Genomic DNA, 140,020 nt, shown 5'->3' on the forward strand with positions numbered 1-140,020 from the left:
TTTTTTCTTCGATGATGTCTTCCTTTTTCGAGGAAGATGGTTCCATGGTTTCCCGGAACAAGGTTTCTTTCTCTTTTTTCTCAGAGAAATATTCTTCATATTCTTGTTCAACTAGTTGGCTGACAAGTCCATTCTTGGTTTTTCTTCTTGCCTCAGCTATGAAGCATTCTTTGTGATAAGTCTTTTTTGACTCTTCACAAAACATAGGGAGACCATTCTTTTATGACATAAGCAGTAGTCACAAACGAATGTACCAGGGTTCACCTGATAAGAAGACATTAAAGATTCTGTCTTACTTTCTTCCCAGTTTTTGATTTTCAAAATATTCATTTGTCTAGATTCGAAGTACTCTACTTCAGAATCTGTCTCAGACTCAGATGAATCTTCTTCTTCAGACCAGGCAGAATAAACTGACCTGTCGTCTTCTTCATCATCAGAATAGGCTATTTCGTAGCCTTTCCTATTTGCTATTTCTACTATTTGCTCATATTCTTCAAAGAGAGCTTTAGTAGATCTTTTACCCTTTTCCGGGCATTCATTGGCATAATGCCCTTCAGCTTTACATAACCAACATCTGCAAGCTTTCTTGCTGGGTTGTTGTTTATGCTGATGAGTATTCTTCTTTTTCTTGAAGAATTTCTTTTTTGGATCTTCATTCTGTTGTTTCTTGTAATTGGAACTTTTCTTGAATTTCCAATTCTTTCGTTGATTACTCTTTTTGACTTTTTTAGAGTAATATTTTCCTTTCTTCTTTCTGTAAAACCTGGATTCATGACATCCCCAGTTAGTTGGCATATCCAGTATTCCGTAACAGAAATTTTCAACTCCTTTGAGTTGTTTCTTGGCCATCTTAGCTCTAAGATTGGCTTTGCATTGTTCTTTCAGTAATTGCCGGATTCTGTCGGCAATTCCTCCAACTGAAAATCTTTCAATTGGTTTTTCTGCTATGCTTTCTCGCACAGCTGTTCTCCAAGGTTCAGGGAGTTTCCTGTGCAACAGGTTGACTAGATCAGTGCTTTCTAGTTCACCAATTGTACAGTAATATTCTTGAAATTCATTCAAGTATTCTTCAAAATATCTCATGTCACAAATTTTGAGAGCATAGATATTTGATTTGGCCGTTTCTCTGGCCTTTTCACTCATATTTGCAGAATCTCCACAGAACTGATCGTACAGGGGTACTGCAAAATCATACGGGGATTTTGAAGCTTTGATATCTTCAAGCCATTCTTTCCCTCTGACTGTTTCTTTGAAAGAGAAATAATACTTCTTTGCTACTCCTGTGAGAGTAGTTTCAAAGTACATCTGAAGATCAGGAGCTTCGAATTTTCCAAAGGTGAGAGCAGATGCCATCATCAGGCTGTCCACCCATTGGTCAAGAGTTTTTCTCTTGTCTAGAGTTTTATCCAGATCTAGCCAGATACCAAAATTGGTAATTGGTACTCTGGGTATTTTGTCCTCTGGGACAAATCTTTGAGAATTTCTTTCTCCATCTCTGCCCGTAGGGGCCTTCTGTATAGGGAGTTTCACTTTTCCTTTTTCTCTGGTGATGGAAGTTTTGGAGCTTTCTCCTTCTTCCATTTCAACATCTTGGTAGGGAAGGAGTTTTCTTTCCTTTCCTGGATTGAACTTTTTCATTTCTTCGATTAGTTTTTCTAATCTTTCTGGATTTTCACAGAATTCTACTTCTTCATAGAGATCATAGAGCTTTTGTGCTCTAAGCATATTGACTGGTCTGTTTAGATCAGCTTCAAGGTCTTCTTCAGTAATTGGATCTTCAATAGTGGATTTTGTGCCACTAGTACTAGCTTCTCTCGTGCTGTAGCTTCTTCTGAGAAGATTTTTGTTTATCCTGATATTCTCAGGACAGACATCACTTTTTCTGTGATTGTCAAAATTTAGACTGATTTCTCCAGTCTTTCTGCTTTCATAAATTTTAGCTTTTGCACTTTCTGCTGGTAGCTTCGGACCAGATAATTTCCATTCAATAGGAAACGTTACTTCATTCCAAGTAACCTTGTGGATCTGTTGTGAATGGTTCTTCTGACTGGTGAGGAATCCAGTAGTAAGACCAGGGATGTTTGATATCCTTGTCTTTGGTTCTACTGTAGTACTCATCAGTTTATAGTATATCCTGTATACTATTGCCAATTCTTGCATATTATTTTTCATAGATATGTCATCTGTCTTGACTCTCAGTCGGAGACAGTGAGCTGCATCTTTCAAGCTTGTTGAGAAGTTGGGGAAGCAGTTGAAATATGCTACTTGGTTGCACAGAGATGCTTCAAGAGTTCCCAAAAGACTAGCTTGAAAATCTTCCAGTCTATTGTCTTGTAAGACACATAGAACTGAACAGTTTATGCCTTCTCGAGCTAAAAGTTTTATGCCTACTTGGACTGCTCCAATATGCATAAATTGATAATTTTTTGCTTTTGCTCTGGCGACTTCTGCGGGAGTGATCAGTAGTAGATCTGTTTCTCCTGTTGTAGAGGGGGTTGTGAATTCCAGCAATTTGAAATGATGGCTGTCCATCAGGTCAAACGTTCCCCTTTTGTATATTTGCTTGAAATCTAGCTTTGGAATTGAGGCGTTTTTTACCTCATGCTCGATTTCATTGTATTCAAACTCTTCAGCATTTAGGAGTTGTACTCCTTTCTTTTTCCCGAAGATGCTCATCATATTGACATCTCGAGTTTCTTTCGGGTTTTCATACCGAATACTAGTAGAACTAGTTGAGGGATCCAGAAAAATCAAGTTTGGAACAGGATTCTCTGGTCTTTCTAATGGTTTGAATCCATTAGCTTTCTTTTTTACTGTAGGCACTTTCTTGTCCTTCAGTATATTTTTCATAGAATCCAGCGTTTTTTGCTGTTCATTGATTTTTTTACTAACACTTGTTAGCTTTTCTTCTTCCGTTTTTGGAAGATCTTTGATATAATCCAGTTTGTTTTTCAGTTTTTCTAACTGGTGGATTATAACATGAATTTTTTCTAGATGTTCTTGATATCTAGATATTTCTTGCTGCAGGATCTGATATTTTTCATCAGAAGATTTTAATAGAGAATTCAGTCTCTCTATTATTAAATCAGACATTGTCCCCATCGGGGATTCCCCTGCTGAGCTTTTTTACAAGCTCTGATACCAGTGATTTGCGGATCTAACCAATGCTCAGGTAGTCAAGAGGTTTTTGTTCCTCTTCAAGTACATATAAAAGATTATCAATATCTTCTTCTAATTTATAGATCCTGGTTTGGAGTCTATAAATAATATCCCAGTAGTTGGGAGTTTCTCTGTTAAGACTTTCTCTATAGTCTTTCAATTTTTTCAACTTTTCTCTTTCTGTTTTCAATTCTTTGCTAGTGATTTTGCAAATAGCAACCAATTCAAGTCTGTCAACGATCGAAATTATGAATAGTAAAACTTAACTGCTTACCTTTGAGCATTGAGGATGAATAGACTGCAATCATATTATAACAAACAAATTCAGAATATGGGCCCACTATGTTTCCCTAGTAAATAAGTGTAAAAGGAGTAAACCTGCGGTAGATTTGGGAGGTGAAGTAAAGGAAGAGATAAAGAGAGGCAAAAAGGTATCTTATGTGTAGGGTTTTAATTGGCTATGGGCAGCCCTTGCTGACCAGGGCTGGTTAGCGAAGTTTTTTCTGCATGACACCGCGTAAGCTATGCAGAACATGAGTAGGAGCATTTTAACAGTGAACAACATTAACAACATTATTACTCCAATGGGGGAATTCTTCCTGGCAATGAGAATTGATAAAACATGACTAGCAAGGACATGGGCAGTAATTGGATAATGGCTTGAGCACACAAATTTTTCTATTAAATAATCGGGTACCAGTCGTATATGGTGCTTGAAAATTTGAAGTAAGACGATAACAGAAAGATGGTATACTCTAGTTCTGATGAAAAGAATGATTAACATTTTTCCCGAGTAAAAAAAAAAAAAACAAAAGAAATTGATGCATGTATGTCAGATTCGAGCTCCTCCTTTGTTACTACAAAAAAAAGCTGTAAATGTCACTACAGATGGCCACTGTGCTGGAAGAGACTGCTAAAAGGATCATCACCCATGATATTAGTCTGTCCTTCTTTGTTGCAATTCCATGAGTATCCCTGCATTGCATATAATGTATATCATTTATACTTGAAAATCTTCATTATTTGACACATAATAAGATGTGGGGAAAGGCATGGCTATCAAATCAAAGAAAGGAGCTCTTCTCATTCAAGAAAAACAACAGTACTAACTGCAGCTCCTATTTTTGCAGTTTGTCCTTTCTGTTTTTAAAACACAGGTCTTATTGTCTTAACATGCAGCTTAGAAAACCTGATGTATCACTGTTAAAAAATATATATAAAAAAACCTAACATAGAAAATAGCAGATGTTAAGAGAATCAAACAGCTGACGGGAAGAAATAGGCTATTGAGCTGTTAAAAAAAAAAAAAAAACACCTGATTTATCAAACACCAAACATTAGCATCATCACAAGTTCGATCATTACAGTCACTGTTGCTTGCTTACCTGAGGGCAACGGCAGCTGGAAATATGAAACCAACGGAGATAGCAGCAGTAGCACCTGTGAACTGAAAGGCATCCCAGATACTGGGAATAAAATTGGCTCCCGAAAAGATAAAACCCATCAGTGCTGCTGTTACTGAGTAGAATCTTCGGTTGTCAAAGGCAATAGGAATGGCATAGGGAAAAAGAAGCCCGTCCAAATTGAGGCGAAGGGAGAAAAATACAATTGGGAAAACAAGCATCAGGTGGAGGCCATAGCTCACTCTAACAATATCATCAAGAAATGAGCTATATGGAATTCCAAGATCACCATCAAAATTTGCCAGTACATCATCCAGTGTTTGATCCCCAAAGAGAAGAACACCAAAGAAGCTGGTCGCAATGTACACAGATGAGCAAAATGTAAGTGATGTTCGTACTATTGACTTCATGTGGTTAGGGTCTACTAGCTCGTTCTCAATAGGGTGAACTGCAATCAAGTACATCAAGAAAGTCATCAGCTAGCTAAAAGAAGACACATTGTTGCATTGAGCAGTCTTACAATTACGCCATCCATCAGCATTGCAAAAATTAGAATCAAAGACTATTCAGTGAGTCGGGTTGAACTGCCAAGTTATGGAATGAAATTGACATCAAAATGTAATATTAGACATCAAGAATTCAACACTGAAAATGACACCACGTTTCTTCATCTGTATGCTTAATGAGCAAGATGCAATAACTAACAACATTAAGTATGCACAACTTCAACCAACCAAAACCTTCTGCAAGTGAAACGAGCATTTTTAATCACTCACTATCGAATACAGAGCATTAGTTTCTCAGCTAATGACATTGTCAAAACAACACTTACAACACAAACCTAGCAGTCTATAGTACGCAAATGTACTTGAGGCGGTGAAAATATTCAGCAAAATCAACCCGAATTTAGCTTTCAAAAAACTTACTGTTATGGTGGCAGATATAGGCAGTAACAAGAATGGGAATGGTAGTGAAAAGCTTCCAAAAGGACGCTTGGTCCTCAAGCTTCGGCATCAACCGTGGAAATCCAACCCCTCCTTCTATCAACTTAACTATCGCCACTCCGGCTATGATCGCCACAAACACAACCGCCAAACCAACTGACAATGCCGATGTGTATCGCAACGAATCTACCATCATCACCAACATAACAAAATTTACAGAAATCAGTCACTACATTTCAGCAGTAATTACTGTGCAAGGGTAGGTTCAAAAGTTAATAGTAAAAAGTAAAAAAAAAAAGTAGAGCGGGTGAATGTACCCACGCGCTTGAAAGAAATAAGAGGCGCGAGCACAGAGAGCGTGGTGAAAAGTAGCAGCGAGAATCGCGCGGTCCACCAACGCTGACCAAACCATTCCTCCATCACACCCGAGTGGTGGACCCCACCCGACCAGGTCCCCGACAGCACATCACCTGCAAAAACCAATACGACGTCGTCAAACACCGACCCTCTAAATCTCCTCTGACCGACGTTGACCGACCGAAAGGAAATTACCGATGATGATCATGTAGACGACGAGCATGCCGAGGTTGTTGACGACGACGCAGACCTGGAGGAGGTTCCGGCCGGGCCCACCGAACGAGTCGCCGACCAGACCGGAATACGAGGATGTCTTGGAGGCGCGTGTGAACCGGAGGATCATGTCGATGGACGATTCGGTCAGCACGGCGCCCAATACGATCATAATTAGGCCGGGAATCAACCCCAGTTGCTTGACGGCCGCCGGCAGGGCCATGATTCCGGCGCCGACGATTGTGGTGGAGAGGTTGAACACGGCACCGGAGAACGACGCGCCGTCGAAGCCGGCCTCGACGCGCTCATTGTCGTCGCGCTTTTGGGGTAACAGCGGGGCTTTGGGGCTCCGGCGGAATTTCCTGTCGGCGGTCGGAATTGTCATCGGTTTTCCGTTGGGAAAAACCGTTGGGTATTTTGGATGTGGTGGAGGGAGCTGGGAGTTTGGTGACGGTCTTTTATTTTTGTTTGAGAAGTGGAACCGAAACGATAGCCAATAGAACGTTGACACGTAAGCGAAGTTTGTTTGGGGCATTTTGGTCATTTGATATTGGGATTGCCGGTCGTTGCCGTTTTGTGAAGACCAAAGAAAAAGTTTGGTAAAGCCGTTACGTTTTCGCAAAGCGTTAGAGATGCCAACACGGATGGGACCCAAACTAGTAATTTAAATTAGGAACCGAATAAATGAGTATCGGTCCCCTAAAAAGAAAACAAATAATGAGATAAATTGGAATCTTACCCACAAAAAAATAACGATTAAATAAAGTAAGATATTAAGTGATTCCATTAATCTGCAGCCCAAGTTAACGTATTACCCAAGCCTTTTGTGAAAGAGGAATGCTAGCAACATTCTCCATCTACCTTCCTTTTCTACCTTTCCCTCTCATTAACTGACACTTGTCCTCTTATTTCACTCAAAACTATAACATTAATGTTTATCAAACTAACTTTTGTATTTTCCAAATGTACCCCTAATTATTGCACAGTTAATTCTTATTTTCATTTAAATCTCTCTCTCTCTCTCTCAGAACATGTCGTCCTTCTCGTCTTGGTCTTCTCTTCATCTTCTCTTCTTGTTCCTATTCCTTACCTCTTCCTCTTTCTTTTTCTTTGTATAATTCTTCTTTGTTCAATACCAATTCTTACTTGTTTCAATACTCATCTTCTGGGAACAATTGCATAGCCAGATTAGAAAAATTCTTCATCTTCCTCTTCCTCCTCCTTTTACTTTTTCTTTGTATAATTCTTCTTTGGTTCAGTTACTAATTTTTCTTTGGTTCAATACCCACATTTTGAAACAATTGTATAGCCAAATCAGTCTACACCCAAACAAAAAAAAGTTTCCAACACCCAGATAAAAAATTTCTGCGCGCAATACCAAATACCAGCTTTGTGGCTTCAAGTCTCTAGCACAGATCAAAAGAAAAATTCCCATGCCCAGAAACAAATTTCCTGCACCCACAACATAGGAAAAAAATACAAATAATGATCGAAAGCCATAAACCTTCATTGTTAATTGTCTCAGCATTCTTTGTACTCAAATCATGTAGTTAATTTTGTAGACCCCCGTACTTTTTCTTGTTTATTTTAATTTATCGTATAATGTTTGAAACTACGTATTCGTATGGTACACAAGTATTCGCGCTTAGGTTAAGACTTTGAGGCCATTAAAAAGGATTAAGAAATTTAGAGAAAATCCAATTTGGGTCTAGAAAAGTATTTTTAAAGTATCAAGGCTTAGGATAAGCTCGGAAAATTTTTCCCGAAAGGATTCGGTGAAGTGTCGGAGAAATAAGGATGTTTGGTGTTGTATTTTCGGAGTGGGCTTAAGGAAAATATATTGGAAAATGAAATAGTGGCAGCCCAAGCCCATTGGCCCAAAAGGAGGGGCAGATTCGACTTTTCACAATTAAAATTTGGGAGAGGTATTTAAGGAACACATCACCAAACCCTAGCCTCCATCCCCCTCATTTTCACTTCAGCTCTCTCTCTCTACCCGAGAGCTTCTCTCTCCTCATCCTCGCCGGAAATCGCCGCCGCCGCCGCCGCACCGCCGCCGGTCGCCGCCGTCGCCGGAATCCGGATTTCAACCAAAATTTCCAGATTTTCTTCTCTTCCTTCCCTCTTTCCTTTTCTCCAACCAAAATCAAGAAATTTAGCCATTTAATCCCCCAAAAACCCTAGAACCCGAAGCTAAAATTGGGGCTTTTGTGATTTCTTCTTTCCAAGCTCAAATCAAGGTATTTTCCATCCTAATCTAGCCTCTAATCCTTCGATCTATACCTATTTCTTCCTAAATCCGAGATTTTAATTTGGGTTTGTGATTTTGTTTGCATGAACCCGATTTCTCCTTGAACCATCAAGCTAGGCTATGGGTTTGGCAAGGATTTTTGGTAAGGATCTATCCATGCAACCTTGTTTTCGAGTTTTTGGTTGAGATGTTGATTATGGACGGATTTGTAGGTGAAGAAGGCCAAGGAGAAGGTATATGACATGATTTTTGAAGGAGAAAGGGTAAGGAATGGGTTTTGGACAAACCCTAGAATTTTTGGAATTTATTTGATTGATTTGGTTTATGTTGAGCTATTGTTGTTGTTGGAAAAATTGTGAAATTAGAGATTTGAGGATGGATAAATTAGTAGGATTTTATTAGCATAATTTTCTTAGTGTTGGAATTTTGTTGTTGAAGATTTGGTAATTATAGTTGTGTAGTTTTGGCCAAAGGAAAAAGAAAAGGAAGAAGAAAAGAAATGGATTTGTTCTTGGAAGAAAAGGGAAAATAAAGAAAATGGTAAAAAATGGGATTAAATGAGTTTTTACCTTGGTAAAGTGGTAAAAAAGTGAAGAAGGTGAAAGTAAAGGTAAATTCGGTAAAAAGGAGGTAAAAGGTAAAAGTGAAAGTGTGGAGGTAAAAGTCATGGTAAAAGTGAAAAGGTGAAAAATGAGAAGTAAATGGATAAAAGTAAAAGTAAAACTTTATTTATAATTATTTACTTATTTATTTTTAATAAATAATAAATAATGGTAAATAAAGGATTACTTGGTCAAAAGTCAGAAGTCAAAGTCAAAGGTCAAAAGTCAACTCCGAGAGTTGACCAGGGTTGACCGACCTCGTAAAACATAAGGATCGACTCAACTTTGGTCGCTCGGATTGGCGAAAGTTTAGCGGAGCGATAATGACGTTTTCCTTTTTAAGAAAGAAGTTAGTTTCCCAAATTGGTAAAGGTTGAAAGAAATAATTAATGGTCTCATTGAAATAAAAAGGAATTAGTGTGCGCGATTACTTAAAGTTGATCATGATGTTTACCTGGATAATTACTTACAAACTAAGTAATGGTTTAGGAAACACGATCGTTAAGGAAGCTTAAGCGGAAAGCATCAGAGTGTGGAGTACGCCAACATTTTCCAGGTAGGGTGAGCTGTCCCTTCCTTGTTAGAGGCTTTTCGATATATGTGGAATGCTCTAGTATAATATTATGTTGCCTGCAAGTACGTTTTTGGTTGTTCATTAGTCGATGCCTCGTGATACATGTGTTTTCAAAACTGATAATTGTTGATTGTGAAAACCGAGGCTAGACTTGCATGTTGAGATACTGTACCTTTTGTATGTTGTGTTTGTGACCTGAAAGTGAATGGGACCTAGACGCGTAGATTCCTAGGGATCCCACGGTGTCGATAACCGTGAACCTCCGGAGGGGGCTGTGCTCCTATGTTTGTCGGGGAAAGGTAAGTACAGACAGTGAACCAGTCATAGGAGACTCAGAGCCAGGAAATGGACACTTTCGCTACTTGTAGTCACAAGGACTACAGAGTAGTTGGCTGGTTCTCTTACTCAGGACGAACCAGATCGGTCACTGATTTATTTTACTTTAGCCGGCAGGTAAGTATCTCGGAGCTCCAAATTGTGTGAAGCATGCTGCATATGATTTCCTGAAACGAAACAACTGTGATTGTTTTTGTTTGCATTTGTTTTACTTGATTTTACAAATGCGCGCAACCTATATTCTAGTAGCTATGTTTTACCTATTAGATTTCAAACCTAACTAAGGTTGGGTCGGCCCCTATTGGGCTAGCGAGGACGAAATGCTCACCCCTACATTTCAGGTTACCACGAGGTCATTCCGGACGATTTGGATTAGAGGTGGGTCGTTGGCCGAGTCCGTGTGTTGCTGTTCCTGTTGCTTGAAGTTCTTCCCATTTGGTACTCTATCGATTTACTAGCTTCTCTTTCTATGTTGAACTCTGTGAGGTCCGCCTACCTGGGAGCGCGCCTCACCCCTTTGTTTTACTGTTATTGTTGAACTCCTTTCATTTTGGTTATGATGTAAGCCCTAAGGCATCACAGTGCACTTGCCACTTTATTTTGTTGCTTTCCAGACTTGTTATTTTAAATGTTGGGTTGTTGATTTAAAGTCCTTTCTTAAAAGTTTTTCTTGGTCTCCCATTTTCCCAAAATTGCATTTTCAACAAGCCTTGTAGTATTAAGTTGGTAGGTCTACGGTACGCCTACGACGTATCGAGCTCCTATTGGCTTAATATTACGGCGCTGTGGTATACCCATTCGGGTCGCCACAGTAGAGTGGTATCAGAGCCGGTTCCGAAAAAAAAAAAAAAAAAAAAAAAAAAAAATTTGTTTTCGTAAAAGCGTTACTTCTAAAAACCCAACAACCCAAAAACGTTTTCGAGAAAGTTTTTGTTGGTTTTGTAAAAGTGTTCTCGATTTCACAAAAAAAAAAAAAAAAAAAAAAAAAAAAAAGCTTTGCGGAAAAATCTTTTGAGTTTTCGTTGTCTTGCGGGTTGTCTCGATTTCAAAAGAAAAGGATTTAAGAAAGAAGTTTCAAATCACCTGTGACGCCTAATCCCAAACCATCGCTTCTCATTTAGATTCCTTTGCGCTACCATAATCCATTCGCGTGGCTCCCCTATCTACTTTGCTTCTTTTCGAGAGTCATTCATTCGTTGCATAATCCGATCATCGTAGTTATGTGTTGTTGCAAAATGATATCGTGAGATCTTCATTAGGGAGATTCCACATCGTGCATTTGGCACATGATAATGGAAAAGTCTTTGATTTGTAGACTTCAACCGGACGTTGAAGAGTTTATGATTTCTCATGTTGTGAGCTTTGTGAATCATATTGTCTTTTGTTCTGTCTCAGTTTGATTCCTGTTACGATGCCGCCACGACCCGATCCTAGAATGGCAGCCGTGCTAAGGGCATTCGAAGCCCTAGGCAATGCCCCGGAACAGACCCCGGAGGAACTTGAAAGATATAGGGTGACGCAATGCTTGGAGCAGTTCACCAAGCTTAAACCACCCCAGTTCAACGGAATCGGTGAAGCCTGCGAGGCTGAAAACTGGTTGAGGCAAATCTTGAAGATCTTGGATATCTTACGGACACCGGAGCAGTACCGTGTGTCCCTAGCTGTACACCAGCTTGTCGGGGAGGCTGACAACTGGTGGGATACCGTCCGTAGCCTACGGACTGTCGCTGATCTAACTTGGGCAGAGTTCGAGCAACTCTTTCTGGAGAGATTCTTTCCACCTGTTCTGAAGGCACAGAAGATCAGTGAGTTCTTTGCTTTGACCCAAGGAAACAAGACCACTCACGAGTATGTTGTGGCCTTCACACGACTACTTAAGTACGTGCCAGCAATCGCCAATGACGATCAGATGAAGAAACAGAGGTTCATGGCGGGACTCCGCGACTCGATTCGACGCGAATTACGCTCGGACACTACCTTGAGCTACAGTGAGTCCGTAGCCGCCGCCTACGCCATCGAGGCTGATGAAGCTGCATACCCAAGACGTGGGGATGGTCAGGGAAGTTCTCACCCACGGAAGAATCGCTGGGTGCACCGAAGGAAGCTCCGAGGAGGAAACCCCCAAGGATATACCAGTTCCAGTAGTAGCAGTGGATCTTCAGGAAGACGGGGCACTGCACCCTACACTTGTTTTGCTTGTGGCCAACCAGGACACACCAAGGCTCGCTGCCCGTTGGTTAACAACTCACAAGGAGCATCTTCTAGCTCGGGATTCCAGAATCCGAGGCCAGCTCAGTCACTATCGACTCAGATATCGCCAGCACCTTACCGACCACCAAACCCTACTCAGCAGCAGTACCAACCACCTCAACCACTGACAGTGAGGTATGACCAGCAGAACATTGCACCACGACCTGCCAACCAGGCAAATCGAGGAAGAAACCGTGGAGGACGCAATCAAGGAGGACGTGGACAACTGTATGCAATTACCGGTGGGGAGACTACTGAGGCTTCTGGCTCTGGCACCGCACTAGCTGGTACGATACTCATCTCTAACTCTGAGGCTAGAGTTTTGCTTGACACTGGTGCATCTCATTCATTCATCACTACATGGTTAGCTGAGTCACTAGAACTAGAACCAACCCCGCTAGACGGAGTTTTCGACTTCAACACACCGCTTGGTGTGGGGACTGGAGTAGACAAAGTCTACAGGAAGTGCCAAGTTGTTATTGGCAGTAGGAAGCTCCAAGCCGATCTCTATCCAATCGAGTTGTATGATTTTGATCTAATTCTCGGGATGGACTGGCTGAGCAAGTACAAAGCACTCATCGATTGCGATCGACGCGCCGTACGAATCACACCACCAAGCAGGGAGACCTTCGAAATAAAAATGGCAGAACCCCTATTACCTCCAAGTTCATTATTGAAGGCTTGTTTTCGAGGGAGGAGAACGCTTGCTTGTTACAGCATCATCGCTGCAGGAGAAAAAGCAAACATGGAGTCCAACAGCTACGTGCCGATTGTAGACGAGTACCCCGACGTATTTCCGGAGGAGCTACCAGGATTACCCCCGCATCGTGAAGTGGAATTTCGCATTGACCTAGTTCCCGGTACCGAGCCGATCTCGATATCGCCGTATCGGATGGCACCAGCCGAGATGAGCGAATTAAGGGTACAACTAGAAGATCTGGAAAGCAAGGGATTCATCCGAAAGAGTTCATCACCTTGGGGAGCTTCTGTCTTGTTTGCTAAGAAGCCTGACGGAACGCTACGTTTGTGCGTAGACTATCGACGATTGAACCAAGTAACGATCAAGAACAAGTATCCACTACCAAGGATAGACGAGTTGTTTGACCAACTTGCGGGAGCAATGTTCTTCTCTAAGATCGACCTTCGATCAGGGTATCACCAGTTGCGAGTGCGCGAAGAGGACATACCGAAGACGGCTTTCCGAACGCGCTATGGGCACTTCGAGTTTGTTGTCATGCCTTTTGGGCTGACCAACGCCCCAGCCGCATTCATGGATCTAATGAACAGAGTGTTTCGACCCTACTTGGATAAGTTCGTGATTGTCTTTATCGACGACATCCTCATCTACTCCAAGACGCAAGAAGAGCACGCTTATCATCTTCGCATAGTTCTGCAGACATTATTGGATCACCAACTCTACGCCAAGAAATCCAAGTGTGACTTTTGGCTCACAGAAGTAAAGTTCCTTGGACATGTCATCTCTGCAGCTGGACTTTCAGTGGACCCTTCAAAAGTTGAAGCTGTACTTAATTGGGAACGACCGCAGAACGTGAACGAAATCCGCAGTTTTCTTGGATTGGCTGGTTACTACCGCCGTTTTATCCAAGATTTCTCCAAGATCGCTCTACCATTGACCAAGCTGACAAGGAAAGGCGCAAAGTTCGAGTGGGACGACAAGTGTGAGAACGCTTTTGTAGAGCTTAAGACGAGGCTGACGACCGCACCTGTACTAGTTCTTCCGAACAATGTCGACCCGTATCAAGTGTACACCGACGCCTCGGGGAACGGACTAGGTTGTGTGCTTATGCAAAATGGCCAAGTCGTGGCCTATGGCTCGAGACAGTTAAAGCCGCACGAGAGGAACTACCCGACTCACGACTTAGAATTGGCTGCTATCGTCTTTGCATTGAAGATCTGGAGGTGTTATCTCTATGGCACGCAATTTGAAGTCTACTCTGATCACAAGAGTCTAAAGTACATCTACACTCAGCGTGACCTGAATCTACGCCAGAGAAGATGGATGGAGTATTTGAAAGACTACGAGTTTAATTTGCTCTACCACCCGGGAAAGGCGAATGTCGTTGCTGATGCCTTGAGCAGAAAGACGAGAAGTTCGTTATCCTGCATCTTCTTGTCACGAAACGAGACGTTGAAAACTCTGGAGGAGTTTGGCTTGTATCCCCAAGAGGGAAACCCTCAGGGGTACCTTGCGAGTTTAACTCTGAGACCCCAATTGCTACAACTCGTGGAAGAAAGCCAGTGGAACGACCCGGATACGCATATGCTCCGAGCACAGATTTTCGCCGGAGAAGTCACTAACGAGTGGACGGTGGGCCAAGATAGTTGTGTTAGATTTAAGGGCCGAATGGTTGTCCCTAAAAACGACCATGTTAGGAAGAGGGTGCTCGAGGAAGCACATCGTACTTGCTTCACTATGCACCCAGGAGCAGGAAAGATGTACCAAGACATGAAGCGCCATTTTTGGTGGCGAGGGATGAAGAAGGATGTGGCCGACTACGTCGCCCGATGTGCAATATGTCAACAAGTAAAAGCAGAACACCAAGTACCAGCAGGACTACTTCAGCCGCTACCTATACCAGTGTGAAAATGGGAAGACATCACCATGGACTTCGTCACCGGATTACCACGCTCTTCACGAGGACACGATGGAGTGTGGGTAGTAGTCGACCGACTAACCAAGTCCGCCCACTTCATACCAGTGAAGATGGACTCACCTGTAGAGTATTTTGCGGGACTGTACGTCGACACCATCATCAAGTTACACGGAGTGCCGAAGACTATCGTCTCTGACAGAGATCCTAGGTTCACATCGAGGTTGTGGAAGAAGCTTCAAGAAGAGCTTGGAACACAGATAATTCTGAGTTCGGCATACCACCCTCAGACCGACGGACAATCTGAACGCACCATCAAGACTTTGGAGGACATGCTACGAGCTTGCGTATTGGACTTCGGAGAGAAGTGGTATGACTGTTTGCCACTCGCGGAGTTTACGTACAACAACAGTTATCACCGTAGCATAGGCATGGCACCGTTCGAAGCACTTTACGGACGGCCATGCAGATCGCCTACGTGTTGGGCTGATGCTCAAGAACGGGCATTACTAGGACCTGACTTAGTTCAGGAAACCACTGAAAAGATTCAAGTGGTTAAAGAGAAACTGAGAGTAGCCCAGAGCAGGCAGAAATCATATGCAGACATGCGTAGAAGACCCCTAGAGTTTGGGGTAGGAGACTTTGTTTATATCAAGGTGAGACCTCGAAAAGGAATCAGTCGGTTCGGGGTCAAAGGAAAGTTAGCACCCCGATACATTGGACCTTTTCCTATAGTCCAAAGAATTGGCAACATGGCTTATCGGATAGATTTGCCACAAGAACTAGAGCATATCCACAATGTGTTTCACGTGTCTCAACTTAAGAAAAGCCCGCCGGAGACCCAGCAAGTCATTACTTGGAGAAACTTGCCACTGCAAAGTGATGCCACCTACAGGACGGAGCCTATACGGATTTTAGCACGAAGTACCAGGCAGCTACGGAACCGCGAGGTTCCATTGGTGAAGGTTCAATGGACACACCAAGGAAAAGAGGAGGTTACATGGGAACTTGAGACAGAAATGCGTGAGAAGCACCCCCACCTTTTCAGCTAATCAGGTACAAATTTCGAGGACGAAATTTCTTTAAGGGGGGTAGAGTGTAGACCCCCGTACTTTTTCTTGTTTATTTTAATTTATCGTATAATGTTTGAAACTACGTATTCGTATGGTACACAAGTATTCGCGCTTAGGTTAAGACTTTGAGGCCATTAAAAAGGATTAAGAAATTTAGAGAAAATCCAATTTGGGTCTAGAAAAGTATTTTTAAAGTATCAAGGCTTAGGATAAGCTCGGAAAATTTTTCCCGAAAGGATTCGGTGAAGTGTCGGAGAAATAAGGATGTTTGGTGTTGTATTTTCGGAGTGGGCTTAAGGAAAATATATTGGAAAATGAAATAGTGGCAGCCCAAGCCCATTGGCCCAAAAGGAGGGGCAGATTCGACTTTTCACAATTAAAATTTGGGAGAGGTATTTAAGGAACACATCACCAAACCCTAGCCTCCATCCCCCTCATTTTCACTTCAGCTCTCTCTCTCTACCCGAGAGCTTCTCTCTCCTCATCCTCGCCGGAAATCGCCGCCGCCGCCGTCGCCGCCGCACCGCCGCCGGTCGCCGCCGTCGCCGGAATCCGGATTTCAACCAAAATTTCCAGATTTTCTTCTCTTCCTTCCCTCTTTCCTTTTCTCCAACCAAAATCAAGAAATTTAGCCATTTAATCCCCCAAAAACCCTAGAACCCGAAGCTAAAATTGGGGCTTTTGTGATTTCTTCTTTCCAAGCTCAAATCAAGGTATTTTCCATCCTAATCTAGCCTCTAATCCTTCGATCTATACCTATTTCTTCCTAAATCCGAGATTTTAATTTGGGTTTGTGATTTTGTTTGCATGAACCCGATTTCTCCTTGAACCATCAAGCTAGGCTATGGGTTTGGCAAGGATTTTTGGTAAGGATCTATCCATGCAACCTTGTTTTCGAGTTTTTGGTTGAGATGTTGATTATGGACGGATTTGTAGGTGAAGAAGGCCAAGGAGAAGGTATATGACATGATTTTTGAAGGAGAAAGGGTAAGGAATGGGTTTTGGACAAACCCTAGAATTTTTGGAATTTATTTGATTGATTTGGTTTATGTTGAGCTATTGTTGTTGTTGGAAAAATTGTGAAATTAGAGATTTGAGGATGGATAAATTAGTAGGATTTTATTAGCATAATTTTCTTAGTGTTGGAATTTTGTTGTTGAAGATTTGGTAATTATAGTTGTGTAGTTTTGGCCAAAGGAAAAAGAAAAGGAAGAAGAAAAGAAATGGATTTGTTCTTGGAAGAAAAGGGAAAATAAAGAAAATGGTAAAAAATGGGATTAAATGAGTTTTTACCTTGGTAAAGTGGTAAAAAAGTGAAGAAGGTGAAAGTAAAGGTAAATTCGGTAAAAAGGAGGTAAAAGGTAAAAGTGAAAGTGTGGAGGTAAAAGTCATGGTAAAAGTGAAAAGGTGAAAAATGAGAAGTAAATGGATAAAAGTAAAAGTAAAACTTTATTTATAATTATTTACTTATTTATTTTTAATAAATAATAAATAATGGTAAATAAAGGATTACTTGGTCAAAAGTCAGAAGTCAAAGTCAAAGGTCAAAAGTCAACTCCGAGAGTTGACCAGGGTTGACCGACCTCGTAAAACATAAGGATCGACTCAACTTTGGTCGCTCGGATTGGCGAAAGTTTAGCGGAGCGATAATGACGTTTTCCTTTTTAAGAAAGAAGTTAGTTTCCCAAATTGGTAAAGGTTGAAAGAAATAATTAATGGTCTCATTGAAATAAAAAGGAATTAGTGTGCGCGATTACTTAAAGTTGATCATGATGTTTACCTGGATAATTACTTACAAACTAAGTAATGGTTTAGGAAACACGATCGTTAATGAAGCTTAAGCGGAAAGCATCAGAGTGTGGAGTACGCCAACATTTTCCAGGTAGGGTGAGCTGTCCCTTCCTTGTTAGAGGCTTTTCGATATATGTGGAATGCTCTAGTATAATATTATGTTGCCTGCAAGTACGTTTTTGGTTGTTCATTAGTCGATGCCTCGTGATACATGTGTTTTCAAAACTGATAATTGTTGATTGTGAAAACCGAGGCTAGACTTGCATGTTGAGATACTGTACCTTTTGTATGTTGTGTTTGTGACCTGAAAGTGAATGGGACCTAGACGCGTAGATTCCTAGGGATCCCACGGTGTCGATAACCGTGAACCTCCGGAGGGGGCTGTGCTCCTATGTTTGTCGGGGAAAGGTAAGTACAGACAGTGAACCAGTCATAGGAGACTCAGAGCCAGGAAATGGACACTTTCGCTACTTGTAGTCACAAGGACTACAGAGTAGTTGGCTGGTTCTCTTACTCAGGACGAACCAGATCGGTCACTGATTTATTTTACTTTAGCCGGCAGGTAAATATCTCGGAGCTCCAAATTGTGTGAAGCATGCTGCATATGATTTCCTGAAACGAAACAACTGTGATTGTTTTTGTTTGCATTTGTTTTACTTGATTTTACAAATGCGCGCAACCTATATTCTAGTAGCTATGTTTTACCTATTAGATTTCAAACCTAACTAAGGTTGGGTCGGCCCCTATTGGGCTAGCGAGGACGAAATGCTCACCCCTACATTTCAGGTTACCACGAGGTCATTCCGGACGATTTGGATTAGAGGTGGGTCGTTGGCCGAGTCCGTGTGTTGCTGTTCCTGTTGCTTGAAGTTCTTCCCATTTGGTACTCTATCGATTTACTAGCTTCTCTTTCTATGTTGAACTCTGTGAGGTCCGCCTACCTGGGAGCGCGCCTCACCCCTTTGTTTTACTGTTATTGTTGAACTCCTTTCATTTTGGTTATGATGTAAGCCCTAAGGCATCACAGTGCACTTGCCACTTTATTTTGTTGCTTTCCAGACTTGTTATTTTAAATGTTGGGTTGTTGATTTAAAGTCCTTTCTTAAAAGTTTTTCTTGGTCTCCCATTTTCCCAAAATTGCATTTTCAACAAGCCTTGTAGTATTAAGTTGGTAGGTCTACGGTACGCCTACGACGTATCGAGCTCCTATTGGCTTAATATTACGGCGCTGTGGTATACCCATTCGGGTCGCCACAAATTTGTATTAGATTCTAGGTTTTAAACAAAATTGGATTAGAGATGAATAATAGGTCATCAATCTTATTGAATTATTAGTTGATATGATCATTTGAATTTGGAGCTTGTATTGAACAATGAGAGTGGGGAGGAATTTCTCACCGGACAGAGAGAGAGAGAGGAGAAAAGAATTTAAATAGAATGAAGGATGAAAAATAATAAATTTGTTGATATGCAATAATTAGGGGTACATTCGGAAAATATAAAAGTTAGTTTGATAAATATTAATGTTATAGTTTTGAGTGAAATAAGAGGACAAGTGTCAGTTAATGAGTAGGAAATGTAGAAAGGGAAGATGGGAAAAGTTGCTAGCATTCCTCTTTGTGAAATTGTGATTATTCTTGAAATTCCCAAAGGGGTAACTCGATATTTTTATTAAGAAGGGTTTTGATAATCAAAGATAACGAAATACTTGCGATCGTTTAGTTTTATAGTATAACATAGTTGTAAATTATTTCATTCAATCTCGTTGGCTACAAATTAAGGGTCAATTTGGTCAAATGATTTTTTTTTTTCCCTTTAAATTTCGGAAGAGGTTTCATTTTAGGGTTAGTTGACTCATAATCTTATATAGTGCAAGGTACTCAAAGTACTTTCCTTAAAAAAGAAAAGAAAAAAATAGTGCAATGTATTTTCATACTTTCTGCAGGGTACTCATAATCTTTGATTTTACCGAGGCCTCATACATTTATGAGATTCATTCTAGAAAAAGAAAATAACATTTATGAGATTTTTTTTTCTTTCGTATATATTCCTATAAGGAAAAGGAATCAAATTCCTACAAGAAAAAGGAAAAAACTAGGGCAAGAACATCGATCCCTGTCCAAACACGCTACAGCACAGAACAAACCAACAATCCCAGATTGAAGAGGCCACTAACAAAACCTACAAATACTAAAATAACTTTCCTGACCCATAAACGATGTCCTAAATCTTTTTTTTGTTTTTTTTTTTATCGGGTTAGTTGTTAGTAACTCACACACCCATGCAGTGGTATCCCAGCGCCAGGACACCTGCACCGACATTGCGGCGAAAGCCTGGCAAAGCCAGACTAATCCACTGCACCGCAGACGCACGAACCCAAATTGTCCCTCAAATCTGCTGGCCACTGGATGGAGCTGGGATTCGAACGCTAGACCTGGGGTTCCAGATTAGGCCATTCGACCAACACACCACACCACGTGGTTGATGTCCTAAATCTTTAGACGAGACTAACCAAAATCAGATCGATTTGATTGAAAATCCAGTACCAGAAACTCGGAAGAAAATTAATGTCCTCACCTGCCAAAAAACCGGTGAATCTTTGCGCTATTTCTATGTTTGCCGACGATTTACTAGCCTTAATCCTCAACCGGGTGACCGAGCCGGTCGACCGAAAATCGTTCTCCGAGGTCTGCAAGCAGTGGTTTCGGGTGGAGGCATTTAGCCGATCATCGATTCGTGTTCTCGATCTCGGTTTTCTCCGTCATGTATTGTCCAGGTACCCAAACTTGGTGACATTCGAAACATCCAAGTGTGTTTTCAAAGGCCACTTCAGGTTCTTGGCCCAAACATGCCCCAAACTCGAGGACATCAACCTTAGCACCACAGAGTCAGACTGGCTCAACATATGTTTTGGGGTAGACTCTTTATGTGCTCTGTCTAATAGCTGCCCGAAATTGTCCAAGGTTTCACTTAGAGGGAGAAGGTTTTTAGGTTCAGGCATTTGGCTTAAGAAGGCACATAACTTGACGTATTTGGATTTGGGACACAACGTGGTCAGTGACGAATATCTCAAAGCAATTGGGTCTTGCAATTCCATTACCTATTTGAATTTGGAAAAGTGTCCCGGGGTTTCTGACAAGGGTTTAGGATTTTTGGGAAATGGCTCTTGCTCAAAGACCCTGAAGACTTTGGTGCTTGCTGAGTGCAACGGCATCAGTGATATTGGGGTCTCGCATTTGCGGAATATGCGTTGCTTAGAAGACTTGAATTTGGATGGATGTTTGAGAAATGTTAGTGATATTGGAGTTGGAAAAATATCTGGAATTCAAACCCTCAAGAAATTGAACTTGAGTCGACTGCATAAGGTCTCCGACCAAAGCATAGTTGCTCTTGCTGAGAATTGCGTGAGATTGGAGGTGCTTGATTTGAGTGGTTGTAAGGTAATGAGTTATGTCATTAGGGCATTTTTCGGTCACAGGTGCTTGGAATCTCTTGTTTTGGGGTCGTACTTTCATCTGCGTTGGCTTGATGTGGAACACTTAGTTCTCGGTTGTTGGTCATTGAAGAGTATCGTTCTGAAGAAAGATAATGTCAACTTGAAGGCAATGCCAGAAAGTGTTAGCGGAATTGTGAGGTTGGTCTAGCGGTGATGGTGTTTGGACTTCACCAGGTTTGTAGAAATTGGGGTCTTACCCTGCTCTTTCGTTGCTCGAAGAGATGACCGCATATATATGCACCTCTTAATACTATTTGTGATGGCCACTCTCTCCGCTTCGCCCTGCAATCCTAAGGTGAGCTTTGCATGTTACAGTGGCAAAGTAACCAAGAGCAGAAAAACATTTTAGTATTCCATGTATGCCTAGGAGTAGAAGTTCTTATTTTTTAAGATTCTTTTTTTTAAGAATGAATTTTCGTTAAATCAAAGAGTATCATTAATTTTGTATTGGCAGGTGGATGTACCCTCTGGTTTTGTTGGTTTGGTTATGAAGAATTGGTACTAGTTGACCTTTGCCCCAACTTTGTTTAAATATATGCAGTGTTCTCCATTGAAGATGCTCGGCCGTCTCTTCCCTCCTTCCTTCATACACCTAAAAAAGGAGGAGGCAGGGATCAAATGGATTTACGAGCCAAAAAACCATGCAACACTTGTCCTATTTCTCTGCTGGGTGACGATTTATTAGCCTCAGTCCTCATCTGGGTCAGCAAGCCATATGATAGAATTCTAAGATCACAGGTCTGCAAGCAACGGTTGAGTGTGGAAGCTAGGGTCTAAGCCGAACTTCCATTCGTTTTCTTGATCTCAATTTTCTCCGTAGGGTATTGCCTAGATTCCCAAACTTACTCACATACCAACATAATATGAATGTTTCTATTATATACTGGCCAGAATTACTTTAATTATCGTTCTTATGTCTGAATGATTCTATATAATAACCATTTACATATGTTTATTTTTGAACAAATTATTACCATTGCACAGAATATGATATATCAACTAACATATTGATTAATGTAGAATACCCAACAAGCTACAAGCCCTACAATGATCATGAGATCCAAACAGCTGTAATACTACGTACACAATAGGCAATGCTAGCTAGACTGCACAAACTTGGAAATGCAGAACCCTCACTCCCTCAGAATGCAGCAGACCTAAAACTTCTAATTTGATTTCAGACTTTTGCAAAAACAGCAATCCATTATTTCATTATAGGAAAAGAAAAGTAAATGTTACCTATAATTAGTGCGGCTTTATTACGTTCCAACTATCACAACACCAAATACATGATTAAACCTCTCACACCAGCACAGCGATGCATCATGCATATGTACACACCCATCTCTCTTTTTTATGTCACAGCTTTTAGCTCTCTGATAACTATTCTCACTGCCCACCAGTACTCTCAGGCTCATCACATTTTGAATCAGTAAGTACTAAAGCACAGCGAATTATCTTTGGTATTTTCATATATATATGCTGACTACATTATAACTATATGAGCACAATCCTAGCTGTTTAAAAGAAGTTGTGTGGAGAATTCTCCTTTTCAGTTGCTGAGAGTAATTTTATATAAGCTAGCTAGTCATATATATATATATAACAAGGTTTAAGTTGCTCGATCAGAGTGAGTATATAATCTAAATTTTCATGCCAAGTACTTTTCTGCAAATCTATATGAAGATGATCAGGATCTCAAACAAGTACCCTTACCCTGATTATTTCTAGTACTAGCTAGCTACCCACTTGAACACCTAATTGAGATTAAAATTATAGCGCGCGCTCACACACACACACCAAGATAGCCCAAAACAAAAGTAATCAAGTCCTCTTGTAACTAGAAAATTTTGTTCCTTAGAGACTATGATTTATATGTGCACAAGGTGAAGGAGTAATAATTAGTTGGAGGGACAGAAGTGTTTTCAACTTTTCATTCACGTTGTAAGCCTTGGTACATATACTATCAGCTTAATTAGGTCCGACAATCCATAGCTGAATCCTTGTTTTCATTGAGTTTTTAATTCTCAGGCAATATTTGTCTTTACATTTCTTTTGTTGTTCAATCATATTCGTAATTGATTTGTACGAATTGCTCTCTTTTATATATTTCAGTCCTGAAACTTTGGTAAGGATGCTTGGGAAAGTTGTGTTCGTGTTGTTCTTGATCATTACCTCAACAGCTGCCATAGGTGGAGGTGGAGGACGTGGCGGAGGGGGAGGCGGTGGAGGGGGTGCAAGTGGAGGAAGTGGCGGAGGTGGAGGAAGTGGAGGCGGTGGAGGGGGTGCAAGTGGAGGACGTGGCGTAGGTGGAAGAAGTGGAGGCGGTCGAGGGGGTACAAGTGGATATGTAGGAGGTGGAGGGCATGTAAGTGGCGATGTAGGAGGTGGACGTGGAGGCACTCTTGGTTCAGCAGCAGCTGTGCTTTGTTACATGACCTTGCAATACTTGCTGTGATCAAATCCCCTTGGTTGGATCAGCAGTCGCTGTGATCAAATCTACAACTTACTTGTTTTGATCTCAATCTTGAAAATCAGTAGCAACTTTATCTAGTTGTAGATTTCAACACCTTGAGATGTTGTAGATTTCAACAGTGTTGTCCAGCTAATTCAGTTGTATTTCAATATTTACATTCGGGGTAATTTGTAGTCAACAACACATCTTTGAACTTCATATAATGTGAAGTTACAGACAATATTACACACGGGGAGGTCTAATTCATATCAACAAGTTGAGCTATGGAAGTCCGGACCTAAGTAAGTGAAATCTGTTTTGACATAGTAGGCAATCATAATACCTGCATTTGGACCATTCTGTGTGGTAAAGGAAGATATGGTTATAAGTCATATATCTTGTGTGTTTATGATAAACTGGAATATTGTTGTAAATCATTATGGCTATATCATGTAAATAGATATAGGGTAAATCATTATGTTGTTATAGGCTTACCCTTTCCATGTTTTATGGATGGCTTTTTATTTATTTACATCCTTTTAGGACCTAGCGTGCTCTGCTAGGGTTTGGTAGACGGGTTGACCTTTCTACTATACCTGGTCGTCGTTTGATGGCTGCTTTGAAGTCAGTCCGACTGGCTTTGCTTCTTGTCACCTTCTTCTTGGTCTTTGTTGATGGAGAGGTTATGGGGGTGGATTTTGTTCGTTCTGCAGGTGTGAGAGGAGTCTCGGATTGTATCTGGGATAGGGAGATTGATGGCTTTCGATTATGGGAGCCTGATGGATGTCGATCGGTGCTTGCTGATTCCCAGGCTGTGCGGGTAGGAGATATGGTGGCGGGGTCCACGGCGCAAGGATTTCTTTCGTTGAAGGCTCGGACCGATGGGATCGGGTACCCAATCTTTGGATGCTCTTTTCTTTGGTGGCGGCGGTTATTGAAGGTGGAATGGGATGAATTTGACGTTGGTGGTGGAGTGATTGTTCGTTTGCCATGGCCGGAATTACAACCGATCCTGTCTTACTTTGGAATGGATGGAACTGGCTGCTGGAACGCTGATTGTTCTAAATGCGGCAGTATAAGGGGCATTTGGGGTGAATGCAGTGGCTTTGGTGGCAGCGTTCATGACTGGAGCGGTGGCAAGGAAGTTTTTTTCCCTACTCAGGTCGAAGCTTGGAGTAGCTGGGCCGTTTGGGCCTTGTATTGGCTTGTGGGCTGTAGCTCTGGGTTCTCTACTCTAGTTACCCTTGTGTTATGGGGCTGGATGGTTTGGGTCTTTAAGGCCCATAGTGCTGTTTAATTTTTGTTTGGGTCGCAAAAACCAGTGCCTTAGTTGTTTCCCATTTATGTCTGCTTCGAGGTTCCTTGGTTTTTGTTAGAATAATGGTGCGTGGATTTCCTAAAAGGTGGGTGTACTCGGGATTTTTTGGGATTTTATTATTCTAGAATAGGGTTTCATGAGGTTCTAAGGAACGATTGCTTTATGTCGACCCCATAGGGGTGTTTCGTTTTTGTACTGCTTGCTGAATCTAATGAAAGGGATGACCTATTTTCTTAAAAAAAAAAATGTTTTATGGATGACTTTAGGAATCCTTGTTTTATGCAGGACTTTAGGGGTCCTTGTTTTATGGAGGACTTTAGGCTACATATTCCCTATCTTCCACTATATGTAGTCCATTTCTCATCCATGTTATGAGATGAATACAGAAAATACTACACTCCTTCTCTGCATCTAAACTCTCTCTCTCTCTCAAGTTCTTTGAAGCAAAGCTCTCTCCATTTTCTGAAACACTTTCTATGTTCGTTTTACAACACGTTATCAGCACGAATAGCTCTACGATTTGGATTGTGTAAGTAAACTAATTCACACGTTAATTGCTATATCTAAAAGATAAATACAGATAGAGTTAATATACCAGACTAGGAAAAAGGAAGCAAAACTTTACAGATTGTGATCGAGGCTAGAACTTGGTTCTATCCCCTTAAGACGAAATTGCCTCCTCGTCGGTGCTTGAAGGGTTATTGGCAAACGTCTCCCAGGAGTACAACGATCAAACTTTCCTCTAGAAGAAGCACTACAATCTCGAGGATCAACGAACGCAGATTGTGTTTTTCTCTCTCAAACTCTTAAACTCTAATGTGATATGCAGAAAGTTTTTGAATACTCGAAAAAATTTTCTAATGCAAAAGTTAGATCTCAAGTGGTGGGATTGCTTCTCTTTATATAGGAGTTTGATGCATCTATTCGAAAGGACATACCTTTCTACACAGCAACTTCTACGTTGCTTTTAGTTTGAAAGGTTGTAACCTTTGGATAGAATGATCAGTTACTTCTTCCATATATATCAGAATTATTAATTTGAATTTTCATTCAAATTAATTTAATCTTTGGATTAAATTTACTAACAATCCCCCACATGAATGAAAATTGAAATGCAGACACTTGAGAGAGAATGGTTGGTAAGATATCATATCAGGATAGGTGGCTTTTGGCTTTGAACCTTCCCTAGTGATATACTATCGGGTTTACTAGCTAAATAGTGAACATGTTGTCTTGAACTATTCAGCCGTTCGTGTAAACCAAGACAATAGTAAACACATAATATCTTTCCAGACACATCTGGTTCTACGGTTGTGTCCTTCCGGCCATGGACAATACCCGGTATTCATCAATGCTTTAGAGAATTTCGCCCAAAATTCTCAAAGAAACGGCCTCATTTCACATTGATATAGGTGACTTCCTTCTTTAGAGTATTCTGCTATACTCCACTTGAAATTTCAAGTCATAGGAATCATTAAAAGCTAAACTTAGCCTAATTCACATTGCAAACATAGCACTGTTTCATCATAGGAGTGGGTAGGAGATATTATCTCCACAGTGCTCTCACTTAAGTCAGACACGATTTAGTTGTCCCTTTGAACCTAGATCTTGGGATCTCCAGTCAACTAGGTTGGGTGTCCATCATGAAGACTTTTAATTCATAGGCTTCAATCCCATTCCCCTTGATGATTTACAAACTTGCTCTCTAGTCAAACCTTTCGTAAACGGATCCGCTAAATTATCTTTCGACTTTATATATTCAATGGTAATTATACCATTTGAGAGCAGTTGTCTTACGGTATTATGTCGTCGACGTATATGTCGAGACTTACCATTATACATATTACTTCGTGCCCTTCCAATTGCTGATTGACTATCACAATGTATACAAATTGCAGGCACAGGTTTTGGCCAACTTGGAATATCTTCTAAGAAACTACGAAGCCACTCGGCCTCTTCACTAGCTTTATCCAAAGCAATAAATTCAGATTCCATTGTGGATCTTGCTATACATGTTTGCTTTGTTGATTTCCAAGATACAGCAGCACCTCCCAACGTGAAAACATATCCACTTGTGGATTTTGAGTCTTTTGTATCAGATATCCAGTTAGCATCACTATACCCTTCAAGTACAGATGGATATCTTGTGAAGTGCAAACCATAGTTCTTAGTATAATTTAAATATCTAAGAACCCTCACAATAGCCTTCCAATGATCCCTTCCGGGATTGCTAGTAAATCTACTCAATTTGTTTACTGAGTAGGCTAGATCAGGACGAGTACAATTTGTTAGATACATTAGACTTCCAATTATCCTTGCATATTCAATCTGAGATATGCTTTCACCCATATTCTTCATTAAATGAAGATTAACGTCATATGGAGTTTTTGCTTGATTATTATCATGCTTACCAAAGTTGTTAAGTATTTTCTCAATATAATGTGATTGAGATAAAATTAATCCATCAGATGTTTTGGAAACTTTGATTCCCAATATAACATCTGCAACTCCCATATCTTTCATGTCAAATTTATTGGTCAATATTTTCTTGGTAGTCTTGATCATAGTATTACTACCAATTATAAGCATATCATCTACATATAGACATACCATGACATAACCATTTTCTGAGCTTTTTGTGTAAACACAACTATCACACTCATTGATCTTGAAACCATTTGACAGCATTACACTGTCAAATTTTTGATGCCATTGTTTCGGTGCTTGCTTTAAACCATATAGAGATTTTACAAGCCTACACACTTTTCTCTCTTGACCAGGAACAATGAATCCTTCCGGTTGTTCCATATATATTTCCTCTTCTAAATCACCATTTAGAAAAGCCGTCTTAACATCCATTTGATGTATTTCTAGATTGTGCAAAGCAGCGATTGCCATTAACATTCTAATGGATGTAATTCGAGTAACGGGCGAATAAGTATCAAAGTAGTCTAAGCCTTCCTTTTGTTTGTAACCTTTTGCTACAAGCCTCGCTTTGTACTTGTCAATTGATCCATCAGTTTTCATCTTTCTTTTAAAAATCCACTTGTATCCTAATGGTTTATTTCCAGGAGGAAGATCCACCAATTCCCAAGTGTGATTTTGTAAAATAGACTCAACTTCAGCATTAATGGCCTCCTTCCAATATGGAGCTTCTGGGGAAGACATGGCTTCCTTATAACTTTGAGGCTCATTTTCTAACAAATAAGTTAGAAAGTCTGGACCAAAAGACTTTGTTGTCTTTGCCCTCTTACTTCGTCTGGTATACACTTTTAGACCATTTTGAAGTGGCTCTTTACTTCCTTCATGATGACTATTATTAGTATCATCATAACTTCTCTTCAAAGAACTTTTTCCTTGTGAAATGTTACAAGGAAAATTATTCTCAAAGAATTCAGCATTCCTTGACTCGATTACTGTATTTACATGTATATCAACATTTTCTGATTTGTGCACTAGGAATCGATATGCACTGCTATTTGAAGCATAACCAATGAATACACAATCAATGGTTTTGGGTCCTATCTTAACCCTTTTAGGATCAGGAACTGCTACCTTCGCAAGACACCCCCACACTTTGAGATATTTATAAGAAGGTCTTCGACCTTTCCATAACTCGTATGGTGTTTTATCTAACTTTTTATGAAGTACTTTGTTGAGAATATAATTAGCAGAAAGCAATGCTTCCCCCCACAAATTCTGGGGTGCTCCAGAACTTATCAACATAACATTCATCATTTCTTTCAATGTACGGTTCTTACGTTCGGCGACACCGTTTTGTTTAGGAGAATAAGGAGCAGTAGTTTGATGAATGATACCATGTTGAGCACAAAACTCAGCAAAAGGTGATTCATATTCACCTCCTCTATCACTCCTTAAGACCTTGATCTTTTTACCAAGTTGATTCTCAACTTCGTTCTTGTAATATTTGAACATTTGTAAAGCTTCATCTTTGCTTCTAAGCAAATACACATAGCAATATCTTGTGCAATCATCTATAAAAGTAATGAAATACTTTTTACCACCTCTAGTCTGTAGAAATTTTAAGTCACAGATGTCACTGTGAATTAATCCCAGAGGTTCTGTACTTCTTTCTATTGAGTGAAAAGAAGTTCTAGTCAATTTTGCTTCCACACAAGTCTCACACTTGTTATTTAAATCAACGTTGAATTTAGGCAACAGATCCATGTTAACTAATCTACGTATTGTATCATAATTCACATGTCCTAGCCTACCATGCCAAACATTTGGAGATTCAATCATATAAGTAGAAGGATTATCTTTATTCATAACTGTAGGTACAAGGGTTATTGCATTCAGTTTGAATAAGTCATCACAGAGATATCCTATCCCAACATGCATTCCACACTTACTAAGTATAAACTTACCAGCCTCAAAAACTAACTTGAAGCCATTTGTACATAGCAGTGAACCAGAAAACAGATTTTTTCTAACATCAGGCACATGAAGCACATTATTGAGAGTAAGCTTCTTCCCTGATGTCAACTTTAATACAATCTGTCCAAAACCTTGAACCATTGATGTAGAGGCATTTCCCATAACTAATTTCTCCCCTTGTTTAACATCTTGATAAGTTGAAAAGATCTTCTTATCAATACATATATGGCGGGTAGCCCCTGTGTCAATCCACCACTCTTTGGCTTTTACCATCAATCTCATTTCAGAGACCATGATTCGAGTAACCAAGTCCAAATCAATATAGCAATTAATATCAAATAAAGAATTTCGTCTTAAGATTGTAAGTAAACTAATTCACACGTTAATTGCTATATCTAAAAGATAAATACAGATAGAGTTAATATACCAGACTAGGAAAAAGGAAGCAAAACTTTACAGATTGTGATCGAGGCTAGAACTTGGTTCTATCCCCTTAAGACGAAATTGCCTCCTCGTCGGTGCTTGAAGGGTTATTGGCAAACGTCTCCCAGGAGTACAACGATCAAACTTTCCTCTAGAAGAAGCACTACAATCTCGAGGATCAACGAACGCAGATTGTGTTTTTCTCTCTCAAACTCTTAAACTCTAATGTGATATGCAGAAAGTTTTTGAATACTCGAAAAAATTTTCTAATGCAAAAGTTAGATCTCAAGTGGTGGGATTGCTTCTCTTTATATAGGAGTTTGATGCATCTATTCGAAAGGACATACCTTTCTACACAGCAACTTCTACGTTGCTTTTAGTTTGAAAGGTTGTAACCTTTGGATAGAATGATCAGTTACTTCTTCCATATATATCAGAATTATTAATTTGAATTTTCATTCAAATTAATTTAATCTTTGGATTAAATTTACTAACAGATTGCAGATTGACAAGAGGAGAGGCGAATAACTCTTGGGTTGCAGAGAAGAGGCAGTTCATCATTCAATCAACTTCACTCTACCAGCTCTACAACCAAGTAGGTTTTTCCAAACAAAAACCGATTTTGCTGTTTCATTTTACCTTCTGTTCTCTGTGTTCCAGTATTTATTTGAAATAGTAAATCAACTCCAAAACTCACCAAATTTTGTATGCTGGAACCCCTGTGTGTTTACTGCATCTCTGTAAATTTTCATATTTTTCTGGGTAGTTTTGCTTAGTGTTTCAGTTCGTCTTTCGACTGTTGTTCAGTAGGAACTGCAGTCATGATTTATGACTTTTGTTGAAGCATCTAGTTTAACCTAATCCTCTATGAGAGACACTTATTTCTCTTGCACTATAATTGGCATAATTGAATGAGAAAAAGGAAAATCAGTAGCTTTTAATTTAGCTATCAACTTCTTCAGTTCATGTATATTGTGGCAAATATTTATATATACTTGTTTGGACTTTGTGATAATGATACATCTTTCCTTCATTATTTATTATGATAATGTTTTGTGGTGTTACCTGCTCATATTAAATTTAAATATTTTACCCGCTTAAATTCTTTGCATTAGAATATATATGTGCAGAATGCAGGTACTTAATGAACCAGAAGTTCACACATAAATATTGAACCAGAAGTTCACACGTATCGAACCCGTAGTTTCGATAACATTGAAAGGTTATGAATCTTTTCAAGTAGGCGCACCCAATTCGATGCGATGTCTAGGCAAGATACAATGAGGCTGTGTATTTAAGAGAGCCTCGCTCTACCCAAACCTCATACTCTTACCTGGTCGTATTTAATTGGAGTTACCAAACGGGTTGAGTAATAATTTTTCATTCCTTGGCAGACCAGCTTGAGCCCAGCAGGCTCACTCTCCCTCTGCGGGACCTAGCAGCCCAGCAGGCCTCACACACCATTTGAATTACACATGAAAGGCCGGGTCACAAGCCCGCAGACTAAGCCTGATAGGCTTCACTATCAAGCCCACTCCTTTGGTCCAGCAGAATCAAATAAAAGGAAAAATGATTTGATATTGTAAATAGATTCACCATATTTAATGTGTAATTAATTGCCAGAAGCATTTATTCACATAATTGTGTGATAATTAATATGTTATTTTACTAGCATGCAATTAATATCTCAATTGATTTGTGATTTTTATTTATCCAATTTGTGAGATTATTTTAATCTGCTCAATTCAATATTATTGTGTTACTTGTCTAAATTTTCGCACTAGAATATATGTGTAGAAAATGCAGGTACCCAATGAACTAGAAGTTCTAAATGAACCAGTAGTTCATACATATATCGAACTTGTAGTTTCGATAAGTTTCGATAATGCCGTTTAAGAAACTTGAAGTTTCCTTCATAAATTCACTACACACGATAAAACCAGTAGATTTTACATGTCTAATCCGATTTTTCATACCATGTTATAGAACCTGAAGTTCTCATTACTTGCTTATGGATGATATTACCCAAAGCACTAATATTATTTGTTCCTTTCCTGTAAGAAATGTCAAATCTCAACATGTTTGACTTTGTTGCTTTGGAGGTCTCCAGAAGAAACTATCTAAAGTGAACTCAAGATGTGAAAATTCATCTGATTGCAAAGAAGATGAGATCAACAATCAATGCTAACAATGTCGTCATTGAGGCTATTAATATGAGTGCCATAATTTTCAAAGGAAACATATGGAGAAAACACTCCAAGTTGAGTATCCGATGAAGAGGATACACATACTCTTTGGGTCGCTCTAGAAGAGCACTTTCACCATCAAATGACCATTTTCTTGCTTGAAGCAAGACATGATTGGCAGAACGAAATTAGCCCATATGACCGTCTGCCACTTGGCCAAAGCCCAAGAGGCCATGTAATCAGGCTCCACGTGGCCAAGGCCCACGTGGTAGGAACCATGATGCCATAACTCAGCAAGCCCAAGTTGAAAGGAACACTGGTTCGGCCCGCTACCACCAGAATCAGCATGATCTTTGTTATCAATGTGGAGGAATTGACTGCTGGTCCCGCACCTGTTGTGCGATAGCCTAAGCAGTAGATGAGTATTACGCCGGTCGCGGAACTCGAAATACCAACTTTATTAAAAGGTCATTTCCTATCGATTCCACACTAGAGATCACGAATTTTCAGGCAGTTACTGAACATACCGAGGATTAGAACTCGAAGACATGGGTATAATTGGCCCCTTGTGCCATATCTATTTCATCTTAATGAATGAAACATCTTCGGATTTTGGTGATTTATGTTTTCAATTATTTTGGATTATAGAAATGTGGTTATGTTCAAATATATTTAATTCAATAAACTTATTCATACATGTGATCCATTGAATTAAATAAATGAATAGGCATATTCTGTGGGGAAGTTTGTTGTCTGGTTAAAAGTGCTATTATGCACACCATACTCCCAGATCGGAGATATTTTTCAAACTTATTGTCTATTCATACCTCTGTGACAACCGTATCAGGCCAATCCAACCTGATAGAAAGTTATGGCAAAACCCACTATATGTTGTCCAATAGTACTGAACCTACCATTAATGAGGCCTTATAATATCCACGTTCCAGAAGAACGTTATTGAGTATTAAGGATATTCGAACCAACAGTTATCACGCTGAAACCACTGAGAAAAATGAGTGTAATATCTTTGCATAACCTTTGAATATGCGGCCAGAAGCGTATATTGGAGAAATTTAAATCTGTTAGCTAGAAGCTAACTTATTCGAGCAACTACTTGCTATGACATGACTATTTGGGACACCCAGGTCAAAGTATGATGCACCGTATCCTCAACAAAGGATGGATTGTCACTTTGATGAGCAGTCTTCCCGCCGTTAGGGGGAGATAAGAACGTTACCGTTCCCGATGAACGACGTGAATTGACGTGGAATGTCCCCACTATGTCTCATCTCGATCCCCGAACCGCACAATGCGATAATGAAGTGCGGAGAATTCTAGATCTACAGAGTAAGAACGTTACCATTCCTGATGAACGACGTGAATTGACGTGGAATGTCCCCACTATGTCTCATCTCGATCCCCGAACCGCACAATGCGATAATGAAGTGCGGAGAATTCTAGATCTACAGAGTATAGCCCAAAATATGCCAGACGCTTTCTCTGATCTAGCTAAAGTGACCAGATCACATATACCTGCTGCAAATATGCCTGTAAGGATAGATGTCCCCGTATGACATGTCGTCCCAGATGGACGAGGTACGACCATGGCGGCTAACCAGTCATATGTCCCTGCCCAGAAGTGAGGTAGACCATTAGGTTCGAAAGATTCTTATCCCCATAAGAGGGTAAACTCGGCACAAATGAATCTTCTTGACATCGCAATCTCAAACTGATTCATCTCACGAGATAAATCCGGATTATGGGTCCGTCCTAGAAGAGACGACGTTGGGGGACGCTCCAACATTTGAACCCACTCCCGAGAATAGAGAAATCTCGGTAAATTTTGTGAGATTTGGAATTGGAATGAGATTATCATCGATGATGTGTTTGTATTTGCGGTGGCCACCGAAACTAAAACAAGAGATGAAATCGAACCTTGCTCCGTTGATGAATGTCAACAAAGAAACGACTGGCCAAAAAAAAAGGAAATAAGCAATCCAGGTCAAATTAGATTCCTTGACAAAGAGAAAGGTGTTTTGGACATGTTGTTCCTACACCTCCCCATGTTAAACCTGTAGAATTTAAATGGGTATTTATAAGGAAGCGTAATGAGAAAAATGAGATTGTGATACACAAAGCTCGTCTAGTGGCGCAAGAATTTTCTCAACGCCCTGTGATTGATTACGAGGAGGCGTATTCTCCCGTAATGAACGTCATAACGTTCCACTACCTTATCAATTTGGTAGTTTCCGAAAAACTGAATATGCAGCTTATGAATGTGGTCATAACTTATCTCTAGGGGGATCATAATACAGAGATATACCTGAAAGTTCCTGAAGGACTTAAGGTACCCAATGCAAATAGTTCTAGACCACGGAACGTGTTCTCCATTAGTTTTGAGGTGTTCACTTTATGAATTAAAACAATCTAGACGGAAGTGGTATAACCGTCTAAGTGAATATTTGATCGGGATGGGATATGTGAATAATAAACTACGCCTATGCGTGTTTATTAAAGAAACAAATTCCGGGTTTGCAATTATGGCGGTCTATGTCAAAGACATGAATTTGATTGATATTCCTGAAGAGATCAAGGAAACTGCAAAGCACCTGAAGTCGGAATTTGAGATGAAAGGCCTTGGGAGAACAAATTATTGTCTCAACCTGGAGCCCGATCAAAGTGCAGATGAAATTTTGGTCCATCAACCAAATTACATCCAGAAGATGTTAATATGCTTTAATAAGGATAAAAGCAAGCACACCCATAGTCGTCCGAAGTCTAGAGAGAACCGTATCGTTCTGCTGGTGATAACGAAGAGATATTGGTGCCAGAAGTCTCATATCTAAGTGCAATAGGCGCATTATTGTATTTGGCTCAATGCCCTAGACAGGACATCTCTTTCGATGTGAACTTGTTAGCTAGATATAGCTCTGTGCCAACACGCCGCCACTGGAATGGCATAAAAGACATTTTTCGCTACTGTAGAGGTAGGGCGGACATGGGCTTATTCTATCCCTATGCATCAAGGAATGGATCAAACCCACTTGATCCTCAGAATGATGCTCGCCTTGTTGTATATGCTGATACAGACTATCTATCAGACCCGCACAAGGCGCGTTCCCCAACTGGTTATGTCTTTGCCATTAGGAATACTGCAATTTTCTTGGAGGTCTACAAAACAGACCCTTGTTGCTATCTCTTTGAATCATGCTGAGATTCTAGCTCTTCACGAAGCAGTACGTGAATGTATATGGTTGAGAACCATCACAAAGCACATGTGGGCTGCATTCCACCATTGATGAACCAACCACTATCCACGAGGATAATGCTGCTTGCATCAAGCAAATGAAGACGGGTTTCATCAAAGGAGACAACACCAAACATATTGCACCAAAGTTCTTCTTCAATCAGCAACAATAGGAGCATCAAAAAATTAAAGTCAAGCAGATTCGATCTGAAGACAATCGTGCAGACCTCTTCACTAAGTCACTACCAAAGTCTACATTCCAGAAGCATGTACAAGGTATTGGTCTACTTAAATTATCTGAATTACCTAACATGTAATTTTCAGGGGGAGTTGAAATCAGGGGGAGTATCCAGAAACATACCCACTTGACCATCGTGTACTCTTTTGTCCTTCGTCCAGGGTTATTTTGTCCCACTGGGTTTTATTACCTGGCAAGGTTTTAACGAGGCACATCTTTAGCATGGTCGCTCCACTTATACTACATCCTGAAGATGTTTTGATTCAATATATATGCATTTGCTCATCTTTTCCCTTCGACCACGGGTTTTTCCCACTGGGTTTACCGGGCAAGGTTTTGGTGTAGCAAATCTAAATGCATCCCTCTCGTAGACATACTACCTACTTATGATGCTAATAAGAAGACTCCACTTATCTCCGAAGCTGTGATATTACTACTCCACACTCATGCGCGTTGTGCTCTTTTTCTCCTTCGACCAAGGTTGTTTTTTCCCACAGGTTTTTATTACTTGGCAAGGTTTTTGATGAGACAACTTAGAAGCGCACAACCCATGCAACACTATTGACATGAAATATCCAAGGAGGAGTGTTGTAAATCATTATGGCTATATCATGTAAATAGATATAGGGTAAATCATTATGTTGTTATAGGCTTACCCTTTCCATGTTTTATGGATGACTTTAGGAATCCTTGTTTTATGGAGGACTTTAGGGGTCCTTGTTTTATGGAGGACTTTAGGCTACATGTTCCCTATCTTCCACTATATGTAGTCCATTTCTCATCCATGTTATGAGATGAATACAGAAAATACTACACTCCTTCTCTGCATCTAAACTCTCTCTCTCTCTCTCTCAAGTTCTTTGAAGCAAAGCTCTCTCCATTTTCTGAAACACTTTCTATGTTCGTTTTACAACAAATATGATGCCTTGTTTTTTCTCCATTTTCATGTCGAAAATATGAGAAAGTATGAATTCGATCATTAGTGTCAAAATGATTCATTCACTCACCTACAATGTGTAGAAATCAAAATAAAAAAGTTCATTGAAGTCATGTTAAACCTTATTCTCACTAACCATAATTCATTAGCGGTACCGTAAGTAACAACACAGATCGAGATTGTCTGAAGTAATTTCACATGGTTTAAGACTTTAAGTAGAAGTCAGACACTTAATCTATTGCTTCCTCTTTACTCATATTGAAACCCAATTTTGATTAACATATCTTTAACATGGTGAACATATATCAAAGACGATAATCTACTATTGAAAAGAAGTTACCTGAGTCAGAGATGATAGGAGTTTTTAGCGGTCATGAGTCATGACTGATCTCTGCTTTCTTCTATAACTAGTGGGCAAATAATGCATACGTTATAATTACCTCGTAATAACAATGACGCATTTTCAATACTAATTGTTATAATAACACAATCCATTGCTCCTTATCTTCCACAAACAAATTCATCTACAAATAATGTTTAAGTACATTGGACTCTTTTGGTTGTATGCAGTGAAGCTATGAACAAGACCAACCCATTCGGCATCGCACTCCAATCTGGTATTCCTTCTAATGGTACTCGGTGAAAAAACAAATTCCAAGTAAAATTCATAGGGGACCACCAGACCACCAAAGTCGTGTTTATGCGTTTTACAGTGAATGTTGAGACTTGTGGGAACTCCACGCGAACTCGGAAACAACTCATTGGTGATGTTAACATGCACTTTTGCATATACGCTCCAGAAACTCACGTAACATTTCTCCAATTTCTTTGCTGAACGACGATTTATTAGGCTTAATCCTCAATCGGGTGACCGAGTCAGATGATAGAAAATCGGTGTCGGAGGTGTGCAAGCAATGGCTGAAGGTCAAGGGCCTAACCCGAACATCGGTTCGTTTTTTCCGATCTCGATTATCTCCCTCGGTTTCCAAACCTAGTCACGTTTGAGACAACATCAAAGTGTATCTCCAAGACCCATATCGAATTCTTAGCCCAAACATGTCCCAAAATCGAGGTCATCAACTTCGATCAACAGCCCGGTGTTTCTCAGCAACCTATTTCCGCTCGACAATCTACTCGCTCTGTCAAAGCTATCCAAAGGTTTCGCTCAGAAGGAGAAGGTTTATAGACGAAGCTGTTTGGTTTAACAAGGCACAAAACTTGACGTATTTGGATTTGGGGCATTGCTTCCAAGGTGACGGCTTCCTTAAAGCATTTGGGGCGTCTCGCAACAGTTCCGATGTGGAAAACTGTTGGGGGATCACAGACGACAGTTTAGCACTTTTGGCAAATGGGGCTTCCTCAAAAACCCTCAAGAAATTGGTGCTTGCTTGCTGCTCAAGCATCACCGATTATGGGGTCTCTCTTTTGCAGGAAATGTGTTGCTTGGAAGAGCTGAATTTGGAAAGCTGTGGGGATAAAGTCACTAATGTAGGAGTTTTAGCAATCTCCGGAATTCAAACCCTCAAGAAATTGAACTTGAGTTGGCTGCGCAATGTCTCCGACCAAAGCATTAATTGTTGCTCTGGCTGAGAATTGCCACAACTTGGAGACGCTAGACTTAACTGGATGTTGTGTGACTAGTGCTTGTATTCGTGCATTCTCGAGTCACAGGTGCTTAGAATCTCTTGTTATGAGCTTAAATATGTATCTTCATTGGGGTGATGTGAAACACATGGCGCTTGGATGCCAGTCGTTGAAGACTATTACTATTGTGACGAGTGGAAATTATGTTTCCATCATTCCATGTTGACTAGAGCGCCACAAAGCCTCAGCAAATTTCTGAGGGTGGTTAGGACTTAGGAGATGATGGCTCAAACTTCACCAAGTTTGTGAGAGTTTGGTTCTGTTACTTCATTCACCTCCGCAACTTGCATGTTTTAATCTCAGTCTTCATCTTTTTCTACGTTGAGATTTCAGAAAGCTTGAGATGTTATAGTTCAAATTTCAAAAGCAGCTGTAATTCAGTTTTTAATAAAGATTCGTATATTCCAGGTGTACTTAAATCCCAAGTATAGTTCACATAACATCTTTTAACTCAGATCAGAACCTCAGTATATTACGCAACAAACTTTCATGTCCTGGTTCCTTTTCAACAATTCTGTCATCGATTTGATTCATAATGGCTTCGCCATTCCTGTCTGAACAGGGATGAGCCGCATCTGCAAATTACCCTTTCACTTTCTCCTGCAGTAAAAAAATCCAGCACCTGAATACCAGCAGTTCAATTTAGCTTATTGCACAACATTTTTACCAAAACCCAACGAAATCTTTCAGTACAACATTAGTATAATCTGCAATGACCAAAGATAGAATGACAAAGATTCCACTAAGTTGAACAATGAAGATGCACCATTACTCAGATTTAGGAATTGAGTTTCTACAACTGAGCCACAACTGATCGCCTGAACCATTTGACCAAGTAAATTGTAGGGGTTGCAACAAGTTTCATACTTCCGAGAATACAAAGTAGAAGAAGAGACAGATATATTACAACACGTACATCACTGTCTTGGACTAATACAGTTCATTTGGGATCTCTTCAAAGTTATAACTCTCAAGCATTGCCAGTTAAGCTCTTGGAGCAAATCAGCGCTTTCTCTTTCTCTTGGGGTTTTTAGTTTTATCAGTGACTTTGGGGTCTGGATCTGACTGTGAAGATTGCAATTTGGCCCCCACAGCACAACTCCATAGAGCCCTTTCTACATCTGATGGTGTGAAGGTTTCCCCTTCTGCACTCAATTCCTGCACACAATCCTCCAACAGATCAGATGCTTATGGTAGCAGAACATTTAATCGATGAAAGGGCAAAGCTCTATAAGTTTGATAAAAAATTTGACTAGTTATATGATTCATTTTACATAGAAGCGATGCACTCACATAAAATGAAAAAGTTTTTTTTTCTGATGACCACCAAACTAAGCTATTAGTCTATTACTAATCTAACTAACAGTTGCTTTGACCTAGAAGGCAATGCTGTCAGATGTGCAGTAATCAAAACTAAAAGAGATATCTAAAACAATTTGGTAAGGTTAAAGTAGAACTTAAGACATATGATCTTGTTTCCTCGTGAGTCAAAGTTGATGAAAAATCAGTTAGTTCTAAATAATGATTGTTTTAGATCAATTCATCATAAACCCAATTACACTTTAACAAACTTGGTACATCTAAGATGATACTCTAATACGAAAAAGAGATGGGCAAGTACACTACCCGCATCAAGAAATGACTTGTATAATTACAACGATAAACAGTCTGTAATGGTCGTGAGTAAGACTGACTGACCTTTGCTTTTTTCTGCAACTTATCTGCAAACAACAGATACTGCTTAAGTGAATAGTCCTTGCTATTACCAAGAGCTGCCTCCATAGCCTTTCCATCAATTACCAACAACACAACTTTCAAAATCCAAAACCCAAAACCACCGAAATCAAGTCACCATACAAAAGCCTAAAACGCACGCACCTCGTCGGACATGAAAGGCGCCACATCCGGCGCATAAGCAGCCAGAACAGCCGAGGCCGTGGCCGGTCCCACTCCTTTCAGCACAGTGAGCTCAGAGACCGCCTTTGAGAGATCAGGAAGCGACCGAAACGCCTTCTCTGAAGCCAATTTCACCACCGATTCGTCCAATGCCGAAACGAAATCCAACAGCCTCGGCCTCAATAATTCACAATCAATCAAACATTTCACACGCTCTTCACTCTTCCCTACCAAATTGAAATACACACAAGTAATGGAATTAATGTAGAGATTAAAAAGTGGTACCGCCACTTGCCACGTGTGAGCTTCCAGCGCATGAGATCGGAGAGCTCGGGGGTGGTGAGGTGGGGGTTAGGGTTCCGGTGGCGGAGGAGAGGAGGGAGCTGGTTGCGGTAAAAGTCGTCCAGGGAAATCAAATCGGGTTTGTTGAGAGATTCTATGCGAGATGAATAGGAAGAGAGGGCTTCCTTCCAGAGACTGAGAGAAGCACACTCGAATTCCATAACCGTTTGCTTGCCTGCCGCCTTCCCTTCCCGCTTTTATTTCTGCGTTTCTGGGAAGGATTTGGACTTGGGTTTGGTTATATAATTCCAAATGGGCTCTTCATTCCATTCCCCAAGTGATCCGTTACCTCCTGTTGGACCGGACCCTTCTTACTGCTCTCGGCATACCTCTCCCTTCCTCTGTATTTTCATACTTTCTGTTACTAGTTTATTGTATAATTCGTGAATAAAACATGTACTTGCGTTTTTTTTTTTTTTTTTAATCTTTCTAGACTTCGGGCTTGTTAAATTTTCCGTACTTCTGGAGTCAAAAATTATTATAAATATATTATACACGATTTTTTTATGTTTTTTCTCATTTTTTACACATTATTAAACAAATTTTTTTTAAAAAAAATTAATATATTAAAATTAAAATTAATGAATAATTAATCCATTAAGTAAAAATATTTTGTCGAACTTTTCATCAAACTATCTGACGAAATGTTCAAATAATACACGTACATATTTTTTCTCGTATTATATACGTTCTGTATTTTATTAATTATTTTTTATGAGAGTGAGACGGTGAGATTGATTGGAACTTGAATGGGCTTTAACTTTCATTTTAAAAAAAAATAATCTCGGGGTTTAATTAGCCAAACCAAGTACGCTACCTAACTCATGCCATAAAAAAAACAAAACTAATAAAAAAAAAAGTATGCTGTCTAACAAAAGTTGAGCCAGTAAGAGGGACATTTCCTTTTTAACTTTTGAGAAGGAAAAGAGGAACACCTACGAGAAAACATCGATAAATCCAAATCCAAAGTAAAGATGTTAATCAACTACTCTGGCATGACCAACAAAGTTGTTTTGATGACATATGTAATTGGTAGAGTAACTTCCGTCATTATCTTTTGGTTAATTATAATGGTAATGCATTGTTGACTATGTGATTCTTCAATCTTTGTACTCAAGTTTGTCTTGGTCTTCATCGATCTTACTACTCCTTTGGTGCGGCCGGCGTCTAAAGCATCTACTATTTTGTTTGTTCATTCTTTTGGCTACTTGGCTTAGGGGTGTCTCAATAGTCTATATCTATTTGACCTCTATTATTGTTCATGGATACTTGTCCAATTCTTGTCGAGGAAAGGCAATAGCAAAGCTTAATGATAACAGGAAATTCAATTAACCACAATAAAAAAAAATAAAAAAAATCAAATCAAAGCCGAAAATTTTATCAAGTTTGTTCAACATTCTATGATATATTAAAAAAAAAAAAATTGTTCAACACTCAAGTTGAATACTCGCCTAATTAAAAATCTACTAATCGAAAGACAAATTAGACGATTTATAGTAAGGAATTTTAATTTGATGAAAGTTTACTTAGTCTATTGAAATTTTTATAAATACCGGTCAATATCAATAGTGTGATACAGTTTAAACTGTATTTTTAAATTCAATCGTATACCAATAACATTAAATTACAGAAATTTCGAAGAAAATTTGACCACGTAAGAAGAGTGTACGTTGATTAATAATACAGAGCTCTAATGTAGAACCACAGCAAGTCAGCAAGTAACAGAAGGCAGTAAGTGTGACTTGTGAGGCCTGTAAATAGCGTAACAACTAATTAATAAACCATTCACAAAAATAGAAAAACAAGGCAGCACATCCAGGCTATCCAGCTAAGCGTGACTGAGAGAGAGCCAGGTATCAAACCAACAATAAGCAAAAAGCAACAGAGTGAGAAGAGAGATAGACGCGTCGCCTCCGATTCGCATTAGGGCAAAATGGCGGTGGTGCAGTACCTGTTGGCCTGGATCTTCGCCTCCGTGTTAGGTCTCATAGCGGTGGTGAAGAGGCGGAGCAACAATCCCCGAGCTTCGCCGGAGGAGACAAGAAGCAGTGTCACCGTCTCAAACGCGGAATGCAGATCGGCTCACGACGACGTAGACGTCATCATCGTCGGAGCCGGTGTTGCCGGCTCTGCTCTGGCTCACACTCTCGGAAAGGTGGTGATTTCCTCGGTCTCTTTTTCACTTTTTTCTCTGTAAAAAAATTTTGACACATTTTTCTGGTGATTTGCGTCAGTATGGAATTCTATGATGATTACTCCAATTACCTTGATTCAAATCATATAAAGGTATTCAGATAATTGCATTTCAGGCATGTTGAGAACAGATGCTTCCAAGTTCATATATATTATTAATAAACCTATCGATCATGTTAGGCAGCACCAAAAAATATTTCATTTTCTTGATAAGAAAAGTGACTCGAATTCTGTGAGTCCTTTGTTCTCGTCATCAACACTTAATCGAAGATTAAACTTCTTGATGACTTTTTCAGAGGTGAAAATCTGCATTTTTTTTTTTTTTTTGTATTTCTTGTTTATAATTTTATATTACTGTTTCTAATAATACCTTTGAATAATTACGTATTTCCTGAAATGTTCTACCAGCTAGCTAGAACTGATCGAGGTTTTGTAAAGGACAAAGTAGTTGTACGGCCTTCTGATGATGTAGTCAAAAACAGATGTCTAATTTTCACCTAGTGTTCCTACCAAAAGGAAAATGTGCTGAAGCAAGAATCCATTTTGTACCCCATGCTTTTGTAAATTCCTGTAGTTACAATGGCCTGCAGTTTTGTGTGAATTCACTTTGATCACCGAATCCAAGCTTACAATAGAGGTTGTAACTGATATAAAGGGTTGATGCAGCCTTATTATTCTTGCTCATATTCTGTGCTTGACCTTTTACATTTGTTTATACTGTACACAACAGTTGAAATAGGCCACTGTTCTTTTTTTTTTTTTTGGATAACAAACACACATTAAGTTGAAGACCCACCAGCAAAAAGAGTAATCAAAAAGGGACTTTGGAAGTTCCAAGATTGAAATACATTTATATCCTGAACTCCTGATAGTATATATATATATATATATACCAGCTTCTGCCATGAATGAGCATAAGAGTTATTTATTAGTTTGTCTGTTATCCATCGTTGGTTAATATTATCCATGTTTAACTGAACTCATGCTTCAAATGGGTTCGGATCCCACACCTCTTACTCTAGCCATGCTGGTGCGAGGCAGATATCATTATTCAAAAGGAAATTGGCAGTAACATTTAATTTTGTTAGACTTGCACATTGATAGTAATACTTTGAAATACAGGATGGACGTCGAGTGCATGTGATTGAACGAGACTTGACAGAGCCAGACCGAATTGTTGGTGAACTATTACAACCTGGAGGCTACCTCAAATTAATTGAGCTGGGACTTGAAGGTAGTCTCATTCTCAACTTTCTAACCATGTGGCCGTGTAATGATGTGCAACGATTTTTGTTTGATAATGTATTAGTTTCAATTAATCCAACGGTATTAATGGACCAAGTTATATTTCACTGTAGATTGTGTGGAAAAAATTGATGCTCAGAGGGTGTTTGGTTATGCCCTTTTCAAGGATGGGAAAAATACTAGACTCTCTTACCCCTTGGAGAAATTTCACTCAGATGTGTCTGGGAGGAGCTTTCACAATGGCCGTTTCATACAGAGGATGCGAGAGAAAGCGGCAACTCTTCCCAAGTATATCTTTTCTCCCTTGGTTGATGTAAACTAAATGTTGGGGTCTTTCTACTGTTTATTTCTGGTCCTTAGACTCTGATGATTTTTACAAACTTTCTTTGTTTGAAGACTTTCTATTTACTAATAGATGTGCTCTCCTTTTTTTTCCTCCTTCAGTGTGCAATTGGAGCAAGGAACAGTTACTTCTCTGCTTGAAGAAAAGGGAACAATTAAAGGTGTGCAATACAAGACTAAAACAGGTCAAGAGATGACAGCATATGCCCCTCTTACTATTGTTTGTGATGGCTGTTTCTCTAACTTGCGACGCTCTCTTTGCGATCCTAAGGTGAGGTTTGGATGGTTACCATGCAAAGTAATTAAGAGCAGACAAACTCTTTTTTTTTTTTTTTTTGCCTAGGATCTTATTCATCAGTTTTGTGTTTTGCAGGTGGATGTGCCTTCTTGTTTTGTTGGGTTGGTTCTGGAGAACTGTGATCTTCCACATGCAAATCATGGGCATGTTATCTTAGCAGACCCTTCCCCTATTTTGTTCTATCAGATCAGTAGTACGGAGGTTCGTTGTCTGGTTGATGTACCTGGACAAAAGGTTCCTTCCATTTCAAATGGTGAAATGGCCAAGTATTTGAAGACTGTGGTGGCTTCTCAGGTGAATTATATGCTCTGCATTTTTCTGTCCAGATAACATTTGATATACAGTTTTAAGATTTCTACAAACTTATGGTTTCCAAGGCTGACCATATGACACTACTGCTGCAGATTCCCCCTCAAATTTATGATGCCTTCATAGCTGCAGTTGATAAAGGTAACATCAGGACAATGCCTAACAGAAGCATGCCTGCCGCTCCCTATCCTACTCCTGGAGCCTTATTGATGGGGGATGCATTCAATATGCGCCACCCTCTAACTGGGGGAGGAATGACTGTGGCATTGTCTGATATTGTTGTGCTCCGGGATCTTCTCAGGCCTTTGCGCACCCTAAATGATGCACCTACCCTGTCCAAATATCTTGAATCTTTTTACACTCTGCGGAAGGTAAGTTCTGTTAATACGCTGATGCTTTAAGGTAGCTGCAACTGTGGTTCTTTCTTCTGGTTTCTGAACCATGGAAAAAGTTTTTAACTCAATCTGTCTGAACTCCTAATTTGCAGCCAGTTGCATCCACCATAAATACATTGGCAGGGGCCCTTTATAAGGTCTTTTCTTCTTCTCCTGATCAAGCAAGGAAGGAAATGCGCCAGGCTTGCTTTGATTATCTAAGTCTCGGAGGTGTATTCTCTATGGGACCAATCTCTCTACTCTCAGGACTAAACCCTCGCCCCTTGAGTTTGGTTACCCATTTCTTTGCTGTTGCAGTATATGGTGTTGGTCGACTTTTGCTGCCATTCCCATCACCTAAACGCGTTTGGATTGGTGCCAGACTAATTTCTGTGAGTATAAACTGTTTCTTCTTTCTTTCAATAGAGTAGAGAGATGCTTCTATCTGAGTTCTAAATGTGTGTCTTTGCTGCAGAGTGCCTCGGGAATCATTTACCCCATAATTAAGGCAGAAGGGGTTAGACAAATGTTTTTTCCTGCAACAGTTCCAGCGTATTACAGAACGCCCGTCTCAAGTGAAAAGATGACAAAGAAAGCTGATGGCAGAAATTGAAGATACCGTGAAAATTCAATGCATTAAATGGATAGTAGATCCTTGGAAGTAGATTTTGTATTCTAGGGACTTCATAAGTTCATTCTTTCTTTCTAGTATATAATTGACCCAAAAAAAGACGGTACTTCTAATGCATTGCTCATTTTATTGGACGGCTACAATCTTGATTTTATTTTATGGATCGATCCAAGTGAGATCCGATATAAGTTCAGAAGAATAGGTTATGCAAAAAAATAGCCGAAAGGAACAGTAAATTATATTGGCTTCTATTGGCGTGATGAACAAAGTAAATGCTGTTGAAGTCTTCAAGATTATTGCATATTAGTTTGCAGCTTCATCACTAACCACAAGGATGTCACGAAGATCAGTAGATGATAAATGGTCACAACTTGCAACAGAATTGAGAATTATATACGTTATACATTCTGTGAAACGTATTTGAAGAATATATTACAAAGCCTCTGCATGTATAAAAGCATGTTCGCCAAATACAAGGCTCTACTTTATGCAGGTATCAAAAATTAGCAATTATTCCTGTGTAATACAATATTACAGACTCACTTTCGAGCTCTTCCTGGAAATGTGAAAATTATTCTACTCCAAAGTTGGGTTGTTTGCCGTTGACTAATAAGGTAAAGAAATGCAGTGCCCTGTTGCCGCTTCATAACCCTTCGTGCTTCCAGTACACTTAACGATTCATAAATCTGTACCCAACAAATTCATAGATTCATAGGTTTCCCCTCTCCTTCTTTATGGCCTCATAGGACACCATTACTTCTTTGAACTTTGCTTCAGCGGCCTCTGCAAAAGAATACAAGCAATAACCTTGAGATAAGCCCAATGCGAAGTAATGGCACACACTTACAAAAATTGGGTAACAGCCAATGATGCACACCTTTATTATCTTGGTTTTGATCTGGGTGAAATTCCTTTGCCTTGGTCCTAAATGCTGTCTGCAAGCATTATTGTATATATCAATATATGAGGATAAGAGGATAAAGCAAACAAACAACACATAAAAAGAAATAACTCGGTTACTCTATGAAGCTCTTCTATGACTATCAGAGAACTATCCTGTGATAACTACATACATCAGCCCTTCTATTTTCAAATTTTTCATTAAGAGGGAAACAATTATTTACAAGAACTTGCAAGTTAATATAGGACCATAATATTCCTCAAGAAAATAAAATGACACAAGGAAGTCAACAAACTGTGAACTATCAAACATAGGAGCTAGTTGAAGTCCTCAAATTGAATACCTTAATCTCAGCATCTGTGTAAGGTGCTTTTCTAAACCTGTTAAAAAACAAGAGGGAAAATGTCAAGCTTGATGCTACTGATGAGATTAAGTAATTGTGAAAATGCATGACCAACAGCTTTAGATTTCTGTACACGGGGAACAAAATTGAAAAGTGAATTCAGAACTATTTTCTGACTGGATAACAAAAGACTCCAGTATTATCAATGAGCATTGCATGTGATAGAAATTAGAAAAGCTGCTCAACTTGGTACATCAGCCAAATATCAACTATCAACACCGAACATAAAGGGTGATCAAATCTTAACCTACTGCACAAAGCGAAACTTGCGCATCTTGCTTGAAAGTGAAATAAATGTTTGACAACATTTCCAATTCTGATCATTTCTAGGTTTATGTAAGCAACTTTACCTGTCAAGGCCTAAAATTGAGTAGTGCTGCGATAACAAATAGTTGGCATGTTCTCTAGGAGTTTCCCTGTAGTTACTCCTCCGGTCTTTGAAGGATGTCTCAGTCTTCCAATACCAATCCTCTCTTTGGAAATGTTGATGATATTGACCCTGACCATTTTCCCTCCAGGTCTCATAGCCCCTTTTGTATTTGTTCCTCTCTCTATTGAACACATTCTGCATACGCCTTATACGTTCCTACACACAATATGGTCATGGTATAGAAAACCCACAAGTCAATTTAGAAATACTACTTGTTAAAGCAAGGCTTGACATATTAAGTCAGAACGTAGTTCAACCTACTAAGAGCTATTCTAACATTTTAGGGTTGAAAACGTAAACAAAGTTTGAGTAGAGGTGCAACTGCAATTCTAGTGATTTGCTTAAGAAAGAAAAAGAGCTCTCGTAGTAATTCACAGAGGAGCCTGCATCTTAGCGTAACGGTGGAAGACGTCATGTTACCATTTTCCATTGCTAAAAACAACATAAACTAAGCAAAGCAAAGCTTAAAAATCTACATTGTCTTCTTAAACGAAAAGTTGGCGAAGAAAACTCACCACTCTCTCCAATTCTTCTTCATACTCCTCCTGCATGCGCCGATTATATCTTTTCCATGCTTCCTCCTGAAAAGATGTCCGACTCCCTCCTCTCCATGATGACGACTGTGATCTGAACAACTTTTGTAATTCAATCACAATTCACAAACACGATCAGCTCCAGTAATTTCCAACCAACACATAAATCAACTCCAAACGAAAAGCGGATTGATTCCAAGTAAAGGCATTAACTAAGGTCACTTAAAACTTGATTCAATCACAGAATTGAACAAGGCTTTCGTCTTGATCAAATCGATATCTACCTGAGTATAGACCCAATCAACAGTCCTACGAAGCTGAAAAACCTGCCAATTTTCCCACGCAATTCTCAATTCCGAAGCCATTCACAAAGAAAAAAAAGGAGAGAGGAAATGAGCTTACCGCCAAAGTAGTTGCGGTGGCGCCAATGAAGCCAAAGACGAAAATCCCCCAGAGCTTCATGTCTTCCTCTTTGTTCTGATAGGGCCTGCCCGGCGACCGCGGCCATTGGCTGCTCCGTTTCAGGTTATCATCGTCGCCGCTCATTTTCCGGCGAAATATGAAAGTTTAAGTATCGAATTCAGCGATTCTTCCTCTTTGCAGATAGTGAAACCCAGCACGCATGGTTAGGGTTTCAAACCCAAAAAAGCTCCATGTATTAGTTTTTGTTTCCCCAGTCTTCTCTTCTGCGAATGGAGTTGGGCCTTCTTGCTATTCGGGTCAATACCATTATTTCCTTTACTTTAACCACATGTTTACTCACTTGAAATCAAGGACTAAAATATCCAAGATCGAGGATATATCGACAGTCTGGAAAATGGAAATTTCGATATCGGTAAATATTTGAGAAAAATTATGGAAATTTAAAGAAAAACTTGGAAATTTTGAATGAAACTTTTACATATTTTATTTGATCAATTATCTACTTTATTTCAAACAAAAATGTTGAATAAACATTGTTATATATTGAGTTGTAATAATTTAAGGTGAAGTAGTATATGCTAAGTCGTCTAACATTTGTGGATATTTAACTTAATACTCTCAATGTTTTTCAACTTTTATAGTAGATGAAATGGTGGAATTATATTAATTAGACCAATACAATATTACAATACATTATGTAAACCAAAACTTAGTAATTGTAAATAATTGTATACCTAGTAATATTAGTAATTTTTATTACCGAAATAACAGCTTGAGAAAGGTATGAAGCATGAAGCTACGAAACTTGAATAGTGTAATAAATTAGATGACAATGTTTTTTTTTTTTTCAAAAGTAAAATATTTGAAATATTGGTACTTCAAATTGAGAATTGGTGGTAAAAAAAAACTAATCGTAAATTGGTTATTCATTACATATTTACTATAACCTTGTGGTCACTACTTATATTAAAAGATGTAACAAATACATAAGTTGAAGTGTTGCAAGAATGGTTGAGTCACCAATGTTCTTCACGAGTGACCAAGGTTCGACTCTTGGTCTGGGCATCATTTTTATTTGCAGTTTCAAGTCTCATTGGGCACGTGGGCTTTCAGGTTGGTGGGGCCGCGTGATAAATGAAAAGTGGATCAGAATTTCGCGAGATATTCCCTAAATTTCGAATATTTCGCGAAAATTTTGAAAGTATAGCGAAATTTTCAAAATTTCGACCGAAATTCCTTTGGTAACTAAAGAAAGTATCGGGGTCTTCCAAAAACGAAAATATCGGCGAAAATTTCGATTTTTTAGTCCTTGCTTGAAATAACGAAATTCATGAAGCACATAATTATGGTGCGTGGGGGAATTGGTACATTCACATTGGCTTTGTTGAATCGATATATACTATCGATGAGACTCTTGTTCACATATCTAATAAGTTTGTAGCTCAATCACCTTATTATTCTTCACTATGTGATTTAAATCTAACGACAGTCAAGCACAACTTAACAGAGAACATGACTTCACACAGTGATTTTCATTGACAATGTTTACTATTAATTGGAATGATTCGTAACATTGATAAATCCAATAACAATTCAGCACAACTACGCACATAATTAAATCTAACATAAAAATACCAATTAAGGAAAAGGAGATTAGTACCCAAAATGGTATGAAATTTAATATCATAGTTTCATTTGAGAGATTAGAGGCATAAGAGCATTTTGAATTATGAAAAAAAAAAAAAAATGATGGACTTGTATGCTCTTACCCATATTACAATGGGCTAATGTCAATTGGCCCAAAGACACACCCAAGTTAGCCCGTTTCTCACTGTCCCACTTAACCAACGACCATCTTCAACCTCCCAACTCCATAACAGAATCTCAAACACACTCTCACTCCGCGCACCAGACAAACCAATCCGACCCAATGCCGGTTCTCTATCAACTCCAATCTAAACTATTCACATAGTAAAATCAATTATTATATAAAAGCAAAGCAATGTCGAGGAGGCAAGCGAATGCGAACCTATCTCGGCGACTGGGAGATGCCGGAGGCGGTTGGCTCTCAGGCTCGTCCTATTCTAAATCAAGGTCTTCTCCCATCTTATATGTCGCTCTCATTGCCGTGGTAATTTAACACCCATTTCCCTCTTCTTTTGTTTTTCTGGTTTGAAAGAAAAAATAATGCATGGTGATTATTGCTTTTCAGGGAGCATTGCTTATTCTTGCCTATTCACACAGTGGCAGAGGTCTGTGCTTTTTACCTTTTTTTTTTTTTCAATTTGAATTGTTTTGCTTTATGCTCTGGTGGAATTGAATTGTGTATTTGTGACTGAATGCAGGTGGAATTGGTAATACTAGAGGGGCTATTGGCAGGGTTCAAGGTAAGTTTCGTGTGCTTTTTATGTGACCATGTTTACTTTTTAAGATTCTCGCATGTGTGAAATTGATACAGAGAAACATGTTGTTGCAGTGGAAATTGTGTTGTTCTTTTCTTGTGAAATTAAATCTCAATTTGTACCGTCGAAAAGGGTATGAGTGCGTTCATTAGAATTCAAAGTTTGTTTTCGAGCTGGTTTTGGTTTATGGGAGCGAATTTTTGGTGGTCTTTGAATTTGTCGATTAGTTATCTAATGTGAAGATTTTACTTGCAGGTGATTTTACTCATGCACAGCGGAGGTCCAGCGAGCAATTCCTGTTTTGAAGAAAGCATATGGTGACAGCATGCATAAGGTTTTGCACGTTGGCCCTGATACTTGTACAGTGGTTTATAAATTGTGTAGTGAGGAGGAAACTGAAGCCTGGGGTATGGATCCGTACAATGTAGAGGATGCTGATAGAAGTTGCAAAGCTCTTGTGCGCAAAGGCATAGTGCGTGTTGATGATATCAAGTATCCACTTCCATACAGGCCAAAATCATTTTCTGTTGTCATTGTTTCGGATTCTTTGGATTATTTGTCTGAAAGATACCTCAACAAGACCCTTCCGGATCTGGCTAGGGTATCAGCTGATGGTGTTGTAATCTTTACAGGCAAGATCTTATGTCAACTTGTAAAATCCATTTATCTGTGTTGCTTTCTACATGTGATCTTATATCTGTGTCTCTTATGTGTTATTAGAAAGTCTTTTGTTTGTCGAACCATATTTTCACTGTAGTTGCTTCTTTTGTACTCAACAAACTCTCGCTGTCCTTGAGATTCATGTTACTTACTTATAGTTACATCATTGCACATTTTACCCCCCACAGTGAATAATTGGTTATTGGCCAGGCTGCATCCTGCACCAAACTATCGATGTTAAGAAACAATGTAAACCCCATTCATGTATTTCTTCATCTTATCTTCTTACACCCTAGGTCATGAATTTGAATTTGGAAAACTTTTCACCTCTGTTTTCGCTGGCCGAGTTTTGTATTTTAAGAAGCTCAACAGATTATGATAGTTGGCGTTATCAAATTGCTTTAAGAAGTTCAAATGAACATCTCATGTAATTTTTGAAAGGATTGTGTTATATATATATTTTTTTTCTTTTCTTCTGGTGAAGTGTTCCTGTTTGACTGCCATAATGATCACCGGTTTGTGTTATATATCTGGTTGTTTGAGAATATCTTGTCTAATTCTTCTTAGGACTATAATCTTCTAATAGTGTCAAGTGCAAGACCAAACTTATACTTTAGTAGAAAGTTGATACAAAAGCGTCTGACTTTGGGAGATCTGTGTGATTTTCCATGTAGGCTCTCCTGGCAAGCAGAGAGCTAAAGCAGCTGAGGTCTCCAAATTTGGTAGGGCGGTAAGTAACCGCTGCTGATAGGATCCTACTTAGTTCAGATAGTGATCGAGACGATCTTTTGATAGTTCTTGTCCGATAAATTTAACTTTTTAATAATTGCATAATATTTTCCAAGTCTTTGCCCAGTTTCCTATATTTTGTGTAAATTATTCATGAACCTTCAGCATCCAGAAATGGATAGTAATTAGGTGTTCAGTTGTGAATGCCTTCATATCCTTCGGACTGTCGGTGTCTTTTTGTACTCGTTTACAATTTTAATGATTTCCCCATGAGGGAGTAATGTACAAATATGTTTTTCCTTTGTTGGAGGGAGGGCTGCTTCGGTACACACTTCATATACAGGAATAGTAGAATCATTACTCAGACTATTCCTCTTATCATTCTACTATATCTTAATTTGTAATTAGGGTATATATCATTGTTTTTATTCACTCGAAAACTGAAATGGTGAATTGGTTTCTTTTTGAAGGCTAAATTGAGGAACACAGCCTGGTGGACTAAGTTTTTTGGGCAGGTTAGCTTAGAAGAGAACGAAGGTGCTGGCAAGAAGTTTAATATTGCTGCAACAAAGATGTCATTTGTCTCAAATTGTCAAGTTTTCCACCTCAGGTCATTCAATTGACATATTCACATATTTGCAACTGTCTCGGAGCTGCTAGGCTCAGAAATATTTACCACGATCTGTGTAGCCTTATTCTTTTCATATGTCTTTTATTGAAATTGTTTTGGAAGTGAAGCATGAATTAGTATGGTGAGTCATGAGTGCTCAGCTGTGTCAGATAAATTAGGTTTTCTGATTCATTGCTGTAATTTGAGATGGAGGTATACTCTTGTAGTCTTGTTTGGCTGTTTGCACTCTAGTTTCTTTCAAGATGAATCAATCTAGGATTTCATCTTTTCAACATTCAGGCCAAATTATTGTTCAAATTTTTATTTTTGTGCTTCACTTTTGTAGTAATATAGGGAAATAGGGATGCTTGTCAAAGTAGACACTAGAAGCTGTTGTACATTTGATAAAGACATTGTACGTGTATGATTTACCTTTCTGTTTTCCCCCTCCCAGTATACATTCCTTAATTCCTTTGCTGGTCTTATTGACTGATTGTGTTTGTTTAATATCACCTAACAAAAAGGGGCAAAACAAGGTCCCCTGTCTCCAAATTTTTGGATATGAGAGTTTTGGGTTTAGGTCCGTAATTTTGATATGTAACTGTTCAAGTATCAAACCTATTGATAAAAACACATGTAAGCATCAGTTCATGTTGGTATATCTCAGCTTATGTTTTGATTTTCTGGATACAATTTGATTATTACCAACAAGAGTTTTTCGGTAATTGTTTAGATTTTGTTTTCCTTTTTCTAGTTACCAAACCCAAATCATCTTTCATTACTTCTCGGTTTTTCAGTTTATGAAAATCTGTTGTCAAACAATAAAAATAAAACACTGAATTGTAATCGTCGGGTTTGGTGCACGGGACAAAGTCGCACAACTCGCTCCTTCATTAGAGCATAGCAAATAGCAAAGCAAACCCATTAATCAACATATATAGACCAAAATGATAGAAAAACTAATCTGAGACCATAATCAATCTCAGAATATTTCAATTCCCATTCAATTAACTCAATTCTCATCCGCCATTAATTATACATGTGCATTCTGTCTTTCTTCTTCTTCCCAGTTACTATGAGTTCAAATCCAAGAATGTAAGATCCGATCCACTTATAACCTGAGAGAGCTTAATTAAGATCAATATTGGAAAGACAGAAGCAAGGATTTAAATGCTTTCAAGGAAATTAGTATGCATCTGATCAATAATTGATGTCAAAACTGACTGGTTTGATTTGTGCTTTATTAGTTTGGCTGGAATCCGATGAGGACACAAGTCTGACAAAGGTGAGTTTGTCAGAATTCGGAACTCAGTGAGTATAAAAGAGTTTAGGCAGTGTCATATCTTCGAGTTTCCGATTGTCGTTGATTTAGATGAAGTTTAGGGGTTGGAGGTTTGTGAGATGAAAACAAAGTGTGCGAAAATATTGAAAACGTTAATTTGACATTTTCAGATTGTTAGAGTAAAGTTAGAAAATATTTTCAATTTTCATTTTTAATGTTTTCAAAAATATTCTACCGAACACAATTTCTTGTTGTTTTTGTTTTTAAAAATGAAAAGGGGCTCTTATTTTCTTTACCGAACGGGCCCTAAGATTTCAATACAAAATACAGAAATTTGATATATAACTTTGCATATTCATTCACAATGGTTCGAATTCTAAAACCCTAGCATGAACTGAGGTGCTATACAGATGTATGGTGCTTGATCTATGAGTACATATCATGATTGAGTTTGTGGTGTGATGCTACAACAGTACACAGGACATTTGTCTTGGTGTACGTAGAGGATCCCTTTTTAGGCTCGGTGTGCATCAGTGCATGTTCTGCTTTATGTTCAGATCGACTTGCTTTGCAGCACCTGACGGTGTCTTGATAAGGTTGTGAGTGCACTTGATGGCAGGTGTTGTTGGTGACAGGAAAGATGCCAAGTCATTCTTGTTTTGTTCTAGGTCACTGCATTTGTGGTAGGATTGTTTTGGTGTTTCAATTCTAGGATTGAAACTGCATTGCAATACTCCTCTTGTTTGTTGGCTTCTGATAGGATTATTTGTTGTTGTGTCGTTCCACTCCTATATTAGGATTGGAATTACACTTCACTCCTCTATCATTAACAGAAAATTGTATATAGCATGAGGTGGATCACATCTTCAACATGGATATGGAAGCCACTGCCATGAAAGCTCAATGCAAGAGGCCAATGGCCTACATGTTGTTGATGCTCAGGGGATAAGATAGAGGTACAATTAACCATCGCATCATTCACAGTCCACAAAACCAGCAAAACCTGTTGTTGATGCTCAGGGGATAAGATAGAGGTACAATTAACCATCGCATCATTCACAGACCACTAAATCGATTAAAGCAGATGATGATGATGATGTATATATGTTGCTGTGGCAAAGCAGCGAAGCAAGCACATGAAGAGCTTCCATAGTTGTAGACACCAAGTACTGATCAGAAAAAAGAAAAGAGAGTTCAGTTTCATTTTATGATGATGTACTCTACGTACTGCTAATATTATTAATGGTTGCCAAGCTAGCAGAATAAGGTACTTGCTACCAGCTTCAGTGGGAACACAAGGTCTGGATATAACCCTACAATCCACGACAAACTCAGGCTTAGGTGTCGCATACAGATTAGAGTTCAAGAATATACTAGCTACATTTCTTTGTTTTGGTTAGTATGTCATATTTTTCAACCTTGTCCTAGACATACTAAGCGGATCTGGGAATACGCATTACTTGGCCGGTGAGCCAAAATTTCAACCTTGTTGTCCTAGTTGAACGTCGATTTTCAGGTGCAGGACAGGTGAATGTTAGAAAAACAAGTTATTGGTCCTTTTAACTCATTTAGGTAGGGCATGACTTGTCCCCGTGAAAGATTAAGACGAGGCACGCATGGGCCGGCCGGCATACATAATCCGAGGTTGCGTCCATGACTGAACATATCCTTGACTTGAGTTAGCGCAGGCATGCGTTCACGGACCAAGTTTATCAATTGTCATCTTCCAAATGAAAGAGGGATGATCGATCAGATATATATTAACGTGAATCGATCTATGGCTGGCTGGCTGCCTGGCCATATATGGCATTTTTTCCAATACCTAGGCACCTAGCTAAGTACTCTAGCTACCACTACGAGCTAGGTTTGAGTTAGAAATAAGAGCCTCATGCAGATGATTTTCAACTATTGAAGTTGCACAGTTCAGTATTGGTACTCGGAGGTCAAAAGCTTATGTACTTCAAATCTTCATTTACCGGAGAAGCCTAGCTAGCTGGTACTGTATAGTTTGTCGCTGGCTAGCTTTCTGCCGATAAACCAACAGTATACTTCTGTATATACTCATCCAAAACCAAGTGGCAATGGATAGAGTGGCCCAAACCTTTATAAACTCATAGGCAATGTCTCATTTTTCCCATCCAAAACCAATTGGCAATGGATGGAGTGGCCCAAACCCTTATAAACTCATAGACAAGGTCATGTGGGATGTATATATTCTCAACACGCCCCCGCACGTGTGGCGAATTTTTAAGCCATACACGTGAACAACTTTGGGTGACGTAGCCCGTGTGGGCGCGAGGCTTGCACACGTGGGATAACCCGCTCTGATACCATGATAAAGTAATCTGAGGTTCACATCCAAAACCAATTGGCAATGGATGGAGTGGCCCAAACCCTTATAAACCCATAAGCAATGTCCCATTTTTCTCATGTGGGATGTATATATTCTCAACAATAAGGAATTCAATCGATCGGACGTAATTGGCTACGTACGCTTATTCCTCTTTGAAGCGCCAATAGGGATACCGTTTCTACTTATGTTAATTACCAGTCATTTTTTAGGAAATAACCTTAGGGAGAGTTGGAGATCGACCACTGATCAACCGATTAGCAAGAGTACTTGTTATGAAACCAAAATGGGAATTGCAAAGAGTACATGTAATCTATACGTACAGCTGCTACCTACATACAGCATACTAGTGCCTTATTATTTATTCATTTTTGTGTGTATTGGGAAGAACAACCACCGCCATCACAACCACGTTCACCACCACGATTACACTAGCTTTCGAACCCCTTCAACACGTACTTACGGGTAAGCACAACCACCACTATCATAACTATACCAGCTTTTAAACCCCTTCAAGTTGTGGGTAAGCCAAAGCCTGAACCACTTAGTTGAAGGGAAAGCTAGTTGCTAGTTGCTAGTTGTCACTGAATATGTACTCGGGTCTTCTCGATTTATGGCATATATACAACGTCAGAGTGGGCTGGGGTGGTAACGTCATTCGATCCACTCGTCCCGATCAATGTATTGTGGTTTCCATATGTCACTCATCTGGATCACATCATCCCCCCCCTCCCCAATTATTGTTACCACATTTTCTCTTACGCTCGCGCGATAATAGCATCATGTTATATTTGATCGTCAAAGAAAAACTTGAGCGATTTGCACCACGTACATTTCTTAAATTTATGTTCCTCACATAGAACAATCGTTAAGGAAGTTCTCTCTGATTTTCAATATTTTCGGACATGAGAGTTTGGTGATTAGGAAGGCAAAAATAATAAATAAAAAAAAACAAAACTTTCTTGGTTTTAATTTCCATGCAGACAAATGAAGCTATTGTTCACTATCTTTTAGGATAATGTGTTATGAAAAGTTGTCAAGGGTAAGTACATTCTTCTAAGGAGCTGGCAGTTAATTGGATAAATCCCATATCCCATGATCTACAAACTTAGACTTAGGTGTCGCATGCAAGCTGTGATGACTTCAATAAGGTATTATATGATAGATTGATTATTGATAGCTATGTTTGTTTAGCTAGGGTTTTGTCATCATCGATCATGTGTTATCAGTTATCACATATATAGTTCGTATACTTCACGACATTTGCTAAAATGGGGAAGATGCAGAAGAGATGAGCCGAAGAGTACAGAAGTTGCCCAAACATTTTTGTACCCAAAAAAGAAAAAGAAAAAAAGAAAGGAGAGGCCATACGTACACAAACTTGTTCTTCTTCTATTTAGGGCAGGACAGTTCCCCGTGAAAGTTATAGGACAACAAGAATGGGCCGGGCAGCTTAAATAATTGGAGCTTGCGTCCATGACTGAATATCGTTGACCACTTGAGATTACAGACCAAGTTAGAACTCAGTGTACTGCCAGACTCTATGTCCTTCGAAGCCGGCCGAAACTACTCTTCATTATTCACCAGACAATTAAGAGCCTATAGAAGTAGAACGTCTGTTAATTTACAGGAAAAGGTCCCAGACTACCCTATATCCTTCGAAGTTGAAACTTGAAACTACTCTTCATTATTCACCAGACAATTAAGAGCGTGTAGAAGTAGAACGTTTGTTAATTTATATGATAAAGTAATATAAGGTTCACATTCAAAATTAATTAGCAATTGATAGAGTGGCCCAAACAATTATAAACTCATAGACAAGATCTCCGTTTTTCCATGTGGGATCGATACTCTCTAACTCTCAATATGCCTCTGTACATATGACGAATTTTCAAGCCATATACATGGACAACTTATATTGGGTGACGTGAAACCCGTGTAGCCGTGAGAAATGCAAACGTGTGATGACTTGACTCTAATACTACGATAAAGTAATATGAGGTTCACATCCTAATTAGCAATGGATTGAGTGACCCAAATCCTTATAAACTCATAGACAAAGTCCACATTTTCCCACGTGAAATTTATACTCTCTAACTCTCAACAACAGACACATTAATTACTAGCAGTACTACTATTTACTATGTACTTATTCTGGATTACTGTCAAAGATTTACAGCTCATAGAATTCATATTGATCTATCTTGTTTGCGGTTTGTTTTGACTTTTTGACTTCGACCTCCTTGCATAAGCATCTCATCATTGATATATATACTTCGAAAAATAAGTCACATCTACTATTTAGTCTGAAAGCTCCATGCCAATATTTCCGATCTAAATTATAAAGGATTGCGATCTAAATTAGAAAAGGCTTAACTTCCTACAAACTTAAACCACGTGTGGCTGAATGCAATTTACAACGAGTGAAGAACTAGCGAAGAGACATAAATTATATACTGTAAAGCAAATTTAATCCAACGTCATCATCTCTCGATCAGTTGCTGATTCAAGAAGTGTTTTAGGAGAAGAAAGAAAGAAAGAAAAGAAAAACCCTAAATGAGAGCTAGTATGTATTATTACCCAACCACTGATAGATATTTAGAGTATGCCTGCCTTCTTGGTTGTCAGAAAGCATATATTGGGGTCTTTTCCAGTTGCCTTAAAGTCATTCAACCAGGGTGAGTACCTCATCCTGATCAATCGTGGTTTCCACATGGCACTACACTGGGTGTGCTCCCACAAGACCTAACATCATCATCTCGTGCGTACTAATATTTTCTTTTCTGGTTTCGATGCGTACGCTCGCATTATGAACTCAACTGACTGAAGTCGCAGAAAAGTTATTATAACTTTGGCTAGCTTTAATCTTGCATCTTATAGAGGCTCGAATTGACGGATTCAAAAGAAGAATCACATAATATGACACCTCATAGAGATGATGGCACAAAAATAGCACTGTCATACATGGAACTTTTAAATACACATTACGAAAATGTTAAGATCGATACTATTAGTTTTAGAAAATTTTCCCAAATTATATTTGGGGAAAGTACTTACCATCAAAGTATTGTAGGCTTAGGCTCACCAAATTTTTTACCTAGTCCAATCCCAACTTTATTTCCTAAATAACTTTTTGGTGAAAGACAGTGAAGGTAACAATTTCCAAAACACATCAACAACTCACTAGAAAACAAGTTACCATTTGGTCATTTGGTGTGCTAACTGCTAAGGGAGAGAAAGACTTTGACTCGAAGCAAAAACCTAGCGCTAGCCCACTTCAAAATCAAATGAAAAGATTGAATCACAATTAATTAAACCACTAGCCCTATTAAGCAGAAAAAATGGGTTTTGGCATATTACAAAACCGCGTTAACTCATGATGTAACTCATTTTCAGGCAGCTCATCATGATGGTTACCATTGCCAAAATAATATATAGCCTAGCATGACTTCCTTTGCACGAATAATTGAATATTAAAATCACCCCTTTGAAGTTCTAGATAAATTATTTTTCTAAGACAAAACATAAATACATACGTGGAAGTTAATTAATTAAGATTAATTGCAGTTTGATCAAAGCCAAAGAATCAAGAACAAATCTTTGCCATCGAGCTGTACCTCACTCTATAACGCGTGTGATTATGTTAAACAAGACAAGGATTCTGCAATGGGCGGAAAATACTCCACACCAACTCCTTTCCGTCACTGCCTTAATCCTAATTATGCATTTTGGTTATATATTAATCGGGCACGTGTAGTTGGATTCTTTGCGATCATTATCTGGTTTAGGTTCCCAGAAACTCATATCAAATGCTGAAGCAATTTTAAACTCGGGACTGATCGAAGACCCAAAACCAAAATACAGTAAAACTGTAAAAGTAAAGAAAGTGAAAAACACTGATGGGAGACAGTGAGAAAATGGTCGACAGGAAATGAGGGTTTGAAGGGACCCCAGATCAGTTGGATTTTCTCCACCTTTCTGCACTGCTTTGCTCAACCTCAATAGAAGCATTACAAAGATACCTATGGACCCCCAGGGTCTGGCTTGGGATCGAACACGTGGTGCAAGCGGCCATAATCAGAAGCTTTCTTCCTAATAGGGTTGGTGGCCATGGACCACCCTGAAGCTCTGGATAGATAAGAATGCGTACTAGCTTGCTGGTTGGGTCGAGATTACTCAAATCATGGAGCTCTTTCGACTAATAAAAACATAGACGAGTGAATTCACAAAAGTCTCAGATGTACTCCAAATGGGTTGCTTGATTTGAGGTTACTCTGCTTATATTGCCAGAGCTCCTGGTTTCCAGGCCATGATTGACTACTAGGTACCACTCGGACACATAAAATTAAAAAAAAAATACAAATATCACAATTTGGATGAAATATTTTATAATTCAATCATCGAAATAGTTTATTTTATTGCATCATCATTGGTTAATACACAAAAAAAAAAAAAAAATTAACTAGTGATCATTTGGACATTTCAGTTAGGCATATGAAAACAAGTTAAATATCTTTAAAAAAAAAATGAAAAAACAGAAAAGAAAAGAAGAAGTTAAATACAGATTTGATTCATATATAGGGTTTTGAATATTTGGTTATATAGGAAGAAGTTATTTTGGTCTGTCTAGCTAGTTAATTATCTAGCTACATGTACGTAAGATGTTGCTAAATAGTTCATTTGAACTGCATGCATGCATATGATAGAGTACGTTATATTCTTTTATGAATGTAGTTTTGATTAATTATCGATCCAAATCCCAATTATTTAACCTGATCTGAAAGTTGATAATCAAAAGACATTCGTACTTTAAACAGATAGACCACAAGTATGACGTTGTCTTGTCGGTGCATCCATGGAAACATTAAGGGACTTTTCTCATACCTTCAACATACCACCATCCTATCCATCACAAACAACTAAAATTGTTTTAAAATGTTAATTACTCGTTTGATCGATTCTAATGACATAAAAATATATCTCAAAATAATGCTGCTAATTATTTTTGATAGATTATTTCAATATTTACACCAACAACACTTCATCATCAGTTGGCGAAGTAAATATAGACATCGCACTTAAAACTAATTAACAATGAATGGAGATGTCTAACCCTTATAAACTGATTTGCAGATTTTATATATTTATTTACAGTTTTATTCCATCTAAGTGAGTATTATTAGCTCAATAGTTGAATAAGCAAAGGGCAAAATTGGAGGTTAAAAAATTTAACCAATTTGAGGAGTGTTTTCTTATATAATATTTTATTATATATTAATCAACCCTAAAACCCTATATAACGACAAATTAAGAATGTATAATACCTCCCATAGCTATGTCTATATCTCGGAAGCAACACTTCAGTTGTATATGCTAGTTGTACATACAACGACGCATGCATAAAGCAACACATAATTAAGTGATTTATGAATTATATATAGGAACTGAGGAAGTATCCTGATACTAGCTATTTAGTTAGATGTAGGGCACGTACGTTCGTGCAAATTAAACTATAATAACAATGACGAAATCTTGAAATGCAACTTAATAAAATAAATGAAGATTAACTAGGAAAATTAGTACTAATACGCAGTGCTTAGTTATAAGTACGAGTAGAATAAAAAAAAGACTTGGATGAGGTCCAACTCATATGTGTTTGTTTCAGCCAAGTCAAACGAAACAGAGAGCACCGTCAATTAACTATTCACAATGTCGGAGTGTTGTTGCTCCCTCCCTAGGCCCACCTTGAAGCAGCTGCAGCACCTATATATATCCATGCAGCCTTACCTACATTTTCCACAAACCAAACTGAGCTACTTGCGACCTTCTCTAGCTACATCTAGCTCTCTTTGCTCCTCTCTCCATCTCTTTCAGAACTGAAAAGCACTTGATCTGTTTAGTTGCTAGAAAATGTTGTCAAAAAAAGCAAGCTGCGACTCTCATGGCCAAGACTCGTCCTACTTCCTGGGGTGGGAAGCATACGAGAAGAACCCTTACCATCAAGTTCATAATCCCACCGGAATCATCCAGATGGGACTTGCAGAGAATCAGGTTAGCTAGCTAGGTTCTTAGTAACTTAGTTCTCATCATCGCCATGAAAAAAAGAAGAAACAAATATAGAAAAAAAATGACGTGATCTAAGTAGGTCAATCGGTCACTTCAATTGAGTTATTGTGAATTTGTGATATATCCAAATGCCCACCTAACATTAGTTGCGTCCGTGTGCATGGTGGTCTTATTATTCTCTTGTATGATTAGTGTTAATTAATTAGTAGTAAGCACTTAACTTCCAGACTGTACTGATGGTCATGAACACACTTTGTTGCAGCTTTCGTTTGACCTAGTTGAGTCATGGCTTGCAAGCAACCCAGACGCGGCGGGGCTCAAAAGAAACGGAGAATCCATCTTCCGAGAGCTCGCTCTCTTTCAAGACTATCACGGCTTGCCGGCTTTCAAGAAAGTAATTACCTAACTAATCATTTTCGAATTTGATATTTGCTAATAGGAGCTAGTATTAACTCACTCACTGTTACATTATTAAATATAGGTATTGGTAGAAATGATGGCAAAAATGAGAGGCAACAAAGTGAAGTTGGAGGCAAAAAACCTGGTACTCACCGCCGGTGCCACCTCTGCCAATGAGACTCTTATGTTTTGCCTCGCCGATCCTGGCGAAGCCTTCCTCCTTCCCACTCCATACTATCCAGGGTATGTATTTATACTATTTTCAAGAGAAGAGAACTTATATATCTATTATAACCTTTTCTTGTGCATAAACTAAATGTTAGTCAACAAATTATTTATAAACTTTATTGTTCCTACAGATTTGATAGAGATCTCAAATGGCGTACCGGAGCCGAGATTGTTCCGATACAATGCACAAGTGCAAACGGCTTCAAAATCACTGCCTCCGCACTAGAAGAAGCATACGAACGTGCCCAAAAATTCGACCTAAAAGTCAAGGGGGTATTGATCACCAATCCTTCAAACCCTCTCGGCACCGCCATGACTGTGGCTGAGCTCAACCACATCATCGACTTCGTCGTCGAAAAAGACATTCACATAATAAGCGACGAGATATATTCAGGCACCGTATTCAACTCTCCAAGCTTCGTGAGCATTCTAGAAGCTCTGATGCAGCGAAACCTAGAAAACACTGAACTGTGGAACCGTGTCCACATTGTTTACTCTCTCTCAAAGGACCTCGGCCTCCCCGGATTCCGAGTTGGCATGATCTACTCCAACAATACTGCGGTTGTTTCCGCCGCAACTAAAATGTCGAGCTTTGGTCTCATCTCTTCTCAAACTCAGTACTTACTATCCCAAATGTTGTCGGACAAGAAATTTACAAGAAAGTACATGAGCGAGAACAAGAAGAGGCTCCTTAAGAGGAAGGAAATGCTCGTTTCCGGGCTGAAAAGCTCCGGCATCTCGTGTTTGGAAAGCAATGCCGGGCTGTTCTGTTGGGTGGACATGAGGCACCTGTTGAGAGCTAACACTTTTGAAGCTGAGAAGGAGCTTTGGGAAAAAGTGGTTTGTGAAGTTGGGTTGAACATCTCACCCGGGTCCTCTTGCCACTGCACTGAACCGGGTTGGTTCAGAATGTGCTTTGCTAACATGTCTGAAGAAACCCTTAGGGTTGCAATGCACCGGATCAAGGTCAGGCTTGTTGATGTTCATCGCTCCCGGGCCGCCATGGTTAAACCGGCGAGGTTATCGACCAAGTGGGTTCTGCAACTAGCTTCAAACAACCGTCGACCAGACCGTTAAAACTCAAGAGAGACTCGGATAATCGATATATTCATTTATTATATATTTATTTTTTTTGGTCATCTTTCTAATCGTCACTAAGAGTCGATCAGTTTGTATTAACTATTCATTGTTGGTGTGGTACTTTTGATTATTCGTATAGAAGATGATGGTCCACGGTACTATGTACGTAATAAAGTAAAATTGTAATGTATTGTAGTCCTATATATGTTTTGTATATATATGCTTCACGACCCGGTGATGGTGAACCTTGTGTCACTATGTAACCAAAAGGCTAGGAAGGCAAAGTCTTAGGGACAATATACAGCAGAGGTCGTAGAATCAATTGCAAACTGAAAATTATGTAGAACTAGGAAGTCTCAAGAAAGAGAGAGAGTTCATCATTCACATGTTTCGATCAGCTACAACAATAATTGAGTTTGAAACTGACGGCTGAAAGTTGAAACCAATAGATGTGTCCGGTACGTACTCTTTTCAGTCTTTTGAGTTCCACAATGAACTTTTACCTTCAAGCGGTAAAGTTTTCCGTGGTAAAGTCATCTCCAATCATTAAGGTGTAAAGTAGACCATGGTCGAAATTTTTAGACCTTCGAAAATTACTATTTATCAAAATAGTTGGAGGGTGAAATTTGCACACCTCATATTACAAACCACACACCCTTCTATTATTTTAATAATATTTTTTCTAACATATCTTTTCACTTCCTAAAATGCCCTTGAGTCAGATTCCCTTTTTTTTTGTCTTTTTCTTCTTCTTCTCTCTCTCTCTCTCTCTCCCAGTCTCCCTCTCTCTCCTCCAAACCACGACAGAACCTTTCTTCTTATTTTTCTCTCTTTCTCCTCCAAACAACGACACTCTCTTCTCCGTTGAAACTTTCTGGTTCCCCAACCTTTGGGTTTCTGTTTTTCACTCTTCAATCGATTTATGGGTATTCAATTTTCAGTAGCAAAGCATAGACGATTAGACGTCTTCAAGGGCATTGCATGATCTTGAAGTGAGAAGCTTTTTTGGGTTTTTTTTTTTTTTGGGGGGGGGGGGGCTAGGAAAGGTTGATTTGTTGTGGTTGTGTATTGCATGATCGTGTAAGAGTTTGAAGTCAAAGTGCTTAATTTTGTGATGGTTTTGTGTTTTTGGAAGGAAAGGTTGAATCTTTGTGGTTAAGATGTTTGACTATAGCTAGTAGAACAAGGAAGGGGTAGGAGAGAGTTTACAAGGAGTTCAATGAGAAAAAGAAGCAGAAGAAGAAGAATGAGGGTGGCTCGGCTCCCACTGATTTTGACAAATTGGGGTCTGAATGCATAGTTATTTTGGATGATAGCATGGAGGATGTCGATTCAGACGGTTTTGATTTAGAAAAGAGTGCTGCAAAGGGAAGTAAGAAGGTAGGGAAAGGAGGGAGTGTGGAGGTTGGAAGTGTCGAGACTAACACCGATTCTGTAGCTGGTTTGGATAATGATGACAGTGAAGGTGTGAAAGTCTGACTGAATTACAGAAAGAGAAAAGACCCAAAAAAAAAAAAAAACAATAATCTTACTCAAGGGCATTTTAGGAAGTGAAAAGAGATGTTAGATAAAATATTATTAAAATAATAGAAGGGTGTGTGGTTTGTAATATGAGGTGCGCAAATTTCACCCCCCAAATAGTAAGGTCTATAATTTTTTCAATTCCAATCGTTTGAGATCTATAATTATAGACTCTAATACATTTGAATCATCCATGTGGCCCTGTTGTTGGTTTTCATGGTCTAAACCAACAAGGTCTATAATTAGACCAACCAATAGACTTTAGACCCAATCTACCATAAACTTTTTATCTACCCATATTTGATTTCCTCTATCTACCATTTATGGGTAGATAGAGGAAATCAAATATGGTTTACCACAAACTTTTTATCTACCCAATCTACCATAAACTTTTTATCTACCCATATTTGATTTTTGTAATAGACCCAATCTCTTATTGGAGATGAATTTTGGAAAATACGGGTTTATAATTTACACTATAAACCCACCATTGGAGAAGACCTTACAACATTGTAGAAGATATATCATATATATTGGTTTTGCACGTTTGCTATTGACTTATAGCTTGTCCATTTGATCTTTTATTTTCACTAATACCACAAAGCGCGGTTACAAATTACAATGATTTGAAGTAGTTTTCGAAGAATATCATGTCGATATATTAATACTCAGGCCATAAAGGACCATTACATATCCTCTATCTACCATCTATGGGTAGATAAAAAGTTTGTGGTAAACCACAGCGATACATGGATTAGGTCCGATCATTTGACGGTACCTATGCTCACTTACTTAAGAAAGCCTATAAACTATGCTACCAAAGGCAAGTAAATAGGCTAAGGAGAAAAAAAACCTAAATAAGACCCAGCCCTAGAAGGCTGACCCACTCCTTGTGAGGCCCAAGATAAGGCCCAAAGACCTCATCCCAGCCCCAGAAGGAGAAAGCTAGCCCAACAGACCCAGGCAAGCTTGAAGCCGAGCAATCGCAACCCAGCAGCGACCAAGCACCACGCCTCCACCAGAAGCTGCGCCGCTGTGCCTATGTGTTACCGGCACCGCTGAGACCTTGTCGAGAGGCACTGCGCCATCTCGTGGAGCGCTGACTAGCTGCACCATCTTCGAGGACCTGACCTCCAATGCGATCGCCCATACCCCAACACCACGCTCCAAAACTGATTGAGATCATCTTGACAAGGAGTGCCTCGATTTGAGGTTGATCGATCTTGTTCCTTCCTTCGCTAGAGAAGACTAGGTTCCCCATATTAGGTAAAGTATGCAAAGGGCAATCAGGTTTCTTTGCGTTTCCTTGGTGTGGAGTCGGAACCCTCACCATCACATTCCATCCTCTGTTTATGTGTAATGGCCAGGGCCATGGCTGGCATAGAGATAGGCTGTTGGTGGCCGGAGGTAGATGGCTTAGCCGCGGTGGGCTAGGGTTGAGGGAGAGCGGCGCTGCTCGATCTTATAGGGTTATTGTTATTACCACAAGTACAAAACAACCTGCATATGATTTGAAGTAGTTTGAGTACAAGAAAAGTAAAGTTATTAGTTTAATCAATAATTAGTAATATATCCCCTCGTGGAATAACTTTTGGTGGAATAAAAAAGCAAACATACTTCTCATTACGGAGCATTAAGGATGACACGTATGAAAACATCAGGAACTTCCTTTCCATCGAGAAATTCATTTTTCCCATCAATTTCATAAATTGGAAATTACTTGGAATTTCAAACCTATGTACCAAATAGCGAAGAGTCTTTTGTGGGCCAAGGTCCACCTGCATGAAGCCCAGATTCAGTGAGTGACTGACGCTAGCGGTTCCCAATTTGACCATAATCCACCTGCACCATGGCCTATAGTAGAATTTTCGACCAAATAGATCCAAATTGTGGCTGAGGCATCCATATTATAATCACCAACATATACATCACATTTATGAGCATTTTATTATGAGATGACATCTCCACATCATTTAGGGAACCATCTACGATCATGTTCTTAGATAGCCCAGAGAAAAGGTTGTGACAATAATTGGGGGAACCATAGGCCCGTAGGTCTTAGAAAGTAATAATGGGCTTTCTGAAATTGAGAGCCCAGACATATCGTATGACCCAGACCTCAATCTTAATCCGACGCGTTCAAACCCAGGTCCACAAAGATGTGCAATAATGGAGAGGATATTTTTTTTTTGGTTTTGGAGAAGAACAATGGTGAAGATCGGACCCCGCATTAAAATAGAATAGATCCGTCAGAGAATAATAGAAGAAAGAAGCTGACAGTTAGGATGATTACCCCGTTTACTGATTTGGACAGTTGGACCGCCCTCTTGCTGTCCGCTACGTGGCGGTTCGTACTCCTCATTCGCTTTTAAAATCCCAGAACTCTTACATAAATAAATAAAATAAATACCTTTACGTATTTGTGCTTGGTTGGTTCTTCGCTTTCTCTGTCTCCCACTCAAATTCTGCTTCTCTCTCTCTCTCTCTCTTAAAAAAAAGGAAAATTAAATATCTAAAACCAACAAAAAAAACTGCCTCCTCCTCATTCGTTCTGGTTGGATTTTTAGGGTTTTCGCTGTAATTTTCATTCTCTGAGTTTCTCTTGAAGTCGAAGCAAACCGCAGCAATGGCGTAGAAGGTTTGATTCCAGTCGGGTCGCAATTCGGCTTCGAATTGGTTCAGGTACTCCAATTTTGATGATTGAATTCTTGCTCACTTCGTTTAATTTTCATACTCTGCGTGAATTAATATTGTTTCTCGGTTTAAACAACATGTAGAAAAAGTAAATTATTGATGGATTTTTAGTACTTGAGAGTGAGTCGGGTTGTAATGATTTTCAGTTTGAATTAGATGGCTGATACTTGGTCTGAGTTCTAGAAATCGATATGAATGGCTTTGTAATGTATTAGTGAGAAAGGTACTTGAATTCAGAATGTATTTGTAATCGATATGAACTGTTGATGTATGGATTCTAGTTGTTGTTTTAAATTGCAATGTTGTAGAATGAACTGTTGATGCATGGATTCTACTTGTTACCTCAAATAGGTGGACAAATTGCGGATAAGCCGAGTTGTTTTGCATGTCTGTTATCTTTGGGTAATGAGATACTTGGAGCTTTGGAGATAAAGTGGACTAAAATGAATCTTGCAGCTCTTGGGACTTCTGCTGGAATTAATGTAGCCGTGTGTGTGGTTGTTTTTTCACTATATTCCATATTAAGAAAGCAACCAAGCCAGGTTACGGTCTACTTTGGGCGAAGGCTTTCAATAGACACAAGAAAAAGTAATAAGTTGTGCTTGGATAGATTTGTTCCCTCTGCTAGTTGGATAGTGAAAGCCTGGAAAACAACAGAAGATGAATTATTGACTACTGGTGGCTTGGATGGTGTGGTTTTTATGAGGATAATTGTCTTCAGGTAAGTGAAGCCTGTCCTGATTTTTGTAGACAATTATATTTCATTTAGTGAACTCTGTTGGACGTTATAGTTGTTCTTCCTGTTAGTAGGGGTATGAGTCACTGTACTTAGACATGTTGTTGTCGTGAAACTTATTTCGCAATTTCATAACAACTTTTTTTTTTTTTTTTTTTTTTAATAATATCGGTCTCAGCACTTTCATAACACATGGAGGTGTTTTCTTGAAAGAAAAAAAAATCTGAAGGTGTGCAAGATACAGAATGACTACAAAAGAAACTACCTGAAGCTGGATTAAAAGGATCTTCAGTATGGATAAAAAGAAGATTGTTGATATTGTTTAAGTCAAGTTTGTAGAGTTTCAGTTTTTATTTTAAATGACTTCTTCATCTGCTTTATGATTGTTGCATATTATTGTGTTCCATTTATCAGTCACTTTGTGTTGGTTTGTTTGTTATTCTTTTTCCAATGTGTTTGCAGTTAATTTATGGTTTATGTCTGTGTCATTTCACTCATAGCTCAATTTCACAAGAACAACAATTGTACTGATTGCAATTATGATTTCTCACTTTTGCCTACTCCTTTCTCTATTGACAGTCTTCGGATCTTTTCCATTGCTGCCATCACATGTGTTTTTATAGTGCTTCCAGTGAATTATCGAGGAAAAGTGCTTGGCCACAAGCGTATCCCTTTAGAAACATTGGAAGTATTTACCATCTTGAATGTTCAAGAGGGTTCAAAGTGGTATGGGATATTCTTGATGATTAGATTAATTTTTAAGAAAAGATATGTCTTATATTCAATATTAATGTATGCATATGAAGGTTTAGATAGTTGGTATATGCCTGTGTGTCAAATCTTTTCCAATGCTCACCCTTTCTTTGCTTTTTTTTTTTTGCCAGATTTTTTACTCTCTCTCTCTCTCTCTCTCTCTCTCTCTATATATATATATATATATATATATATATATATAATAGTTTTAATTTGTATTGGTTATACAAACTGGAACTAGTTTCTTATTGGTCATTTTCTCTTTGTTCTACTTCATGTCAGGCTCTGGACCCATTGTCTCGCATTGTATGTTATTACATTTTCAGCTTGCGTTCTCCTTTATGTCGTAAGGATTTTAAACCCTTCTGTTTTTGTTGTTATAACATTGTAATATTTCGTGTAAATTTGGTTTCATAAATATTACTTTTATTCTGGTCTTTCTGTAGGAGTATAAGAGGATCACTAAAATGAGACTGGCACATATTACTGGATCTCCTTTAAATCCAAGTCATTTTACAGTTGTTGTTCGTGCTATTCCCTGGTCTCCGGAAGAATCCTACTGTGATTCAGTTAGAAAATTCTTCATGAGGTATCATGAGTCAAGCTACTTGTCTCACCAAATGGTGTACCGATCTGGTAGAGTTCAGAAACTGATGGTATGTAGGTGACTTGAATTATTATTATTAGTTTATTATCTATTTATTTTTCTGTTTTTAAGCAATCTAATTAAAACTTCTTTAAATTTGTGAACTGCAAAAGCATTCTATTACATTATTTTCTTATAAGTCATCACTGCTATCATTAGAAGCATGGCCTTGATACATTGTTTTGTATATGCTAATGGCATTGTCTGTCTACCTTCGCAGAGCAATGCACGGAAGATGTGCAAGATCTTGAAGGATGTTTCTATTGAACAAAAGCATAAACCAGGCTTATATCATTGTGGTTTTTGTGGAGCACATTCTGATTCTTTTAAGATTCTCTCACATGAATCAGAAAGTGCTAGAGGGAAGTCATTCCTTATTGACGATGGTTATGGTGGAAAGAGAAAAAAGGTTACAAGTTCTTTTCCCGTTTGAACTAGCTCTGGTTTATTGTCATGCATGCATATACAAAAGATGGTTTATGTGTGCATTGGTTCTTTTCTTTTGCATCTGATTGACTGAGCTTAAATTGGGTTGTCAATTGTGTGCAATTGTGGCATTGTCATGCTGTTGTTTGAATAATTATTGTCTGTCTATACGCAACTTCATTTAATATGTTGGTATATATGTGATTTTACTATGAACTTATAATAGACAAACACACACAAGCAGACATGATAGATTCCTCTTTCCTTTCTGTTAGGGTGAGAGACTTTCGTTGTGCTTTTCTTTATGTTGATGGGGGAGAATGGTTGGGCAATGATTTTGAAGGAAATATGGTGTTGTTGATTCGTTAGGTTTGGCATGAGGAATATTCCAACATAACATTCTTTGTACCCCTCTAGAGTAGGTTTGTCATGAACTCATGATATCTGATATACTTCTAACTTATGAAACTTGATGCATTAGTGTCTGTAAGTGAAGTATTTACTATTCATGTGTTAAGCACCATTGAGTTTGTAGTGAGGGAAGCATATATGACTACCGCTACTTCTTATCAATATGTAACAGGTATATATGGCTACCTCAGCCAAAAAGGCTATGGTTGTCCATTATATGGAAATATTGTCTGCAGATATCATTTGTTTTATTGATATTTTGCTTTCATTATTATATTAATTCATTATCGTACATTACCACTTCTATTTTCTTTTCCTCATTTAGTATAAATGTTTTCATATGACCAAGCCAAAATATTTTGTGGAAATATGCAATATTTAGCCTAAAATATGCCGGGTCTTTTATACAGGTGTGTGCTGCTGCTTTTGTCTTTTTCAAGACTCGCTATGCTGCTGTTGTTACTTCACAGGTTCTTCACTCATCAAATCCCATGCAATGGGTGACACAGTTGGCTCCAGAGCCACATGATGTCTACTGGTCAAACCTTTGGATACCATATGGACAATTGTGGATCCGTAAGATAGCTACACTTGTGGCTGCTGTTGCCTTTATGCTTGTGTTTCTTCTTCCTGTCACAATCGTTCAAGGAATGACGCACGCAGATAAGCTACAAAAAACAATACCGTTTCTGGAAGGTCCTCTTAAGAGGTAAGTAATAATGAGTTTATAGCTGTTCCCTTCATTTTTTGTTATAATTGGAATCATTTAAATGGATCAAGTTTTTGGTGCTCTAAGGGGGTAAAGAATGTGAGGATTCTGTTAGACTTGGCTGATTCATTATGCTGATTCCTATTCACAAACTTTTACATAATACATACACACACATATATACATACACCCAACGAGCTCTAACATATGTATCTGTGAGACAAGAGAGAGAGGAGAGAGGAAAAAAAAGAGGCACTTCGTGGGCAGCTTTAAAGACACTGGAATCTGAACTGAAATTTGGTGAATCAGTCTTACACTACTGGCTGTCTATCTTCTGATTTATCATTTCATTGAATTCTACAAGTATAACCGAACAGAGTAAACAGTACACATTATCATTGAAATAGTTGTGCAATTCACTCATATTTTCTTATAAATCAAATATTCATGAATGCCCTTTTACATGCCTCTGTGCTGATGAGTACTTCCTTGTAGATGCTCAATGACAATAACTCTGATTTCGTACAAACTAGACATTTTAATCTTATAACATGTGCGTATGTATATAGTTGCATTTTGTCGGGTTTAATGCTCTTTGTATTATTTTCTGTCTGGGTATAATTCATGTCTTGAAGATTGAAGAAAGACATGTCTTGAAGCTGACACGTTTTGCAAGAAAACTTACATTTTGCTCATCTGCAGGAAATTTATAAGCCAGCTGCTGACGGGTTACCTACCAAGTGTGGTTTTAATTGTGGCTTTTTATACAGTTCCACCAATTATGATGCTTATTTCAACACTGGAGGGTTCTATCTCCCGCAGTGGGAGGAAAAAGAGTGCATGCTTCAAAATCTTATACTTCACTATCTGGAATGTCTTTGTTATGAATGTCTTTACTGGGACTGTCATGGATACAGTCGGTATAATTAATAAACTCGATAGTGTGAAAGGCCTACCTGCCCAACTTGCAAGTGCAATTCCTGCACAGGTGATTATGCCCTTTATCATTAATATTTTTATGGGATGTATAACTATTTTTGAGCTAATTAGGCTAATCTATCTGGACTATTACATGTTGCTACTTTCTTGTCAAATTCTGATGCAGCTATACTCTGAAAAGGGTTAATCCTCATTAATTTCTCCATTTGAAATTGTCATCTCATGGAAACTTTAATATATCTTTGTTTTAATCGCTGATGGGCATAAGGGTTTATGAGATAATGATTTTGACTTATATAAATCTTTCATTTACAGTCTTGTATTTCAGCATGTGTAGAGCTTACATATTAAATCTTTCATTTGCAGGCTAAATTCTTCATGACTTATGTTTTATCATCTGGTTGGGCGGGCTTGGCATGTGAACTCATGCAGCTTTATCCTCTTCTTTGCAACTTTATCCGAAGATATATATTCAGAATGAAAGATTGGGCTATTGGCACAATGTCTTTTCCATATCATACAGAAATTCCTAGACTCCTGCTGTTTGGGTTCATTGGCTTCACTTGTTCCATCATGGTTCCCCTAATATTGCCATTCTTGCTGGTTTACTTCACACTTGCTTACTTTATATATCGAAACCAGGTGAGGAATTCTCCTATTCTTTTTATAACCTTTTGCATTACATGGTTAGCTCCAGTTTCTATATATGCTCTTCCTGTAAGAAATATGTAGCCTGAGCAAATAATAGAGATCTGGTATCTTGTACCAGACAAATATACAGTTTTTAGAAGTGTTATAGCATTCCTTCTGTTGTAGGTCTCTGTTCTGGTCATCATGTGCTGTATTTTACTTTTTCTTTTTTCTTTTTTTTCATCGAGTTCAATTAATCTTTACACTAGAGATTTGTTCTTTTTGTTTTTTCCTTTTTCTTTGATGGTGCATCTAATGATGATATTAAATTGTTTATTTCAGATGATCAATGTATATATAACAAAATATGAAACCGGGGGACATTTCTGGCCTTTGGTTCACAATACAGTAATTTTCTCATTGGTTATGATGCAAATAATTGCTCTCGGTGTCTTTGGATTAAGACAATCACCAGTTTCATCAGGGTTCACTATTCCACTGGTTATTTTCACTTTTTTGTTTAATCAGTACTGTCGACAGCGATTTCTTCCAGTATTCAAGAACCATGTTGCAGAGGTACTTTTCAAAGTGAACCGTCTGTGTGTAACTATATCATTGTATTCTCTTCCAATGTTTGATGAGTGGTTTGTTCTCAGATTCTCATTGACATGGATCGGGAAGATGACAAATATGGGAGGACTGAAGAGACTCATCAACAGTTGCATGCAGCCTATTGCCAGTCCCCTTCAACTTCTCCTGACTCGAGTATGACAGGCTCATATCATCACCAGGAAGAAGACAGCATTCAGGATCCAGAGAATGTGACACCAGGTTTGATTCATGTAAACTCTCGGGAGACTTCTGGTATCATGAACCAATCATGTAATTTCTTGGTTTTATTTGCTTCTCTTTTTTCAGGAAAGGAAGCCAGCCAAGTAAGTCCATCATGGTCCATTGCTAGCACATTTGGTGCCCCAGAGCCAATATAAATTGAGTTTTAGTGGTGCATGATTTACTTTGTTTCGATACAAACTCGAGCTGTTGATGGCGCTGCTGGAATGAAACGCTTGCATGAAGAAAATTATACACACCTTCAAGAAAAAGCGTTGTACAGACTACAGACACACAAGTGAAACGTTACCTTGTGAAATGCAGAGCTCCACAAGCGTATAGCAGGGCTCTCTTTTCTTTTGTTTACTAGGATTCTTAAAAAGCAACTCCTATTTTGTACAGTTCTCAGTTTTGATCATGTAATTAGTAATTACAGATAGTTTGGAGGTGTTTTCGCAGCCGTTGGCTGCAGGCTTTCAGGTTTCTAATGAAGCCTACTTGTTCAATAGAATTGCAGATATACTATTGTGTTTCATAGGATATTGGATTAGTGATATTGATGTTCAGTACCATTTAAACCATGTTCTTGATAGAGTCAATGTTGATTCAAGTTGGATTCTCTAAACAACAGTTTGAATTACATAGATACTTTTTGCAACCACGAAATCCGATCCGATCAGTTTCTGCAAATGGCGCAGATTATACAGTTCCACATCCAAGCAAAAAGGAAAATTCTACTTCATCGCCAGAAGCAAATTACATTTTCCCATCCATGGCCAATGAAGCATCGGTACTATTACCAACATCATCTTCTTCGTCACTTTTGTTCAACAAACCTCTCCAGAGCCACAAAACTCGCAGGAACCCGCCATTTGCCACATTTAGAAGAAACACCTGCGCCGGTACTGGGAGACCATAAGAGATGAACTTAACAGCAGCAAAGAGGCAGCCGATTCCGATAAGGTGCTTTTCGAATCCCTTCTCCTCTGAAATGGGAAGCACTTGCTGCAATGTCTCTTTCAAAATGTCGGTAACTAAGCACCCAACAAAGAGACCAAAAGGTATAACCAGTTCTCTGTTCTTGGAGATCGAAAATATGACATCTGAAAAGAAGCTCAACACAAAGAAAGCAATGAGGCACCATTTGAGTGCCTTCTCCCCAAGAAAAAGCAGCTGCTTCAGAGCAATGTCTGCTGCTCTCTTCCATGGAAGCTCTTTAACTGGGTCAGGTATGGTTTCCATAAGCTTCTCCTTCACAACCTTGATTTGCAGACCCGGATTGTGACCCTTATTTGGTTCACCGAATTGGGCCATTGATACTACTTTGGTACAACTTGTCTGGAAGGGTTTGTGACGGAGACGTATGATCAAGCATTTCTGGGGTTGAGAGGGTTTGGGTTTAGAGAGATTAATCTGAAACAACAAGCAACAAGAAAATATTGAATTAAAAACAATTAGGCATGTGACATTAGAGTGAAGGAGAAAAGAGTACCGGAAATTTTGGGGTTGAAGACGAAGGCGATGAAAGAGACGCTGGAAACGCCATTGATGCTGTCTGGGTTGCTTTCCTTTATCTCCTGTGTTTTCTCCTCATTCTTTAGGGTTTTAGTGGGCTATACAAAATGTACTGGGCCTTGTATATAATGCATATAATTCTGAACTTCTGATTTAGTAAAACGGGCTCTTTCTGCAGATCTTCTTGGGCCTGCCCGTGTGAAAACATTTTTTTTTTCTTTTATGTAAGTGACACTAATATTGTGATTATGTTCAAAGCTATACTATTCTTTAGCTTGTGTTACTTGTCTCAACTTGCCCTTCCTTAAGAGCCCCGTATGGAGTGTGACAACAAACAAATAGACACCAGGACACTTGGGAAGAATTTGAATAAAACAGGTCGGATAATTATTGGAAATCGTGAAGAAAAAAAATCAATATTTTTGAGTTCTATTAAATGGAATACTATTTTTAAAAACATGCTTTACCAACAGTGAGTACATGACATGGACGAACTTGAATGAAAATAAGGATGAAATGGTTTTGTTTGAGCCCAAAAGTAATTTTGGCAATATCCTTTAGTGGATCTAGCACAGCGGGCCAATACCTACGGCCCAAAAATAAGCCTACTGGGGTTTGGGTTACAGCTTCGCCCATTCCGGAATCCATGAGGAAAACGAAACCTTATTGGAGTCAGGTAGCAGAGATTGACTAGGAAACTTCAATCAATAATTCTTCTACAACAAGGAGCAGTCGAAACCCTAGGTATATATACCAGGTTTCAAGGACGAATTAAAGACCTCTCTCAAATCAATCAATCCCAGCGATTACAAAGCCTCCCCGGAGCAAACCTTCAACCTCGTTGAAACCCGGTGACTGTGCGCTAGTCCTAGTCTCTCCGAGAGCCGACTGTCAGCATCACCAGACCAACCCGGCTACCGTACTTCCAGTCCCAGTCTCCCCAGGAGCCGACTGCGAGCGCAACCGCCACCGTTACTACCAGCGAAGCAAGGGTAACGCCCTCGCAACCCAGCGAAGCTAAAGTCACGCTTTAGCGCAACCCGTACTTTCTCCAAACTTCCCAGTGATTGCTCTGCTTAGTCTACAATACTAAGTATCGATTCGGTGACGCGAAGAGATCACACCCAAAGTCCTTATCCGTAAGGCAGAAAGTCCTTATCTGTAAGGCTAGAGAAGAACCTTGTGGCGAGGTTGGTGCTCTCCTCGTCCACAAACGCTTGAAGAAGAAGTCAGGTCAAGGGACTACCCCGACGACTGCACCCCACGGTGCTGGCACGCCTGCGCACACGCTCAAAAGAGACAGTTTGCAAGCCAACTGGTTTTTGCGCCAAACATTTTGGCACGCCCAGTGGGACCATACTAGAGTCTTTTTGTGTTTGCCATCATTGGGATGTTAGGGGAAAATCTTTACCAAAAGAAATTCCTAAAGTGATAAGATGGCCAACGTTGCCACCACTGGCAATACTGACATTGATGACGAGTTCGTGCCCCTCATCATCCCAGAGGATGCTAGCATCGATGAACGACTCCGCATCCTTATGGTCGACAACGACAATTTTCGGAAGCATCTGGCAGCTTCAATTGCGAAATCGAAACAACAGATGCGCGAGTTTGATCAGCAACTGATTCGGAATGCTGAGGAGGCTAAGGCTAAGGCGCATGCACAAAAGCTCGCCAAAACGGCCATAGCGCACGCGGCCATAGAGGCTGTACATGGAGAAGATCATCAACAAAATTGTTCTTCTGACAAGAAAATTGTCTCTAAACAAATATCTAATTTCTCCACTGATCAAGCCAAATACTTGGCTACTGACCAGATGCCTGGGGGGCAAGATATTGCCCAGGTTCACCCCCTTGATAACCAAAAGCAGGTGCATAATCAATTTAATTATGATCTTGCTACTGGACGTCATGGCCATGCAAAGGGTCAAAAGCATGATCCACTTAATTATCAATTGAGGCATGGCCCACCTCACTATCATCAATTAAGCTTTGGCCATGCTACTAGACGTCATGGTGAAGGTGGCCACAATCATGGCCAACTTAATTATCAATTAAGTTGTGGTCTTGGGAAGCCAATTTGTGGCTTTATTAATCAATTCTACTTCAATTTCTTCATCAGTGCTTCAAGGCCAAGCGGTGGCTTTGATATATGTGGAGGATACATCTGTGACCCATCTTGCAAGAATGGCCAGAATAATTATTCTAGTGGCCAATTTGGCCTTCGCGACTGTAAGTTTGAGTATCATCAATACAAGTTAACTCTTGTTTACAATTATCTAGCATCAAATTTCTTGCAGGAGAAATTTGTTTATGATACTATACAGTCCATAGAGGCGTCTCAATATGATGCCTGGAAAGAAAATAGAGGCAAACAAATGTTTGATATGCCTATTTTTGTAGAGGAGATCAATTCATCAAATTTTGGTGACTCTAAATATGATCTCAACATGGAGCCAATCTATGATGAATATGATGATAATTAGTAGGACACTCACAGACTGCGAGACAAGATACACTCCGATGGAAAAGCTGTGTCTCACATTGTACTTCTCAGCATGCAAGCTGCGCCACTACATGTTATCCTTTACCACTTGCATCATCGCTCAGACTGACTTGGTCAAGTACATGCTGTCGCGGCCTATTCTGAGAGGCCGCATTGGCAAATGGGTATTGGCTTTATCTGAATTCTCGCAACAATACGTGCCACAAAAGGCAGTAAAGGGACAGGCTATCGCAGACTTCCTAGCACACCACCCTACCTTGGACATCCCCATAGTGAAGGAGTTGGAGATAGCAGCTGTGACCATAACTCGACCAGATTTAGCGCGCATCCCAGAATACGCTATTCGATATCAAGCCACAGCCTCCTTGCAGCCCTGGATACTATACTTTGATGGTTCAAGAACGGAAACGTTAGCAGGGGCAGGGATTGTTCTGGAGAATCCAGCGGGCGATCGTTTTTCTTATTCTTTCCAGTTGGAGTTTAAATGTACAAACAATCAAGCAGAGTATGAGGCCCTTATCATTGGCCTAGAGGTTCTGCTAGAGTTGGGAGTAAGGGACGTTCAGGTACACGACGACTCTTTGCTTATAATCAACCAGCTCCAAGGAAAGTACAAGTGTGAAAGCTTTTTGCTTATACCCTATTTGCATCGCGCCATTGAACTTCTGGATCAATTCGATGATGCGGATTTGGAGCACATACCTCGTGAGCGCAACTTTGCGGCCAATGAGCTCGCTCAATTGGCTACAGGCATTACATTGAAGTATGGCGTTCGCGAGCGCCTTCTGAAAGTCGAGCGCCGCACATTGCCTTCGTGGCTCGCGCGGCCTGGCCCACCGGATGATCCAGTCGTCGCGGTTCTCGAGCCTATAGACGTCGATTGGCGCATTCCGCTGATTGACTACCTCAAGCAACCAGATCCTACAGCAGACAGGAAGACTCGTTTTCTTGCCTTGAATTATTTCCTCAGAGGTGACGAGCTGCGACTGTCACACCCCGAATTCTGAATTTAAGTAATTCATATTCGAAGCATGAACCTCAAATACCCTGTTTATAATCTCAGAATTTTTTTCTCAAAATCAACTGCACATTACACCTCTCAATAATTACACAAACCAAATCCTCAAGCTACTTATTACAGTACACTCTCACCAAAACAAATTATAAAGCTCAAGAGAGCACAATTCTCCTCACAAAACAAATGCTATAAATCTAATACTAATACTCTAAACCGCACGATCACTGCCCTGATTCTCCTGACCTGTAGGATTACCCGCTACACATTTTGAATAGTGTACCGGGAGTTGCAACAACACAAAATCCGGTAAGCTTTTGACAGCCCGTATGAGTAAACAAGAAAGAACTGTTGATTTATTCAATTATATTTACTATAACTCAAGTAAACAATCAACACACTCACAAGGTAACTCCAAAAATCACAGAAACATATAAGTATATTCTCGATGCTTTCTTTTAAAACTCCACATTTGACTGATCACAACCAACAAATATTGCAACATTAATATGTGAAATAACATTAAAGCAAAGCATGCTTGATTCTCTTTTCACTAACACTGTCACACCCCGAATTCTGAATTTAAGTAATTCATATTCGAAGCATGAACCTCAAATACCCTGTTTATAATCTCAGAATTTTTTTCTCAAAATCAACAGCACATTACACCTCTCGATAATTACATAAACCAAATCCTCAAGCTACTTATTACAGTACACTCTCACCAAAACAAATTATAAAGCTCAAGAGAGCACAATTCTCCTCACAAAACAAATGCTATAAATCTAATACTAATACTCTAAACCGCACGATCACTGCCCTGATTCTCCTGACCTGTAAGACTACCCGCTACACAATTTGAATAGTGTACCGGGAGTTGCAACAACACAAAACCCGGTGAGCTTTTGACAGCCCGTATGAGCAAACAAGAAAGAACTGTTGATTTATTCAATTATATTTATTATAACTCAAGTAAACAATCGACGCACTCACAATGTAATTCCAAAAATCAAAGAAACATATATAAGCATATTTATTCTCGATACTTCTTTTAAAACTCAGCATTTGACTGATCACCACCAACAAATATTGCAACATTAATATGTGAAATAACATTATAGCAAAGCATGCTTGATTCTCTTTTCACTAACACCTTCACATATTAATAATATATCACAAATAGATATTTGATCAAAATAATATAAGTACACTTTTCTTTTTAGTGAATTTTCGGATTAACTGGTAACAAATCATAAATACAAGTGCTAGGGTCCAACGTACTATACCCAAAGCACGAGTAAGCCAGGTTGACTGGTAACAAATCACAAATCCACGTACTAGGGTCCAACGTACTATACCCAAAGTACGGGAAAGCCGCAGCATACTAGGGTCCAACGTACTATACCCAAGTATGTATACTCAAAGTAAGCAACCTTCCTAAGAGTATAATAGTGCACTATCTGTAGGGACTAGGGCCCAAGGCTAACTTCCACATAACACCAAAACACATTTACCAGTAATTCACTTAAGCACGGGGTAGTAGATAACACCCGACTTCACAATTGTACTTCTCAGACATAATCAAAATCACCAAAATACAATCTTTATGATTTATAGATCGTATATATGTATATGTACACCCACATAAAGAGACATATTATTTCAAGACAAATCTTTATTTCTTAAAATAATTTCCACATATTCACCATTGGGCATATAAAATAACTTTCACATCACATTATCAACATTTCATTATTCAACAATTAAATGTGAGATTAATATCTTGAATAATATCCAAATCCATTCTCAATCATTTCATCACACCAATCACACGTCAACCAATATATATATTCCACGTAAATATATATATACGTAATCATCCGCTCAGGGATGACCACTAATACCAACTATAGTTCAAGCATAAAAACCGTGAAATTCATTTGTATAATAAAATCATTTTACTTACCTATGGACCGTAGTTGATCAAGTCCATATGATTTAAAACAAATATTTATTCCATAAATATTTTCACACAATTATGACAAAAATAAAGTAATTAAATTTATTCAGTTCGTAATATGAACCACGTGAGGTTTACTCACCTCTAATCCAGTTGCGTCTTCTTAACAGCTAAAACAACAATTTTCCCGAATTGTCCGCCAAATCAATCCGTCGATAACCTAATCCAATAATGATCTTAACTTAGCCAACAACTCATAAATGTAATTAAACGACGATCCAACGGTCAGATCTGAATATAATGATGATCCAACGGTCGGATCCTCACAGATCGCCTTTAGGATCATCCTCCAAAATTATCACGAAGATCCAACGGTCAGATCTTCCTGAATCGCCCTTACTAACATCTCCACAAAATTATATGAAAATCCGACGGTCGGATTCTCACGAATCGCCTTCCGAATCACTATTTCTCAATTATACGAAGATCCAACGGTCGGATCTTCGCCCGTGACCTCACAAAGTCACCGGGACAGTCATACGATCAACATATTAATATTTGAAGTAAAACCGATGGTCTGATCTTCGCAGATCGTAAACCGAAGATAAACGTAAAAACGTTAAATAGTAACGTCAAAACGTAAATCCACTATTTATCAACTTTTTCTAACATGACCAAGTTATACATCAAAACGCTCGTATGGATGCATAGATCATCGCCTAGATAATGAAAACTCGAAATATAGTCTGACGCGCCGCCACAAGCGGTGGTCAGTGGGCGGTCAACGCGGCGGTCAACTCCGGGTCAACCACCTCCGATGGCAGAGCGACCAACTACAAACTTGTTCAAAATGAAAGGGTGATCGACTTCCATACCTGGAGCTAAGCCTGGTTCGTCCTAGATCGTCCTAGATCAAGCGTTGAAGTTGGATTAATCCGGAGCGTCTGATCTGATTCCAGATTGAATCAGAGCCGTCGAAAAAGTCAAACCTTGATCAAGCGCTCTACACCCAAAATCGTCATGCAAGGCCTATATGGGGATGATCAGGAGGAAGAGGAGATCACGAAAATGGGGAGGATCGGCCCGTGCAACGCCGGCACGGCCAAGATCCGGTCGGGTCGAATGCTAGGCTCTGGGGGGCTTCGATCCACGTCTGGGGGCAGCGTCGATGCAAGGCAATGGCACCAGGCGACTGGACGGCTCACGGCGAAGCCAGGGATGGCCGGGTCGTGGCCGGAGGACGCCGGAGGAGGGAGATGGGTCCGGGTCGGGTCAGTCGGGTCGGCTGCGTAGGGAGGAGAGAGAACGGAGAGTTTCAGGGACCAAAATGCAATTTTGAGAAACTTTCGTCCTTCCGAAATAAATCAGATTTTCCACCTATTTATAGAAAAATCCCAATTTTAAAATATTCATAACTTATTCATACGAACTCCGAATATTGCGTTCCACATATGCACGCGATCGTATCGACGAGCTCTACAACTTTCATGAAGGAAGTTTTCCCAAATTTTGAACGTATAAAAAGTCAACTTTCTCGACCCCCTAAAAAACGTTCGTTTTCGAAAATAAAATCGTTCGAACTAATTCCACAACTTCTCCAAGCTTCGTACTCGCTCCCACTATCGTAAAATCATTTCTAAAAATCCATGGAATTTAATTTGGATTTTTCGGGGTATTACAAACACCTTCACATATTAGCAATATATCACAGATAGATATTTGATCAGGATAATATAAGCACACTTCTCTTTTTAGTGAATTTTCGGATTAACTGGTAACAAATCACAAATCCATGTACTAGGGTATGTCTACTATACCCAAAATACGGGTAAGCCAGGTTGACTGGTAACAAATCACAAATCCACGTACTAGGGTATGTCTACTATACCCAAAGCACGGGTAAGCCGTAGCATACAGAGGACAAATCCAAAGTATGTATACTCAAGGAGAACACTTCTTTCCTAAGAGTATAATAGTGCACTATCTATAGGGACTAGGGCCCAGGCTTAACGTCTCATAACACCAAAACACATTTACCAGTAATTCATTTAAGCACGGGGTTGTAGAAATCACTCGGCTTCACAATTGTACTTCTCAGACATAATCAAATTCACAAAATACAATCTTTATGATTTATAGATCGTATATATGTATATGTACACCCACATAAAGAGACATATTATTTCAAGATAAATCTTTATTTCTTAAAATAATTTCCACATAATCACAAGTGGGCATATAAAATAGCTTTCACACCACATGATCAACATTTCATTATTCAACAATTAAAATGCGAGATTAATAGCTTGAATAATATCCAATCCATTCTCAATCATTTCATCACACCAATCACACATCAACCAATATATATATTCCACGTAAATATATATATACGTAATCATCCGCTCAGGGATGACCACTAATACCAACTATAGTTCAAGCATAAAAACCGTGAAATTCATTTGTACAATAAAATCATTTTACTTACCTATGGACCGTAGTTGATCAAGTCCATATGATTTAAAACAAATATTTATTCCACAAATATTTTCACACAATTGCGATAAAAATAAAGTAATTAAATTTATTCGGTTCGTAATATGAACCACGTGAGGTTTACTCACCTCCAATTCCCGCTGCGTCTTCTAAAAGCCAAATATGAATCACAAATCGTCCGTCGATCACCTAATCCAAAAATGATCTTAACTTAGCCAATCAATCATAAACCACACAAATACGGAAATCCAACGGTTGGATTCTAATTTAATGATGATCCAACGGTCGGATCGAAATTACACGATGATCCAACGGTCGGATCCTCACGGATCGCCATTAGGATCATCCTCCAAAATTATCACGAAGATCCAACGGTCAGATCTTCCTGAATTGCCCTTACTAACATCTCCACAAAATTATATGAAAATCCGACGGTCAGATTCTCACGAATCGCCTTCCGAATTACTATTTCTCAATTATACGAAGATCCAACGGTCGGATCTTCGCCCGTGACCACACAAAGTCATCGGGACAGTCATACGATCAACATATCTAAATTTGAAGTAAAACCGATGGTCAGATCTTCGCAGATCGTAAACCGAAGATAAAACGTAAAAACGTTAAATAGTAACGTAAAAACGTAAATCCACTATTTATCAACTTTTTCTAACATAACCTTGTTATATATCAAAACGCTCGTATGGATGCGTAGATCATCGCCTAGATAATGAAAACTCAAAAAAAGGTCCGACGCGCCGCCACACCCGGAGGTCAGACGGCGGTCAACGTGGCGGTCAACGCCGGTCAACAACCTCAGATGGCAAAGTGACCAACTACAAACTGGTTCAAAATGAAGGGTTGATCGACTTTCATACCTGAAGCTAAGCGAGATTCGGTCTAGATCGTCCTAGATCAAGCTTGGAAGTCGGATTAATCCTGTGCGTCCGATCAGATTTCATATTAAATCAGGGACGTCGAAAAAGTCAAACCTTGATCTAGTGTTCTACACTCAAAATCGTGATGAAAGACTTACATGGGGATGATCAGGGGGAAGAGGAGATCACGAAAATGGGAAGGATCGGCCCATGCAACGCCGGCGTCGACGTTTTCCGGTCGGGTCGGTTTCGCTCGTCTGGGTGTCTTCGATCCAGCTTTCGGGGCAGCGGCGGAGCAAAGCGACACCAGTGGGAGGCTGGGATTGGAGCGGCGATCACGGAGAGGGCCGGGTCGTGGCCGGAGGATGCCGGGAAGTGCCCTTTCCGGCCGGGTCGGGTCGGCGGAAACCCGGCGGGTCTGAGGCCGAGAGAGAGAGACCGGAGGGACTATTCCGCAAAATTGCAAACTTTCGTCCTTAATGAAAAATCAGAAAATTTTCCGCTATTTATAGAAAAATCCCAAATTTCAAATATTCGTAACTTATTCATACGAACTCCAAATATTGCGTTCCACATATGCACGCGATCGTATCGACGAGTTCTACAACTTTCATGAAGGAAGTTTTCCCAAATTTTCAATGGATAAAAAGTCAACTTTCTCGACCCCCTAAAAAAACGTTCGTTTTCGAAAATAAAATCGTTCGAACTAATTCCACAACTTCTTCAAGCTTCGTACTCGCTCCTACTATCGTGAAATCATTTCTAAAAATCCATGGAATTTAATTTGGATTTTTCGGGGTATTACAGCGACGACGTGGGGAAGATGGCGTAGACTTACGATGTGTCTATGGCCGCGAAGCCAAGAGGTTGATGCGCGAAGCGCACACGGGAGTATTTGGAGCCCATCAAGCAGGCCCCAAGATGCGTTGGCTTATCAGAAGACATGGGTATTATTGGCCCAGCATTTTGAAGGACTGTATCGCGTTCGCGAAAGGCTGCCAAGACTGTCAGGCGCATGGTCCAGTGCAGCACATTCCCAATATTCCCATGCAACCCATTATTAAACCTTGGCCTGCCCGAGGCTGGGCTTTGGATTTGATTGGGATGATTCACCCTCACTCCTCGCTCCAGCATAAGTTCATCATTGTAGCCACTGATTTCTTCACGAAATGGGTTGAGGCTGAACCTTTGAAGGAAGCTTCCGGCGCTACCATTCGCCAGTTTATCTTTCAGAATATTATTTGCAGGTTTGGCATTCCAGAAGTGTTGGTCTCCGACAGGGGGGCAGCATTTATGGGCGGTGAGGTAGAGAAACTTGTCAAGGACTTGGGCATCCAGTTCGTCCACAGCACACCATATTATGCCCAATCCAATGGTCAAGCAGAGGCCAGTAACAAGATTATTATCATCTTGCTCAAGAAGATGTTTGTTGAAAACCCTAGACAGTGGCACGATACGTTGTATGAGACCTTATGGGCTTATCGTACCTCCAAGAGGAATCCCACTGCTACGACCCCCTATGCACTAATGTTCGGTCATGATGCAATCTTACCTTTGGAAATCAACGTCCAGTCTTTGCGCGTCCAAGATCAGCATCACTTGATCGGGGAAGATTATGTTCAGGCGATGTGGCAAGAACACGAGGATCTCAGCGAGCAACGTTTGGCAGCTTTGGACAACTTGGTCTTGGAAAAGCAACGGATTGCTCGCCCCTATGACAAGAGGACGCGTGGCCGTAGTTACAAAGAGGGTGACTTGGTTTGGAAGGCTGTTTTGCCTTTTGGCGAGAAGTTGACCGGTCGCGGTAAATGGTCTCCGCGATGGGAAGGACCCTTCGTTGTTCATCGCATTCTGGAGCGCGGGGCCGTTCACCTCAAAGATTTGGATGGCGACCTCCACCGCAATCCCATTAAGGGGCGTTTCCTGAAGAAATACTACCCTAGTGTTTGGGAGTTTGAAGATCCACCGGATCAACCTTCTTCTCAGACAGGGGGGCAACCTTAGTCTCCCCAGGTTCGCTTCATCCATATTCAGGCCTTTTCTGTGGCCTTAGTATCCTGTACTTGCTTCACCTACGAATACTAGGGGGCAACACTCTATACATTCAGGCCTTATTTGAGGCTTTATTTTTGTTCGGGCCTTATTTGAGGCTTTATTTTTGGTCAACAATTTCAAATTTCTTGTTATTGTTGTCAATTTTTCTTTTCTTTGACATTATGGTGTTAAGAATGCATGTAATGGCCTATACCTGAGGCCTTATTTTATACATTGATTTGCAAAAGTGTTAAAAACTTTCATTCATAAAGTGGCTTTGTGGCCAAGAGCAGTACAAAGTGCAAATCAAAATAATTACATTTGCGGTTTACAAGGCCAGAAGTGGCTTAGAATAAAAACCATAAAGTTACAGATCTACTAAGAGTTTCTGGATCTTGTGGTAGCGAGGGGGCTGTGCTCGGGCATTCATACTCTCCTTCTCTTCACCCACATGCCTCCTCTGATCTGAGTCGCAGCCGCTACCGTCTGTACCGGACAAAAAAGGAAGGAAATAATCCATCGCAACCTTTCTGGTTGGATTATCCTCCGGGATGGAGATGGTCTTCACGGAGAGTGCGACTCACAGCCACATCTACCTCCAGAGGAAAAACATAAGTCTTGCAGTCAGACCCTGGAGGTAGGCTACGGAGCAAGAACAGGCGACCCATATTGGTCTTCCGCCCTTCTTCCTCCTGCTCCACGCGGGCAATCTGAGAGAGGGGACCCCTCAGAATCGGGTTCCGCCGCGTCGGGAGCACCACATGTTCTTCAGTCTAAATGAAACCGGTGGATTTCACCGCGACTTCCAGAGACCAAAGACATGTGGTTGGACCTGAGGTTAGGCCATAAGACCTACCCAGGTATTGAGGTTAAGCCATAAAGCCTAGGAATTTGAGGCTAAGGCTGATATCGTGAGGAGAAGATTGTAGAAACTGGAGGAAGAGAAGTAGAGATTGTGATACTATTTCTGGGAAACCCATATTCATTTGTGTATATCATCTCTCCAGAGTGCAGGTATTTATAGTGTCAGTCTCAGTGGCCTTGACCGTACGATGGGCAGTTGTGATATTCTCACTGCCATCAATTAGCGTATAAATTGGTGTTAAATGCTAAGATCTCGGAAATGAAGATAATTGAAAGCGCGTGGGAAGCGGGGCAGTCTCCAAGGAGGTAACCGCTCCATTTCGAGATTATCTTTTCAATCTTTTCAAACAGTTTTAAAAGCATTAAAACAAATTAAAGCGCTGAACAGTTTGAGAAGTTAAGTTGATATGTATTTGGGCCAAGCAATGTGGGCTAAATATTAAGTTAATAATAATATTATTGTTCATACGAAACATGGGCTTAATTCTAGAGGCCCAAAAGTCTGCGGCCTGCATGGGTCAGGCGAAGGAAAAGTTCATCTAAACGAAAACTAGCATCCGCAGCAGCTTGTGAGGCTTGTTGGGCTGCCACACGAGCCTGAGCCAGTTCCTGGGATAGCGTCTCGAAGGCAGCGAGGGGTTGTTCTAACTGAGGCTCCGCATGAGTAAGCCTGGTAGTAACGTCAGTTAACCGGGCTTGAAAAGCCTGAATCTGGGACCTCAAGTGGTTCCTTTCGAGCGTCAGTTCCCTGATGAGGTTAGCTTGGTCACCCAAGAAATCGCGCGCGGTCTCTGTGTGCTGAGTGAGGTTCTGATAGTGCGTCTCGGTCTGCCTAGCTTGCGCGTTCGCGACTGCCCGCTCATTGAGCCCTTGAGGAAGATTTTGCAGCAGTTGATCGACCTCTTGGAATTGATCTTCAGTGATGGCTCCCTCGCGGAGAAGTACCCTCAAATATTCTAAGACTCTCACGGGCGCACCAGGAATCAAGATATCAGGGCCCAGGAAGCGACGAAGGCCTTCTCTAGCTTCATCTACGACCCCAGGAGGGGTCACTTCGAGTACGCGAGCTAACCTTTCCAGAGTGGAGGGAGTTGGTTGCTCAGCGACAGGGGCCTCAGGAGGCTCAGCGACAGGTGCTGCCTCTGGCACTGGTTCAGGAAGGTCTCCCAATTCTCCGGCTTCAGCGACTTGGGGGGCAGGGGGAGGAAGTTCCTGACCAACCATATTAAGAGCGGGCTCAACAGCTTCTGCCTCTACAGCTTCAGCTACAGCGTCCTCAGTGTTGAAGGCATTTGGATTCTGAAAGAAGGTATTGTCAGAATATTTAAGCCAGGAAGTAATAATGAATTAGTTGGTTAAGGGAAATACCTCCTCGGCTGGGGGCTCACGCACAACGACCGCTGGCATTGCCTCTGGGTTAGCTTCGCTGGGAATAGGAATTGAGTCAGGCGCTATCTGTTCCAGGACAGGTATATCGCTTGGTTCCTTGCGAGGTGCATCCGGTAACGGTACTCTATCTTCGGCCTCAGGCGAGCTATCATCTATGATCTGTACTGGGATCAAGGCCAACTGTACATTACTGGTAGCGCCCGCAGGAGGTGGAGGGTTGTTCGCAATAGTTGGCGCTTGGGCTTGGGAAGCAGATGTGCCTTCACCAGCAGCTGAAGATCCTTCTTCAGTGTGTCTCGAGGACCTGTGGCGAACCTGCGAATGAGGATTGTTACATGGTCGCATAGAATGAAAAGAAATTGCTAACAAGTACTGAGTGTGCTTGTGTCTTACCAGTCGGTCAGCGATTGGTTCATCTTCTGCCTATAGGTCAGTTCGAGGATCAGAGCGACTGCGTTTCCGAGCCGAGAGGGCGGCGATCTGTTGGGGTCAGAAGATTAGGTTTGATTCGTGGAGGAAGTATGATTTACTCAAACAGAAAGTTCTTACCGTCTGCGAGTCATCATCATCAGAGGAGGATTCTTTGTCTTCAGGCTCTGTCATTACTGCCTTTTGTTTCCCAGACTGGCCAGTGGCTTGGAAAGTGTTGGCTGCGCGACTGCCAGAAAATGGCGCGTTTCCCTGGAATAGCAAAATTTGAATTAAAAGGGAAGAGCAAATGAACAAAGGACAAAACATGAGTCAGGATATTTACCTCTTGAGGGGGTTCGAGGATTACGATACCAGCCTGGGCCTGACGTGGGGCTCGCGCTGGTCGCGGAGCCGGCTCAGCAGCAGGAGGAGGAGCTTGTGCAGCGTCTTCAGGGACGCAAGCAAGTAGATCGACGTCGGCAGTATAGGGGTATCGCAGTTCCCCAAAAATGGCAACGAATAGCTCATCATGCTGTTGCCTCCAGCAGTTAACAGAAACTTCTGCCCACCATGCCTCGTATCCTTCCTCAGCCCCATCCACAGAGTCAATCTCTTTAGCCCAGTCAGGGAGATCAACCAGTGCGAGTGTGCTTTGTGCTGGCGGAGGCCCAGAGAGAGGCCCAAGTCTACGCCAAGAGGTGTTGTAGTTCCAAGCATCATACAGAGGGAATGGCACTAATTGAACAAGGCCGAGTTGGCGAGCGAAGTGGTTGGGAGCGTAGAGCTCGTAACTGAGTTCGTCAGCGGCAATCCTGATGTCTGAACAGGAGATTGCGCGGCGAAAAGCCAAGCGCGCGCGATCACTGTAGCGAGAGGCGCCAGGGAGAAATCCGTGTTCAAGCGGAGCCGGGAATCTTCTACTCAGCACTAAGTCGCAGTATGGCATCTCGTGCAGAAGGTACAAGTATGTGAAGCACTCAGAATAAGGAGGGGATGTGTACCTTTCATCGCGACTGAGCCATCGTCCCAGGAGTTGATCAGTAGGTGGAAGCAATGGGATGTCGTCGCGACGAAAATATGGGAAGTAAATTTGAATCCAGAAGTCAAGAATCCAAAAAGGGCCAGAGATGCTAGTCCCGAAGGGATGCATGGTGGCTTGGTACAAAGTGCGATAGAGGGCACCCAGCACTGGTTGTCCTAACCCCACGCGGCGACCGTTGTAGAGGGCCGTTGCCAGAAAGGTCCAGGCACCAGTGGGCTTACATGAGGAAGTACAGAAGATAAACTTACAGAGCCAGTACTCCAAGAAAGCAATCCCGCCAGTCGCATTGTGCTCCTGGCGGTAATAAGCCAACCACGGCGGATAAGAGCCGCTATGAGCGCTGCGACCATGTTGGGCCATGGTGGAGGTAAAAGTATCAGAGTCGAATTGGCCATGCAGATAAGGCTCGCCGTCGATGGGTAGGCCAGTGACGGTGAGAATGTCCAATAAAGTGATACTCATTTGGCCAAATTGAAAATCGAAGGTGTTGGTGGCGGTGTTCCAAAAACAGAGAAAGGCAGCGAGTGGCGAACGATTGCCACCGAGCGGAAGACGAAAACAAAGATCGATAGTATGGGTGATACCTGCTGCGTTCCAGCGAGCCAGATCTCAAGCTCGCGCTTCACGATACCAGGAAAGCTCCGCCGCACTGATAAAAGATGGCCAATGCCCTATTTTTGATCGATGATTAGGGGCACTCCAACTGGTAAAATCCCCAGGAGTCTTTCGGAGGACTGGGATGGGGCGGCGAACAGGTAAGCCATAGAAGGTGATGGCGTCGGCCGGGAAAGAATCTCGCGGTGTTGGACCCAGTCCGGCATGGTTGTTCAAGAGTCTGAAGAGCAGGGGTCTCTGGATAATGGTCTGGAGGACCAGGCTGGCACCGATGTTGGTTCCCCAAGAATGGGCGGCCCGTTCATTCAGTTCTTCTTCTTGATCGATAACTATCTTTTTCGGGGGAGCCATTTCTGGGTTTCAAAGAGGAAGATGTGTGCAAAAGAGGGTTTCTGGGTTTAGGAGACTAAAAGAGTTTCTGATGTGACAGGTTTGAAGTGGCTGCGGATTTAAATAAGAGATTTTGTGAGGGAAACGATACGACAGAAAGGCGTTTTCGCGAGCGAAAGGACGCAACCCTCATTAATGACATCGTTTCAAGCATTGAACGCGTCGTTTTAGTCCCCTTCAATCAGTTACATTTTCATGGGCCTGATTTCGAGGCCTGGGGGGCAATGTTTGAGCCCAAAAGTAATTTTGGCAATATCCTTTAGTGGATCTAGCACAGCGGGCCGATACCTGCGGCCCAAAAATAAGCCTACTGGGGTTTGGGTTACAGCTTCGCCCATTCCGGAATCCATGAGGAAAACGAAACCTTATTGGAGTCAGGTAGCAGAGATTGACTAGGAAACTTCAATCAATAATCCTTCTACAACAAGGAGCAGTCGAAACCCTAGGTATATATACCAGGTTTCAAGGACGAATTAAAGACCTCTCTCAAATCAATCAATCCCAGCGATTACAAAGCCTCCCCAGAGCAAACCTTCAACCTCGTTGAAACCCGGTGACCGTGCGCTAGTCCTAGTCTCTCCAAGAGCCGACTGTCAGCATCACCAGACCAACCCGGCGACCGTACTTCCAGTCCCAGTCTCCCCAGGAGCCGACTGCGAGCGCAACCGCCACCGTTACTACCAGCGAAGCAAGGGTAACGCCCTCGCAACCCAGCGAAGCTAAAGTCACGCTTTAGCGCAACCCGTGCTTTCTCCAAACTTCCCAGTGATTGCTCTGCTTAGTCTACAATACTAAGTATCGATTCAGTGACGCGAAGAGATCACACCCAAAGTCCTTATCCGTAAGGCAGAAAGTCCTTATCTGTAAGGCTAGAGAAGAACCTTGTGGCGAGGTTGGTGCTCTCCTCGTCCACAAACGCTTGAAGAAGAAGTCAGGTCAAGGGACTACCCCGACGACTGCACCCCACGGTGCTGGCACGCCTGCGCACACGCTCAAAAGAGACAGTTTGCAAGCCAACTGGTTTTTGCGCCAAACAGGTTTGACATGTTTAGACATCCCACAAGATCACCTTCAACTATGTTAACACTACATTTTCCTGAAATTCTCTTATGAACTTGTCACTTATAGAGCATAATTTTTAGAATGTATTCCGATTAACATAACACTGAAACCTTAAACAATTTTTTTTTGGTAAACCTAGACAAAGGAGGAAATTTATTAAAAACATAAAAGAATACAGCCACATGGGGGACATAAACCTTAATCCAAAAAAGTATATATGTAACATGAGATACAAGAGAAAAAACCTCATATCTACAAGCCAGTCATACAAACGATTGGAAATTAGGAACCGAAACCTCGAACAAATATTTTTATGTAATTATTTTGTTTATTTTAAGAAAAAAGATTGCATTGTTTGATAATTCGAGAAGTGTTTAAAAATCATTATTTGAATGTTGAAAAATTTTGGCGAGGAAATAAAAACATGCGATTTTGACAAAAATCGTGTGCATAGTCCACAATTTTTTTGTAAAAACCATGGTCTTGAATTTGTTTTTTCTTGAAATTATGTTCCAATTTTTCACTAAAATTAGGACTGAACTGTAGCTAGTAGATAACGTTTTCATTTTCTTTTTCATCTTGAGGATAAATAAAAAAGTTTGTTTTTGATGTTATATATGTCTGTGCTTAACTCAATCATTGTCTCCTCATCAATTGGTTATTTGGTTCAATGAAGTGAAAGGTACAATTTGCATCGTCCATCTTCTTTCCAACTTCACCTCGTAAATGGTATAACGTGCATCATCGATCACACCCCTCTACAGTCGCTTGCCGTCTTTTTACTATTATGCTCTGTAAACTCATTTTATTATTCTAGTAGTATATACAGAGAAATCACTTTTTCAGGTTCAGCATGCAGCACGACAAAGTAGCAAGAAATTTTCATGTTAGTGAGTGTCATTATCACTGTATATTCAAATCAACTCAGGATATTATATATCTTGCTGCAGATTGCTCTGAATCTTCGATATATGTTTCTAAGGATTTGAATATCTACAGAGGGACAATTATTTGATTATAGAATGGAAAAGTTGAGACATAAGTCGTCATTTGGTTCTTGTCTTGGGCCTCAATCACGGATGTTTCTGGTGTTTATATTCTGAATCGTCATCAAGTTGACGGAAATTACAAATATAAATGATATAGATGTTTATGTGGCACTACAAGTCATTTTTGATATCTTGGTTTTTCTTCGAGGACTTTTCTGTTATGCTTCTTCTTCGTTTGGGATATTCCTTTTAACTTTACAGGAAGAAAGTAGATGGATATATATACAAGGCTAGCTAGCTTAGTTTTCAATTCATAAGCCTCAGAACTACTGGTAATGTCTCCTTAATTTGTTTGTTGGAGTTTCTGTATGTCCACTATATGCTTATTTATTAAATAGTAATTGTAATATTCTATATAGATGAGAGGGGCTGACTGTATTTTATCATTTTACAGAAGGGTTTTACATATCTCAGTGATGAGCTTAGGATTCAGTTGAATCAGTTCTAACCATTTGATCAAGTACCTGATACTCTAGTTAGTAATTTTTCGTATTATACGCGAATAAAACACGTACTTACATTTTTTTCAAAAATAATTCCGTACTTCCCATTTTTGAAAGGGACTCGTTAAATATTTCGTACTTTTGAAGCCAAAAGTATTATACAAATATACTATATATGATTTTTACGTTTTTTTTTTCCGTATTTTACACATATTATTGAACAAAAATTAATATAAATTAATATTTTTAATTATTTAATTAATTAAAATTATTTTGCCGAACTTTTCAACGAACTATTTGATAAAATGTCCGAATAATACACGTAAATATTTTTCGCGTACTATACACGTCCCGTTTAATTTTTACTAACTATGCCTGATACATATAGATGTACTTCTACACACACATATATCTTTGGATTTCAGTGTTTTTACATCACCAACATTGATTCAATTACATATTCATGCCTTCCTGGCTCCTTGGTGTCCATGATTCTTAGAAGTGACCTAATTAAGGCTATTTAATTAGGGATACACACTCACACACACACACACACACAATCAATTATCAGCTAGGTCATGTGGTGTAAAGTCATAAATAACCTCACTGATATCTCACATGTACATGGACAATTACAATTGAGCTGGCCGGATGTCTTCCTTGCACAAGGTTCCTTCCAATTTTGTGAACCTTGGTATCTTAATTCACCTGTTTTTGGGCCACAACGGAGATTAGAAGAATTCGTCTTCTTTGATACTTACGTTCAAGAATTTTTCATGTTCAATCGAAATTTATTGAGGAAGACGAAAGCTTATTGTTTTCCAATTACCAATCAAGCCGATAACAAAGTTAATTACTAGCTAGCTATATATAGAATTAAACATTACTAACTACATGAAATCAACCCTTACAAACTTTATACTTAACTTGGATTGGAGAGTTTGGTCTTAGTTAATGGGACCAACATTTTGATTCTTCAATGCCAAGCTTGATGAAGCAGCTAGCTGGCTACCAATTTCAAAATATAGATGTCAACCCACCCTAACAAATCATGACATATAGCTTACCAAACATTACTTCAAAGTATGTTGCAATGTCAACACAGAGTAACTACTTAAATCCACATATGAACTGTAATCAACTATTGTCCTCGTAGCAGTCAACCCGAAAATAAATGAGTTTCACATAACATTATATGCATTCTTAAGCATATATGCATAGGAGGCCACTTCAATTAGGTTTAGGAACTTGGTTGAGAAGAGCTAGCTAGCTGGAAGTAATAATAAACTAAGGTGGCAGTTAAACAACAATCTACCTAGATTAAATCTATATGCTAATGAATAAGAAACTGCCTGCTGTATATATTCATCCAAGAAATTAAGAATATACTGTTGTATGATATTGATTGAAGCTAATTGATTAAAGACTTGACATCCATGGCCAAAGCACATGCATGCAACTCTCATCGACTGACTGAATTGATAGTTATTGCACTTAATCGGAGCTTTGTTAGGTAACAATCTCTTTCGATCGAGCTCATTTGCACATGGCTTTTCGAAGAAAGAAAAACTCTTCAGGATCATCATAGAATGCATCGTCTTCCTGAAGAAAAACTACCACATTATAGATACCATCGTCTTTCTGTTTCATGCCATGCATTCAAGCTCTCCTAAAGTAACTGTAGAATTACATAAGAATGCATTCATCTTCACTTTCCCACAACTAATACTTATGAATTGGTCTGTCAGTACATACCAGACTAATCTACACTGTTTGGTTAATAGTACGTTATATATGACTTGTGAGTATATAGTTGTGGCTGCTGATCATCAAGGCAGTTCTACATAGAGAGGGTAAGGGCCGTCTACCTATATATAAGCATGTAGCTGAATCTCTCCCAGTACTGAGCTAGGGTTTCACTACTTCCATTTTCTTAGCCTCATATAAAGAAGAGACCAAGAGTGTACTAATCTTCAATGTTTGAATCCTCAGCATGAATTGCATAATCAGAATATCAGATTAGCATAAACTCTCTACAACAATGCATTTTATAGACAAGAAAAAGATCATTTTTACTAGAATACCTTAATAGATAAGAAAGTTGGAGATGATATACTAACAGCTGGCATTAAAGTTCTGAAGCTAGCTTAAAGTTGATGCAAGAGTGTACTGATCTTATACAAGGAAGAGACCAAGAGTGTACTGATCTTCCATGTTTGAATCCTTAATTACCATGAATTGCATAATCAGAATATCATATTAACAGAAACTCTCTAGAATAATGCATTCTACAGACAAGAAAAAGATAATTTATACTAGAATACCTTTATATATAAGAAAGTTGGACATGATATACTAACTGGCACTAAAGTTGTGAAGCTAGCTTAAAGTTGAAGCACATGAATGAAACATTTTTTTTTTTTTTTTTTTTTGGCTAAGATACATGAATGAAACATTACATCCCACATTTTTGAAATCGGTAACATCAAGCTATACAATATATTTATTCTTACAGAATTAAGCACATGAAATTGGTAAATTAGTTCCAAAAGTTTATCCTCTTTTACTCTCTCTCTCTCTCTCTCGCTCTCTCTCTCTAAAATCAAACTGGGGTGGCCTTAATTTGCGAGCCATAGTATAGTATAGTCCTGGAAGCTACAACGATTAGCGTGCATAAGTGCTTGTTCCAGATATATATATTATTCACTTTTAAAGAATATTACTCAGAGAACATGCTAATTCCAAGAAGTTAACTAGCTAGTTGCCAATATCATCCTATCGGAAGGTTTCGAATGAACATTGTGATCACCAACATAACTATAAAAATGCATGCTTAATTACAAGAAAAACGCATACCCTTTTCCTTCTTGTTCGTTACTTCTTTCAACAAATGCTAGCCGATCCCCACTGTTAAATAGTAATATTTCTTATCATAGGACTTCAAGCTGCAAAACCCTAATTCAACATTAACAAAGGAATTAGGTCTGAAAATCTAATCACATTATAGCAAATTAGATCGATCAAATAGCTCACTCAAAATGCACCCATTGTATATAGCAACCCTGAATATATCAGTAGAACAATCATGGCACATCAAAAACAGACCTAAAAATCAGATGAATATTAGGGTTTACTTGGGACTATTGCTACAAAATCTATTATTACATTAATTAATGTACACCATCATGACTTTATTGTACCCCATCCCCAGGGTAACTACCGCTGAGATTAGCGCATTGATCTTGAGGCATTATCATTCTCTGCATGCCTTCATGATAGTCTGAACCTGAGGCAGCTAGAGGAGGAGGATAAACCAGCTGCATCTGATCACCACTCCACCCAATCGTACTTTGATCACCATAACTAGTAATAGTATTAGTAGTACTGCTAATCGGTCTATCATTCATCATGATCATGACGTCTTCACTGTATAAGAATTCCAGCCCATCTAACTTTTCTGGATCAATATTGTACACCATGTCCTTAAGCTCGTTCGACAGAAAATAGTTACTACTTTGCCCTCCTTGAAACATGTTCACAGCACCACCATATCCAGCATTATCCGCGGGGTTGTTGTAATGGTTCATCTGTGCAAATTGGCCCGGGTTGCTGATATTGTTACTGGCTAAAGCCGCAATCAGGCTAGCAGATGAGTGCATATTGGCTGCCGACTCCTCGTGATAAATCTGTTGCGTTGAGCTAGGAAATTGATCAACTGGGAGTTGAATATCGCCATTCGAGGAGTACACATCTTGGATATTAGGTTGAGCAACATTGTCGTGATGATCTGAATGAAATCTTCCTCCGAGCTTGATAAGCAGTTTTCGGATAGACGCGTGGTCATTGAAAGAAGGTACTACTACTTCTTGGTTTGGTGATGAGTAATTGGGTATCGATGGTACTTGGAGCACCGGTAGCTCGGGCCAGTAAGGGTATTGGCTAGCTGCTGCCACAGGATTCACCATGGAATTATTGTTCCCACTACTACTACTGATGATGAGACCTCTTTTGATAATTTCTTGCTGTTTTAGACCTGCAGCGGATCTACGCGCAGCAGCCTGGTGTTCCTTGCGGTGCTTTCCCAGAAGCTTTTTCTTCAGCCTTGTGTTCCAGTAGTTCTTTATATCATTATCAGTTCTTCCAGGCAGTTGTGCTGCAATTATAGACCACCTATATACATAGGTATACCGAGTATCCAAACTGTTAATTAAAATTAATGGCCCAATATTTATACATGTGGTATATTTGAATCAATTAATTAGGGCTAGCAAATAGGAAGTTGTTTAGTTATGTACGTACCTGCTTCCAATACTTATATAGAGGCTGCAAATTAAGTTGTCCTCTTCTTCAGAAAACCCTCCATGCTTGATGTTCGGGCGCAGATAGTTTAACCATCTCAGCCGGCAGCTCTTCCCACATCTCTTAAGCCCTAATTCACAGAACAAACAAACTTAATTACTTACTTTCATGTCACAGCTAGCTAGGTCAGGTAACCTCTAATTTCATATAAAGAAACTATATATGATTGAGAAGAAGATAAGCATACCGATCTTTTGAGGCAAAGCAATCCAGTTACCACCAGTGCCGTGTAGTTCAATATACGACTTGAGCTTGGAATCTTCTTCAGGTGACCACGGCCCTCTCTTCACGTTCGTTTTGTCACAACAAGGAGCTCTCCCCATCTTTTATTTCTTTCGAAGAGATCAAGCTTGATCCAGACTAGCTAAACCAAAAGATCAACAACTCAGTACTGTTATGAACATATGATGAGAGGAGGCAAAAATAGCTTGCTAGAGAGAGATTATAAAATGGTGATCAAATAAAGGGGATAAACATGGTTCCCGGAATAAGGCCAAATGGAATTTGAAAAGGGTGTGGCAGAAAGCAGAGAAAGTTGAGTGTTTTGAATAGAAAATTGGGAGAAAAGGAGTGTGCCAGAATGGCTGAATGGGAGAAGCTAAGGATTTTCTTCTTGTCTTTCTTACTCTAGAATATCACTTTTCATTTATACCATCAGATATCCAGGGGCTGCTACCACCTGATTAATTTTCTTTTCTTGGAACTACAAGTCCAACAAGCTCATCCTCACCATCCATCTTAGGCTGGCTAGTTCTGTATATGGGGCATACTTTAATAATTTGAACATATACCATATTGTATATATAATTGAGACATATGTCTCTCTGGCCTTTCTAATATATATTATTATATCATATACACTAATCATACCGTATTATTATATTAATTAAATGTGTTCAGAATCAAGGGAAATTTAGATAGAATGCCTGGTCGGCTGGTCATATGGTTAGGAATTCTATGCTAGCTTATCAGTTATTTTGTACTTTTCGAGGGGGGGGGGGGGGGGGGGTGATACCTTCACCCACCCTGTGCGTGCCCTAAAGTCACCAAAATGAACTTGCTCATAAAACATATAATAGTGAAACTAAGTTCAAAATTTTTATATGACAGTTTTCTCGTAAAACAATAGGATATACTAGTTCATTCAAAAGGATTCAAGATTCTGGTACCCAGAAACCAGAAATCTAAGAGTCAAGCATATAATGGAAGAAAACCTCCATGCACAATGAATCAGAACAGTGTCAAATTTAAGAAAGGGTACCAGCAATTCCAGCTGCAACACTGCAACCTAAATACACAGACGACAACTCCATTGGCAACATGATCCCTCAGATATCAAAGCCACTGATAATTTTGATCAGCTTTCAATTCCTGATCAAAATTGTGAGATCGGGCGAAGGCTAAAGAGAGCTTTTATACCTAGGGCGGAAAAGAAGGTAAAATCGTCATTTCACAGTGTCGGCTCGGCTTGAGCCGGCACTGTTACTAAGCCTATGAACAGTGCCAGGAAAAATAGAGTATAGTAAATTATATATGTTTGTAATCTTTACGAATTATGATCAATAATTTAGGATGATTTTGATTCACAATTAACTTATTATAAAGAGACTAGCGATACTGATGGCAAAGTGGAAAAAATGACCCATGTGTGGAAAAACGTGTTTTAAGAATTTGTGAGCTCAAAAGATAATTGTCTGTGGGATAGTTCAAGATAAATTGAGTAAATTTAAAAAAAATAAATTGATAATCAATAATCTAATGATTCATGAATCGTCCATTAAAACTATATAACATGTCGGATACATCAAAAGAATTAATACTACATATATAAGCATATATATATATATATATATATATATATATATATATATATATATATATATATATATATATGTTGATCTGCATCGCTAGGACTCTAGATCTCTAGAAGCAAAATGACAAGCCGTTAGCTAAGATTGGAAACAAAGTCGAAATTAGTACGTTGATCCTTTTTGGTAGGTGACCAACAAGAGAAGAAGAATGCGAACCAAAGAGAAACCAACTTAATATGGTCGATTATGACGGCTAGTTTCTACGATCAACATCAAGTACCAGGTAGGCATAGGAAGCATAGGCCCTAAACTGACCTATAGTAGTGGCCTGGATATTTAGTTTTCGCTACCAGTGGAAAACTATGAATTTGAATCTACGTCTTTATGTCAACGAGCAAATTAAACATGCGTGATGCGTGTAAGTACTACAAATCTATGCAATTTTCACCATTTTTTTTTTTTACTTCTGAAATGATCAAATTCAAAGACCATTAGTATTGTTATTAAGATGCAATGTATGTATCGAAGTTGGTAGCTTGCTAGTGTCAAATCTCTGGCGTCACTTGCTTGACCTTTGCTTTGTAGCTCGTCAATCTTCGATCTCGATCTCTCTTTCTCTGTCATTGTTTTGTTAGTGCTTGACAGTCATGCATAAATCTCGCAGCCATAAATATCAAGCAAGCAAGCTAGGTATTAGTAGTGTTTAATTTGTCTGCGCTGTCTCTCTTTTGGGCTTTTGTCTAAAAATGTTTATAGCTACTTAATTGGCTAGCTAGCTCATCCATTTATATATGATCTAAGCTTGACTCCCTCAAATTTGAAATTTAAGAATTTTTGTATTTTTATCATGTAATTTAAGGATCAAAGCCATCCATTCTCTAATTTGCTATTCCCATATATTTCTCTTTTGTATGCGTTGAATAACTATTATAGAAGAACAGAGTTGTTCAATAAGTCACGACCAAACATAACATATCTCTCTCTTAGTTGTCTAGATATATATTTCCAAACTTGAATGGACCTACATGTTTGAACAGTATCCATGAAGTAGCAAGTACTCTTTTTTTTTTTGACAATCTTAATTATTTTTCTCATTCTGTGTACAGCTAGCTAGTTACCTCGAGGCAACTTCTTTCTCATTAGCTTTATGGATTTTCTTTCTCAGGTTACATTTTACTTACAACTTTTCAAGCCCTTTCACACGATTATATGTTTGGCTTTTCGTGATCATCAAATGGGAACCCTAATCAAAACTCACCAAATTAAGTTGATGTGTTCTTATGTCAAACTAAATAATTAATTGATCAATGCATAATTTGTCACGTACGTAAGCTGTAAGCATGCATGACCTAAGCGTTATTCGGGACTTGATTAGTTTTCTACGTTTGTTTGTCATGTTCATAATCGTAGGGGGGGTTTCTACGTTCCATTTGTACAAGTATAGCTATAAATATCCTTCTGTGGACACAACTATATAATTGATTTCCATTAGCTGATGGAGGCCTGCATGGTTACCCTCAGGATCGATTTAGGTGAAGCAAATCTATGAAGAATAAGACATTTTAGTATATTGAATTATACCTCTTTAACTAATCGATATAAAAAATTATTTAACTTAGTGCATGGGTGAATGTATTCCGATCAAAAGACTAAAAAGTTTTTTCTTGCAATTGAGAACTAAGATCGTATTATGAATAACCCAATAATAAAATACCAAAATTCATTAGATACATAGAATTAACAATACAATTACCTATGAAGAGAATTTAAACTTCAATATTTTTTATGGGAGTCTTTTACTGATGACTTGTTCATTATCAATTGTGCATCATTTTTTATTTTATCTTTCATTGGAGGATTTTTCCAATGTACTTTTAGTCGGAAAATGTGTCTCCGCTTTTATATATGTAAACTCTTTTGAGACTATGTTGGAGGCCATAAGTTCATGCCTAACCCGCCTTGGCGCAGGGCCAGCCCTAAAGCTAATAATTGAAAATGAGATGAGACTGATTTTAACTACACCGGTATGCTAATGATGATGCAAACCAGTGTTTAGTGAAAGCAAGAAGAAGCAGACTAACAGTCGATCAAATGAGGTTGAAGCTATAAACATTTTATATATGATGTGTTATATCTAAGCATGCCTCCCTCAAATTAGACAATTCATTCGTTAATCATTTTTGAAGATCTGCCAGTCAATAAACAAACTCACCGCTTTGAAAGACCCGGTAACATATAAATGTACAAAACCATCATCCAGATGAGGAGATGTGGTTCCGTATCTATGTGGCCATCTGGAACTTTAGAATCAAAATGACCTATTACTCTGTTAGGCCCAACTAATTTCATGTTCCGAAGGCCCATGCGGCCCAGTTATTTTTTGTTTATTCCTTTATACTTCTTTTTAATTTGAAAGATGCAAAAGCCTCACCACGATCTGTAATTAGAATTCCAGAAGTGGTGACGGATCAAAAATAAATAAAAACGACAGGTAAGTTTTTAATATTTGCATCCAATTCTGATTCATAAGTCACTTCGCTTAAACCATTACTCAAAATTAGACTATGAAATGATAAAATGGAAAAGCTTAAGAAAATGATGGGCAACAACCGTGGTTCTAAACATAGTGTACATCTTATTCCACTCTACTTTGAAATGAAGATTAATCAATTTCAAGAATCCAGCCTTTCTTATCCTCAATACGACCCGTTTGAATTCCTATGAGAGTTGAGTAGAGCTGTGGACAAACAGTTTGAGCACCTGTTTTGTATTCCATCCTGCATACATATGACTAAGAGTCAATTACAAGAGCTAAATGGAAGTAAAATATGTGAATTTGAGCTTTGCCATCCAAAAGAGTGAAGTCGTTAATCGGTTTTCAACGTTCTTATAAGGAAAGTATGGAGGATCATAGAATGGTACGTACCTTTTATCTTTATATGTAATGCTTCCCACAGGAGCAACACCGACTGCAGTTCCTGTACAGAATACTTCATCAGCTTCACTCAGTTCATCTACCGGAATTGCACGCTCCTCAACCTGACACAGGCAATGGTTAAGTTGCAAGTCTTCAAATAGGAATGGTGTAAGTTACAGGAAAATCACCTGATAACCATGATCGCGAGCGATTTCAATGATGCTTCTTCGAGTTACCCCTGATAGTATAGTCCCAGCCGTTGCAGGAGTTGAAATAACATTGCCCTAAGAATTGGAAAACAAATGCATGAGACATGTGCCAAGTCAATTTTGAGTACAAAGTTGAGATATAGCTCTTCGATATTATGCTTGACACCAGTCTTAACTAGTTACCTTCACAATGAAAATGTTACAAGAAGAGACCTCCTCCAGATTCTTTTTATTTACCGAGTCTAGATATAACACATCAGAAAATCCTCGGCTCCTTGCTCTGAGTAGTGCCTTCAAAACCTACATAAGAAGGACAAGTTAGTGTCACAAATGGAAGTTACACTTCAATCATCTATGATAAAAACCTTTTGCTTACTGGAGCATAATTGGTGATGCTTTTGACACCTCCAGCCCCACCACGAGAGGAACGATCATATTCCTCCTCGACATATATGCTCAAAGGTGCAGAACCCTCCTATTCATAGAACAGGAAGCATATAAAGTTAATATCCTATCATTGATTGATGCTGTAGTCAGCTTAAACTGAGAAATGTTTTCCTAACCTTGAAATAGTTGCGGACTGGTGAAGCGTATACAAGGAATGTGTATTCAGGCGATGTGCTTAAACCTAATATAGGACCACTTCCTATAAGTAGAGGCCTAATATATAAAGACCCTTTTCCTGGAGGGGGAACCTGTTCTTTAAACCAAGGAACGCACGGTTATAAATTTGTATACTACCTGTATACCAGTCCTATACCATAACAATAGACTGAACTAAAAAATAAATCAAAGTTGTTTGCGTCAAATGAAAATGAGGATTACCCAACACTTGTTAGCTTGAGCAGTTTGCTTCACAGCATCGATAAATTGATCAAGGGATGGTGAGGGCATGCACATTCTTTCTGAACCAATCTTCATTCGCATTGCATTCTGGTCTGGACGAAAGATAAGGAGATTGCCATCTTCTTTCCTGAATGCTTTCATCCCTTCATATATACCCTGTTCAGATTTTATCCGCAACTGTGAATTTCTTCAAGTGGCAAGCCAAGTGAACAAACAACATCGGAAGCATCATTACAAGCCCAGCTTTGTCTAATTATTTTTCCACCAGGATATTAGTTAAGCCTTTGTCTAGGATGAATTGTGTGAAAAGTTGGATTTGGAATATCTAAGCATGAACTAAACCATATGAATTTTATAAGATGAAAAACAGACTTACCTGGCCATAATTCAAAACTCCAGCAGCAGGGCTTAGTTCAATATTTCCATAACGATTAAGTTGGCCTTGTTCGAATATCCCGTTGTTGGAACATTTCATCATGTACATGTAATCAGTTGGCACTAGACCAAATCCAAGATTATCCCAATCCACATCAGCATACTCATTCTTACCAAATTTACTGCAGTCCAAGTAACCCAGAAGAAGATCAATCTACACACACCTCTATCAATAAGTTTCATCATCTTTCAAGTAAAAAAGTTTCATACATTTTGTATCATCAATGTAACATACAAAATCCCTTCAATGTAACATACAAAACCAGGGTAGGCAGTAATCAATAAGCTGATCAATGTAACATACATTGACTGATTTGAAAAGAGTATCCTATAATATCTCGGATTTATTTTCAGCCATTTTGTATATAAATGACGACAAATCATTTACCTGCTCACAGATGCTTCACACGCTTGTTCTGCGTTAGAAGCAGCCCCTGATCCAAAGCAGCGGTGATCTCTAAGCTGCTAAACCGAGGGAGATATATCAGTTCTCCTAATTTTAAAAAATAATAGGAGACTAGCAACCAGTGCACACTGTATGAGAGCATATTCATATAGTTGGAACTTGGAAGAAATGATCAACAGTCGAAACAAAGTGACATTATAGATTTTAGAATATACAAAGACTGTTGACCAAAATATAGTATTATTCAATATATAGCATAATATTTGTTAATGAAACTAATGCAATGAACACGGAAAATTTAGTACTATCCAATAACAGCATCATGATTAACAGAAGACGGAGAAAACAGGGGAAACAGAGGATATTGATTATAACATTTCAGCAAAAGGAAAGGGAAATACAGAAGAAAGAAAACCATGCATGATCCAATGAAATGAACATTCACCTTGGTTGGCAAAGATGACGAAGAGCCAACTCGAACAGATTGAACCAGCTTACTCAAGCATGCAGTCCTTCGAATCATGGTTGTTGTTCTGTTGGAAATTCTGGAGATGGATGATGCTTTGAGTAAGAACTTGTAGGTTGAGGCGTGTGGTACACTGCCCTTAAGAGTAGATGTCCGCCATTCGGAGATTATATCTCGGTGTAGCAAGTGATGACGGCCTACCCTCCAGGGTACAACAACCTCGATCCTTGTAGGTGTACACTCACAATACTTGGATCATATCGAACAACTTGAAAACTTTCTTTTGGTGGAATAGAAAAATTAAAGGAAACACATGAGAAATTTGAGCTCGGAAAAGAATTCAAAGGATTGAGTTTTGTTGTGTGTTTTGATCTGGAAAGCTAGGGATTATATATACGGCAGGAATGATCAATGCAATGACAATTTAATAATAGCAATTAAGCTATGTAACTTATGTAACCGAAAGGAATATTATGACATTGATTAGGAAGAATCAAACCGTCAAAATAGGAATGACATTTAAACTCTCTAGCTTATGTAACAGAAGGGCAATATATATCTTGAGTAAACCAAAATGGAAGAAAGCAAATAAAGAACCACTATAATTGCAGACTTTGAACAAATGAATGATATATGAGTAAACTGATGAAATCTTTGTGTCAATCACAATCAATGAGAGTTAAAAACTATTGCCATATGCAATTAAAGGTCCAATGGAGGTTTTAGCTAGTATTTTGAAATATTCCAGTAAATTCCAACATGTTCCTCACCTCTCTCTCGATTCTCGACCAAAACAATCCAATTGAAGTAGAGATTTGTCCGAGCAAGAATCTCAGGTGTTGAGCAATCTCAGACGATTGAAATGAGAAGAAGAAGAAGAAGAAGATAAAGAAGAAAGGATAGAGAGAGCTGGCGTTACAAATACAGTGTGTTAAAAGATGCAGAGAATGATGGGTTGCGAGAAAACAAATAATAGTCTATAAAACAAGGGAGCAAGTGAGCATGGTCAGAAAGGGACAAAACGCAAAACGTGGCGTGCAGAAAATTTGAGCACGTAACCATTTTAGGTTTGGGATTTAATGCGCTTTAATTAGGTTATGTGAGGAGAAGAACAAGGATTGGTCAAGTGCTAATGCCTAGTTGGTTATTCCTTATCGAGGAAATAGGAGATGGATAATGACAGCTGACTACCTAGCTTTAGAAATAAGAGAGATAGATAGCTATGACAGTTTGCAACGATGAGGATGCGTTTGCCAGGTCACACTAGGAAAAGAACAAACCAATAGTTAATTGGTGCAAATCCATGAGCTCAATCAAGTGTACTAGTGTGGCGTCTTTCAGATACGTATGGTCACCGTGGTTGAAGGCCAGAAGGCCAAACCATCATCGGAAAAGAACGTGGTGACACTGTTGCCCATTCCAATCCGACTCCTTGGCCTTAGGAGGAGGATGGTGTTTATAATCCGACTTCGTGGCAGCCACATGTTCAAACTTTAACAGAAGCCACACATATGTAAGGTCACCTAACATTTTTCCGTTACGGAATTATCAAACTGAAGTATGGTCCCATTTGGTTGAATTGAACCAAGACTTGTACTACAGAAACGTTTATTCATTGTTCACCAATGGAAGTTTTGTTTACAGTCTACCATCCATGGTAATCTATGTTTTCTACTACTTCAAGGTTACTATCCAACCCCTATTTTCTTCTGCAAGACCCATCTGTATATTTGAAAGAGCCTGATACAGTTGCTCAGAAACTCCACCAAGTCCAGTTTCTTGGTAAGACACCCTGCAAAGGAAAGAGAAATCTTAGCACTACGACTAGCTAATTAAAGCCATGAAAATGGCGCACTTCTAAGACTTATACAAGTGGATGTTGTCAATAACTCAATTCGTTAGATCAGGGAACCAATATGAGAAGATCACCTTTTTCCCAGGTAAGTTATGCTGCCTATAGGTGATAAACAGACAGCATATCCAGTACAGAACACTTCATCAGCTTCTAGCAATTCCTCAATCGACACAGGGCGCTCCTCAACCTGGTTTTGGATGCATGTAAAGCAAAACTCAAAAGAGCACAGAATGATGCTAAAATATTTTATTACCATTACCAGTACCATGTAAAAGTAATATGTGAATTTCTATTGGCGCTGGCAGCATATAGGGGTCATAGGTTGAACTTTCCCATGGCCAAAAACTCATATATTACTCCAATTATAATTTAACATATTTCTCCAATCAGTAGTACTGATGATTAAAAAAAAAAAACAAGAAAATACTTAATCATACTTCAAATGATCATCCAAAAGGAACAAAAAAAGAAAATAAAAGTACCAATCAAAAGTGCAGCCAACTAAGGCAGGTCTACGTGATATGCTGGTTATACAGGAACCATACAATGTATTTAATCCCATTATTAAGCTGGATATTGAACCTGTGGTTCCAGGCTTCCAGCTGAACTAGTTGCAGATTGATGGCTAATCATAGAAGTAAGGAAATATGAGGATGACCGAAAAAGCGTAAAAGGTATCTAGCAGTAGAGATCTCGCTATATTACAAGTAGATTGGACTTTTTAAGAATCTTAATTGTCAACCACTCATCAAAGATTGTCACCTAGAATACATACCTGGTACCCTTGGCTGCAAGCAATTTCAATTATACTTTTGCGTGTAACGCCAGGCAAAATTGTCCCTTCCAGTGCTGGAGTGGAAATAATTTTGTCCTATATTAAATCATTTGAAGAAAAACATTAATCGTCCTTCATGTAATCCAATAGATGATTTAGCCTCACAAGTTCCTCAACCATATACTACTTGATCAGCAAAAAGTCAGTACTTCGACCATATGTACCTTCACTAGAAAGATGTTAGCAGTGGAAGTCTGTTCCACATATCTTTTGTGAACAGAATCAAGGTACAAAACATCAGAGAAACCATCTGCTTTTGCCTCCACCTGTGTCTTCAAAACCTTCATGAAAAATCATAGATTTTATATAAGTGTACATCTAGATACTATAAATCCTTAATCCTGAGTACATCTGTGACCGTATTTTGAACGACCAGCGATGTAGAGTTGTATACTACACTGGATCAATCCCAATGTCAATGCAAACACAAATTCTCTCTATATGGAAAAAGGTAACACTCAAACTAACTCTATATAATGCTGTGAACACAGTTAAGGCAATAAATTAAAAAACGGTCAGAATGCAATTGACCTTAGTGCAGCAATAGGCATAGCAATATGGTAAAATTTAAGTAAGAAACCAAATGCTATGTAAATGTGAGTTTACCATAGCATAATTCCCTATGGCATTAACAGTTCCAGCTCCACCACGAACTGCACGATGGATTTCATTTTCAACCACTAAGTTGATTGGTTCCAGTCCCCCCTGTTGCCATCAGAGAGAGAAAAAAATATATGCTTTACTGAATTAAGTAGCTTCCAATAAAGTCCTTTTCAAGAACGGAAAAGTAGTTGAAATCTTGTACACAATACACAGCTAGTGTGAAAGAAATTATGAAAATATAGATAGTTTATAAATTACAACAATTGACCTTAAAGGTGTTCCCCATCGAAGAAGCATATATGAGAAAGGTGAATTCTGGAGCCGGTGTAAGACTAAGAACAGGTCCATTCCCCATAAGTAGTGGTTTGATATGTAGAAAGCCTTTATTTGGTGGCGGAACCTATAGTGAGTGAGGCATAGAGAATTATGATTAGACTTAGCAACTCACTTCAAACAGGACTTGTCTTATCACCAAGCATGTTGGAAATTTACCCAACGTCTATTTGCCAATACAGTAAGTTTCACAGCTTCCACAAACTGCTCAACAGTTGGTGCAGGCATACACATGCGCTCTGCTCCCATTCTCATCCTCAATCCATTTTCCTCTGGACGAAACAGTACTATAGAATTATCTAGCTTCTTGTACGCTTTCAATTCTTCAATTACTCCCTGAATTAGAAAAACAAAAGAAGCTACTTTCCACCATAGTAAAAAAATTTGAACTAACCACATGCTCAGAGAAACATGCAGAGCAAATACTTGATGTAAAAAGATAGTAGAAGCATCATAGTTGAAAATTGACATCTCAGAATCTAAACACAGCTACATTAATTGTGCCAAATTACATATATAGCAGGCACAGAAATTGAAAAGTTGGGACTAAAGTAAACAAATATAGTAATTACCTGACCATAGTTCAAAACACAGGCAGCTGGGTTCAACTCAATTTTACCAAAACTCTGTAACCCACCATCGGAAAAGTTCCCATCTTCAGAACACTTCACAGTAAACATATAATCGGTAGTCATAGGGTTGTCGAAGCCAACATTGTCCCAACTTATATCAGGCAATTCAGACGCTTGGCTGTTCTTTCCAAACAAACAAACAAAAACAAAAAAAAAAAACGAAAATCTCACTACATTCTCTCAAGCAAAATCGTAATCAATTGTAAGCAAAACTCAGATGTACGGTACCTATAGCCACCAGAGGCATGAGACTGAATGGCTTGGAGCCTTGTGGTGATCAAACAGAGACGGAGGAGCTGGTACAATTAGACATGCAAAACATTACATGAAATGAACTAAGGGCATGCAAAACATTTCATCAAAAGAACTAATCACTACTAAGCTTATAATATTCTACGACAACACTTGAACGAACAAGTGCGTGCCTTGTAAGACGAGGAGTGGGGGTTTTTGGAGGTGCGGAGAGTAGTTGCGATTGGGGACGGAAAAGCCAGTGCGAGGGTGGAAGTGGAACCCATCTATCTGCGTCTGTGTCTGTGTCTGTGTCTGTGTCTCCGATGAGTGTGAGTGTTGTTGATCGGAGATCGGTTCGGGGACAAAAGGAACGTCTCCTCATTTCGCCACGACACAACCTTTTCCGTTTTGGGGCCGCACGTTAAACTATTGGTCTGGGCCAGCGCTGAATCTGAATTCATGGCCTCAGACTGTGGATTGGATATTCTTTGTCAAAAAAAAAAAAAAAAAGACTGTGGATTGGATATAAAACCCTGTTGCTGTCCATGTTTTTTTTTTTCATTTGATTTTAAAAGTTGAAAGATTACGGCCAATGTTTTCCTTTGTGAACTCACTCTCTCATGAAAAACCGGCCCAAACATAAACTACCTTATCGATCCATTTTCGAAAGATAAAGAGACAAAACCTCTTCAATCTTCCAAGAACAAGATTTTGAAGTTGTTAGACTTCGGGGAATTAGAATTATCTCATTAAAAACTTGAATTTGTGAATTGGCCTGCGATTTTAATTACGTACAGTTTTCAATAAGTTTGGGCATGCAGATGCAAAGAAGAAACGTCTGAGAATATATGGGTGTACTCATGATTTTGTATCTCTAGAGTTTCACTGTATTGACCTTACAATTAATGGAAAATACCTATAATCCAATATATATATACATATTTTCGCAGTTTTCATATCTATGCTTTATGATAGAACTTATATATAAAACTGGCCGGCCGGTACAAGATTATTTCCTTATCTCAGGTATTTTTGAACTTATAAAATCATTTCATTCCTTATCTCAGGTATACATTTAATTTGTTTTGTATCTAATAATTCTAGCTATGTCTGTTGTAATTAATACATAGATGATGATGATGATGGTACATGTATTCGATCGATTACGTTTCAACACGGACATGTCTTCCATGATTCCATCGAAACCTAAAATCCAACCTCACATCTGTGATAAACCCTAGACATGTGCACATACGACTACGATACGATATGGTGTGGGCCCCCGGGTCTCCCTCTGCCACTACCCTCTAAGAATTGCCCATATTTTAAAGGGGGCGCGTGCATGCATGCATGGTTCATGTGCTTTCAGAAACCATTATCTTCGACCAAGTTCATCCGAGATTTCATCTCGATCTCCCTCCCTATGATTAATTATTGGGCTGGTGATCGATGACATGCTCTATCGCAAATTTTGGAGGCAAAAATAAAAGGTTCTATACGCAAATTCTGAGATGATCAATCTCACGTACCCCAATAGTAAGCCTGCATATGAGATAATGAGAGACTGAAGACAATGCGATCCGAGTGTGGGGTAAGCAATGGTTCTGCTTTCGCAAAAGTCGGTTGGGTTTGCTGATGCTCTCATCTTGTGGTGATCATTTTCATGGAAATGAATGAATTAGCTTAGGTTATTACTCTGACTACACTATTGTTGTCCCATCCCACTTCGAACTTATTCGATATATAGCTTCATTAGCCAGCCTGCCTCAATGCCCACAGAGTTGACATTTTCATCCTATTAGCATCTATGCCCTAGTTTAATCTAACCTCCTGTCTAGGGAATGATTCAATTTGTAGGTCATAGCTAGTCTAACTCTGAGATTGGAGGTCATCGATCATCAAGCTATATCAGCTTCTTTCAATTCTTTCCCTTTATTTAAATTTAACTAGTCCGTATTAAGTTTGATCGAGCATCGATCGATCATTATGGAAAAAGAAAAGGAATTAATTGCAAAAAAAAAAGAAAAAAAAAGAAAAGAAGAAGATGTTTTAGTCATGAACAGTTTGAATGGTAACTATTTTTATTTAAGTCATATATGTTGGAAAAGTGTGGCTTAGATTAGAGCCATTTGAAATCTTACATCAGAAAGGTGAAGAGTCAACTTTGGGTTATAAGGAATAGTATCAGACACACTAATGTCGAGACCTTTTGTATTAAAACTTCACACCCGTTATTCACCAGGTGGCTAAAGTGGGGGCAGTATTGGCATTATTGGATCCATGTGTGTTGGAATCATTTGCCGCTTCCGCACAACAACATATTCCTAATTACTAATAATGATTACAATGGCAATTGCATCCGTAACTAAAGTCTCTATCGTCACTAGCTAGTTCTAAACTTTTTTATAGGCAAAATTGGCGAGCGAAGGATTTTCACCTGTACGTAACATTGCTACGATCACTTCATGATTTTATATGAAGTGATCAAAAACTTTTATTTCACTCATGTTTTTATACATGTTCACGAATTAGTTAAGAATCAAGTAAATGCTAATAATAATTCTTAGCATATGTAGCTAGATAGCAACTAGCTAGCTAATGAGGATCAGTGAACCAGTGATTACGTAGGTTACAATCAAAAGATGGTGTAGGAGAGAAATGGAGACAAAAGTGGTGGAGGCTTCATTGACATGGACGGTTGGTATGGGAAAGAAAGAAAGAAAGAAAAGGGACCGAGGATATGTGGGAAAGCCAAACAAAGAGCACCATCCCACACTCTCACTGGTCGGCTGGCCTTAAATTCCGGAAGCAACACATCTGAAACCTTATCTCCAACACCACCCCCTCCTCACAATTATGCTCACTCACATCTATCCAATTCCCCCATCATTCCCCAACTTTTTTCTCTTTTCTCGTATAGTCTTAGAGTTTGCTTTACTTGTTGTAAGTATAAAATTTAGACTTCAAGGATTTTATTTATTTATAATATTACTGAGAGAGAAAAAGAAAAAGGAAAAAAGAAAGAGAGAGGGAGAAGTTCGAAATTTTTAACCGAATTATATATTTTCTTTGAATTTTAGTCGTCACCCACAAATATATAGTGTATAAATGCAAACCAGCTTGAGGCATTTACAACATGTTTAGTGAAGGATCTTCTTAAACACATCACTGCAGGTCTGCAAAGAACCCTACTTATAATTAGACTTCCAGTTCCAGTTCCTTCTTTAGTTCACACAAACATCCATCATATTGTTTAGAATCAATTCAAATGCTCCATCATGCAAAATCATTGGTAGGTTCGACTTACCTGTTTTTGCCGCCTTTCCACGTGTTGGCTTCCAAGATCGACACGTTGACAGTTTTATGATAGAAATTCGGGGCTACTAGGATTCCTAATTCGAATAATTTGTTTACTTAATCCCAATTATTATTCCCAATCATCTTTTAGGTACCAGATCGTTAATTGATTGTCCACTGTGTCAAAGTCAATATGCATCTGCCTATCTGCTCTGCTCTGCTCTGCTCTGTGCTCGATCGCACTAGCTAGAAAACTTGCGAATGAAGGATAGCTAAAGATGCTCATAAACAACCCTCTGTTAATCTTTATGCTATCAAACTACTTTTCCATTCCCTTTTCTTATGTCCATCCATGACTTGAAGAACAAAACCACTGTTTAACCCAAAAATAAAATAGAAAAAATGAGGTAAAAAGTGCATCACTCTGACGGTTAAATGTCTCATCAAGAAACTATTAATATGTTTTTAATTATGACTCACACAAAAGATGGGGTTGCATTTATAGATTCGTCGGTGGATTAACCGTACAATTTGGTATCATTTCCCATCACTTATCTTCACAAAAGATGTTCTTGAAGTTCTAAGAGTATATCTCTCTCTAAAAATAAATAAAATAAATAAATAAAAAGAAGAAGAAGAAGAAGAAGTTGGTAGAGTATAACAAAGTCAGATAGCTAGGTCATGATAGTGCAAGTATCTACAATGGTTTTTCTTTATTCTTATAGTTATCAGCAGTTATTCACTGCCATTATGAAATATATGGTTTTCATTGCCCTTCCTTTGCTTCTTAAATTTCTCACAATCAATGAATTTTAAAGTTTGCAAAAAATACAGGTGATGAAATCAGCTGTCCTAGATTTCTGTGTCCCAATTCTGTTCCAATTGAAATCAAAATAATGATCACTATATTATTTATGTACTTACTTAGTTTATTATAAGAATGATCCTTAATTCATTAAAGATAGAGCACAAAAATTGGACAATTTTGATTATCAAACTAGCTTCAGGCCGAGCCGAGGTAAGGGTATTTTTACTTTTTCCTAGTATTTCGATCTTAGCCGTGTGTATGATGTTAAGTTGTGTGTATATCAAAAGCTAGCTCTCTAATTCACTCTTCTAATTTTGTAGAATGAACAAACAATTCCCGTACGGATGTATAAAGTGCAAAATCAAGTAGGAAAAAAAAGAGTGGAAATAAGAAAAGTTACAGAATGCTGAATCATTCTCTTGATTATGCGTTCTTGTGTATACCCACATTCCATGTGGTTCCACGCATGCTTTATAATACCTTCTGGTACCCGTTGTATGGAGACATATACATAGACTACTATGATAGACTAGTAGAGAACTAATTTGTTTGTTGAAATTGTGATACATAGTCAACCTATGAGGACAAAGAGACATGGGAGAATTTACACCAAAAAAAAAAAGAGACATGGGAGAATAACTGTTATAATTCCCACAAACCAATTTACATGGGGTTCGTCACTCATCATTATTTCCTTCCTTCCTTCGCTTAAATAATCCCATAAATTCCCGCAGACCTTCTACTACTACTCCCCACTCTACATTTCTTTAGCTAGATTATGGGTTTCGATGATATTACCGCTGAGCTTGGCCTCAGCCTAGGCTGCCATGACAAGCCAGCCAATCACGATCATGATCATCACCAAAACCAGAAGAAACCACACTTGAAATACGACCAATTACTGCCGTCTGATCTTACTCTAGGCCCATCAGATGAGGCAGAACCAAGAGGGTCTAATTCCTCTTCTCCGAGCGGAGCCGTTTCATCGTTTTCTAACTCGTCTAGTTTCAAGAGGGTAGACAGAGACTTATTGTGTTCTGGTGAAGAGGTAGAGAGAGTAAGCGAGGAACTATATGAAGATCAGGCAGGAAGTCCCAGAAAGAAACTCAGACTTACAAAAGAACAATCTGCCACATTAGAAGACAGCTTCAAACAACACACCACTCTCAATCCTGTATGTAATATATGGATAGATATTAATTAATTTACTTATTTATCATCTAATCGTCTTGATTTATATATGATATTCCTGTTTAAATTACAATGATCAGAAACAAAAAATAGAGCTGGCCAGAAATCTAAACCTACGGCCGCGACAGGTAGAAGTGTGGTTCCAGAACAGGAGGGCTAGGTGCGTAATTTCATTCGGCGATACATAACATATTCCATGCATGAAAGACTTGTCTGATTAATTAATTATATCCATCGCTTATGTGTAGGACTAAGTTGAAGCAAACTGAAGCGGATTGCGAGCTGTTAAAGAAATGCTGCGAGACTCTCAAAGAAGAGAACAGGAGGCTACACAAGGAGCTGCAAGAGCTCCAGTTAATGAAACAAACACCAACGGCGCCGTTTTACATGCAGTTTCCGACGGCTACTCTCACCGTGTGCCCTTCCTGCAGTGAGAGAATTGGCAACGGTACTAGTACCCCTATTGCCGGTGATCATCATCATGGAATATCGAAGCCTCCCCTTTTCAACCCCTTTACTCACCCATCTACAGCTTGCTAGCTAATTGAGGCAACCTACATCCATAATCGTATAGTTCAAATTAATTGTAGAGATATCATGAATTGCTACTGTGCCTAGATTGAGGTCATTTTCTCCTTCGTCCTAATTATTTAGGTACTTGTAAATATTTACGTTTCAATAATCAATCATGTGAAAAATCTACTTGTACGTAGATTATTGCTTTCCTTAATTAATTGCTATATATCCAATGACAAATCTAGCTAGGTTTTACCTAGTACGCCATACCAGTAAAACACCTTTACTATTTGTAAAATTATTTCTCAATTAGTCTTTTGAGGCCCAAAACACAAAATGGTAATTCAAATTCACAATATGAAGCTGGTGCACGCATTGTTCTCATAGTATATATACAGTAGTTGATATTAATTATTTCTTTCTTTTATTTATTTGGAGCATGATTACTTTTAAGTGTGAATGAAATTAATAGAGAGCAACTTTCAACCAAAAGAAAAATCAATGACAAAGTATCTGCGTGCTTACAAGGCTAGGCTTAACTAAATTTGTAAGTTTTGCTTGATTCATTATGATTTATATTAAGATCAAATTACAATAGTATCTAGCTAGCATGGCTATGTCTTATGTTGCTATATGCAATATGAACTAATTTTGGTTGTCATCATTTCTAGTAGCCTACCTTGTAACAATTCAAGATGTCGACATTAATTCTTTATTGAAAGAAAGAACAAAAACAAATCCAACTAAAAAGAAAAAGAAAAGGTAGATGAATATGCATATTATTGGTTGAAATTTACATGTTTATCATCTATACGATATGTGGGAGTTCAAAGTACTCCAATGGATCCAAAGTCATCCTCTTGACGTATGCAACAATGTATCTTCTACTCTTCCAGGTAAGAAGGAAAGAAAAAATAAAAAGGTAGGAAGTAAAGTTAATCGTTTCTAATAAAGAATTGTTCTACTTTCAAACCGACTATTCTTTTAATTTTCGTAATATGACAATGATATATTTGGAAGTAAAATAATAGTGATGTATAATTTATGTAAAAGACAAAGAAATTACTAAATTAATAAGTCTAAGACATGAGTAATAAGAAAGTCTTAGCTGTAGATATAATAAATAATCGTGAACAATGACAAGGCAATCAAAGGTTAATTAACATATTGCTAATGTTAGTCATGGATTGAGTCATGACCATGTTATTATGTTTCCAACTTTTCAGAAACCAGTCCACTATTTTTAATTTGTATTCTTTCCCGATTCTGCTGGAGATCACAAGTTGAGGCTTTAGATCGAGTCGATGACGATGGTAATTAATTAGGTAGCCTTCGCACCAATTAGGGTTTAGAGCAATAATTTATCTGCAACACTTTTGGGAAAAAATGAGATTGGAATATACCCACTAGATTTTGGGTTAGGTCTATCATCATATATATAAAGATGGAATGCGGTCCGGGAAGGGATGGGATATGATTGCTGGTTCAATTCAGCTAGTGCTGGGTTGTTCCGTGTTAGCATAGGTTGGATGAAGGAGACAAAATCTAATTCGCAATCTGGTAAAAAATATATTCTTCTTTTCCTGTCTGTTTCTGGAAGTCTACCAGAAACATGTATAAGTATAAGATCCTAGTTTAATTAATATGAGGAGATAGCTAGCATGGGATATGGGACCTTACCATAACATATATGGATGCATGCATGAAGATCACCAAGTACAAGTGGTAAGCAGCTCTTCCAGCTTAGCTTATTGGATAATGATCGACTCGAAAAGTACCCCTAGCTACTCCTTCAGTATCTGAGGCTGCACTTAGTTTTTAGGGTTGACCCCCCTAAGCTTTGGGGTTGACATCATGTCATCCCCTCTATTCTCAATTTTGAATTTTTACCCCCCAAACTTTCTAATTTCAATCGAATTTCTCCTATTCCGTGTCCAATTTCTCCTATTCTGTCCAAATTGAACGCTAACTCTGACGATCGGACCCACTTTAAGGGCTAAAATGGTCATTTCAAGACAAAAAAAAAAACAAAAAAAATTCCTTTTTTTTTTTTTGGAAAATCTCACAAACAGTACCTGACCTATCGGCCACTAATAACTTTCGTACCTCAAGTTCAAAAAATATTAGATTGGTACCTGAACTTCTGACCCCGACCAAATATTAGTACCTGAGAATAGTAAAATAGTTAACGGGGTTAATTTTTGAAGGGCAAATCTGTCATTTCACTATTCATCAACTCCAAAACTCTCCCCTCTCTCTGCAATACCAGATTTCTTCTTCTTCTTCTTCATACCTCATCACCACTATCAACCAACCTTTCACTTCTTCAATAGCCACCGTCCCATCCACCACCAACTCCTCTCACCTCTCACCTCTCCTTTGGTCGATTTGGGTTTGTGTGTGTGAGGTATGAAGAAGATAATGAAAATTTTGGGTTTGCAGAGAGAGAGGGGAGAGTTTTAGAGATGATGAACAGTGAAATGACAGATTTACCCTTCAAAAATTAACTCCGTTAACGATTTTACTGTTCCCAGATACTGATATTGGGTTGGGGTCAGAAGTTCAGGTACCAATCTGATATTTTTTGAACTTGAGGTACGAAAGTTATTAGTGACTTGAAGTTCAGGTACTGTTTGTGAGTTTTTCCTTCTTTTTTTTAAATTTTATTTTTTTCTGTTTTTTTTTTTAATTTTTTATTTTGTCTTCAACCTATACATCACAAGTTATAATAGGTTTATAAAAATAAAAAGATACTCTAGGTGGTTGAAAGCCGCTCGCTGGTCTACGATATTTGTGATATATCTCCGATAAAGTGAAGAATTTTAGGATATATCCCCAATAAAGTGAAGAAATATCTGTGTAAAATCATTTTTTACAGATATTTATAGATAAAGTGTAAAATCGTTTTTTACAGACATTTCTTCACTTTATTGGGGATATCTCCTAAAATTCTTCACTTTATTGGAGATATATCACAAATATCGTAGACCAGCGAGCGGCTTTCAACCACCTAGAGTATCTTTTTGTTTTTATAAACCTATTATAACTTGTGGTGTATAGGTTGAAGACAAATTTTTTTTTAAAAATAATAATAATAAATAAATAAATAAAACGAAAAAATATAAAGAATTTTTTTGTTTTTTTGTTTTTTTTTGTCTTGAAATGACCATTTTAGCCCTCAAAGTGGGTCTGATCGTCAGAGTTAACGTCCAATTTGGATGGAATAGGAGAAATTGGACACGGCTGATTGAAATTGGAAAGTTTGGGGGGTAAAACTTCAAAATTGAGAATAGAGGGGGTGACATGATGACACCCCTAAAACTCAGGAGGGTAAACTGAAATTAATCCTAAGTTTTATTAATACAGTAAAAGTGAAGTTATAGCTTATGGGGTTTAGCTTAAGGTAACCCAGCTCATGTATTTGGATATGTGATAAGTTACAGGAAGAATCACTGATTTTTAATTTGTTCCCACCCAAGTTGGGAATGCAGCATGATCGATATTATATATGAAAGCTTGAAGGGTTGAACTTAAGCTATGGCAAATTTCCCAAAGCTAAACCTTAAAGCCAAAACCACAAGAACACGACCACTTGCGCATATCAAAAGAGAAGACTTGCTAACTTAGTATGCACGACATACGTACACTTTCATCCTCACTGTTTGAAATATTAATTCGTTTATTTTAGGGCATTCGGGTTTGAGGGTGGGACTTGCTCCCTAAATCGTCTACTTCCGATGAGCTAATATCGCCTCATCCCTTATTTTAATTATAAAAAAATAAAAAATAAAAAATCGTTTATTTTAGGGCAACCTCAATAATAAATTTTTCACTGTTTTATCTTTATTATTTTTCTCATTTTTTATTCTTGCTCTGCACTTCAAAAGTATCTCATACTAAAATGTCAAACATCATTTACAAATATATCTCACCGTCAGGGTTGTTCTTGGGCCTAGGCGAACTAGGCCCAGGCCTAAAGCCTTCAATTTTGTGGGCCTCAAAAATAACATAATATTTCCCAGCCCAAGAAAAAAAAAGACGCGAATAAAAGAAACGAAAAGAAATAGCTCAGGCAAGTAAGTAGGGATGGCAAAAATCTCCAGCGGGGCGAAGCTCTATTGGATACCCGCCCCTAATGGGGGGAGAATTCGGGGACAAATGGGGGATGGGGATGGAGATCCCCAATCCCCGCTATCTAAGATTGGGGATGGGGCGGGGATGGTACTAGTTAGTACCCTGTGGTTTAGGTCCAAAATCAATTCAGTCCCTGGACTTCTAATTTCATCAAAAACACCACTGCACTTTCAATTTTGATCTAATAGGTCCAATTCGTTAATATTCTTTCAAATAGTTGGATTATTTGTTGAAAAACTATTTATTTTTAATAGTAGGACTCACTCCTAAATTGACAATGCAGACCACCTTGACACCACATCATAAAATATAGGCCATATATGATCCACATTAACAAGTTAAATAACTCAATTGTCGGAAAACTAACAAATTGGACCTATTAGATCAAAATTGAAAGTGCAGGGGTGTTTTTGATGAAATTAGAAGTTCAGGGACTGAATTGATTTTGGACCTAAACCACAGGGTAGTAATTTGTATTTAGCCCTAATATATACATATGGTTAACTTATATATATATATATTTTAATTTATTTTTTTATAATATAAATCACAAATATATACATTAATGGCTACATTTTTACTTTAATGGTGTTTTGACTTTTACACTCACTGAATTATGATTTATGAATTTAATCATTTTTTAAATTTATTTGTTGTAGATTTTGATTTTAAAAAATGCAATATAAGAAAAAATTATTTTATTTATTAAATTCTTATTGGGGATTTGCGCGGGTTTGGAGGTTTAGTCCCCAATGGGGATGGGGACGGGGAATCCCCAATATATTTTTATTTGGGATTGGGGCGGGGATGGGGGTAGAAAATGACCCCGGGGATGAGGATGGTATTGTGATCCCCATCCCCAACCCGCCCCATTGTCATCCCTACAAGCCTACAAGTAAGGACTGAGGCGTATAACCTAGGGCCCAACCCAAAAAAGTAATTAATATAAGTTAGAAAAGAAAGTTAACCATATGTGCTGTAGGGGGCAGCCCAAAAGAAAAAAAAAATAAGAAGAAGAAGACAGCAGAAAAAACTTTTTTAAAAAAAAATATGAAAAAGAGAATAAAAAGATGCTTAGCATTTATTCATTCCACTAGGTCCGAAGACTGTAAAAAGTTTATTTAGAATTTGAAAAAGAAGACAATAAAAATATTGATATAATTTGGGTACTTGGATTGAGTGATTGACTCTTGAATAAGGGTTGATCGCATACTTTGTAAGTTGAAATTCATCAAATCTTACCTTTGGCCTACTATTTCATAAGAGAGATTGACTGGTTTGGCTATGATATCTATTGAAAATGATGTTATTGGAAAACTTGATTATGTAACCTTGATTAGTACATTTGCATCTAAAAATGCAAAACGAGTCATATTTCAGTGATACTTTGAAATTAGAATATTGTTTTCTTCTTCTCTAGTAAAATTTTGAGCATTTGGTACTGTATTATCAAATTTTAATTTTAAGTTTATTTAAGTATTTCTTTAAGCCTCAAAATTTCTTTTGCCTTGAGCCTCTAAATTAACAGAGTCGGCCTTGCTCACCGTTCAATCTCTTAAGAGCATATCCAACAAGAGATGTCAAAATTTTTTGTCAAATTTAAATTTGACAGCTGACTTGGCAAAAAACATTTTGTGGACTTCATCTCCAACCCATCTGCCAAATCCAACCCAACCCACCAACCCCTTGTTTTTTTAATTTCCCCTTCTTGTTGTTGCTTTTTTCATCGTTTTGTTTGCAAACAAAACCCAACCCATCATCAATTATTCACAGTCAATCTCTCCTTCTCACTTCAGCAACCTGTCGCAACTAAAATCAAGCTCTTCTTCATTTATCTTCCAACGACTCCTCTTCATCTTTTCCATCTTCACTTTCCCTGTTTCATATTGAGATCATGAACAAGTTTTTTAGTTTGAGTTTTTGGGAAATAGATTTCCAACAATTATTTTCCATATTCTCTTCCTCATCTATCTCAATTATCTGCAGTTTAATGTTTCTTTGAGATCGACATACAACATCGATGTCAAGAAGAGAGGGAATTTCAAATACATATCAACATGTGGGATTTTAGATTGACATCGAGAGAGAGAATTTCAGATCGAAATCGAGAGAAAGCTCTGGATCTTGTCATGATAATAACGAATCTGGCCATCTGGGATTTCAAATCGAGATCGTGAAGAAGTTTTCCGGTTTGGGTTTCTGGGAACAGACCAATTTCTTTGTGATTCCGGCAAAAAAGCAACCTTTGAAGACGATGAAGATGAGCTATTGAGGCATTTGACAATTTTGAGACATCTGTCAAATTTGACAGATTGGGTTCATATGTCAAATACACGTAGGATTTGACAGATTTGTTGGAGTTGGTTTCACAAGCCTTATGTTACCATTGGAGCTCCACGGTGGATTTTGACACCACCGTTGGAGATGGTCTAACTAATGCAACTGTTAAAAAAGCGGGATTTCATTATGTATTATGGAAGGGAGAATTTTAGTGACAATATTAATTGACGCTACTCTTGAAATGTCTCATGCAGTTTGTTGGAATTCGAAAGAGTCTTCGAGATACTCTTATCTTGTTACTTAAGGAACATATTCTAGTGAGTTGATGAACTTATTGAACTAGATTCTAATATTTCCATTGGTTGTGTGAAGTTACATTGTTTCTACTACTTTCTCCCCATTCCAATTATTGTGTTCAAAATATTTTTCATAGTAAAAACTTATGTTTCATTATTTTGTGATTAGCATCAGAAACAAGATGAATTGTAAGATATAATTATTAGTGTAATTTTGAATCAGTCTCTCTATAGTTCTTGGACACCTAGTACTCCTAATGGGCCCAAACCATCATTGAGCTGACCCAAGTTGTGAACCCCATAAATATTTAAGGAGCTAAAATTGAATAGTTTGATATTTGATTTGTAATTTCGATAAGTACTATGGACATTTAAGAAATTTTTCGGAATTTTCAAAGAAGTGAAATCTTCAATTTAAAGGTTTGACAAAGTCAAAAATAATAATAATAAATAAAGTACGCGAAGCGACGAGTTTGTGAGAATTTTCTGAAAATTTTTCGGACACCTGAGCTATTTATTGTGATTTTCTTAAGTTTTAGAATTTTAGGAAATTACTCGAAAGTTGTTTATCGAGAAAGAGTTGGATGGACTATAATTGTAATGGTTGGTTGTGTTGAGTGTTTATCTGGGAAGCAAGAATGAATGTTTTGATTTGGTTATATAGAATGTGGATACGAGGGTGTACGGCAGGTCTTGAATGTATGGGTTTGACGTTTAATGTGAATGGCTAGGCATGGTCAGTTCCTTTAATTGTTAAGTTGGAGTCACTGGAAAGAATTAAGTGGTGATGGAACTAAAACTTGGTCTATTGAAGTTGGCGTACTGGTCATTGAGAATGAAAATAAAATGGAAGTAGTTATACTTATATGGACTGGGCCATGACAAGTTGAATAAGTTCACCAAGTTAGTATTCATGTTTGGTCATCGAAAATTTGAGACCTTGTATATTACTTGCTTTGGATTATAAGTTTAACAAATTGAAATGGTCGTGAAATTCAGTAAAATGGGTGTCCATAGTAGATTAAGGGACAGTTTATAGTTTCGAAACTAAGTTGGTTTTTCCTTGGAATATTTTGGTCCAGTGAGATAGATTTGGTTAAATTAGTATAATTGATTGAAAAGTAGTTATAATATTTGAATATTGTTGGGTTATGACTCCAGTTACCCGGAAGAAATGTGGTGGTGTTGGCCTACGAAAAACAAATGGAGCTAAAGCTGTGATCTTCCAGGTAGGGGATTCTGGACTCACCTCAGTTAGTAATTTTTATGCATGTATTTTAAGGAAATTATTGATGCATGGAAAATGTAATTCGATTTTTCTATGAGTTATTGATGACCTGAGAGTGAGAGGAGCATAGCGACTTCATTGGGCTTCGATCCCCTAAACCTATGGAGGGGCTGTATGGACTGAAGAGTGTCTGATATCCTTTGAGGTGCGGCACTGCTTCTAGGTGATACGGCGTAAGTAGACACTCTTGCGACACCTTGCTAGTGTAAACAATATAAATCGTGGTAAGATTGTAGTTGACATAGCGATCGGTCATCAAGTTTGTTTTGTTCTTCTGGGCCCTACTTCATTTTTATAAACTAACATCGTTTGTGGTTTCGAACATGTTCATTGATATGCATCGTTTTTCACTTAGTTTGCTGGCACCCATACTTTAAATTATTTCACACCTAGCTGGGGTAGAGTCTTATTGGGCAGTGAGGACAAAAGCTCACCCTTACAACAGTTTGTGGATGCATGTACTGTGTACGAAGACGGGACAACTGGACGATGCTAAACGTGACTTACTTACCTTGTACTTCAAATCATCTCACAATGGAGTTTGCTCCATTTGAAAGGTTTCTTTATTTTCTTTTTAGTCTCTCATGGTTTACCTGATGAGTTTATTTCTGATTTGTTCTTTAAGTCCTTCTTTTGTAAAATAATCAAACTTTTAGTTTTGAACCGGACTATTATTCTTTAAAGGCCCTTTCCTAAGTTTGAAGAGTTTGAAATTGTTTTAAAATGATATTCCACTAAATAATCGGTTTTCATGTCACCTCATTTAAAATAAATGCTCCTGTGCAAATTTCGAAATGGATTTATTAAAATATTTTAAATTCTTTTCTTTTTGCCTTGCGGGTTCTTAGGATTTGAGTTAGCTCAGATTCTAAGTATTCGCGGCACTGTAATGCACTTGATTTGATGAGGTGCATACCGGGGTGTTACACAAGTAGCACGGTTTCTTTATTCTGTTCGAAACACAGCATTGAAGAGTTTACTATAGCCCATATAACACTTCCCGCGAAGTATCTTTCACTGTAAGCATTAGAGTAAAACCTCAGAAGCTCCATTTTCCACCAAATGCTTTACTTTCCGGATTCAGAAGACGAAGCATTTTAAACACATGTACTGAAACCAACGCCTAATTTTTCTTCAGCAAATGGTCGTATTTTTTCCCCAATTTTCCATTATAATTTCAAACGCATTAATTACATGTGCTAATTTCACCCATCAACAACATAAACTAGTTGGAAAGGTTTACAGGAAAAGAAAGCCCAACATTCCCGCTCAAGAGAAGCACTTTGTGACCCTTGTTTCAATGACTTGCTTGTTAATTGGGATATTGAGTTCTAAAGTAGAGTGTTGGAAATAATTTTAATTTAGAATTATGTTGAGTTATGGTGAAAATAATGGTGAGAGTTAGTGGCTTCATAGGTTACAAGAGTTAGAAAAGTTTAAGGTTATTGTAACAGTCTAATACTTTTGTCTGTTGTAATTGTCATATTATGGCATTGTCTAGAGTAGGCTAGTCTAGTTGACTAAGGTGTGTAGAAGAGTAATTTGTAGAAGTATTATCAAGATACTTTATTACCAGGTAATTTGAGAGTCTCCTCCACATTCCTCTCATCGAGACACCATCAAGTCTTTCTTATCGTTCGCAATCAGCACCGAAGCCAGCACACTCGACGCCGTCATACTCTTGCACAAACAATTTTTGACCGTACCTAAAAGATCGAGTCTAGAGCTCTGATACCACTTTGTTGGATATCAGCGGAAGGTAAATATTGAAAATTAATTTTGGTAGGGAGATATGGTGCATGAATGACGCACAATATAGCAGATCTACAGCCCAAAAACATATAAAGAGCTTCCTACCCAAAATAAGGTTTTCAATATTTTCGCGTCTGCTGATATCCAACATAGAAGATTTTGTATTGTACATGTTTAGAAAGAAAACTTTGTAGGATGATCTAAAGGTTGAATTTAGAGAATCATATCGATCTCACTTCCATTATTTTGTTCATTCTTCCATCTGTATATATCCTTTAGCTCTTAATAGTTACCTATCTATGTCTTACTTTTATGGGGGACTATGCACTTATGCATATCGCATTTTTTTAATTTTATTTTTGGGTGCAAGTACAACCATGCATGCTGGATAAGTAGATCAGATATTGAGAGATTAAAAGAAAATCACAATCATACAGCTTACTGCTGATCATCAACCTGAAACGTCATGTTGTAAACTTCAAACACTAACTGTAATGATCAACAGAAAAATATACATATCTTATCAGATTGACAATGCATGTAAAACATTACCCACCCAACTGTAGCGATAGCAATCACAAACTATGACTCGCAGACTTTGCAGTTTGCTTCGGTCTTTGGATACCAAACTATATATATAAGCTCGCCCAACTAGATTAATTTCATGTACTGCTTGAGCAGTCACATGAATAAGTAATCAAACAGGAACAGGGAGGCCAAATTAACTTAAATATTGCTTAATGTGATGAATTAGGGACCGAGACGGTAGTGACCATCACCAATGTAGTGGCCATCCATATAGAGGGCTGCTGCATTCTGTGGATGCAACCCATCCATCACCATGAACTGCATGTCCTCCGATGGTTTCCAGTGCCTCTTCCTTTGATTTATGAACCAGTTGTTTATCTGCTTCTGATCCAAACCTGTTGACTCTGCCAATGCCACCTTCTCTGATTCCTGCATTATAGGTGAACATGCAAATTAACAGTCTGACAACATAACCTACAATAACAAGCGATTGTTAAGGGTAGTCGAGTAGAGTAGTATGTACCGAAGGATATGGCCACTTGTAATGCAACTCCCACCAACTGAGAAGCTTCTGCCGGGCGTCTTTGGGTAATTTTCCTTTCTTCTTTTTCTTGGAAAGCTCTTGCTTGAGGCTACTCAAGTAACCACTGTACTTTCTTAACAGGTGGTTCTTAAGCTCTCTGTCTTCAGCTCTCGGATCAATCTCGGCTACTTCTGTTTCTCCACCGCTGTTGTTGTCTTGGTCCTCTTCAGATGAACCATTTCCGTCACACTTGTCCTCTGTGTATGTACATGTAATATGTAATCTTAGACTAGTTATCAAGAAGAGAGACTGGAAACTTGTGCAACAGAAAAAACATTAATTGGCCAATAATCTTGACAAATAAATCAGGCTACTATATCACATCTGCTACTTCTCAGATCACAAAAAACTGAGAAAATGCATGAGCAACTTCTGCTTGATCGGGTCGATACAGTTCTGAAACTAAACTAACTAATGTACCCACATATTATTACTATCATTTATTTCTTAGCTTGGTCTGATTTAACTGGATATATGTTTGTCATTTATTTCTTACTATCATTTACTACTTAAGATGGGAGTCACTACATGTTTGTCAACATTTCACTCATATATTATTACTGTTTTTTTTTTTTAATTTATATTCTAGTTGCCATAGCAATTCTCTCACACTTAAAGAGGGTACATCCAAAACAAATGAAGACCGAAAGAGGGGCTAACTTAGAAAAGCACGCCAAAAGAGCAAGGATAAGATAAGAACGTATGAAATATGAGAAGGGTGTAAGATCAAGATAAATGTTATCAGAGTAAAGTAGAGATGAACATAAAGAAGTCAGTTAATTAAGAGACTCAAAACAGTCTCAGAAGATCTCGGAAATTGGAATTCAATCCCAGTAAGTACTACATGTGCTATGCTCCTCATATAAGTTTCTCCCTCCAAGTAAAACCAGTAGAGGATGAATTTTTTAATGGGAGAGGCCAGGCACCACTCTGACTACAAGAGCCCATGACATCAATTAGTTATTTTGTCGACCACGTATTATGAGTCTATGAAATTAATATGAAGACTGTAGGTCTAATAAACAGACTCCATTACCAAATTACTAAGCAGTACGTGACTATTATCCAGCTACTAAGCAATCGCCTTCTGTGCTAGCCAGCGCGTAGATTAACTAGGCAACTGGATCACTCTACCATATAATAATGGACATGGTAGCAGAAGAAATAGAGTATAAAATCAAGTGAAAATCATATGCATATGCAATGCAGGATTAAACCAGTTGAACACAATACCATTTGAGGTTAACAAAAGATAGTTTCCTCGTCAAATTGGCAAGAGATGTTGGTTTTTTTTTTTTTCTTCCCTTTTTTTTTTCTTTTTGTGGTATGAGATGTCAAATCTGGGACTTAGTGAGCATGGACGTTAATAAATGAAGGTGGTATTAATTCTCAAATTAATGCTGACATGTCCGTACTAGCTTTCTGCTGGTACAAGGTGCAGCTGATTTAAACAGCATCTTATGTTATTTATTACATTATTGTTTCTATAGGGATGCAAGGTCTTGTTTATTCATAGGTTTTGTAAAAAAAAATAGCAGACCAAAAGAAAGTTATTGTAAAAAAAAAAAAAAAAAACACAAAGCACTAGTTTTTGCATAACCAGTGAGGAATAGGATTATGAACTCGGGAATGAAAGACATAGATTTTTTTTATTTTGGCAAAAAGGAAATGGGAATGAAAACAATGATTATGCTATCAGCTATTTCCATCTCTAGGCTAACATGGTATTTGTAAATCCCACAAACCTACATAAACAAAACCCTAATAAGAGAAATAAGAATGATCGAGAATTTGTCAGACACTGGTTCCGTGAATCTAACCATATCATCTATAATTCTATATGGTATGTAGTACTGTAGTAGTAGTACTCGATCCAAGTGCGTTTGTCTTAACCTGCTAACCTGCTACTCCTTTCTTTCCCAATGTGGACATATAAATATTCTAATGAAATCTTATAATATATAATTAAGCAGAGGATTAATTAAGCCTAAATTAATCACACTATTGAGCTCGTGATTACGTACGGTATGTGTATGTTAATTAAGCCTCTCGTGAAAAGGGTAGGTGTACTGGTTGCTGTTGCTTCTTCGATCTTCATCTTCTTCCTCTTCGTAATTTGCCCTTCAACATCAGGAATGCAAATACTATTATTCGAAATCTGGGTCAAAGTTGCGTTCAAATCTCAACACCAGATTTCACAACAAGTCGTGGCTGAACGAGAGATCTCTGACAGGTTTAGTTTACGGTTCTCAAGGAAGACAAAACAACAGTTGGACTAGATTAACTAGACTACCATTCCAAGAATCAAGAACAAACAAACCAAAATCTGAGAATGATTAAGGTTAATTGTTTGATCTATTCTAATGATTAATTAAGTACTTAATTACCTAGTGCAGAGGCCGAGAAGATGCGCAGAGGAGTAGTGTTGCTATTATTGCCAAGCATGTTAAGCTGAGTTTCAATCTTCCTCATGAAATCCATTGCTTCTTGTATGGGCCTTGTTAGTTCCTCCCGATACTTAACCAGCATATCATAGTAAGCTTCCTGTTTAACCAAGTTTTAATCATCCAAATTTTAATCAAGGTAAGAAGAGGGAAAAAAAAAAAAAACATTGGATCATAATCACCATGAACTGATCGAGTTCGGGGTCTTTTGAAGAAGCATCTCTCGAACTGACTGAAGATCGCTGTCGTGCTTCAAACTCTTGGCGCGCAGCTGAGAGACGAGCCACAACTTCAGAAGGAGCTCCCACCTAAATTCAATTGATAATACAGCCAGTAAGAGGAAAAAAATAGATAACTAACAGAAAAGCTTTAGAACTAGCTAGAGCCATGTAGCTAGTGTTATATACCCTTTGGCAATCCATGTAAGCTTGCAAGAGGTTAGAGTAGTGAGGGTGAGCAATGATCTTAGCTTTGATGGCCTCTACTTCATTCTCGTTTTCTATGTGCTGCTGCTGCTGAACCGGTATCTGATCATTGTGCCCTCTTGACAATATTAATGAAGGAGGAGAAAACTGAGGATGATGAAATTTGTGGTGGTGGTGATGAGCATGCTGGGAAGTACTACCGGCTGCTTCGGTCTTCACGGTTGGTTGTGTTGACGAAAAACACTCGCCACCGCTTGATTGAAGATGAAAGGTGTTGATCTGCTGATTATGATCACCTGCAGCAGCAGCAGCTCTACCATAGTTGCCTCCAAGATTTGAAGAAGCGTAGAGGAAATTTCCTCTAGGAGTGCCTTGATTCTCATGATCCATTTCATTACTATTATTGTATTCCTCCATTTCCAACTCAACGACCTACAACTGATTGTTTCAGCTATAATTTAAGCACCGAAAACCCTAAGCAAACTAAATTAAGAACTGATGAAAGGAAGAAATTGAAACCCTAAGTTCCTAAGCATGGCCTGCAGGTATTGTTCTAGGGAAATGGGAACTAATATTTATGGCCAATTAAAGCATGGAATGATGGAGGTGAAACTAAGCAAGAATAAGGGCATGTTATAACCGTCAAAGAATTCGGTTTGACATGTTGATGAGGCGGAGGATCAAGACGAAGGGGCGGAGCTGGAAGGCGTGGCCGGTCGAACCCGCAGCGGCACCGTTTCTGGGGGTGGAGACGTGGCTGAAAAAGAGTCTAGTTTTCTTTGTCGCGAGAAAAAGAAGTATTTTGAAAATGGTGGAAAGCTAGTTATGACGCTCGCTATAGAAGACCTAGCGATAAGGCAAGACAATAGATTAGATTATATTAAAGAGATTTTTCTTCCATATCTCTCTCTTCCCTCTCAGTGTTTGATTTTAACCTTTGTTTCACGGACCTTTCAATTTTGCTGGCTTTTTCATTTTTAAATTCAATATGTTATCCCTTTCTCTTTCTCTTTTTTTCCTGTATAAAGAGATTCCGACATGTATTTTTTTTTTTTAATTATTTTTTATAAAGAGGATCAAAGAATTTTACTCCTACTCCTATGGTGACTCGAATTTAGGACCTGATTTTTTAACTTTCTTACTCCTCGGTATCATTTACATTAGAGCTACTCGCCTGAGAATAGTTTTTTTAGGGACAAAATAAACAAGTGAACTCTGACTGCCGAGAATAAATAGACAGTTTTAAGTTGTTATAATTTCTGTCATTGAATTAAATATATGCGATTAAGATTCAGCTGTATCTCATATTTTCTTAGGTGAGCAAAACTGTTATATACATATCAACTCCTTTTTATCAAGAATAAAAGTACGGTAAAAAAGCCTTTCGATCCCTTCTCCAAAAAAGCTTCAATTTTTGATGTCTGATTTACTGGAAGGCAAGACAAGCCGTATTGCTCCCTCCAAGAAGGTAAAAATGCCTGAATTCCCTACCAAGTTTAGTGCAAAATCTCTGAGATTAGTGGAGACACCGGATGGTATGTTAGTGCCTGCTGAGGTCATGATGCCTAAACCTATACAAGTAGAGCTTCCTGGTGGAAAGAAGAAGAGAGTTCGGCCGCTGGGATCCAAGAACAAAAATCCTTCTAAAGCAAAGAAAGTTCCTGTTGAAGATGTCCTTAGTGTTTTGTATTCAGGTAAGCCTCCGAGCCCTAGTTTAAAGGGCAAGGAGAAGATATAGGGTTTTTATTTTATGTTTAGCCTATAAACTATGTAAATGTCTAGCATAGTTATAGGCTTGCTTTTAATAAGTGAGCGATAGGTTCAAATATAGCTGGTCTATCCTATGTACCACTGTGGCTCCTCCACGAATCTTTTTTCTGGCCATTGTTATGTGTCAACGAGCGGGTATGTAATGGCCTTCTTGGCATGCTTTTTATCAATGAATTTTTCATTAGTTCAAAAAAAAAAAAAAACACGGTTGTTTGTTTTTCTATATCTTTATTATCAACAATTAAAAATATACAAAAATTATATATGAGTCGAGCTCATAACCTCAAATTTACAAAAGAGAGATGTTATTAGACCAAATAATACTAAATAGAAAAATTGGGGTTAATTAAATTATTTTTAAAGAGTTTTCACTTATTGAAAATTGTCAATGTAATTTTCTTAATTCGATTGAACTAAAAATTGTTGAGAATGTGTATAAATATAACTCCCACATTGGAAAAATATAACTTTGCTTATGGGTTTATAAGGGTTTGGGCCACTCCATCCATTGCCAATTGGTTTTGGATGTGAACCCCATATTACTTTATCATGGTATCAGAGCGGGTTACCCACGTGTTTGGTTTCAGCAATGGCCACACGTGCTCACCGTCACCCAATATAACTTGTCCACGTGTATGGCTTGAGAAATTGCCACACGTGCGGGGGCATGTTGAGAATTTGTATAAATATAACTCCCACATTGGAAAAATATAACTTTGCTTATGGGTTTATAAGGGTTTAAACCACTCCATCCATTGCCAATTGGTTTTGGATGTGAACCCCAGATTATTTTATCAAAAATAAACTTGTTGTATTGTGAAGAGATGTGAGATTTAATTTGTACAGCGGTCATCACAACTTTGGCGATCCATGGAGACTCTATAGTACTTGAATTGGTATCTATTGTTGCATTGGTATGGTCACTATGGTGGGGAGCTTCGTCGAGGCATGGCCTTGTTTTTCGAGGGTTATACGAGAACAGCTATAGATTTGGTGAACATGGTTAATGGAGTTAATTGGCCAGGGCCTCCAACCAAGTTGTAGGTGTTGCGGAGTTGGCTGGGGTTCAATTTTGGGACATGATGAAAAGACCTAGAGAGTTTTTTACTTCATTGCGATGCAGTATCGATTAATTTAGGATATTGACACAGAGTCATGTTCCCCTGGTCAGCTGCTGACCAGGGATTTCATGGTCAATCACCGTCCAATTGAAATCGGACGGTTGACAGCTTTCATCTTTTAAAAAGTTAGAGAGTTGTCAACCGTCCGATTTCAATCGGACGGTGATTGACCATAAAATCCCTGGTCAGCTGCTGACCAGAGGAACATCTCTGTATTGACACAATAGAGGAGCATGCCTTATTCTGGATGGATTATTGTTAACAAAATCTTTTGTTTATAATAAAAGCTTACATAGTCCCACCTCTTTTGCTGTGTCCATTTGGGTTAGGTCATTATGTGCTCCCATTTAGATAATCTTATATTATTAGGAACAGTTTATTTCTTGTAAGAAGATTAGAAGATGTACATTAGTTTACATTCCTTTTTATTCAAGTGAGAAAAAAAGGATAGCTGAACTTTATTGCTGAGTGCACAATGTACTATTGAACTAAAAATTCTAGTTTTTGATTAAAATCTCTACTTGATTCGATTATAACTTTTAAGTTCTATTTCTACCAAGAATGAAGAAATAGGGTTTAACTCGATCAGAAGAAAATAGTCGCGTACACTACCAGAGTACCAGTACAGACCTTTGCTTAAATCCAACAGGCACACCCCAAAAAAGAAAATTATGGACACACCTGTCGCTAATTAGATGTAGCCCCCTCAATCTCGTCTCATTAACCAAAGCACACTAATGACAGGCGGAATTTAAGGATAAGAATGACTAATTAATTTGGTAAGATCAAATGTTTTACTCATCTAAATAGTAAACTAGCAACGTTTTCCAAATGGTAAGATCACACCCCCAATAATTAATTGGTGATTAGAATACTTATAATTGGCTTATTACACGTTCATCGCTCCACCATATGATAAACCTGGTACACATTTTAGAATTTCATAGCATTAGTGTCTCTGCTCGTAGAAGACTAAAATAGAGGTATTTGACCCAGATTACTATAGAGTTGAATGATATGAACATGGAACTGTATCGTTCTGTTTATTCCATGAAGACGAACCAGTCTCGGCCAGTTAGAAATATCGGCAGCTAGCTAACTCTGCTCACAAATCGACACTGTCTTAAAAAGAATTTATAATGAAAAGACATTTGATTGACTCGTTCTCGCATAACTATCAATTATAGTATCAAGCATAAACTAAAAAGAGAAGGAATTTTAACTTTCTCAAACTTCCGAAAATAAGCAATATATGTCCACCATTTATTGCTTCTTCTGTTTATCCTTGCTGATTGCTTATTTCCGAGAGTAAAAGTAACCATATCCCTCAAAAACAAGCTCATTGAGGGATCTCATACGCTGTTTTATGGACTGTAAACAATAATTTACCCTTGCTGGAGTAAATTAAACGGGTAACTGGTAAAATAGAGACCTGGTGTGGTGTAATGTATGGGACGAAAGTAATGTCCAGTTTGAATTGCAGGAAAAGCACGTGTGTACAATATGACTGACTGAATGACGCATGCATCAAAGTACAGAATCAAGTTAACCTAAATTAACGCGCGCATTATTTTATCATTGAGAGAGAGAAGAGGGATGGCTCAGCGAGCACTGCAAGAGATTGGGGTAAAGAGTGAGGAAATAATATGCAACAATTATGATAACCTCCTCGCATTAGATAAGAATAGGTGAGGATTTCACGGTGATCGCAATTAATTAGAACATCATGCGATATCTAATTCCTCGAGGAAGGGAGAGAAGAGGCATGGCTGGCGACGACGACCACCGATCGATCTGAGCTGCACGACGCACGCAGCCAGAGAATTTAAAGCCAAACTGAGACTCAGAGAGAGAGAGATAGAAGAGACCCTACTGCCACTGGGGACTAGATTTTTCTATTAGGTTAGAATACCCCCGAAAGATGCGCGCTACTAGTACTTGGGGGCCATGTCCACCTGTCTTTCTTTTCTTTTCTCTTCCCAGATAACTCTGAATGCTGGATTGGACGTCTCACCCAGACACAGAGAGACTGTACTACTGGTACACCAGTATCAGGGTGCTTTCTGTACTGTGAGTACCACTACTGTTTTCACTGTTACTGTTCACACTCACCTACTATTGCTCCTTGCTTCTTCCCCAGGCACTCAGGCTGCAGTGCTCGCACTTTCATATACTCGGTCGCTCCCAAACAATATTGACCAAATATGCAGCTAGCTTATCCTTAATTTTCATTTCTTCTTTCTACATATTCATAGTCGGCACAGAGTCACAGACTCATCTGATAATACCTAAACAGACTTCGTAGTGTTTCTTTACCTTCGCGTAAAAGTAAAGTAATTCCCCTGCAGAATATATGGAACCCAAGTTAGAGCTTAGACACATATGGTCTTATAATTAAGTCCAAACTCCAAAGGAAAATTCCGGATAGGTTATTTATTATAGATTAGTAACCGCACTGTTTAATTAAGATATCAAATCAGTTGTGTCGTGGCAAGCTGTCGTCCTAAAACCAATTAATGCACCATTACATTTCTCTTTTCATCTCTTTTTGGACTCTAGCATTACAAGATTAGGGGTTGGGTTAACTGTTAAGTACTTAATAATAATATTAGAGTATTATATAAGATTCATGATTTCATTCCAGGTTGGGTTGGGTTGGGTTGGGTACTTCAGTCTAAGATTAGATTATACCAAATTAGATTAGCATTTGCATTTGCTGTACAGTACGTTCACCTGTCTATTATTGGTGCCGGCCTTTTTCCCATCACATCGCCATCTTCTCATCATCATATGAATGAGCTGTTCCTGTCAACTCACTCACAAGTTTGAATCGCAGGGATCCACATATATATATATATATAATCAACAACAATTCTCTTTCAGTTTTAAAAAAAATAATTACAATGAAACAAAAAGTTCTCTTTTCTATTTAAATAAGGAGAGTTTTTAAATAACAGGAGTGAAATCTTCCACTCCTTTTTTTTTTTTTGAGTATTTTAAGTTTGTCTTTTTTAAGAATTTTTTATTTAAAATAAAAAAATGAGTGTAAATTACCGTAAAATAAATAATATAATTATCCAAAAATAAAAAAGTAAACGAATGAGTGTGAATATTAATCTCTTTAATTATTGCACATAATGAATTTATTTATATTAGACTTAGACAAACTAGTAGGGTACGGAAATTACAGATCAAAACCCTACAAAAAATATAAATTGTTAATTTGTTATTGAGAAGCATGAAACTTTCAACACGCACAAATGACATTTCATACAAGTTCTTAAGCTTGGTTCATAATACACCACAACAAAATCCAAACCCTATACCCTTCATTAGTATATCGTTCTTAATCTAGCCACAATTAGATACACCACAAATAAATATAGGGAAAAAAGAAAGAATATAAGGAAATCTCGGGAGACATTTGGAAGTTTAATATACTTCCTTAATCAACCAATCAAACTTTCTGTAGAGCATCCAAAGAGATAATGCACACTAGTTTGGCTGAGATTCCAAATTAACAGGCTGTACGTGGAAAGATATTGTCCACTTAAGTTTGATTAGTGGTACCTATCTGGGATAATTAGTCCCCACCCAGCTGCTTAGCACAATGTGTTTAACAAAGCACAGTAAACACAATTATCATTTGCTTTAGCTAGCTAAAAAGCTAAGCAAATTATTCCACTTTTGTTTGCCTCTAATTACAATTATGAAGGTAAAGATCGGTTGAGGAGTCGCAAGCAAAGTGAGTCAATAAAAGTTCTGTCTTTTTGTTCAAGGGTAAAGATCATATTCAGATGGATGTTTCAATCGCACAGTTACGAGCACTAACACTAGGCTAGAATGAGCTTATTTGACTACATGTTAGGAATAAAGTATTAATTGTCTGATTAAATTAAGCTTCTAAGAGTCGGATTTGATAGATGTCAAGAGGGAATGAAAATTAGCGTAAACATAAAGACTCAAAAGTTGAATAATTTAAAGAAACGTATCATGTTTTCATCTGTCTTTATGCCATGGAACGAATCAACTTCCAATCTTTTTCAATCTATTTAATTCCAATATAATCTTGCATTCTATTGCTGATTGGTATGAATCTGGTGGTAAATGGACCTTTTCCTTTCTGGAGCAACTTTCTATGTGTGCATAGGCTATTAGGAACCCTTTCGAGAACGAACTTTTTATTTTAAAATTTAGAAATTGACAGTAAAAGATCTAATATTAATTTTAACTTAAAGCTTACTTTAATCACCAAAAGTTAAGTATTAATACATGCGCAAGTGATAACTAGTTCATCTGCTTACATAATTAAAACTGCGTAAGTGGGATCTAAGCATATATGGTCAATACCAAAACCCTAACATTTTCACAAAACCAATTCTAATTGTTTCGACAATTTTTCTGTGTCTCGGGAACTCCGAGTTATTAATAAGTTTTAAGTAGTTTACATTGATTAATTAAGTAGTTTAATCCACCAATTGAGTTTCTAGTTGGATCAAAAGAATATTGGTGGTTTCATAATAATTTATATGATGCTAACAAAAAACAAAAACGGACCGAAAAGCCAAAGCAATGAAGCAATCAATGAAGCATAAGGAGATCTATTGATCTAAAATGTACAAAATCTAGCTGAGCACTCAAGTCAACTGATATGATCCTGAATAGCACCAGCTGGCCTAAAGTCTGTAGCTAATTCTTGTTTAATATGAGGTTAGCTGCAATCAAAACTAAATTACCATTTGCTGAGTAGGAACAGAATATAAGACAACTTAATTACATTCATGCTATAAAGGGTAGAATGATTTTTTTTTTTTTAAGGGCTAGGTATTAATTATAATTTATGTACGTAAGTAGGGATAGAGTACGTACTAGTAGGGCTGGGACTAGTAGTTGTTTGATTGATCACTTCAGAGAAAAAATATACCAGTAGACTGAAGACCAATCAAAAGATGAACAGAATGTTAACACAGTTTTCCAAAGAAAAACAGTGAAAAAACTGTAGAATTCATTTACTATAAAAAAGTGAAAACACTTTATTAGGTATATTTTTCAAAGAGTCTAGAACAAAAATTTTTACTTTAGGATATTCAAACTCCAGAACCCAAAATAATTAGATTATAATTTGTTTGTGGTATACTCTGTCCAATAAGCTAATCTAACCATCCCAAACTCTGAAAGTTATACCTAACACTTTCGAAACTGGGATAACTGGGTGTTGGTTAATGACAGACAGGACGAGTGTATCGAGCGGGGTTCTTTCTCACTCACTCACACACCCACTCACTACTGAGATCAGAGAGTTTGGTGGGTGCAACATGGGGCCTGCAAACGCTGTCGTTTGGGAGAAGGCGCGCGAAAACAGCGCGGGAGTTGTTTCCCGATGCATTAGTGTATCGGAGACATCATAGCAGCTCTGCTTCTGTCCCACTTTCCCTTCTTAGGCTCTTAGCAACTCCACCATTCAGTTTTTCTTTCAATTTTCTTTCTCATCTCTCAAGTTATTGAGAAGAGAAAAGAAGTAGTTTTCTGTAAACTTTCTGATACGTCTGCGACCCACCCAGCACCCCCATCATATCAAACGTTAACTCTAGTGATGCTGACCACCATATCTCAGAGTGTGATCTCTTCCGATCTGACCTCATATACAGCATGGGGTAAAACCGTAAAAGTATTGGTAATCTTAGACTTGAGTATTTGAAATTGTGTTAAGGTGACGTTATGGATGTAAAAATATGTCGAACGCTATTAGAGTTTCCGGCTTTCCGCTCCACTCATGTATCCCAAATGTTGGGGTATTTTAAGAAAAATCTCTGTGCTATAACATTCAACGGCAATCTTTCCAAAATATGATATATACATGCTCAAAACTCAGGAGTCAACTAAAATAGATAATAGGCTAAAAGTTATGAATGATTTACTTAGTGTGAGGTGATATTCGCCGTTATTTTAAGGTTCAAAATAGTCTACTTCAATCTCAATTCAAATTACTCATAATACTTTCTTTCTTTTTAGACAAGTTTCCAGATGGATTATGAATATAATCAAATGACGTTACGTCAGACATGATTTATGTTTTAATTTCCTCTACAAAATTAGTAGCTGGCACACATAGAGTTTGTGTGATTGGACCGAAATTAACTCACATTGTCACACCAAGGAAACATGTATAGTTATTCGCCGAGATTATGTTAGGGCATAAGAACAGCGGTGAATGTGCGCCACGGAAAGTCTTGCTGTGCACCCATGTGGGATATGGGGTCGGAAGTAACCAGGTATTTAGGGACAGGGATGGGACTGTGTTTGGGTCCTATTATCAACATAATCATACAAATGGAGAGAAAATAAAAGGAAACTTCAAGTCTCCAACTACAACAGGTAGTCATAGTCATAGCCTCATAGTCTAGTAGTACTGGCAGTTGCAGATGGTGGGAGTCTATCAGAATGATGTGATTGTGGTGGGACATTTCTTTCCTAAAAGGCATTTTGGGTTTGGGCCCTTGATGATAATTTGGACTCCCAAATCATGTAGGGATCAGTCTTTAAATTATATATACCAAGTTTAATGTAATCCGTTTGATGTTGATCTGACGCTTTCATTCTTTGTAGTTTGTATCTATTTGTGGAAGGACCATGGTGGGCTTGGCCCATATTAGTTACTTTTTTTCAGTTATCAGAAATTACAAACCCATATACATGCAACCATTGTTTTCTTGGTATAGAGCCTTGTAAAGAACGCCAGACAAATTTGAGAATGTGAAAGATGAGCAGCAGAGTTATAGAACAATGGAAACCTCAAATGGAGAGTCATCACCCTTGTCAACAACAAATGTCTTCAGAACTTTCTTGGAGGGGGTAGCGATCTCTACACTGTATGTTCCATGGAAGCCTCTAAACGTGAACTGTCCCTGTTCATCAATGTGCCCATGAGCATGAGATAGCCACTCTTGCTTGAGTTCCAAGTAACGCTTTCCAGCTTCGTTGATGTCCCCTTCGGCATTCACTAGATGGGAGTTTTCACGACTCATGAACAGCTCCCAGAAACCCCACAGGACTATGCCTTCTACTGAAGGATTGGCAAATGCTTCCCTAAGCATCACTTCCAAGTCATCTGCACGAACACATTCATTGCTCGATGACACATCAAGTTCTGTGAACCAGATTGGAAGGCCAAGGATACCCAATTTATCAAGAGCGGAACAAACAATCGGACCTACTGGACTATCTATATGTCCTTGAATTCCAATCCCACCAACAGGGGCACCTTGTAGTTGCAAATCAAGGATCTGTTCAATGTACTTTTCTGGTGCTGATCTGGTATCACATCCATCCTCGACATGATAATCATTCACAAATAGGAGTGCAGATGGATCCAATTGGTTTGCCATCTTGAACATGTTGGCTCGGACATCTTTACCCAATTTGTCTTGATAGAATGAACCATGCAGCATCTCATTATTGACATCATAGTGCCGGAACTTCCCTTTGTAGCGGGTGAGGAGGTCTGTTACTCGACTTTGGACAGCAGTTGCCAAGTCATTTTGGCTCAATGAACGGATCCATTGCTGGACCGTGTCCACCACTTCCCAATAGATACAATGGCCACGCATATCTATGTTGTGACTCTTGCACAAGTCCACCATCTCATCGGCAT

The 140,020-nt window shown here is 38.7% G+C and overlaps 16 protein-coding genes and 1 pseudogene across 20 annotated transcripts in view; 7 read left to right on the forward strand and 10 right to left on the reverse strand.

Annotated features, from left to right (window-relative positions):
- Positions 1-3,807: 3,807 nt before the first annotated feature.
- On the reverse strand, positions 3,808-6,527 carry LOC133738154 (amino acid transporter AVT6A-like). The gene is made up of 5 exons (XM_062165602.1): positions 6,059-6,527; positions 5,824-5,976; positions 5,489-5,692; positions 4,545-5,010; positions 3,808-4,134 (listed from the first exon to the last, which is right to left on the reverse strand). Exons 1-5 carry the CDS (start codon positions 6,459-6,461, stop codon positions 4,017-4,019), a joined length of 1,344 nt encoding a protein of 447 aa, XP_062021586.1. The 5' UTR covers positions 6,462-6,527; the 3' UTR covers positions 3,808-4,016.
- Positions 6,528-20,130: 13,603 nt separating this feature from the next.
- Positions 20,131-22,068, forward strand: LOC133735454 (F-box/LRR-repeat protein 3-like). The gene is made up of 2 exons (XM_062162856.1): positions 20,131-21,356; positions 21,516-22,068. Exon 1 carries the CDS (start codon positions 20,133-20,135, stop codon positions 21,207-21,209), a length of 1,077 nt encoding a protein of 358 aa, XP_062018840.1. The 5' UTR covers positions 20,131-20,132; the 3' UTR covers positions 21,210-21,356; positions 21,516-22,068.
- Positions 22,069-23,195: 1,127 nt separating this feature from the next.
- On the forward strand, positions 23,196-23,519 carry LOC133737999 (glycine-rich protein 23-like). Its single transcript, XM_062165442.1, has one exon. The coding sequence runs from the start codon at positions 23,196-23,198 to the stop codon at positions 23,517-23,519; it is 324 nt and encodes a 107-aa protein (XP_062021426.1).
- Positions 23,520-38,650: 15,131 nt separating this feature from the next.
- On the reverse strand, positions 38,651-40,501 carry LOC133739382 (uncharacterized). Its single transcript, XM_062167163.1, has 4 exons — positions 40,089-40,501; positions 39,786-39,981; positions 39,606-39,692; positions 38,651-39,065 (listed from the first exon to the last, which is right to left on the reverse strand). The coding sequence occupies exons 1-4, from the start codon at positions 40,304-40,306 to the stop codon at positions 38,910-38,912; spliced, it is 657 nt and encodes a 218-aa protein (XP_062023147.1). The 5' UTR covers positions 40,307-40,501; the 3' UTR covers positions 38,651-38,909.
- A 1,463-nt stretch (positions 40,502-41,964) lies between these two features.
- Positions 41,965-45,704, forward strand: LOC133736967 (squalene monooxygenase SE1-like). Its single transcript, XM_062164589.1, has 8 exons — positions 41,965-42,300; positions 43,461-43,572; positions 43,697-43,871; positions 44,028-44,196; positions 44,299-44,517; positions 44,628-44,903; positions 45,020-45,298; positions 45,382-45,704. The coding sequence occupies exons 1-8, from the start codon at positions 42,079-42,081 to the stop codon at positions 45,517-45,519; spliced, it is 1,590 nt and encodes a 529-aa protein (XP_062020573.1). The 5' UTR covers positions 41,965-42,078; the 3' UTR covers positions 45,520-45,704.
- A 185-nt stretch (positions 45,705-45,889) lies between these two features.
- Positions 45,890-48,533, reverse strand: LOC133736968 (uncharacterized). Of its 2 annotated transcripts, XM_062164590.1 has the most exons (7): positions 48,207-48,531; positions 48,089-48,130; positions 47,787-47,906; positions 47,192-47,427; positions 46,782-46,818; positions 46,415-46,472; positions 45,890-46,320 (listed from the first exon to the last, which is right to left on the reverse strand). In XM_062164590.1, exons 1-7 carry the CDS (start codon positions 48,348-48,350, stop codon positions 46,247-46,249), a joined length of 711 nt encoding a protein of 236 aa, XP_062020574.1. In that variant the 5' UTR covers positions 48,351-48,531; the 3' UTR covers positions 45,890-46,246. The 2 variants fall into 2 exon arrangements, with proteins under 2 accessions (XP_062020574.1, XP_062020575.1); XM_062164591.1 differs by lacking the exon at positions 48,089-48,130 and having other exon boundaries at positions 48,207-48,533.
- A 1,589-nt stretch (positions 48,534-50,122) lies between these two features.
- Positions 50,123-53,065, forward strand: LOC133740858 (probable pectin methylesterase CGR3; annotated as a pseudogene).
- A 9,014-nt stretch (positions 53,066-62,079) lies between these two features.
- LOC133739815 (1-aminocyclopropane-1-carboxylate synthase 3) lies at positions 62,080-64,158 on the forward strand. Its single transcript, XM_062167622.1, has 4 exons — positions 62,080-62,311; positions 62,589-62,720; positions 62,808-62,968; positions 63,085-64,158. Exons 1-4 carry the CDS (start codon positions 62,171-62,173, stop codon positions 64,028-64,030), a joined length of 1,380 nt encoding a protein of 459 aa, XP_062023606.1. The 5' UTR covers positions 62,080-62,170; the 3' UTR covers positions 64,031-64,158.
- Positions 64,159-67,968: 3,810 nt separating this feature from the next.
- Positions 67,969-74,910, forward strand: LOC133736203 (CSC1-like protein RXW8). 2 transcript variants are annotated; one of them, XM_062163647.1, is made up of 12 exons: positions 67,970-68,236; positions 68,600-68,969; positions 69,564-69,710; positions 70,020-70,083; positions 70,184-70,393; positions 70,604-70,792; positions 71,631-71,929; positions 72,632-72,917; positions 73,235-73,510; positions 73,841-74,074; positions 74,155-74,329; positions 74,417-74,910. In XM_062163647.1, exons 2-12 carry the CDS (start codon positions 68,692-68,694, stop codon positions 74,485-74,487), a joined length of 2,229 nt encoding a protein of 742 aa, XP_062019631.1. In that variant the 5' UTR covers positions 67,970-68,236; positions 68,600-68,691; the 3' UTR covers positions 74,488-74,910. The 2 variants fall into 2 exon arrangements, with proteins under 2 accessions (XP_062019632.1, XP_062019631.1); XM_062163648.1 differs by lacking the exon at positions 69,564-69,710 and having other exon boundaries at positions 67,969-68,236.
- A 65-nt stretch (positions 74,911-74,975) lies between these two features.
- Positions 74,976-76,027, reverse strand: LOC133736205 (uncharacterized). Its single transcript, XM_062163649.1, has 2 exons — positions 75,822-76,027; positions 74,976-75,742 (listed from the first exon to the last, which is right to left on the reverse strand). Exons 1-2 carry the CDS (start codon positions 75,873-75,875, stop codon positions 75,086-75,088), a joined length of 711 nt encoding a protein of 236 aa, XP_062019633.1. The 5' UTR covers positions 75,876-76,027; the 3' UTR covers positions 74,976-75,085.
- Positions 76,028-87,837: 11,810 nt separating this feature from the next.
- On the reverse strand, positions 87,838-89,153 carry LOC133735346 (uncharacterized). The gene is made up of 2 exons (XM_062162762.1): positions 88,963-89,153; positions 87,838-88,893 (listed from the first exon to the last, which is right to left on the reverse strand). The coding sequence occupies exons 1-2, from the start codon at positions 88,999-89,001 to the stop codon at positions 88,081-88,083; spliced, it is 852 nt and encodes a 283-aa protein (XP_062018746.1). The 5' UTR covers positions 89,002-89,153; the 3' UTR covers positions 87,838-88,080.
- A 7,846-nt stretch (positions 89,154-96,999) lies between these two features.
- Positions 97,000-99,107, reverse strand: LOC133739011 (transcription factor RAX1-like). Its single transcript, XM_062166719.1, has 3 exons — positions 98,542-99,107; positions 98,295-98,424; positions 97,000-98,165 (listed from the first exon to the last, which is right to left on the reverse strand). Exons 1-3 carry the CDS (start codon positions 98,675-98,677, stop codon positions 97,187-97,189), a joined length of 1,245 nt encoding a protein of 414 aa, XP_062022703.1. The 5' UTR covers positions 98,678-99,107; the 3' UTR covers positions 97,000-97,186.
- Positions 99,108-102,640: 3,533 nt separating this feature from the next.
- On the reverse strand, positions 102,641-105,559 carry LOC133736995 (branched-chain amino acid aminotransferase 1, mitochondrial-like). Its single transcript, XM_062164627.1, has 10 exons — positions 105,424-105,559; positions 104,961-105,037; positions 104,514-104,694; positions 104,117-104,293; positions 103,855-103,986; positions 103,668-103,766; positions 103,475-103,591; positions 103,271-103,366; positions 103,092-103,204; positions 102,641-102,942 (listed from the first exon to the last, which is right to left on the reverse strand). Exons 1-10 carry the CDS (start codon positions 105,499-105,501, stop codon positions 102,828-102,830), a joined length of 1,185 nt encoding a protein of 394 aa, XP_062020611.1. The 5' UTR covers positions 105,502-105,559; the 3' UTR covers positions 102,641-102,827.
- A 987-nt stretch (positions 105,560-106,546) lies between these two features.
- On the reverse strand, positions 106,547-110,324 carry LOC133736994 (branched-chain-amino-acid aminotransferase 5, chloroplastic-like). Its single transcript, XM_062164626.1, has 10 exons — positions 110,128-110,324; positions 109,931-109,998; positions 109,643-109,820; positions 109,230-109,406; positions 109,006-109,137; positions 108,741-108,839; positions 108,299-108,415; positions 108,075-108,170; positions 107,374-107,486; positions 106,547-107,236 (listed from the first exon to the last, which is right to left on the reverse strand). Exons 1-10 carry the CDS (start codon positions 110,218-110,220, stop codon positions 107,119-107,121), a joined length of 1,191 nt encoding a protein of 396 aa, XP_062020610.1. The 5' UTR covers positions 110,221-110,324; the 3' UTR covers positions 106,547-107,118.
- A 4,338-nt stretch (positions 110,325-114,662) lies between these two features.
- On the forward strand, positions 114,663-116,027 carry LOC133739837 (homeobox-leucine zipper protein HAT9-like). The gene is made up of 3 exons (XM_062167643.1): positions 114,663-115,215; positions 115,313-115,392; positions 115,481-116,027. Exons 1-3 carry the CDS (start codon positions 114,820-114,822, stop codon positions 115,770-115,772), a joined length of 768 nt encoding a protein of 255 aa, XP_062023627.1. The 5' UTR covers positions 114,663-114,819; the 3' UTR covers positions 115,773-116,027.
- A 9,963-nt stretch (positions 116,028-125,990) lies between these two features.
- LOC133739075 (homeobox protein knotted-1-like 2) lies at positions 125,991-130,411 on the reverse strand. Of its 3 annotated transcripts, none has more exons than XM_062166790.1 (6): positions 130,119-130,411; positions 129,461-129,910; positions 129,236-129,361; positions 128,997-129,153; positions 126,550-126,806; positions 125,991-126,455 (listed from the first exon to the last, which is right to left on the reverse strand). In XM_062166790.1, exons 2-6 carry the CDS (start codon positions 129,893-129,895, stop codon positions 126,249-126,251), a joined length of 1,182 nt encoding a protein of 393 aa, XP_062022774.1. In that variant the 5' UTR covers positions 129,896-129,910; positions 130,119-130,411; the 3' UTR covers positions 125,991-126,248. The 3 variants fall into 3 exon arrangements, with proteins under 3 accessions (XP_062022774.1, XP_062022775.1, XP_062022773.1); XM_062166791.1 differs by having other exon boundaries at positions 129,461-129,916; XM_062166789.1 differs by having other exon boundaries at positions 129,461-130,410.
- Positions 130,412-139,061: 8,650 nt separating this feature from the next.
- The window catches only part of LOC133739478 (endo-1,4-beta-xylanase 1-like), a 4,284-nt gene continuing 3,325 nt past the window's right edge, over positions 139,062-140,020 (reverse strand). Inside the window, exon 8 of the mRNA XM_062167258.1 lies at positions 139,062-140,020. This exon is cut by the window's right edge and continues 241 nt beyond it. Within this exon, the coding sequence (XP_062023242.1) occupies positions 139,143-140,020 (878 nt within the window). The 3' untranslated portion in view covers positions 139,062-139,142.

The sequence above is a fragment of the Rosa rugosa genome, chromosome 3 (assembly GCF_958449725.1).
Source record: "Rosa rugosa chromosome 3, drRosRugo1.1, whole genome shotgun sequence".
Lineage (NCBI taxonomy): Eukaryota > Viridiplantae > Streptophyta > Magnoliopsida > Rosales > Rosaceae > Rosa > Rosa rugosa.

Coding starts and splice junctions, on each gene's coding strand:
- LOC133738154 (XM_062165602.1), bottom strand. CDS start 6,461: ATGACAATTCCGACCGCCGACAGGAAATTCCGCCGGAGCCCCAAAGCC. Junction 5,693..5,823: donor TATTTCTTTCAAGCGCGTGG/GTACATTCACCC, acceptor TGATGATGGTAG/ATTCGTTGCGATACACATCG. Junction 5,011..5,488: donor CTATATCTGCCACCATAACA/GTAAGTTTTTTG, acceptor ACTTGATTGCAG/TTCACCCTATTGAGAACGAG.
- LOC133735454 (XM_062162856.1), top strand. CDS start 20,133: ATGTCCTCACCTGCCAAAAAACCGGTGAATCTTTGCGCTATTTCTATG.
- LOC133737999 (XM_062165442.1), top strand. CDS start 23,196: ATGCTTGGGAAAGTTGTGTTCGTGTTGTTCTTGATCATTACCTCAACA.
- LOC133739382 (XM_062167163.1), bottom strand. CDS start 40,306: ATGGAATTCGAGTGTGCTTCTCTCAGTCTCTGGAAGGAAGCCCTCTCT. Junction 39,982..40,088: donor CTCACACGTGGCAAGTGGCG/GTACCACTTTTT, acceptor TGAATTATTGAG/GCCGAGGCTGTTGGATTTCG. Junction 39,066..39,605: donor AGTTGCAGAAAAAAGCAAAG/GTCAGTCAGTCT, acceptor GATTGTGTGCAG/GAATTGAGTGCAGAAGGGGA.
- LOC133736967 (XM_062164589.1), top strand. CDS start 42,079: ATGGCGGTGGTGCAGTACCTGTTGGCCTGGATCTTCGCCTCCGTGTTA. Junction 43,573..43,696: donor AATTGAGCTGGGACTTGAAG/GTAGTCTCATTC, acceptor ATTTCACTGTAG/ATTGTGTGGAAAAAATTGAT. Junction 45,299..45,381: donor TTGGTGCCAGACTAATTTCT/GTGAGTATAAAC, acceptor TCTTTGCTGCAG/AGTGCCTCGGGAATCATTTA.
- LOC133736968 (XM_062164590.1), bottom strand. CDS start 48,350: ATGAGCGGCGACGATGATAACCTGAAACGGAGCAGCCAATGGCCGCGG. Junction 47,428..47,786: donor AAGAAGAATTGGAGAGAGTG/GTGAGTTTTCTT, acceptor TATTGTGTGTAG/GAACGTATAAGGCGTATGCA. Junction 46,473..46,781: donor ACACAGATGCTGAGATTAAG/GTATTCAATTTG, acceptor TAATGCTTGCAG/ACAGCATTTAGGACCAAGGC.
- LOC133739815 (XM_062167622.1), top strand. CDS start 62,171: ATGTTGTCAAAAAAAGCAAGCTGCGACTCTCATGGCCAAGACTCGTCC. Junction 62,312..62,588: donor TGGGACTTGCAGAGAATCAG/GTTAGCTAGCTA, acceptor ACTTTGTTGCAG/CTTTCGTTTGACCTAGTTGA. Junction 62,721..62,807: donor GCTTGCCGGCTTTCAAGAAA/GTAATTACCTAA, acceptor TATTAAATATAG/GTATTGGTAGAAATGATGGC.
- LOC133736203 (XM_062163647.1), top strand. CDS start 68,692: ATGAATCTTGCAGCTCTTGGGACTTCTGCTGGAATTAATGTAGCCGTG. Junction 69,711..70,019: donor GTTCAAGAGGGTTCAAAGTG/GTATGGGATATT, acceptor ACTTCATGTCAG/GCTCTGGACCCATTGTCTCG. Junction 73,511..73,840: donor ACTTTATATATCGAAACCAG/GTGAGGAATTCT, acceptor TGTTTATTTCAG/ATGATCAATGTATATATAAC.
- LOC133736205 (XM_062163649.1), bottom strand. CDS start 75,875: ATGGCGTTTCCAGCGTCTCTTTCATCGCCTTCGTCTTCAACCCCAAAA. Junction 75,743..75,821: donor CTTCAACCCCAAAATTTCCG/GTACTCTTTTCT, acceptor TTGTTGTTTCAG/ATTAATCTCTCTAAACCCAA.
- LOC133735346 (XM_062162762.1), bottom strand. CDS start 89,001: ATGCCAGCGGTCGTTGTGCGTGAGCCCCCAGCCGAGGAG. Junction 88,894..88,962: donor GTGAGCCCCCAGCCGAGGAG/GTATTTCCCTTA, acceptor ACCTTCTTTCAG/AATCCAAATGCCTTCAACAC.
- LOC133739011 (XM_062166719.1), bottom strand. CDS start 98,677: ATGGGGAGAGCTCCTTGTTGTGACAAAACGAACGTGAAGAGAGGGCCG. Junction 98,425..98,541: donor TGCTTTGCCTCAAAAGATCG/GTATGCTTATCT, acceptor TCTGTGAATTAG/GGCTTAAGAGATGTGGGAAG. Junction 98,166..98,294: donor TATATAAGTATTGGAAGCAG/GTACGTACATAA, acceptor CTATGTATATAG/GTGGTCTATAATTGCAGCAC.
- LOC133736995 (XM_062164627.1), bottom strand. CDS start 105,501: ATGATTCGAAGGACTGCATGCTTGAGTAAGCTGGTTCAATCTGTTCGA. Junction 104,695..104,960: donor TGTGAAGCATCTGTGAGCAG/GTAAATGATTTG, acceptor CTTGGACTGCAG/TAAATTTGGTAAGAATGAGT. Junction 103,987..104,116: donor CTCAAGCTAACAAGTGTTGG/GTAATCCTCATT, acceptor TTTAAAGAACAG/GTTCCCCCTCCAGGAAAAGG.
- LOC133736994 (XM_062164626.1), bottom strand. CDS start 110,220: ATGGGTTCCACTTCCACCCTCGCACTGGCTTTTCCGTCCCCAATCGCA. Junction 109,999..110,127: donor CCCACTCCTCGTCTTACAAG/GCACGCACTTGT, acceptor TAATTGTACCAG/CTCCTCCGTCTCTGTTTGAT. Junction 108,171..108,298: donor CTAACATCTTTCTAGTGAAG/GTACATATGGTC, acceptor GATTTAATATAG/GACAAAATTATTTCCACTCC.
- LOC133739837 (XM_062167643.1), top strand. CDS start 114,820: ATGGGTTTCGATGATATTACCGCTGAGCTTGGCCTCAGCCTAGGCTGC. Junction 115,216..115,312: donor AACACACCACTCTCAATCCT/GTATGTAATATA, acceptor TACAATGATCAG/AAACAAAAAATAGAGCTGGC. Junction 115,393..115,480: donor TTCCAGAACAGGAGGGCTAG/GTGCGTAATTTC, acceptor GCTTATGTGTAG/GACTAAGTTGAAGCAAACTG.
- LOC133739075 (XM_062166790.1), bottom strand. CDS start 129,895: ATGGAGGAATACAATAATAGTAATGAAATGGATCATGAGAATCAAGGC. Junction 129,154..129,235: donor CCGAACTCGATCAGTTCATG/GTGATTATGATC, acceptor TTGGTTAAACAG/GAAGCTTACTATGATATGCT. Junction 126,456..126,549: donor ACAAGTGGCCATATCCTTCG/GTACATACTACT, acceptor CCTATAATGCAG/GAATCAGAGAAGGTGGCATT.